The following is a 144179-nucleotide window of genomic DNA, read 5'->3' as shown; positions in this document are numbered from 1 at the left end:
GCGGTGTCCGCAGCCGGTGCGATTTCACGTGTGTGGCGTGCGTTCCCGTCTCCGCGCCAACATCCGGGCAATATGGCGGAGCCCTACAGGAGCCCGGCGCGGAGGAATATAGGCTCCCATGGAACCAGCCTGCCCGCCGATCGGTAGGCCCCGATCACAGGGCAGGCCACCGTGGAGGCACCCGCCCCCCCCCCCCCCCCACCGCCCCACCCCCCCGGATTGGATCCCCCCGGCCCCCCCCCCCAACCAGGACGGCCCCCGCAGACAGAACTTTGAGGTCCCGCCAGGTGGGACCATACGTTACCCACGCCGTGATTCGTACGATTGCCCATTTTGTCCAGTTACTCGCAAGGACACTCTGAGCTGGATTTTCCAGAACGCAGCCCAGTGATCCTCCGCGTCGTGCCATTTGCTGGTGGTAGGATTGTCTGCTCCTGTCACTTGCCAATGGGATTTCCTATTGGAGATGGTGGGAGGGTGTGCTGCCAGCGGGAACAGGGAATCCCGACGGATGGAAAAATCTGCCTTTTGTGTTCCATCTTATCTGTACAAAATTCCAGTAAGGGCGATGTCATAACCCATACGGGACTTACAAAGTGGCAATGATTAAACTCCCTGTAGTTTAAGGGCAGCACGGTAGCAATGTGGATAGCACAATTGCTTCACAGCTCCAGGGTTCCAGGTTCGATTCCGGCTTGGGTCACTGTCTGTGCGGAGTCTGCACATCCTCCCCGTGTGTGCGTGGGTTTCCTCCGGGTGCTCCGGTCTCCTCCCACAGCCCAAAGATGTGCAGGTTAGGTGGATTGGCCATGATAAATTGCCCTTAGTGTCCAAAATTTCCCTTAGTGTTGGGTGGGGTTACTAGGTTATGGGGATAGGGTGGAGGTGTTGACCTTGGGTAGGGTGCTCTTTCCAAGAGCCGGTGCAGACTCGATGGGCCGAATGGCCTCCTTCTGCGCTGTAAATTCTATGATAATCTATGATGATGTAGTGATCTGTACATCTGTACATACATCTGCACATACACCAGGGACTACAGACAGATGTAACAGCCACAGCATCACTAGAGGGCAGCATCAGAGACGGGTATAAAGGGTCTAGCCCAAGGGAGGATCCACCTCTTTCAGAAGCACAGGGCTAGTGAGCAGCAGCAGACAGAGACAACTCAGCATAGGCAGTTTACCTTAGCTTCACTGGTCATACCCCTTGACTGTATTATATCTAGTTACGCTCTGGAAACAGAACAAACCCACTGAATAAAGTATTTGTGTTAACTGGAATTCAACAATCTTTATTCAGAAATAGAGAATAACATATGATACCAGGAGTGATTTCAGAAAGCTAGCTAAACACCAGCAAGAGAAGAAAAACTTAAATTGGATATTCAACTGTGGAAGACTTTGCAGCAAATGGATCCTCGACGACTAACTGCTTTGATGGAACTTGTTGGAACTCCGTGGCAGCTGGAAACAACCGGTAATTTAAGTATAACTGGAAAATGTTTGAACAGCTGTTCCAAATATTTATCACAGCTAATGATTTAAGAACTGCCTCTGACACAACGAAAATAGCCCTACTACTCTCAATAGGAGGGCATGAAGCTAGAGAAATCTATAATTGCTTTAATTACTTAGAAGGTGAGGACAACACCAAAGTAGACGTTATATTCAAAAAATTTGCTGAACGCTGTAACAGTCAGTCTGGTGAGATGGTGTCAGAGAAACGGAGGGCCCACCTCTGATTTTATTACAAATCTCAAGTTAATGCCACAAGGCTTTGATTATGCTGATTTCAGAGACACTGTGATAATGCATCAATTAATTTCTGGACTATCTGATAAAAATTTGAGGGAAGAACTTTCACAAAATAAGTATCTAACTCTAGAAATCGCTGTACAAAAATGCCTTGCTTATGAACCTCGCTGAATACGAGCTCCCCCAGTTAAAGGGGGCGGGGAACCCTAAACCACGTATAGCTAAACCTCTGTATAAAGTCGGCCAGTTTGGGTACCGGCATAGAGGAGAGACCCGACTGTGATCTTTCGTGCTGTGTAAATAATCATTGTCATATAACTTTCCACAGCTCAGTGTGGACTCCCTTCATGGTCTACTGAAGGCTAACAAATGGTGCTCAGCTTGGTTCAAACTAAAGCACGAACTCGAACTGATGGATAGGGGGTGCTGACACCTTGGGGACCTGTCCTGCAGTCATTAGCCAGAGCTGTTCAGTCAAGCAATTGACATGGAGTGAACAACCAACCTCTAGAAATATTAGTGGGCGCTAGGAGGCGGGGGGAATGTCCTTGTCAGGTATCTGCACCTTTAGATGGAGGAAGACCAGGGAAGCTGGGGAAAATGGAGAAAGACTGGGAGAAGAACACGTCAGCTACAGAGCAGCAATTTGCCGCCACAAGCTACAAGCATCAACACATTCTGTGCAGTGCATCCGTTTATCCTCTGAGATCAATAAACATCTTTCACCGGTCATGTCTTTCCTATATTTAGTCTATGCATCATATCTGAACTGTTTCCCTGAACTAACTTAATAAACTACCTTAAAATCATTTATGAATTCTCGACTGCCTATTTTGAGAAATCTGTTGCTCCTGAAACCTAAAACGTACTGCTGTAATTCTGAATTCAGTCTAAGACCTGAGTGTCTACACTCTTGCATTTCCATTTCTCAAACCTAGCACATTGCTTTTCCCTGAAATGAATCACGTTATTCCATGAAGTATTTGATTATTACTGGTTTGCCCCATTTTCACCAGTTCTATTCCAAATTAGACTTTGATCCATTTTCAATCAACATCACTTTTACACAAAAGAGAAATGCTATTAAAAAAAAAAGCCTAATATGAATGTTTGCAATCAGGCATGAATCTAAAAAGACTCATCACTATTAATGTTAATAGTAATAATCTTTATTATTGTCACAAGCAGGCTTACATTAACACGGCAATGAAGTTACTGTTCACTCCACAAGTCACACTCCAGCGACTGTTCGGGTACACAGAGGGAGAATCCAGAATGTCTAACAGTTTTGTCAATTATATCAAATAACAAGTTCACCCCAGAAATGGGTCATTCAGCCCAATTTGGCTCTGCTTGTGTTTACGGGTTACCTTCCATTCTTTCTCATTCAACCATATCAACGTATCCTTCTGCCCCTCTCATGCACTAACCTGGTCTCCATTTAAATTAATCTGTGTTGTTTATCTGAGCTATTTCTTATAGTAACACACCTCACATTCTATCCATTCTTTGGTAAAGACATTGCCCTTGAATTCAAATCTGGATTTATATGAGGCTACCTCATATTTACACCCTTTTGATTTGGACGCCCAGACAGTGGAAAACTTTTCACCGTATCAATCATATTCTATTATTAAATTAAAGACTGGTCTCTATCAGGTCACCCCCTCAGTCTTACTCTTTCTCGATAAAAGAGCCCCAAAACTGTTCAGTCTTTTCGAACAAATATGTCTTCTCAGTTCTGATGTTATTCTAGTAAATTGCTTTTGCACTATCACCAATGTCTTTATTTTTGTATAAATATATTATGGAGACCAGAACTGTGCCCAGTACTTTAAATGTGGTCCAACCAAGGTTCTATGAATTTAACCATGATGTGGAGATGCCGGCGTTGGACTGGGGTGAGCACAGTAAGAAGTCTTACAACACCAGGTTAAAGTCCAACAGGTTTGTTTCGATGTCACTAGCTTTCGGAGCGCTGCTCCTTCCTCAGGTGAAATCGAAACAAACCTGTTGGACTTTAACCTGGTGTTGTAAGACTTCTTACTATGAATTTAAGATAATGTCACCTTTTCCATTCTAACCCTCGAGCCGTTAATCCTAGAGTTTGGCTTGCCGTTTTAATGGCTTTGTCAATCTGTGTCACTGTTTTGAGTCATTTGTTTGTCTGTATCCCTAGATCCCTTTGCTCCTCTGCATCACTGAAACTCATCGTCCAAGTACCATGTGGCCGCTTTATCCTTCCTAGCAAAATGCAGCGCCTCCCATTGATCTGCATTGAAACAACTTGGCACTTACATGGTCTTTCTGCAAATTTATAAAAGGATTCCTGTATTTTGTCACATTCTCCCTTAGTATGAGCAACTCAACCCAATTTGCTGCCATCTGTAACTCTGAAATTACTCTTCCCATTCCCAAGTCCAAATCATGAATGTCAATGGTGAACAAAGTAGTCTCAGCATTAATCCTTGCGGAACGCCGCTTCCCACTGTTTTGTCTGAGAAGTTAACCTTAAGCACTATTGCCCACTCTCCGTTTCACAACCAATTTCCACCTGTTGTCTGATTCTACATGCTTTAACCTTCATCGTGAGTCTAAAGTGTAGCACCTTATTGAAGACCTTTTGAAAATCCTTAAATATCGCAGCTAACATTTTCATGATACATCATTTAATCATACTTTACAATTCCAACTATTATTTCACTTAAAAGTTCACCAATTCTATGTATTCCATATTAGCACTCAGTCCAAGGAATATTTTGTAGAGATGAAATGCACACTTTGTGGAAAGGAGGTTCATCCTACCTGAATATAAATTTTAGAATGTTCCCACTTTGGGCGCAGTCAGTGCATCGATTACCGAAGACACGCAGTCTCTTTTCAAATTAGCACTGCAGATTTGCAAGTGAGATTGCCATATAAATACTGCTAAAATCAGCTTCCTCTTTTTAACGCCAACAAAGTTTCCTACTGTCTACATCCTGAAAATAAAGCCTTCTGGTGTCAGTTTGAATTTAATTTTTAAGAGAATTATTTTTTTATTGATATCTGTAAAACTATCATTCTTTCTTAGGTAGAGCATGGCAGAAACAAAGTTACACTCAATAACAAAACGTTTAAAGAGAGCCACAACTGAGTTTTGGAATGGGGAGGTTTTTTCTGAAATTCTAATGTTCTTTCCCCATCCCATGACCGAGTTTGAATTTATGGATTTTTAAAAAGATTACATAAAATGAAGATGTAACTTTTGTTATAACTCTAAATAACAGGTCAGAATTTTAAGTTCTGCTGAATGTTTAATAATGCTTGGAAATTGCCAAGTCATCTTGTCATCTGACTAGCTACACCAACACAATGACACAAGGATAATAAAAAGTCGCATTCTATAGTAGAATGTTATAATCAGGCGTTACATTGTGGCAAACCAAACTAATATAAAGAGTGCTGAAATCAATCAAAACATGAAACAGAATGGCTGGTCAGTACTTTACTGGGCCCCTCATCGCCTTTCTAACATATGAAATTTCCCTGTACATAAAAACTCTCAACAGTAACTCATAATAAGTTCATTTGTGTGAAATTTTGCTGATGCGATTTTGATTGAACAATCTTTTATCGGCACTGAAATACATTTAGTCACAATTCAACCCACATAAACAGCCTTAGCCAGGCCTTTACTTAAATATTAATTAATGAACACATTATCACAGCTAGGAAAGTGGAAACATCAGTCAATCACCAATTAATAGTAACTTTCCAGTGGAGGAACACTTCACATCTTCCACTGACCGAGTCATATGTGTCATGTGAGAAGGTTCCAACCCACTGTTTCGGGCTACAATTGGTATACTACATAATAATAATAACAATCTTTATTAGTGTCACAAGTAGGCTTATATCAATACAGCAATGAAGTTACTGTGAAAAGCCCCTAGTCACCACACTCCGGCGCCTGTTCGGGTACACAGAGGGAGAATTCAGAATGTCCAATCCACCGAACAAGCACGTCTTTCGGGACTTGTGGGAGGAAACCGGAGCACCCGGAGGAAACCCGCGCAGACACAGGGAGAAGGTGCTACTCCTCCGCACAGACAGTGACCCAAGCCGGGAATCGAACCCGGTGCCCTGGCGATGTGAAGCAACAGTGCTAGCCACTGTGCCACCGTGCTGCCCAACAATACCGTAAAATCTGTAGGCGTGTGAAACAAAATCAGTGTTTTAAGTGAATATAAGAGCCAGAAGTCTGCAGCTTCAGTGAGAATTACATGAATATGTGGAAAAAGAATGATCGACTGAAGTTGAGATGATGCTCCATAAGCTTCTGTTGAGGTTCACTGGAACTTTGTAGGAGAATGAGGTTGAGTGTGGTAGAGAATTAAAATGATAGGTGACGTAAAGCTTCTGGCCCACACTCTTATTAATAATCACCATTAATCAACACCGTGTATATTGATGTACTTAACTATGAGACATGAAACCACAATAATGTTTAATTTTTAAACTTGGAGGAAGTTAACCATTCCCATATTTAGTGTCTGACCTTTGTCAGTGCTTATTTGGGTCGAGTGGCTGTTAGACCCTGGGTTAGATTTTGCAGCAGCAGGGAATCTAATACCGACAGATGTTAGAGCTGACCAGTGCAACAAGGGGAGGGGGAAGGAAGGACAGCCAAGGCTGGGGGCTCTCTATCAATGTTTAAGGAGTTAAAGCATGGCACAGTGTAAGGTGGCACATGGCAGGTAAAAGCAAATTACTGTGGATGCTGGAACCTGAAACAAAAACAGAAAATACTGGACAATCTCAGCAGGTCTGACAACGTCTGTGGAGAGAAAAGAGAGCTAACCTTTTGATTCTGGATGATTCTTTGTCGAGTCATCCAGATTCGAAACGTTAGTTCCCTTTTCTCTCCGCAGACGTTGTCTAGGTTTTAGCTGGATAATGCAAGTGAGAATCCGGCTGAATATGAGTTGAAAAGTAAAATAAGAGGGGGAAGACAGGCAGTACGTGAATGGATTGACAGATATTGAATAATATAAAAACAGATTTTTTAAAAGTGGTACTGGAAAGGCTGACAGCACTTACACTAGGTAAGCCACATAAGGTATTGGACCGGGTGTCTTGTACTGTTACGGACCAGGAGAGAGAGTGAGGGGGGAAACTCTACTTCTTTATCAATTCACCGTCTATCGGTAACCAGGGGTGATTTTTGATTTTCAGATTGTGTGATCCAATTTTATAAGTAATATCAGAAAACTCTCTTTATGATTAACTCAGAAGGTTAGTTTAATCCACATTCAAAGCCCGGCCAGGGACTGTTCACAACCTCACGCACATAAACACACATATACGGTAAGGAGGATAGAAAAAATAGTTTTTACAACTATGGATAACAACAGTAAAAGAACCACAGAAATGATTATTCTTTCACATGATTTCCAAAGTCCTTTGTGCTGCAGTTCAGTTCAGATGAGTTCCTTGTTGGAGACTGAAAGCCTTTCAAAGCAAATGGCGATGCAGCACCTAGACTGTTTGGAGGGCAATGGCAAGACGTTTGTAAAATGAAACAGGCTTTGAAGAGTTGAGAGATAGTGGCAGCTGCTTAGTCAGCCAGGAACCTTGCTGTTTTCTTTTCAGGCTGTAAATGATCAGCAGACACATCTGTGTGGCGAGAAATATAACATTAAAACTGCCCAAGAGTCTAGAAGCATGGGGCCATGTGATGTGACCCATCAATGAGTTAATTGCAGCTTCACAATAAGTTTTTAATGCCTCTGGTCAAAATCCATTGTTACCCTTAGGCGTGAAATGATGGCTGTGAACACCTCTTCAGAGACAATGAGTTTTCATGTCCCTGTCTTGGTTATCACACTGGTTGGGGAAACAATGTGTCCACTGCCCTCCTAGTTTCATAATTATAATGTGAGATTCCACAAGGGTGAGAGTGGAACTCTTTTGTTCTTGTAATCATTGTTGGAAGCTTTCAGAACAGGTAGTCAATTGTGAGAGTCATTTGACCTGTGACAGCCATCTTTTGGTTTATCACATTCCATTTTAAAATAGCGAAACAGAATAAAGTTTTGATGTACGCAGTGTTCATTTCTTTTCATCGTGAATGGATTTTTCTTTGGATGGGGGGGAAAGTTTGTAGTGGAGTGCCCCAGGGTTGGTACTCGGACTCTTGCTTTGCCTGATTATATTTTCATTATCTAGACTTTAGTATACAGGGAAAGTTTTCAAAATTTGCAGACGACACACAACTTTGAAGAGTTATAAACTGTAAGGAGGATAGTGGAGAACTTCAATGCAAAGAAATGTGAGGTGATTCATCAGGAGAACATGGATTAGCAGGATAGAATAAAGGGGGGCAGCGGCAGAGGGGCATGGGTGTATTATGTGTGCATAAGTCATTAAAGGTGGCAGGATAAGTTGAGAGAGCAACTAATAAAGCTTGCAGAATCCTAGGTTTCATTAATAGAAACATAGAGTACAAGGTTATGTTGAACTTATTTGCGACACTACTTAGCTGTCAGCTGGAGTATTGCATATATATTTGGGTGCCGCATTTTAGTTAAAGCATGAAAGCATTGAAGGGTAGAAAATATTCATGAGCATGGTTCCAGTGATAAGGAATTTCAATTACCGAGATACATTGAAGAAATTGGGGCTGTTTTCCTTGTAGAAGAGAAGGTTGGGAGGTGATTTGATAGAGGCTTTCAAAACCATCAGGGGTCTGGACAGAATAGATAGCGGGAAAGTGTTGCCACCGGTGAACAAAAGGACACAGATTGAACGCAATTGGAAAAATAAACTGTTATACCGTCAATTCACTGTGAGACCATGAGAACGAGTGAACATTAGGCTTTATTATCCATGAACTCGCCTGCCAGTGTCGGCTGTACAAATGAGTGCCACCCACAAGTGGCCGGTCTATATATTGCCCCGGTGAGGGTGGAGCCAGAGGCGGAGCCCACCGGGGTTCCAGTACAGTATCTGGAAGTAGACCGTATCATCATTTCCAGGTCATAATCACAGCACTATACAGACAGTTCATATTCAGGTGAATACATTCACCACATTCACCCCCTGTTAAAAAATCAAGTCCAGCAGGGGTAACGTGGGGTCATTAAATATTCAGTCTGTCTGGAGGCCGGATCGTTCTTTTAGACCTCCTCAGCTCTGGCGATGCGGCGGGGACAGTTGTTGCAGGTGGTGACTCCGGGGGCATTGTGTCTGGAGCTTGAACTTTAGTCCGGCGTGTCAGAGACGGTTGAGGGGTGGAGGTAGGCATGGGGGTGGTGGGTGGTGGCAGTGCCGGCGCGGGACAATACAGGAGACCCAGGGGGGCGTAAGGGGTGTTGTGGGTGGCAGTAGGCAGCGGGGAGGGGGGCAGGGGAACCAGCTGGCGCCAGGTCTCGTAGGGAGACCGTATCTTGCCGTCCGTCCTGGTGAGCGATGTAGGCATACTGGGGGTTGGAATGCAGCAGCTGGACCCTCTCGACCAGGGGGTCGGTCTTATGGCTCCTGGTATGCCTCCGAAGAAGGACAGGTCCCGGAGTTGTCAGCCAAGATGGAAGCGAGACCCCGGAGATGGACTTCCTAGGGAAGACAAACAAACGGCCGTGAGGGGTCTCGTTTGTGGCTGTGCAGAGGAGTGATCTAATGGAGGGCGTCGGGGAGGACCTCCTGCCAGTGGGGGGTCGGGAGACTTCTAGACCGGAGGGCCAGAAGGACGGCCTTCCATACTGTCACGTTCTCCCTCTCCACCTGCCCGTTTCCCTGCAGGTTATAGCTTGTAGTCCTGCTTGAGGCGATGCCTTTACTGAGCAGGTACTGACGCAGCTCATCGCCCATGAACGATGTGCCCCGGTCGTTGTGGACGTACGCAGGGAAACCGAACAGTGTGAAGATGATATGCAGTACCTTTATCACAGTGGCCGAGGTCATGGCGGGGCAGGGGACAGCGAAGGGGAAGCGGGAGTACTCATCGACGACGGTTAGAAAGTATATATTACGGTTGGTGGAGGGGAGGGTGTGGTAGTACCAGGTATTGCGGTACCTAAGAGGCTGATAACAATTGGTTAGACCCAGGAGTCTACCATTGGCTGTTGTTACGTAGCTCCGCCCTGACAGGCGGAGTATAAGAGGTGGTGCCGTCCCAGCAGCCTTCACTTTCTGTACCAAAGCTGCTGGGGAACAAGTTCTAGTAGATTAAAGCCTTCAGTTATGAAATCACTTCGTCTTGAGTGTAATTGATCGCGCATCAATTTAATCTACTAGAATTAAGCTGGAAGGATGGATCTCCTAATCAAACCGGAGTGCCTTCAACTCAGCCCCCACGCGGAGAACTCGGCTGCAATATTTAAACACTGGCTGGCCCTTTGAAGTCAATACTTAGGCACTTTGCCAGGTAGGCCTCGTCTGGCCGGTAGAAGTGCGATTTGCATTCCACGCAGACCTGGCAGTCCCTGGTCATGGCCTTGACCTCCTCGGTGGAGAAGGGCAGATTGCGGGCCTTAATAAAGTGGGTAAGGCAATCAAACAATGCCTGAGGCTATTCTCCTACTATGTCCAGTGGGTCCCCAACTATGCGGACAAAGCCCACCCACTTATTCAAACCACCACTTTTCCCCTGACGGCTGAGGCCAGCTCGGCCTTCAGCCGCACCAAGTCCGACATCACCAAGGCCGCAATGCACGCGGTGACTCCCGGGTGACAGAAGTCATCGTGGATAGCCCGAAGTCGGTCATCTTGCGCGCTTCGGGGGCTATTGAGCTTCCCAGGACGATACTTGATATCGTAATTGTAGGTGGAGAGTTTGATCCTCCACCTCAAGGTTTTGTCATTTTAAATTTTGCCCCGTTGTGCGTTGTCAAACATAAAGGCGACCGACCGCTGGTCGGTGATGAGGGTGAACCTCCTACCGGCTAGGTAATGCCGCACAGCTTCCACGATGGCTTGTGCTTCCTTCTCGACCAAGGAGTGTCGGATTTCAGAAGCGTGGAGAGTCCCAGAGAAGAATGCTACTGGCCTGCCCGCCTGGTTGAGTGTGGCGGCCAGTGCGATGTCTGACGCATCGCTCTCTACCTGAAAGGGGACAGACTCATTCACCGCGTGCATTGCGGCCTTGGTGATGTCGGACTTGGTGCGGCTGAAGGCCGAGCTGGCCTCAGCCGTCAGGGGAAAAGTGGTGGTTTGAATAAGTGGGCTTTGTCCGCATAGTTGGGGACCCACTGGACATAGTAGGAGAATAGCCTCAGGCATCGTTTGATTGCCTTGAGGCTGTGGGGAGAAGGAAGTTCTGTGAGGGGGCATATGCGGTCGGGGGTCGGGCCCTAGGACTCCGTTCTCCACGACATAGCCGAGGATGGCCAGTCGGGTAGTGTGGAAAACGCACTTCTCTTTGTTATATTTGAGGTTGAGGGATTGGGCGGCCTGGAGGAATCTCTGAAGGTTGGCGTCATGATCCTGCTGATCATGGCCGCAGATGGTAACATTGTCCAAGTACGGGTATGTAGCCCGCAAACCATACTGGTCCACCATTCGGTCCATCATTCTCTGAAAAACCGAAACCCCGTTAGTGATGCCGAAGGGGACCCTGAGGAAGTGGAAGAGTCGGCCGGCTGCTTCAAAGCAGTGTAGTGGCGATATTCCGGGCGGATCGGAAGCTAGTGGTAGGCCGAATTCAGATCGACCGTTGAGAACACACGGTACTGTGCGATCTGATTGACCATCTCCGCTATGCGGGGGAGGGGGTACGCATCCAGTTGCATGAACCGGATAGTGGTCTGGCTGTCGTCCACAACCATCCGATTCTTTTCCCCAGTTCGGACGACTACCACTTGCGCTCTCCGGGGTCTGTTGCTGGCCTCGATGATCCCTTCGCTCAACAGTCGCTGGACCTCTGACTTGATAAAAATCATGTCTTGGGAACTGTATCACCTGCTCCTGGTGGCGATGGGCTTACAGTTGGGAGTGAGGTTCGGAAAGAGCGAAGGGGGGGAGACCTTGAGGGTCGCGAGGCTGCATCCTGTATGGGGGGGCAAGGGTCCACCGAACTGTTGACTGCATTGGAAGTAGAGGTGAGGGAGGATGCACAGTTTAAAACGAGCGTACTCTGCACCCTGCATCGCGGGATTAGCGATACAGTACACCCGGATCTGAACCGAATGGGATCCGGAGGCAAGGGGGAGTGTTTGGGATGCGGGGTAGATGTGGAGGGAGCAGCGCCTTTCCGTGTCAGAGTGGACGAAGCTCTCCGTGCTCCCGGAGTCGAAAAAACAGGGGGTCTCGTGCGCGTTGACCCAGACGACCATCATTAAATTTTTCAGGTACTTTGGCTGAGACTGGTCGAGGGTGACTGCGCCAAGCAGCGGGTAGCCAGCGTGGTCGGCGGTATCGGGGTCTCAAAATGGCGGCCCCAATGAGTCGCATTTGTCGGGCTGGGTCGAAGATGGCGACCAAGATAGCGGCCCCCACGAGTCGCAGGTGTCGGCCGGCGTTGGAGCCGGCGGCCAAGATGGCGGCCTCCACGAGTTGCACGAGGCTGATGACGCGTCTGAAGGGGGCGTTCTGCGCAGGCACGCAGCCACATTGCGGGGTCTGTGGGGCTGCGAGTCCATGGGTCGGGCCTGGTGAGTTTTCGATTTCTGGGCTTTAGGTGGGCCCAGACAGACTCTGGCGAAGTGTCCCTTTTTCCCACAGTCGCTGTGCGGGCTGGGCAATGCTGGTGGGGGTGTTGACCCTAGCCGTAGAAGTAGCACGGCGGTTCCCCGGGCTGGACTGGCAGCCGCGCGGCACAGGCCTGTGACGTAGTCGTGTCCGACGGGGGCCGCGACGATGGTGTCCACGAGGGGTTCGCCGGGCCCGCTGGGATCGCACTGAGGCTCTGGAAGGCCACCTCTAACGAGGTAGCTAGCTTTACCGTGTCCCGCAGGTCAGAGGTCCCGTTTTCCAGCAGGCACTGCCTGATGTATTCGATCGGACCCCAGCCACGTAGGGTGTCCCGGATCTGTAGGTTCATGTGTTCCTCCGCAGTCACATCCTGATAGCTGAAGTTCCTCGTGAGTAGGGTCAGGGTTTCCAGGTACTCATCCAGCGATTCCCCGGCGCATTGACATAGAACATAGAACATAGAACATTACAGCGCAGTACAGGCCCTTCGGCCCTCGATGTTGCGCCGACCTGTGAAACCACTCTAAAGCCCATCTACACTATTCCCTTATTGTCCATATGTTTATCCAATGACCATTTGAATGCCCTTAGTGTTGGTGAGTCCACTACTGTTGCAGGCAGGGCATTCCACGCCCTTACTAGTCTCCGAGTAAAGAACCTACCTCTGACATCTGTCCTATATCTATCTCCCCTCAATTTAAAGGTATGTCCCCTCGTGCTAGACATCACCATCCGAGGAAAAAGGCTCTCACTGTCCACCCTATCCAATCCTCTGATCATCTTGTATGCCTCAATTAAGTCACCTCTTAACCTTCTTCTCTCTAACGAAAACAGCCTCAAGTCCCTCAGCCTTTCTCATAAGATCTTCCCTCCATACCAGGCAACATTCTGGTAAATCTCCTCTGCACCCTTTCCAAAGCTTCCACATCCTTCCTATAATGCGGCGACCAGAATTGCACGCAATACTCCAAATGCGGCAGCACCAGAGTGTTGTATAGCTGCAACATGACCTCATGGCTCCTAAACTCAATCCCTCTACCAATAAAAGCTAACACACCGTACGCCTTCTTAACAACCCTCTCAACCTGGGTGGCAACTTTCAGGAATCTATGTACATGGACACCGAGATCTCTCTGCTCATCCACACTGCCAAGAATCTTACCATTAGCCCAGTACTCTGTCTTCCTGTTATTCCTTCCAAAATGAATCACCTCACACTTTTCTGCATTAATCTCCATTTGCCACCTCTCAGCCCAGCGCTGCAGCTTATCTATGTCCCTCTGTAACTTGTAACATCCTTCCGCACTGTCGACAACTCCACCGACTTTAGTGTCACCTGCAAATTTACTCACCCATCCTTCTACGCCCTCCTCCAGGTCATTTATAAAAATGACAAACAGCAGTGGCCCCAAAACAAATCCTTGTAGTACACCACTAGTAACTGGACTCCAGTCTGAACATTTCCCATCAACCACCACCCTTTGTCTTCTTCCAGCTAGCCAATTTCTGATCCAAACTGCTAAATCACCCTGAATCCCATGCCTCCGTATTTTCTGCAGTAGCCTAGCATGGGGAACCTTATCAAATGCTTTACTGAAATCCATATACACCACACCAACTGCTTTACCCTCCTCCACCTGTTTGGTCATCTTCTAAAAGAACTCTATAAGGTTTGTGAGGCACGACCTACCCTTCACAAAACCGTGTTGACTATCTCTAATCAAATTATTCCTTTCCAGATGATTATACATCCTATCTCTGAAAACCTTTCCAAGATTTTTCCCACAACAGAAGTAAGGCTCACTGGTCTATAGTTACCGGGGTTATCTCAACTCCCCTTCTTGAACAAGGGGACAACATTTGCTATCCTCCAGTCTTCTGGCACTATTCCTGTAGACAAAAATGACTTAAAGATCAAGGCCAAAGGCTCAGCAATCTCCTCCCTAGCTTCCCAGAGAATCCTAGGATAAATCCCATCCGGCCCAGGTGACTTATCTGACGGCGAGTAGTGAGAAGGTGTCGGGCGAACACCTTGTTTACGGGCTTCACGAAATGCGCCTTGAGAGTTGCGACTGCCGCCTCGTACGTGGCAGCTTTCTCTATCATCAAGGAGATTCCATAGCTCACCCGAGCATCGAGGAGTCGCAGCTTGAGAGTTTCAGTGGGAGGCATTGTGGAGGTGTCGAGGTAGGCCTCAAAGCAGCGAAGCCAATGTTCGAAGATCTCCTTGGCCTCTGTCGCTCGCACGTCGAGTTCGAGCTTATCTGGCTTTAGAGCGGCTTCCATGGTGCTGTTGATGGATGATAAATTGTTATACCGTCAATTCACTGTGAGACCGTGAGAGCGAGTGAACATTAGGCTTTATTATCCATGAACTCGCCTGCCAGTGTCGGCTGTACAAATGAGTGCCACCCACAGGTGGCCGGTCTATATATTGCCCGAGTGAGGGCGGAGCCAGAGCGGAGCCCACCGGGGTTCCAGTACAGTACCTGGAAGTAGACCGTATCATCATTTCCAGGTCATAGGTCACAGCACTATACAGACAGTTCATACTTAGGAGAATACATTCACCACAGAAACAAAAGCTATATGAGAAAGAAAGCCTTGACATACAGCGAGTGGTTAAGGTCTGGAATGCGCAGCCTGAGAGCGTGATGCAGCCAGGTGCAACTTCGGCGTTCAAGTGCGAATTAAGCGATCATTTGAAAAGAAATAGCCTGCAGTGGCATGGGAAGAAGGCAGGAGGTCGGCACAAGGAGAAATACTTCTTCGCAGAGCCAGTGCAGACACGGTCGGTCAAATGGTCTCCTCTGTCATGATATTCAAACACACACATCATGATGGACACACCAACAGACAAATCAGAGCACACAACACCACAACCAATCACACACAAAGACAGGAACCACATAAAAGCACGAACACGACACCTAGTGGACAGTAGGTCTGGGGACAAGGACACGGACACGACCTGTTTCAACATCACAAACAGGGAATCCCCACGTGCAGAGTATCAAGACAAAGCTGTACATAGAAAGTTTAAATAAAATAGCGTTGTACCATATACAACCGTGTTGGCTCATCTGTGTGTCAGAACGCCCAACACCACATGGTACAGGAGTGGATCGATACCTGCCAACTAACCTGCCATTCTGGACATGGACCGCACCGACAAACCGCAGCCGTTGCAAGTCGCGGGGAACCTAGGTACCAATTGGAAGCTCTTCAGGCAGCGATTTGACCTGTACATCCGAGCCAACAAGAAACAGAGTGCCTCGGATGAAACGAAGATTGCACTGCTCCTCTTCTACGCAGGGCAGCACGCCCTCGACGTCTTCAACTCACTGGTGTTCGAAGAAGGGGAAAACCAATCCAAGTATGACACGGTCATCCTCAAACTGGACCAGCACTTTAATGTTGAAGTGAATGAAAGTTTTGAAAGATACCTCTTTCAGCAACGCCTGCAAGGTAAGGAGGAGCTTTTTCAACCCTTTTTGACGCACCTCTGAATTCTAGCGCAGTCCTGCGGTTACGGCAGCACCACAGAGTCCATGATCAGGGACCAGATTGTTTTTGGCGTTGCCTCTAGTGGCCTACGCCAGCAGCTTCTTAAAATAAAAAGCCTCACCTTAGCGTCTGCTGTGGAAGCCTGTGTCCTCCACGAAAATGCAACCTGCCGTTTTGCCCGATTTCAGGTGTCCGAATTGGCACGGAGGGGGGCCCCTGCCGTCGAATCGGCAAGCCAGGCCGCCCACGACGCCGAACGCATCCAGGCCGTCGATTACTTCCCGACCCGCGGCCCTGACGACAGCGGCCACTTCTTTTTGCGGTCTCCCGCGCTAGTGCGCGCCAAAAATAACGGCCACATCGAGGGACGCACTGCGCAGGCGCACCCACTGCAGGATCGTACTGCGCATGCGCAGTGGCGCAACGAACGCCGTGACGTCATGACGTGCGGCAATTGTGGAGCTGTACACTTAAAAGGGCAATGTCCTGCTAAAAACCGACAGTGCCTCAGATGTGGCAAGATGGGCCACTATGCTGCCCACTGTCGTGCTGCTCAACCCATGGATCCTGCACATCCCCGACAATCTCGCAGACAAGTCAGGACCGTCCAGCCCACGCATCAAGACTTCCAGTTAAGTGATGCAGATGACCAGGATGCCTTCCGCGTTTCCGTCATCGATGTCAACAAGGTCAATGCCATCAATCCAGCCGATGAGTGGTGTGCCACCCTGACGGTCAACCGATCGCGCGTCACCTTCCGTCTGGACACCGGCGCATCCGCCAACCTGATTGCATATTCTGAATTCCAGGCCATGAAGGTCAAACCACCCATCACGCCATCCCGGCTCAAGATGGTTGATTATAACGGGAACGGCATCCCGTCCATAGGATCTTGCCAGCTACAGATAACTCACAAGATGCACACGGCCACACTCCCCTTCAAAGTTGTCGGCTCATCAAAAGACTCGTTACTGGGCGCACAGGCGTGTAAGGTCCTTCACCTGGTACAGCGCATTATGTCTCTCTCTCCAGATGAGATTTCCGACTTCCCGGATGCTGAGTTCCACGCAAATCTCCATTCCCTCCTCGCTCACAACCAGGAGGTTTTTGAAGGCATGGGGACATTGCCATACACGTACAAGATTCGACTTAAACCGGACGCCATCCCTGTCGTTCACGCACCTCGCAGGGTTCCTGCGCCACTCAAAGACCGCCTCAAGTTGCAGCTGCAGGCTCTTCAGGACCAAGGGGTCCTATCCAGGGTCACGGAGCCCACGCCATGGGTCAGCTCCATGGTCTGTGTAAAGAAGCCCTCAGGCGAGCTCCGCATATGTATAGATCCTAAAGATCTGAATAACAACATCATGCGGGAACACTATCCCATCCCGAAACGAGAGGAACTCACCAGCGAGATGGCGCAAGCCAAAATATTTACCAAATTGGATGCGTCCAAAGGATTTTGGCAGATCCAATTGGACCCGGCCAGCCGAAGGCTATGCACGTTCAACACCCCTTTTGGCAGATTCTGCTACAACCGGATGCCATTCGGCATCATTTCAGCATCTGAAGTTTTCCACCGCATTATGGAGCAGATGATGGAAGGCATCGAAGGGGTACGTGTATATGTGGACGATATCATCATTTGGTCCACCACTCCGCAGGAACACATGCATCGTCTACGACGTGTCTTCACCCGCATACGACAAAATGGCCTGCGTCTCAACCGCGCCAAGTGTGCCTTCGGCCAGACGGAGTTGAAATTCCTCGGGGACCACATCTCACGATCAGGGGTCCGTCCCGATGCAGACAAAGTTAGCGCCATCACAGCCATGCCACGGCCGGCTGACAAGAAGGCTGTCCTAAGATTCTTGGGCATGGTCAACTTCCTTGGGAAGTTCATTCCCAACCTGGCTTCTCATACAACGAATATGCGCCATCTCGTGAAAAAATCAACAGAATTCCACTGGCAGCAATCGCATCAGCTGGAATGGGAGGAGCTCAAGCACAAACTGGTCACGGCACCAGTGCTGGCGTTCTTTGACATGACTCGCCCTACAAAGATCTCAACAGATGCCAGCCAATCTGGTATTGGAGCGGTACTCCTGCAAAAAGACAGCACGTCGTCATGGGCCCCGGTTGCATATGCCTCACGAGCCATGACCCCTACCAAACAGCGCTACGCGCAAATAGAAAAAGAATGCCTGGGCTTGTTAACTGGACTGGACAAGTTCCACGACTATGTGTATGGTCTGCCACGATTTACGGTTGAAACTGACCACCGCCCCCTGGTCAACATCATTAACAAAGACCTGAACGACATGACCCCTCGCCTTCAGCGCATCTTACTTAAACTCAGGAGGTATGATTTCGAACTGATCTACACTCCGGGGAAGGATCTCATCGTGGCGGACACGCTCTCCCGAGCAGTGAGCACACCACCAGATGCGGAGGGGTTCGTGCGTCAAATTGAGGCACACGTGCCTCTGACAGCAGCAAATCTGCCAGCTGATGACCCAAGTCTGGCCCACATACGCGCAGAGACGGCGACTGACCCCCTTCTACAGCGAGTGATGCGCCACATGGCGGAAGGGTGGCTCAAAGGGCAGTGCCCCCAGTTTTATAATGTGCGAGATGACCTTACCAACATAGACGGGGTCCTTATGAAATTAGACAGGATTGTTATTCCGCACAGCATGCGCCAGATGATTCTTAATCAACTACACGAAGGCCACTTGGGCGTCGAAAAATGCAGACGAAGGGCCCAAGAGGCGGTATATTGGCCGGGTATTAATGAAGACATAGCCAACATGGTGCTCAACTGCACAACCTGTCAGAGGTTTCAGCCGGCGCAACCTCCGGAGACGCTTACACCACACGGGTTGGTGACGTCCCCCTGGGCGAAGGTGGGTGTTGACCTATTTCACGCGCTCGGCAGAGATCACATCGTTATTATAGACTACTTCTCAAACTACCCGGAAGTCATGCCTCTATATGATCTGACGTCATCCGCAGTCATTGGGGCCTGCAAGGAAACATTTTCTCGCCATGGCATTCCAAGGACTGTCATGTCAGACAATGGACCCTGCTTCGCCAGCCGTGAATGGTCGTCCTTTGCCGCAGCATATGGTTTCACTCATGTGACATCCAGCACTCTACATCCACAGTCGAACGGGAAGGCTGAAAAGGGCGTCCACATTGCCAAGCGGCTCCTGTGCAAGGCGGCTGCTGCCGGATCGGACTTTAACCTCGCCTTGCTGGCCTATCGATCGGCCCCGCTATCCACGGGTCTCTCGCCAGCGCAGCTCCTAATGGGTCGCTCCCTCAGGACGATGGTACCATCCATCCTGGCACCAACAACGGACCATGAGACGGTTCTTCGGAGCATGCAAATGCAGCGTGATCGCCAGAAAAGTCAGTACGACACACGAGCGACGGACCTGCCCCCCCTGTCCTCCGGAGACAAAGTACGCGTCCATCAACCGTATGGTGGCTGGTCAGCACCGGCCGAAGTCCTCCGACGTGTGGCTCCCCGCTCGTTCCTGGTTTGCATGCCGGATGGTTCAGTGCGTCGCCGCAATCGGCGCGCCCTTCGCCGACTTCCACGCTCGCAGCCACACAGTACGCACACGCCAGATCCTCAACAGGCTTCCGAGGATGACTTTGTGGAGCTGCCGCAGATCACGCCCTCTCCATCGCCACCCATGGCCATGCTTGCACATCAGCCGGTGGTTCTTGACCCACCCTTGAGGCGGTCAACCCGAACTCGTCGCAAACCCATTAGACTGGACTTATAACACCATTCATATGTCTAACAAGTTACACAATTCTGTATGATAACCTGTTGTTGTTTATCGTTCCAGACATCATCTGACTGGACCACTGTTCAAGTTTTTTTTTTCTCGTTCGCATTCATGTTCTGTTATGGTACAACCTTGTTCATGTGACGCACCCGACATCGCCCCATGTAAATAGTTACGTCATATGCACATGCTGTACACAACACACACACACTCTTAGATGCACTCACGACACAATTATATTTATTACCACGTAGGCACATATCTTTGTAAAAAGGTGGGATGTCATGATATTCAAACGCACACATCATGATGGACACACCAACAGACAAATCAGAGCACACAACACCACAACCAATCACACACAAAGACAGGAACCACAAAAAAGCACGAACACGACACCTAGTGGACAGTAGGTCGGGGGACAAGGACACGGACACGACCTGTTTCAACATCACAAACAGGGAATCCCCACGTGCAGAGTATCAAGACAAAGCTGTACATAGAAAGTTTAAATAAAATAGCGTTGTACCATATACAACCGTGTTGGCTCATCTGTGTGTCAGAACGCCCAACACCATATCCTCCTGCACCGGAACAATTCTGTGTTCTGTGATTCTTTGAATTAGCAGCATGAAGTACAAAAAAGCCAGGGCGTTAAGTCTATAGAGAACACCATTTCAGCCCAATTGTGTCCAATTCTGAGTGCCACACTTTAGGAAGGATATGAGGTTTGTGCAGAGAGTACAGGTATATTTACTCGATTTGTTCTTGGGTTGAGGGATTATAATTGACTGGGAAAGCTGAATCTCAAAGCAGAATCGCTAAGAGACGAGTGGATGGAGGCATTTAAAAGCACAAAGGATTTAGAATAAATGAAGAGATTATCTCCAATGGCTGCAGAAAGGTGATCGTGAAAGAACGAGTTGAGATGAAATTTTTTTTTTCTGCAGCGAGTGGTCGTGATTTCAAATGCACTGCCACATCGGGTGATTCATTAGAAGCATTAAAAAGCATTTGGCTATGTTGGGGTGAGTTCCCAGGGCAGAGGCATTATATGTTATATTTATATTAAATACAAAGGGCGCGATTCTCCAAAATGGAGACTAAAGTGTTCGCGCCATCATGAACGGCGTCGTGTTTCACGACGGTGCGAAACGGGCGCAGGGACTACCGATTCTGGCCCCCACGGGAGGCCAGCACGGCGCTGGAGCGGTTCACGCCACTCCAGCTCCCTTCCAGGCACCGCGCCAACCCGCGCATGCGCAGTTGGGACGAGCCAACCAGTGCATGCGCGGGGGACTTCTTCAATGCTCCGGCCCCAACGCAACATGGCGCGGAGGTTCTGGGGCCGGAAGCAGAACAAAGTAGGCCCCGGGGGGGGGGGGGGTGGGGGGGGGGGTTGAGGCCGGCCCGCCGATCGGTGAGTCCCGATCGCGGGTCAGACCCCATCAGAGACCCCCCCCCCCCTGTGAAGGAGTGCTTTTCCCCGCCCCACAGGCCGCTCCCCGACCCTTTGCGCAGAGTTCCCGCCGGCGGGACTCTGCCATTTCCGCCCGGCCGCTCAGCCCATCAGGGCCGGAGAATTGGCGGCCCGGCCGCAGACAACGGCCTGCGACCGGCGCCAGGCCAAACGCGCCGGCGCAAATGGCACCGATTCTCCACACCTCAGAGAATCGCGCGCCGGCGTCGGGGCAGCCTGGCACGGTTGCGCCAATTCTCTGGCCCGGCGCGGGGCTCGGAGAATCATGCCCACACTGTTTGCTATTAAACTAAGAACGTATAAATCCTAGCCAAAATGGAGGATAACAAGTTGCAGAGGCATTGTGGGGTTTACTTGGCCACATTCGTGCAGAACGCTTGCACAGACACACACAGTCACTCATCAGCAGCTAGACGAGATTATGACAGGCAGCTGTCTCCGAACAATGGAACCAGCGAACAAAGCCAAGATGAGGAAGTCTCAATCTTGCGCGCTAATGTGAAGACTAAGGAACAGCTGCTAAGAGTCAGGATAACTCCATTAAGAAACCTCTACCTGTCCATGAGTTGATCATGCAGTCGCTGATGTGTTGGGTACTCTGCGACACAGACGAACCAACACGGTTGCGAACGGTACAACTCAGTTTTATTGCTAACATTTATTTACAATGGTAAACTGGTTACTGAGGTTCGATCATAACCCTAGAATCTGTGGACCTATTCCTAATACTATCTTGGAGTGGCACTCAGCACATGGTGGATGTCTGAGTGGCTTGCTGTGAGCTCTGTGCCCTGAGCTGTCTCCTGCTGGAGTGCCCGGGAAGTGTCGTGTTCCCTGTTTTGTACTGTGTATGCTCTTGCCTGTGATTGGCTGTGGTGTTGATTGGTCCATTGATCTGTCCATCAGTATGTATGTGTGTTTGTACCATGATGTTTACCTGAATATCATGACAGTCCCATCATATCTAATAACTAATTTCATCAGATCTATACGCAATCTACAATCGGTTCGATTGGCTGGTGTCCAGCCGAAGTGGGCATAGTAACCCTTTGAAAATGCATAAACATCGATGATTCGCTTTTCTTGGGGGAAGAAACGCACGGTGTGCCCAGCAGCTGGCTTCCAGCCGGCGTAATCAATAAACTGTTTGAGCTTTGGAGCAGACCCGAGTGTGGGGGGATTGTTCCAGCTTTCTTTCCCACTAACAGCTAAATACTTACTGGGGAAAAAAAACACGAAGGTAGGGGGAAGGGTGGAGGAGTGGGACTAAATTGTTTTTGAAAGAGCTGGCACAGACACAATGGACTGAATGGACTCCTGTGCTGTACTGTGCTATGATCATATCATAGAATCCCTACAGTGCAGAAGGAGGCCATTCGGCCCATCGAGTCTGCACCAGCCCTTGGAAAGAGCACCCTATTTAAATGCACACCTCCACCCTACCCCCGTAATCCAGTAACCTCACCGAACCTTTTTGGACACTAAGGGGCAATTTATCATGGCCAATCCACCTAGCCCGCACATCTCTGGACTGTGGGAGGAAACCGGAGCACCTGAAGGAAACCCACGCAGACACGGGGAGAACATGCAGACTCCTCACCGACAGTGATCCAAGCCGGAATTGAACCTGGCACTCTGGAGCTCTGAAGCAACTGTGCTAACCACTGTGCTACAGTGCTGCCCCCAATCTCCTGTGTTTGTGAGGACAATGGAGGCTATTTTGTACATCTTTTCAGACATCTAAAAACATCCATCTCCTGTTCATTTATCTCCCAGAACATGTAAAAAGCTCTGAGATGAATGCAAGGGGCTGGTTTAGCACCGTGGGCTAAGACAGCTGGCTTGGAATGCAGAACAAGACCAGCAGCGCGGGTTCAATTCCCGTTCCAGCCTCCCCAAACAGGCACCGTAATGTGGCGACGAGGGGCTTTTCACAGTAACTTCATTGAAGCATTCTTGTGACAATAAATTATTATTAAGATATGAGACTTTCCCTGACCGAGAATACACAGGAAAATAGATTAAAAACTAGCTGACGACCAGTGAGAAGGAGGACCTCTCTCTTTCTCTCTCTTGCTAGAGGCAAGTTGTTTAGCAGGCACAAGCATAAAGAAAGAGGACAGCCTCTTCAGTTAACCCTGCAGAGACACCCAGGTCATCTCTCTCTCTAGGGTAAGCCAACAAATGTCTCCAACAGACTGAGAATCTGCCAAAGTCAGCTCTACCAAGATCACCCAACTTGACGGCCGCAAGGTGCCACCATCTGCACCTCACAGACATACCTTTTATCAGGACTCTTACCTTCTCATTTCTCATAGAATTTACAGTGCAGAAGGAGCCATTCAGCCCATCGAGTCTGCACCGGCCCTTATAAAGAGCACCCTACTTAAGCCCATGCCTCCACCCTATCCCCATAACCCAGTAACCCCACCCAACCTTTTGGATACTAAGAGGCAAAGGCAATTTAACATGGCCAATGCACCTAACCTGCATATTTCTGACTGGTGTGTGTGTGCATGTGTCATCTTTATTATTTTTCCTTGGGGGTTTAGTAACTGATAACGCACGCCTTCCTTGATGTGTGGTGCACAAACTTCACGGGTGGTTTAGCACAGGGCTAATTAGCTGGCTTTCAAAGCTGACCAAGGCAGGCCAGCAGCGCGGGTTCAATTCGCGTACCAGCCTCCCTGAACAGGCGCCAGAGTGGGGTGACTAGGGGCTTTTCACAGTAACTTCATTTGAAGCCTACTTGTGACAATAAGCGATTTTCATTTCATTTCATTTTCATTTCAGAGGGTCGATGCAGACCCGATGGGCCGAATGGCCTCCTTCTGCACTGTACTGATTCTATTCTATTCTACTCTAACTAAATGGGAACTAAGGCCCACAGCGAGTGCATTCTGCTGCATGCTTCCCAGCGCAAAGGCTATATAATGTGACTCTCGTTTGAGAAGGGCCCTCAACGTGGAATGCGCGGCCTAGGCTGCATATAGCCCCGTTTTGAACACTGAGGAGCTCCGCTCGCTGGAACTCCCCAGTGTAGCGAGAGATCGGGACATATAGAAATATGGAAACTAGGAGGAGGAGGCCATTCAGCCCTTCGAGCCTGCCTCACCATTCAATATGATCCTGTTGACTCTCAAACCCAATGCCATTTTCCCACTTTCTCCCCATACCCCTTGTTTCTGTTAAAATCTAAAAAAAAATATCTCTTTCTTGAATACATTTAGTGACTTGGCTTCAACAGCCTTCTCTGGTAGAGAATTCCACAGGTTCACTACACTTTAAGTGAAGACATTTTTCCTGACCTCAATCCTCAATGTTATATCCCGTATCCTGAGACTGTGCCCTCTGGTTCTCGATCCCCCACCCAGGGAAAACATCCTCCCTGCATCTAGTTTATCCAGCCCTATTAAAATTTTAGACATTGCAATCGGGGGCGGGATTCTCCCTTCTGGGGACTAAGTCCCCACGCCCGCCGGAAAACGGGCGAGAATCACTCTGGACTTTTTCCTCGAAGGTCCGGGATGATTCTCCGTTTTCCAGGGGGCTAGCAGAGCCCCGGCGTGCGTCCCGCAGCTCTGGCTGCCGACGGGGCCCTGCTAGCCAGACCGCGCGGTCAGCCGCAAGCGGGTCCGCGCATGTGCGCAGCGGCCCACCTCGGCTCAGGCGCCGCCGACATGGCGCGGAGGAAGGTAGGTCCCTCCTGGAGGAAACCCACGCAGACACGGGGAGAACGTGCAGACTCTGCACAGACAGTGACCCAAGCCGGGACTCGAACCCGAGACCCTGGAGCTGTGAGGCAACAGTGCTACCCACTGTGCTACCGTGCTGCTCAATGGAGATCAGAGAGTGAATAAAGAAACATTAGTTCCTGATGTGACTGAAGGACATCCCAAAGGAATGTAGAAATTAGGAGGACTTTTGAAATGTCGTCACTACTGCAATGTAGGAAGTGTGTGCACAGCAAGCTCGCACAAACAGCGATGTAACAACCTGCTGAGCATTTCTAGAATTCTCTGATTTTATTTCCATTAAGGGTCTCTTTAAATTTACAAAGGCTGAGTGATATCCGAACTGCACACAGGGTCTCTGCCACTGTGGCAAATGCTGTTCTTGGGCACTTGCAGCTCGGGTACTCCTGCCCCCTGTTCTTGCTCCAGTTTTGATTGCCGCTGCGCAACTTGCTGTTGTCAGAGTTGAGGGTCGCAACAGGGGGTTAGAATTCAACAGCACCCCATGGAAGGGGGGCCAAGAGCAGTCCTCCCTTCTTCACTGGCAAAAGTGGAGGGCACTTATTAAACACTTGTCAGGTTTGGAAGCCGTAGCACAAGATTCAAGACGTTTTAATAAAAGGCTGAATAGGCTTAATAGCCCCTCAGTGGGTAATCCAATCCATCCAAAAGGCCAACAGAAAGTGACTTCAGGATCTTGCTCACTTTCAGTCAGAGGCTTTGCAGCTTTGAGGCAAATTCCATTGGGATAGTAAAGCAGCCCAAGGCAAGAGGAACAACAAGCAATATTTGACAACTGAGCACACATTAACACTGGCACTAGACTGAAACACAGTTGGGGGGGGGGGGGGGTTGCATCGTGTAAGCAGCCCCATGGCAGTCAGAGAAAGAGCTGATACAAATGTGTCTGTGCTCACAGGGGATTGGTGCTTTCAACCAGACAACTGATTGGCTGGGGCAATCTATCCCCGTCTTATTGGTCCAGCAGTTGTCCTGGTCGGTTGTGATTGGTGGGAGCATTCTATCCCTCGCCTTCTGATTGGTTTCTGCTGACGATGGGCTGCAGTGGGGCGGAAGTGCTTTGAAACATTGTGCAGAGAGGGAGAGAGTTTGTGTGGATCGCGTTAATCCTGTGAACAGCGGCCCGTCAGTCCCCGGACACCCAGGGCAGAAGAAATGGATTTGGAGAACAAAGTGAAGAAGGTAAGAGGCTGCAGCCTTTCCTGTAACCCCCTCAATAAAAAATTCACCCTCTCTGCCTTATCTGATCAGGGAAGGGGCGACACCCCAGCTGATTGCCCTGGACGACTTTAAGCCATTTAATAAAACATGCATTACCCCGGTTAAAGATCCCTCTGCTCAATACGTTGGAAAGAAGAGAAGCTGCTGATTGCTGCAGTCAGGGTGTTAGGGAAAGTCCTGTGGGACAATCAAAGGAATGTTGTGGCTTTAAGCTCATTTTTCTACTCACACATGGTATGCAAGAGATCTTATTGTACAACAACGCTGGGGTAGGTGACTGCAATTGTCCTCAATCATCTGGCTTCAGGGCTCCTCGCAATGCCCTCCTGTTAGCCACTAGCTTTTATTTTTTATTTATTAGTCACACACATTTTTTAAATTTACCAGCCACTCATTCCACATTTTGAATGTCGGTTTGACTCACTGTCTGGTCGTGGGTTCAAGGCCCATCCCCAGGATTGGAGCTTTTCAGTTAGGCTCCAGGTGCAGCACTGAGGGAGCGCTGCAGTGTCAGAGGAGCAGTGTCTCTGCAGAGACATCGAGCCAAACACCTTCTGCACTGTAAATTTTATATGGGTGGCACGTAGCACAGTGGTTAGCGCTGTGGCTTCGCAGTGGTTAGCGCTGTGGCTTCACAGCGCCAGGGTCCAAGGTTCGATTCCCGGCTTGGGTCGCTGTCTGTGCAGAGTCTGCACATTCTCTCCGTGTCTGCGTGAGTTTCCTCCGGGTCCTCCGGTTTTCTCTCTCAAGTCCCGAAAGATGTGCTGTTAGGTGATTTGGACATTCTAAATTCTCCTTCCGAGTACCCGAACAGGTGTGTGGCGACTAGGGGCTTTTCACTGTAACCTCATTGCAGTGTTAATGTAAGCCTACTTGTGACAATAAATATTATTATTATACCACCTCAGTTGGAGAAAAAGGTAGAACTTTGATTCCCTGCCCCCGGGACGTCCCAAAGCACTTCACAGCCAATTACCAGTGAGCACTTTTGAAGTGTAGTCATTGTTGTAAAATAGGAAATGTTGCATTTAATTAGTGCTCAACAAATACACCCCCAACAACACTGTGATACTGTTCAGATCAAACACTTTTAGATGTTTGTTAAGCGAGATGCTTGGGTCAGGGCACCAAGCAGAATTCCCCTGCCCTCAGAGCAGCCCTCTCTCTCCGTGCAGCACACTGTGTGTGTGTCTGTGTGTGTGGTGCACTGGGGTGTAAGCCTAGTCCCTGGAGTGGGATTTCAACCCACAACTTTCTAAATCAGATGAGAATGCTGCCACTGGCCCACAGCTGAGACCTCCGGTCGGGGGTCCGGGGGGGGGGGGGGGGGGGGGGGGTGGTGGTGAGATCCCCTGACAGTTATTCCTCTGTCTTGGCCTTCATTTATCTGTCAAGCAGCATCAACAGAATAGATTCATCGATCATTTATCTAATTTCTGTTATGTAGCAACCGTGACATGTCATTGGCAGTGACGCATTTTGGGATGCTGTAAGCACAGGAAAGTGCAGAATAAATGCGCCACCAAGTTCTTTTACTGCAAATAAACCAAATTCCTATTTTAATATTCAAATTATCAAATGGGGGGGGGGGAGTAAAGGAAACCATGTTATTAACTAGTTTTGCCGAAGGTTTGGAGAAAGTCCAAAGATGTACAGGTTAGGTGGATTGGCAATGATAAATTGCCCTTAGTGCCCAAAATTGCCCTTAGTGTTGGGTGGGGTTACTGGGTTATGGGGATAAGGTGGAGGTGTGGACCTTGGGTAGGGTGCTCTGTCCAAGAGCCGGTGCAGACTCGATGGGCCGAATGGGCTCCTTCTGCACTGTAAATTCTATGAAACTTCTATCAATGAAATTAAGAGGAAAGCAAAACGGGAAACTTGAGACGTACTGAAGTCAGCTGGACTTGGAAATAATTATGTGCCCTTAAATTTGGATATTTCAATCAACCAATATTCCAGTTTCCTGGATGCTGAGAATTTCTAAATCTCTACCTTTTATATTCATGTAATATTGGACAAATACATTAGAGCATTTAAACGCTGTGCTTGGTATTTCGGAGAAGTTGTTAAGTGTGAACACACTTGATCATAACAGACAATAGTTATAGTTTTCTACATTTCCCGGCCCCGGGTCACTGCCCGTGTGGAGTTTGCACATTCTCCCCGTGTCTGCATGGGTCTCAACCCCACTGTCCAAAGGTGTGCAGGGTAGGTGGATTGGCCACGCTGAACTGCTCCCTAATTGGAAAAAAACGAATTGGGTACTTTAAAATTAAAATAAATAAATAACAATTTTCTACATTGTATCATGGGGGTACAGTTCTATTCCTGAACCTCACCCTGAATGACTTTAAAAATTCAATAAAAAACACAAAATGAACATTCTGCTTTATTCATCTCAATTCTTTGCAATGTAGTTCTTGCTGTGCATGTGTCTTCAAAAAATGAAACCACCATGGCTCTTGGAAGGTATTTAAAGCATAGTGCGGTGCCTCATTATCTGGTAATCGAATCGGGATGGAAGGGAAATTGTTAATATTAAACATGACAATTGCATGACTAAATTAGGATAAATTAGGGCATAAGTACACTGTTCACATCTGTGAATGCAGCTGTGTGGTTTGATTGATATGTAGCATGCTGAAACTCTTGCCAGTAAAGATGGAAGAGTCTTTCCACCCCCCAAATAATTAGCCTGATTTACTTTAAGACACACGGGAGATGAAATTGGGGTCAGTAGCAGCCATCTCGAAGTGGCATCCAATCTGTGCTCACCCATCTGCCGCGAAATGACCTCGCACCATCTCAGTGCGGGCATTAGCATCTGTGTGCAACTAATGTTCACCAAAAGTATGCAGAACAGGCAGATCGTGATGGGTCAGCGTGCAAAGCTCATTTGGTGCGGTGGTACCATGTTTGGAGGCAGGAACTCTCCACCAATGTCATTTAAAGGGAGCATCATCTACTTCCAGGTCAGTTGCAGTTGCTATGACTTTACAAGTGTGCATGTTGCATTCAGGAACTCTTTAAACCTGCCAGAATCAACAGGGAGTAATGTGGTAGATACTGAAGGGGATGTTGCTGCACAAACCAGTTTTTTTTTTTGTTTTAATACAAAAAAATATACTTTATTCATAAAATTTATCGTAAGCATTACAGAGCATTTCGAATTGTCTTGACTGTACATTTCCGTCAGAGCTACACATTGCCTTGACTTTCTTCCATTCAATTTTGATATTATGATATTATTATACACATATCACTCTTTACATTACAATTCCTTCTTAAATATTTACATTGTCATGTTTGTTTTATACATTGGAGTGTTGGTGGCCCAGACCGAGGGGGGTTTACACTGTTACCCGCCCCTCAGTGTACATTTGCTGGAAAGACCTTACACAGTGGTCTTTCCCCATTGCGCCTTGGCGGCAGCTGCCCCAAGCTTGAGTGCGTCCCTCAGCACGTAGTCCTGGACCTTGGAATGTGCCAGTCTGCAACACTCGGTCGAGGACAATTCTTTGCACTGGAAGATCAGCAAGTTTCGGGCAGACCAAAGAGCGTCTTTCACCGAGTTGATGACCTTCCAGCAGCAGTTGATATTTGTCTCGGTGTGTGTCCCTGGAAACAGTCCGTAGAGCACAGAGTCCTGTGTCACAGATCTGTTCGGGATAAACCTTGACAAATACCACTGCATCTCTCTCCAGACCTTCTTTGCAAAAGCACATTCCACAAGGAGGTGTGTGACCGTCTCATTTCCCCCACAGCCACTCCGAGGGCAGCATGCATTGGCGCAGAGCCTTCGGGTGTGCATGAAGAATCTGACAGGGAGGGCCCTTCTCACCACCAGCCAAGCTAGGTCTTGGTGCTTGTTTGAAAGTTCTGGTGATGAGGCGTTCTGCCTGATGACTCTGGCAGTCTGCTCAGGGAACCATCCAACGTCCACCACGGTCTCCTTTTCCCTGAGGGCCTCGAGGACATTACGTGCTGACCACTGCTTCATTGCCTTGTGGTCAAAGGTGTTTTTCTTCAAAAACTTTTCCACGAAGGACAGGTGGTACGGTACGGTACTCCATTGGGACATAACATAACTCTGAGGTCCTGCCTGTTGTTTAACACATGTTCAAACCAGCTACATTTGAGCCACCAGCTTCAAGCTGAGAGTGACTAGTTAGTGATGGGGGAATTCTGCTGATGGCATGGCTAATGGCTCCACACGACTGAAGGCCGTTCTGCTGCAAGAAATGTGATAGAGCAAGCCATTTGCAGAAACAATGCTTCCATTGCTTGGATTGGCGTGGAGGAGCCTGGGAGTATTCAACAGAGCAGGTATCAGAATTCACTGATGATCTGTCGCATGCTGCATAAACTCACTATCACGGTGGGGCAGCCTTTTCCACCAGATGTGACCCACACCTGAGGAGGAGGAGGAGAAGCACTAACATTGACAGCCCATTCCTGGCCACTCTGTCCGTGAACAGTTCATCTGATTGCTATACCATTAACTGGAACTTCCATTTCCCCATTCAACCCTTTCACCGTGCGCAACAGGTGAAGCGCACGCGAGCTCCAAGTCGTGCTCTGCGCCAGGCGTGAAACCTAAAGGCTCATTTAAATACCCGGATGTTAGATTCACCCGGAACTCACTTGCCATGCCTGGCAGACCGTGCCAGGGCGCTGTTTAGTACTGGTGCACAGAAACGTGGACCAGGCGCAATGGCTCTTGGAGACTTTCCTGGGGGGGCTTCTCAGGTCCTTGGAGACCCCGTGGTGGTTGGAACAGGACAGGGTGGCACCTTGGCACTCCCCCTGGGCACCTTGACACTGCCAACCTGCCATTCTGGCAGTGCCACCTCTTGAGGGCCTCGTCAAGGTTGGGAGGTCAAAAGAACAGGGGGGGCCTGAAAGGGGAGGGGAAGGTCAGGGCTGCCAGACAAAATGGCGCCCTGATGTGCGAGGAGCCACTATCGCGACCTTGGCGGAGGGAAACTCCCAAGGCTAAATAAAAACTGGAACCAGGATGTTTCTCGGAGTTGCAGACACTGAGAAACGCCCCACTAAATGCGCCATTCAGTGGACTTGAGTCCTCTGAATTGTGCCCACTATTGCAGACTTCAAGCATGTGAACCCACAACACACGATGTGTAATCGACATGGGCACCGCCCTGAATTGGAAAAGCAGTTGAACATGTGGAAAGTCACACGGTGAGGCGACCTTGTTTTTGCCTGCTTTGAAAAATTAACTGAGTGCTGTTTTCAGACAATTCCACCAAAGTCATCAACTCATCAGTTCGGCCTGTCAGTGAACCAGGCTCGGAAACAAACTTTGAGACATCCGATAGCCAGAGGACATAACCGCTTCCTGTTCAGGTTCACCTGAGAATCAACCTCCGAGAAATTCAACCACAAGAATCTGCTGTCAACCCTTCATTTTAAAGGACAGCATCAAAACCTTTCAAGAAACCACAAGCCTACCGCAGGACATATCAGAGGCCACAAATTAGAGACTGAGACAGCTATGATCTACAGTTAATGACCAATGCCTGTATCTAATATGTGCTTGTGTGGTTGTGAGATTTCGGATTCAAACCCCATTGTTTAATTTGGGATAGGTGTGTTAGAATAAATCATCTTTGTTTTTAAGTTCACCAAAGCTTGCTGCTGAATTATTTAATTGGATTACACACTCCCAAGAGAAGACAAACCTCTTTCCATACAAAGAATGTTGATTACAGGCTGTAGGAAGCACATATATTCTGTCCATGAGAGTGAAACGGGTTAAAGTATAACTGATGCACAGGGAGAGGTGTTTTGCTATTCTTCAGAAAATGCTGCAGGACCTTTTAGATCCACCACATCAGGACAAATGTTGCTTCAATTTTTAACTTTTCAGCTGTAGTTTAGCACACATGGCAATGCAGACTTCCTTCAGTGCACAATCCAGGATGCCCGCCAGTACAGTAGTGAAGTCCCACAATGGGGTTTGAATCCAAAATCTTCTACTGTTGAAGTGTGTGTGAGCGCTATCAATGAGCCATAACTAACAACTAACTGCTGTGATAGACAGCTGAGTGTGGAAAACACTGTACCTAGTGGAGTTCTTTCGAACTTTTATTGTTTGATGGAAGTGGGCAATGATGAATCAAATTCCCAGTTCACATCCGGCCTGCTTTTATCCTCTGTTATTAAGGCAAATGCATGTAATAGTTTGCAATTTGACCAAAATTCTCAACCGTCCTACAAAACCAGTGTACATTGTAGGCAGGGATGTCTTTGAAATGAATTAATGAATGTACCTTTGGGCACGCTCTTGTTTCACCTTGGCCGTGAAACAGAACTAGAGAATTGCTACAGTGCAGAAGAAGCTCATCGAGTCTGCACCGATCTTCTGTAAGAGCACCCTACCTAGACCCACTCCCCTGCCCCATCCACATAACCCCATAAGCCCATCGAACCTACACATCTTTGGACACCTCCAGGGCAATTTAGCATGGCCAATCTGCCTAACCCGCACTTATTTGACTCAGCAGAAGTCAAAGCTTGACAGAAGCTCTAACACTAACTTTATGAATGCAGCTGGGCCATGGTACAAAGGTTAAAATATGATTCAGTAGGTTTTGTGCAATTCATGAGCCTTGGCCTGTGTAAACATATGAGCAGAGCTCTCGACTGGGCAGGGTAATTGTAATTTGAGCAGGACTTTAAAAGGAGATGTAGTCGGCAGTGAAGCTGTAACTACCCGCTTGAGATCAGTAGCTACAGTCAATGCAAAATGTGTTGTAAATTCTGTAGTGGGGTAATTTGACCTTAAGGGAGCCATAAAGCGGGTGAATTTGGATTTGTCTGCTGCCGACTATTGCTGAATATCTGGATTAGTTTTCAGTCCGCGTTTTCAATTTGACACAAGCCCAGATGGCTTCAATGATAAAGTTAACTCCCCCCCCCCCCCCCCCCCCCATCCCCCCAACAGCAGTGATATGAAGTTCCTGCAAAGAAAACGTGTTCTCAAATAGGGAATTATTCTGGTAGTGTTCCAGCAAGTCTTCTGTCGCTTCCTTTAATTAATCAAACAAATACTTCCCCATTCTTTCTTTTCTTAAATGGGCCAGTTATGGAAAAAAGTAATAACCTGACTGAAGGTCATGAGAAGCAAGTGGTTTGATTCCACATTGTGCTCACAAATACCTCTGACTCAAAAGAAACATCGACCGGTTGCGTTGGACATTTTTCGTTTTATCTTGGCTCAATTTGAAATAACCCTAAAAGGGAAAACCCTGACTGAATCGCAGACGTCCTGACTAGTTTGCTTGACAGTTTAGTAAACTTGTTGGTGAAATAAATTTCTCTCTGTTTTAAGTCAGATGCCCATAAATATAGACATGTTTGTACAACTTCATCCAAAAGAGACCAGCTGTGACAGATCAGTAAAAATAATGTGTCTTTTTTTTCCCTCTTCTTTGAAAACAATTTAAATAAATCGTCACATCTGCTGAGGAATTGGTTGATAAAGTTGGCATTCTACAAATCTGCAACATACATTTCCTTTAATAGCAGTTGTGGCAAAAAGGGAATACAAGTGCTCCGTTAATAGAGAATTGTTCATATTTTACTCACTGACATTGACCAAAGGCAAATTGTCTGTTCGTTCATCTCACTGTTGTGCCCGCGGTGACTACTGAGAGAGAGCAGTAACCGTACAATATGGTTCATTTTGTACAAAGCTCCTTTTGGGGTATGTGGTGATATGCATCACTGTAAATACACAAGGGGTTAATGTAAATACACTACGACTAAGTAAACACTAGAGGGAGCACCAGAGACGTCATGACATGCAGACATACAGCTAATGGACACATAGAATAGGACACGACCAATGGGCAGTCAAGACACCCAGAGGTGACACTACCTCAAGGGGGCATTACACAACCCATATACAAGGACAGGACACACATGCTCTGTCTCTTTCCACAGGCGACACTTAGAGAGTAGGACAGGGGCAGATTCAAACTCGAAACATTATCATAGAATCCCTAATGTGCAGAAGGAGATCATTCGGCCCATTGAGTCTGCACCGACCCTTTGAAAGACCACTCAAGCTAGACCTAATCTATCCTGTCGCATTCCTGCACTCCACCCTAAGAGACAATTTAGCATGGCCAATTCAGCTAATCTGTACGTTTTTGGACTGTGGGAGGAAATCAGAGCACCCAGAGGAAACCCACACAGACACTGGGAGAAGGTGCAACTCCATGCAAACGGTCAACCAAGGTCGGAATAGAACCCGGGTCCCTGGCGCGGTGAGGCAGCAGTGCCAACCACTGTGCCACCTCCGTTCTCTCTCCACAGATACTTTCAGGCCTGCTGAAACTCTCCAGCAATTTCTGTTTTTGTTTCAAAGTGTTGACCCCTCTTTTTAAAAAAAAAAATTTAGAGTACCCAATTCATTTTTTCCAATTAAGGGGCAATTTAGCGTGGCCAATCCACCTACCCGGCACATCTTTGGGTTGTGGGGGCGAAACCCACACAAACACGGGGAGAATGTGCAAACTCCACACAGACACTGACCCAGAGCCGGGATCGAACCTGGGACCTCGGCACCGTGAGGCAGCAGGGCTAACCCACTGCGCCACCGCGCTGCCCTGTGTTGGCCCCTCTTTGTGCGATAAAGAGCATCCTAATATCAGCCCTTTTTAAAAAATAAATTTGAACCTCTTTTGCTGTGTCATGCAGTTTAATGTGATCTTGAATTCTGGCGTTACCATTTCAGCATCACTTACTGTCATCTCCAAATCCAGGATTTTCTGTTAGTGAAAAGCCCAAGGGAAAAGCTTTTGACCAGGGCATAAAATGAGCATTCATCGATCAGAAAGCAGCTGCGCCCTCCGGCCATGTTTCCTTTCTCATTGAAGTCAATGGAGCAGAAAATAGGACCGGGTATATGATGAGCAACTTCTTCCCCATTAAAAACCACGTCGACTTCCGTTGTACAGATCATCAAATTTATTCCTGATACTGCATTGCTTTCTTTTACCCAATCGTGATAAAATGTGATACAGTTTTTCTTTCTTCAATCACTAACGTGTTTTTTTTTCTCTTTCTTTGTAGATGACCCTAGGCCATGAGCAAGGAGCTGGTGCCCCGTGTCTGAAGTGCAAGGATAAATGTGAAGGTTTTGAACTCCACTTTTGGAGGTAGTGTGATGTTTAGTCAATCGTTAAAATGCCCCTCCCCCTTCCTGTGCTTGGAAAATCTAATGCTTTTACAGCACTTTCATTTTCAACTCCTTTTTCCGGTTTCATCTCCGCCTAAGTGAGGTTGAGGCCATCGCTTCTTTTGCCCTGGGGGTTTGGTCTGTAAATTTTTTTGTAAGCTTTCAAAGAGTTTATTTTGTAGCTTCATGAAAGGTCTTTTTTTTTTTTTTCAAGCTTTTCTCCTCCATTTTAGGTTATTTTACAGGGAGGAGATCTTTCAAGATTGAGATTATTGTGATATCCACAATAAGCATCCATTTACTTTTCTCTCAAGACATTGTTCTGTTAGACACTTGAAGCCCTCTTTCAATTCCTTCCGAACACCATCCTTATCTTCCTGTCCTCTTTTAAATTCCGTGCGGTGGAATTTGGTTGGATTTGGGAAAGGATTTTCCGAACTAAATGATTACATTTTTATTGTGACGAAATGTCTGACTTTTTGGGGCTAACAGTGATAATGACTAATATCACGGGCATTGACCAAAAGACATCAAAATGGCATATATGTCGATTTAACTTGACTGTAAAATCCAGTGCGTCCGTCAAACCTCGATTTTTGTAGTTATAATTTGGCTGGTGCTGCCTGAGTGTCTCCAGCATAACATGCATGCCAGAGTTTGTACAGTAGCTTGTTATAAAACGAATGAAAATTTATTGCCGGTGGCATATTTTATTCTGAGACCATTGTTTGTTTGGGTTGTACTGAGTGTATGAAGTTCTCCTAACTTCCCTCTTTCGATCTGAATGTTTAAAAATCGCACTTAAAATTGCTGTTGTATACTTGACGGCAAAAGCAGTTAAATGTTATTGGCTGCTACAAGTGATTGACTGTTTCTTAACCAGCTGAATCCAAAGTAGACCCTTTGGAAGGAATAAATCGTGTTGAAAAATTAGAATATCCCCTCCCCCCCACCCTTGCCCATTAAAAAAAAATATAGCTGTGTTTTTCTTAAATGCACTGAATATTCTGTCCTCTTTATCAAGGGCATGACCTTTGCTGTATTTTCTGAAACTGGGCATGACGCCATATGTTTCTTAATTTCACCAATGCTTGGTGTTTACCATGTAGCGGCAAGGACAGTCATTTACGACAAAGCTGAATTAATTTTTTTATGTAGCCAGCATCTCAAAAAAGTGGGAAGCCAGCCCACGGTTTGAGAAGTATTTACTTTCTTCTAATAGGATATTTTTCTTTCTGAAGTGAGGATACTTTTCTTTTATGAAGTGCTTTTGGGATGTAGATCATAGAACAGATGCTTGATTTCAGCCTCCAGCATTTTTGTCCACTTTTCAAAGTATTGCTCACTCTGTGTGTTAAAGTAAAGAACATCTTAACGTCAGTCTGATTGTGTTATTTTACCCATCGTGATAAAAATGCGATCCAGTTTTTTCCTCTTTTTGTTTCTATAGGTGGCCCTGGGCCATGAGCAAGGAACAGGGGCCCCGTGTCTGAAATTGGGGCGGCACGGCGGCACAGTGGTTAGCACTGCTGCCTCACAGGGCTAGAGACCCGGGTTCAATTCCGACCTTGGGTCACTGTGTGGAGTTTGCACCTTCTCCCCGTGTCTGTGTGGGTTTCCTCCGGGTGCTCCAGTTTCCTCCCACTGTCAAAAGATGTGCGGGTTAGCTGGAATGACCATGCTAAATTTCTCCTTTATTGTCCAAAGGTTAGGTGGGTTACAGGGTTATGAGGATAGGGTGGGAGAGTGGGCTGATGTAGGGTGCTCTTTCAGAGGATCGTTGCAGACTTAATGGACTGAATGGCCTCCTTCTGCACTGTAGAGATTCTATGATTCTAATTGTGAGAGATCATGAGATATGTAGTTCAAAACGAGTATGACCTGAAAAGTTGGTAATGTGTAGAATTAATGGTGAAGTGAGTTGTATTCCATTATGTAAGGTGAAGTTCGAGAGTCCGTTGAAAAGTGGTGAAGTGGTGGTAGGAGTAATAGAGAAAATATCTTTTTCAGGGTTACAGTTTATCCTGGGTAAGATAATGTCACCATAGTCCCAGTTGACCATGGGCTGCTTTCCCCTTTGAGGGGGAGAGCTGACTGGTGGTGATTTAACCTGAGGATCACCACACCGTGGGCGAGGGGCAAGGTTGAGAAGGTGGGCCTTCATGGATACCCTCAGCCGATACGGAATGATATAGCTGGATCACAGGTAGGAGTGATGCCTACTGTATTGGAAAAGCTGGCGGAAATTCAAACAACTGAGATGTTGCAAGCAGCATTTTGTGAGGTAATTCCAGATTGTGTGGTAACAAGATCAAAAAGCCGCAGGTTGAGGCAGGAAGAGGAGAAATCAAAGGATAAAGATAGGGAGCCTGAGGTTCAGTTATGAGGACCAGTCTTTCACCAGGTTGTTGATAAAGAACAAGAGCAGATGGGGGATGAAGCTGTTATCTTTAGTTCAGCAAAGTTGGTGGATTTACAACAGAAGGTTTCAGAGATAAAGTAGTTGTGACAGAAAGCATATACAGAAATAGAATCTGAGTGTATACCGAAGTGTTATTACATTAGAAATACTGTATTAATGAAAAAGTGGAGACCATTACATTTTAAGGCCGAATGAGAAATGGGCAGAAGTTGATCAAATGGGTTATAGAAAGGAGGTGTTGCAAGTAGCGCATGAGGTTCCAGTAGGGGGGCATTTAGGACTAAGGAGAACTCAGGCGAAAATACAAAAACATTTTTATTGGCCAGGACTGCATAAGGATGCAGTTGAATTTTGTCATACATGTCACACATGTTCTGGTAATAAGCTCAAAAGGAATTTTGATGGTGAAGGAAAGCAGGAGGATGTGTTAGTAAATTCAGGGATGGGGGGGGGGGGGAGGTGGGAGGAGAGATAAATCCAGATGATTCTGCCTGACATTCCTCAAATTAGATTATACAATGAGGAAGTAATAAGAAATTGGGATAAATTACTGAGTTACCTTCCGGAGAAAAATCAGAATGACCTGAAAGAGCCATTGCAATCACATAGAGATATATTTGTGAACAAGCTTTAAAATATGAAAATTGCACACATCCATCACTCCTTCCTCCTTAAAACAAAATGAAGCAGAAATATGAAAAGCTGGCTTCATTTTCCAGACTTTATTTCGGTAAAGTCAGAGACCGAGGTATTGGTTTCTCCTGTGTGAATTTCTTCTCCAAAGATGTTGGTATTCTGTATAGGTCTCAGCTGCTTCTTTCAACAATAAAAGGTCAATTTCTCCCGACTTTCGTCTGATTAGGCCTTGTCATGTGAGAGTACCTTTAAGAAATGGGTGTTTATAAATGGGTGTATATATAAGTATCTGTAGTGAAGTACCTTTAAGAAATGGGTGTTTATTACTGCAGTGATGTCAGACAGTGGGTGGACCTGGGCTGTCTGTCAGCTGTTTACTTTCGTTTTAGGCTGTTTGCTGCAGGGTGTGTTTTAGTTTCGTTTTCAGTATTGGAGCTGAAACCAGACAGAGCAGGTGTACTGTTGATCTCTCTGCCATGAAAAGACTATCTCTTGATCATTTGGTGAATTCAGAATTATAAATGTTCTCAGTAGTGAATGTAAACCTAATGTTCTTCTGTTAAAAGGTGTTCCTTTTGTCTTCTGGATGTTGTTTGGGAAGTTATTAAGGATTACTTAGTGTTGTATTGTTTGGAGTTGTATTTAAATTGATGGTTGCTAAGATGTTCACTGTATGTTTTATAAAGGCTAACTTGAGTACATAGAATAAACATTGTTTTGCTTTAAAAAATACTTTTCCATTTCTGCTGTACCACGCCTGTAGAGTGGGCCGTGTGCTCCCCATACCACAATCTATTAAAAGTTGTGGGTCAGGTGAACTGCATGATACACTTTGGGGTTCTCTAAACCCTGGCCCATAACAGCCTCCAACACGACAAAATCAATTTCTTCCCCTGTTAAAGGGGATGCTGTACTTCTTCAACATCGACGGTGATGTGAGAATCATCTCGTGCCGAAGAAATACATCATATCCTTGCGAACTGCCAGGAAAGAAGCCCTTTTCCAGTCATTCCAGCCATGTTCTGGGGGAGTTGCTTACCGGAGTTTCCATTTCTCCATACCAAAGTTTGGCAAAGTTAGTTTGATTCTCTAATTCAAATTTCTCTTGCTCCAGTCCTGCTACAACACTGTGTAACTTGCTCTCCCAATCATTTTTTAATGAATCAACGTTCTGCCCAGCCGTCTTCTTCAACTCAACAATCTGGTTCTCTTCACTTTCTCGGATAACCTGTGATTCGCGAACCAGGCTCTGAACTGTTGTTTCCAGCTTCTTATTCCTGCCCTCTGCTTCCTGTCATTTATTCCTATACAGCATCTTAAGCTCTTCAGTTCCTATTGAACCTGTGCCACCTTGTGTCCATATTGATGTCGCTTAACGGGATCAGAAATTTCTGCATCTTGGTGTCAGGATTGAGCAGAAACCTTATTGGACTAGCCATATATATATACTGTGATTACAAGAGCAGGTCAGAGGTTTGAATTCTGAGGTGAGTACAAAGAACAAAGAAATGTACAGCACAGGAACAGGCCCTTCGGCCCTCCAAGCCCGTGCCGACCATACTGCCCGACTAAACTACAATCTTCTACACTTCCTGGGTCCGTATCCTTCTATTCCCATCCTATTCATATATTTGTCAAGATGCCCCTTAAATGTCCCTATCGTCCCTGCTTCCACTACCTCCTCCGGTAGTGAGTTCCAGGCACCCACTACCCTCTGCGTAAAAAACTTGCCTCGTACATCTACTCTAAACCTTGCCCCTCTCACCTTAAACCTATGCCCCCTAGTAATTGACCCCTCTACCCTGGGGAAAAGCCTCTGACTATCCACTCTGTCTATGCCCCTCATAATTTTGTATACCTCTATCAGGTCGCCCCTCAACCTCCTTCGTTCCAGTGAGAACAAACCGAGTTTATTCAACCTCTCCTCATAGCTCATGCCCTCCATACCAGGCAACATTCTGGTAAATCTCTTCTGCACCCTCTCTAAAGCCTCCACATCCTTCTGGTAGTGTGGCGACCAGAATTGAACACTATACTCCAAGTGTGGCCTAACTAAGGTTCTATACATCTGCAACATGACTTGCCAATTCTTATACTCAATGCCCCGGCCAATGAAGGCAAGCATGCCGTATGCCTTCTTGACTACCTTCTCCACCTGTGTTGCCCCTTTCAATGACCTGTGGACCTGTACTCCTAGATCTCTTTGACTTTCAATACTCTTGAGGGTTCTACCATTCACTGTATATTCCCTACCTGCATTAGCCCTTCCAAAATGCATTACCTCACATTTGTCCAGATTAAACTCCATCTGCCATCTCTCCGCCCAAGTCTCCAGACAATCTAAATCCTGCTGTATCCTCAGACAGTCCTCATCGCTATCCGCAATTCCACCAACCTTTGTGTCGTCTGCAAACTTACTAATCAGTAATTCCCTTACTGACTCCCCAAAGCCTGTCCACCACCTACAAGGCACAAGTCAGGGGTGTGATGGAATACTCCCCACTTGCCTGGATGAGTGCAGCTCCAACACACTCAAGAAGCTCAACACCATCCAAGAAAACCCGCTTGATCAACACCCTTTCTGCCACCTCCAATTATCACTCCCTCACCACCTTCACACTGTGGCAGCCGTGTGTACCATCTACAAGATGCACTGCAGCAACTCGCCATGGCTCCTTTGACAACACTTTCCAAATGGTCAGTTTCTACTGACTAAAATAACAAGGGCAGCAGATGCATAGGAGCATCACCACCTGCAAGTTCATCTCCAGTCCACTCATCACCCTGGCTTGGAAATATATCCTCATTCCTTCACTGTCAATGAATCAAAATACTGGAACTCCCTCCCTAACAGCACTGTGGGTGTACCTACACCACATGGACTGCATCGGTTCAAGAAGGTAGCTCATGGCCACCTTCTCAAAGGCAGTTATAAATATTGGCCTGGTCCATATCTCGAGAATTTTGTTTAAACTTTGTGATGAATATTGAATATAAAACCATCAATTTTGTTTCATGTAGAATTCCTTTAAAATCCCGATGTGCACTCCCACAAGGTAAAGTACCATGCCAGGACTGCAAATTTGTTAAATTTGCCCTTTTAATGCTGAATATGTTTGCCAACGATATCCAGTTCTAACTTTCTGTCACCTCTCTCAAATCCAGCACAGTTTCATGTTCTCAAACTGCTCATCTGGTGTACAATCTCAGGTTCCCTCCAATCAAAAGACCGTCGCCACCACAAGCCCCATCCTCACAATAATTCCAGCACTCTGCATCACGTCCATCACGGGGGGGTTTGCAGCTTCAACATCATAACTTGATGCAGAGTTCAGCTTCTAATCCCGTATCCACTCCAGTACCAAGATCTTCATCTGCTTAATGTTGTCCATCTCTGCCCAAGCCCAGCTGCTGCTGAAACTCCCGCAATGATTTCATCATTTCCAGACTAATCGACTGCCCAACTGGTCAGGTACCCATTTACCACCCACCCTCCGCAAATTTCATGTCGTACAAAACTCTTCCGTTTGTATGCTATCTGCATCAAGTCTTGCTCTCCAATCAACCTTGTGATCACTGACCCACATCGGGAACAGGCTCAACTGCTGCTGCTCAACTACATGGCATCTGTGATTAATGTAGGAATTTCCGAGATATTGTATTATTGGTATGTGGTGCAGTGAGGGTTAAAAAGCCTGGGTTGGAGCGTGTTTGACTGCTGTAGTTCTGTTTCAAAAGAATCTTGGTTTGAAAGGTTGAGAGCAATTAAACCATCGTCAAAAGCTTGGGCTGAAGGAACTTTGTTTCAATTAAGGGATTCCCCGTGGATGTTGCCTGGGACGGAACATTTAAGTTATGAAGAGAGGTTGGATAGGCTTGGGTTGTTTTCACTAGAGAAGAGACGACTGAGGGGCGACCTGATCGAGGTACACAAAATTATGAGGAGCATGGACAGGGTGGTTGGGGAGCAGCTGTTCCCCTGAGTTGATGGGTCATTTACGAGGGGACACAATTTCAAGGTATGGGGCAGGAGTTTTAAGGCGGATTTGAGGAAAAACTATTTTACCCAGAGGGTGCTGACGGTCTGGAGCACGCTGCCTGGGTGGATGGTAGATGCAGGTTGCCTCACATCCTTTAAAAATTACCTGCATGAGCAGTTGGCACGTATGAACATTCGAGGCTTATGGGCCAAGTGCTGGCAAATGGGATTAGGTAGGCAGGTCAGGTGTCTTTCATGCATCGGTGCAGACTCGATGGGCCGAAGGGCCTCTTCTGCACTATTACTCTGTGTTTCTGGAGTTAATTCAATTTGGGACAACACTGCCTCAACGCCCTATGCAGAGGAGTCACACGTGAAGATGAGCACTTCAATGGGTTGTAACATGTCAACAATTTTGAAGATAACAGCTGTCGCTTCACCCTGGCAAAAGATTTCTATTTGTGGTGCTATCCATGCCCATTTCTGGCTCTTTTTTAGGAGCTCGTGCAGAGGCACCAACAAGATGGCCAGGTTCGCGATCAAATTCCTGTAATAGTTGACAAGTCCCAGGAACGACCTTAGCTCTGTCGCATTCTCGGGTGTCGGAGATCCCTTGATGATCCGGACTTTTTCCTCCATCGGGTGTAACCCATCCTTATTGACGCAGTATCCCTGATATGTGATCTCTTTTGCCTGGAAGATGCCCTTGCCCCTTTTCAGGCAAACACACAAGTTGGAAAACCGTCGAAGGACCTCCTTGCTCAGGTGTTCCTTCACGGTGGCTCCTGTGATAAGTGCATCATCCAGGTAGACAGCCACCCTGGACAGCCCTTGTAGGATGTTATCCATCACTCGCTGGAAAATTGCACACGCCAATGTCAGACTTGTCTGGCTTCAGCACCGGGACCACTGGCGTTGCCCACTCTGTGAACTGAACTGGGCGTATGATGCCCAGGTTCTCCAGGCGGCTCAGCTCGTCTTCCACTTTCGACAGCGAGGCGTATGGGACCAGACAGACCCTAACATATTTGGGCTGAGCCCCTGGGGCGACGTAGATTTTAGCCGTAGCCCCCTTTATCTTTCACAGGCCTTCCTGGAAAACCTCCGGGTGCTTTCCGAGGACTTTGTACAAACCAGCAGTACCCATCTGGATGATTTGTTGCCAGCCCAGATGGAGTCGTTGTGACCAGTTATGGCCTAGGAGGCTGGAATTCTGCGCCACTACCAGTGTGAGCCGGACCAACTGCTGTCCGTAGATAACCAGGGTCACCGTGGTCCCAATGATGATCAGTGGTTCTCCGGTGCATGTTGCCAGCCGGGCCTTGGTATCCTTCAAGCCCAGGTTCTGGATCCCCAAACGGAGTTTCTGGAACGTCTGTTGCCCAGTAATTGAACAGCAGCCCCTGTTCCAATTTCATTGCCCAACGGATGAGCATTAACATTATTCTTACTTGGGCTACTTTGGGACCCCTGATGCAGTTTAGCTGCATGAGATTGTCCTCCTCAGGCAGGGCATTGTGCAAAGCCCTGGCTCGGTGGTTTGTGTCACCTGGCCAGGGTGACACGCTGACTGGCAATTGGTTGCCTTGACCCCCACGGTTCCTGAAACCGCAAGTGCAGCACAGATATGGGTATTCCTCATGATCCTCTGGGGAGATGTCCCGTCGGACTGTGGTGGTTCTTGACCAGCGGGCCTGGCTATGGCGCTGTTCTGGAGGGGACTGGGTTGTGTACATACTATACATTGGAGGGGGGGGGGCAACACCTGTCGGAATGGGGGCCAGCTAACGCTGTGCAAGTCTTAGTCCATGGCCCCCTGGACTTCCTGAACCCACTTTCCCGCATTCTCACAGGAAAGCAACAACTCTCTTGACCATTTCAGATCCAAGCATGGTCTGCTAACAACTTCACTTGGGTCGCCATTTTGCTTATGCCACACACCAACCGATCTCTTAACATCTCGGAGAGGGTTGGGCTAAAGTCACTGTGCTCGACGAACCTGCGAAAGTGTGTCATAAACCCCGTAACCGATTTCCCCCAGAGGTTCATTTGGCTGCGTTAAAGTGGCATCTCTGCATGATGAATGACGGCTTGGGGTTGCAATGATTTGCAACGAGTTTGTTAAAGGCTTTTGAGTCCGGAGCCTCGGGCTAGGTGAGGCTTTTAATTATGCTGAAAGTTGTGGCTCTGCAGGAAGTCATGAGTATTTATTACCTTTTGCCGGTCATCTCCAACATTACCATCTGGAAGAAATTTGCATCCGTTCGGTATACTGGGCCCAGTCTTCCATGCCTTCCTAAAAGCAACATTTTTCCAGTCTCACCGATCTCGTTCATGTGCTGGGAAATTCTGGTGTGGTCGGAACGTCCGGGATCGCAGCCGTTGTTTTCCTCGTCACCAGTATAAAAGCTCAGGAGATCCTAGAAGGTAAATCCAAAAGAGGTTTAATTTGACAACAAAAGGTAAAGGCAGCAACAGGGCTTACAGCTCCACAATCCCAAACGGGATTACCATTCAAACCGGTCCCAGTCCGGGCCAGCTTTTATAGGTCGATTTCCATGTGTCCCAGCTGCTGGGCCTCTGTCCACCGGGGGAGGGGTCCCATGCGGAGATAAATTGGGCTGTCCCTGATGTGTTGGGTGTACTGGATCACAAACTGGTCACCAACACTGGAAGTGGTGCAACTCTATTTTATTATAAGGTTAACTATATTAACATACTTGAACTGTGGGTAAATGCAATACCAGCTTTAACTGTTGACCCTTGCCTAGTCCTAACCAGGTGATGCACTCAGCACATGGTGAATGTCTGTGTTGCAGGCTGCGAGCTCTGTGCTCCGAGCTGGCTGCTACTAGAATGAGCGGGAACTCTCCTATCCCCTGTCTTTATAGTGCGTGTGCTCTCACTGGTGATTGGCTGCGGTGTTATGTATGCTGATTGGTCCCACTGCATGTCCATCAGTGTGTGTGTGTGTGTGTCTGCACCATAATATACTGGTGTATGTTATGACAGTCCCCATGGATCTCATGAGGGTCATTACAGACCCTTTCCTTTTTATCGTCTCTCCATGTTCTTCCTACTAAAATTAATCACTTCTGTATTGAATTTCGCCTGCCACTTGTCCGCCCCCCCCGCCCATTCCACCAGCTTGTCGATGTCTAATTAAAATTCCACACTACCCTTCTCATTGCTCACAATACTTTTGAGTTTCGTATCATCTGCAAATTTTGAAAGTGTGCCCTGTATACCAAGACACTAAGTCATTAATATATATCTGTAACCAGTGGAGAACTCCACTCCCAACCTTCCTCCAGTCTGAATAACATCCACTGCTCTGTATCCTGTCACTTAGCCAGTTTCCTATCCATGTTGCTGTTGTCCCTTTTACTCCATTATCTGTAACTTTTCCCAAGTCTGTTCTGCCGTATTGTGTCAAAAACCTTTTATTAGTCCATGTACAACCTCATTAATCCTCCAGTACCTCTTCAAGAAAAGTCCAGCAGTCAGTTAGACATGATTTTCCTGAAACAAATCCATGTTGGTTTTCCTTAATTTGCCCATATTTTCCCAAATGATTATTATCTGTCCCGAATTATTGTTTCTGGAAGCTTGCCTGCCACCGAGGGTAAACTGACTCGCCTTAGTTAATGCGCTTATCTTTACACCCTTTTCCACTCCTCTGCCACCACCCTCAGTCTAAGGCTCAGAGATTATGGCCAGTGTCTTCGTATTCCTGCTCTAACTTCCCTAATTTCCAGCACCTTCCTCCATCTTAATAGTGAATACAGGAAAACCTGTCATCAGCTTTACCCATTTGGGCATTATGTTCTGGAGGAGCATTGTGCAATTGTGCAAATGCAAGTTATACATTTTAATTTCCAACATTCAGCCTTAATATGTGTTTTTTTATAACATAGCTCCATTCAGTGGTAGGTTCCTCCTACCCATTGCAATTTTCTTGAATATACACCAGCTGATCATAGATTATCATAGAATTTACAGTGCAGAAGGAGGCCATTCGGCCCATCGAGTCTGCACCGGCTCGTGGAAAGAGCACCTTACCCAAGCCCACACCTCCACCTTATTCCCATAACCCAGTAATCCCACCCAACACCAAGGAAAATTTCGGACACTAAGGGCAATTTATCATGGCCAATCCACCTAACCTCCACATCTTTGGACTTTGGGAGGAAACCGGAGCACCCGGAGGAAACCCAGGCACACACAGGGAGGATGTGCAGACTCCGCACAGACTGTGACCAAAGCCGGAATCGAACCTGGGACCCTGGAGCTGTGAAGCAATTGTGCTATCCACAATGCTACCGTGCTGCCCTCCATGACTTGTGGGCCACGATCCCTCAGAGGGGGCAAGACCCATAGCCTGAATTGTGGAACCTTTTGAAAGATAAGGTCAAAAGGACTTACCCATGCTATCCGTGCCACTCCATCCCTCTCCCCATATGCACCCTCTCGGCTCCTCTCCTCATAATGTGCATGTCAACTCAGAACTTGCATGGCCATTCACCCGGTATTCATTCTAGGCAGCACGGTAGCATTGTGGATAGCACAATTGCTTCACAGCTCCAGGGTCCCAGGTTCGATTCTGGCTTGGGTCACTGTCTGTGCGGAGTCTGCACATCCTCCCCGTGTGTGCGTGGGTTTCCTCCGGGTGCTCCGGTTTCCTCCCACAGTCCAAAGATGTGCAGGTTAGGTGGATTGGCCATGCTAAATTGCCCTTAGTGTCCAAAATTGTCCTTAGTGTTGGGTGGGGTTACTGGGTTATGTGGATGGGGTGGAGATGTTGACCTTGGGTAAGGTGCTCTTTCCAAGAGCCGGTGCAGACTCGATGGGCCGAATGGCCTCCTTCTGCACTGTAAATTCTATGATTTCTTAACAAATTCTATGAACCCTGCAGTGACAAAGGCATGCGTGGAACTGCTTACAAAAACATCCACCCATTCATAACTTTCTTTTTTTTTAAACTGCTGTTGCTGCAACCCAATAAAATTGTCAATGAATCAAACTTTTAACGTATCAGTAACAGAATTGGTGAGCACAGGACAGCTCTTTAACTTGTGGAAATAAACATTGAGCTTTTTACAAAAGATATCACAGAAAAAAACTAAGTTTTATCATATAAAGCTGACAATCTTCTTTGCACCTATGTCTGCAACCTCACCCACTAATCCTTTAAGAATCTGGGATATACAATCCCCCTATCTGGAACATTAAATTAACGGGACATATTAAAATTAACGGGACATATTAAAATGTATCTCGTAAAGTCCGGGGTTCGTAACGCACCCAATTTCTTTAAAGTTGGACCGTAACCTCTTCTATACTCTCTCGAAACAGCCACTGAAAGCATCCTTAAAATCCACCCGTTCAGCGAAGTCTTTGGATTCCTGTCTGAATATCTTTTTACCCGCCATCTATTTTTTTTTGTCTGATTTACGAAGCACCTCGAGATGTTTTTCTTTGTTCAAGGCACAATGTAAATTAATGTTGTTGGGAACAGATTACTGTGATAACCATTGGTACATTTTCCAATAACTTTTCTTGACCGTATTTGAATGAAAAATGAAAATCGCTTATTGTCGCAAGTAGGCTTCAAATGAAGTTACTGTGAAAAGCCCCTAGTCGCCACATTCCGGCGCCTGTTTGGGGAGGCTGGTACGGGAATTGAATCGTGCTGTTGGCCTGCCTTGGTCTGCTTTCAAAGCCAGCTCTTTAGCCCTGTGCTAAACCAGCCCCAAAAGCAGCTCAACAGAGCATTTGAGATGCGAACATTTGGTTACTGTGGTCAGAGTCCGGGGTTAAATGCTTATGACCCCTAAACCTGACAGTCGGAGATTTTATGTTTGTTTTTTTGTGTGAGGTGATCATGTTTCAGGAGTAAGTGTATCTTATTAGCCCTACCCCTGTGTTTAGTATGACTTCTGTCATTCCTATCATGAACAAACCTTATTTTTACCATTCTCAGGAGATATTAAGAGTTGGATTATCAACTGAAGCAGAGGGAAGGTGAAAGTACGAAAAGAAGGAAAAAGCTCTCGGGTCAGTGCAGACTCGATGGGCCGAATGGCCTCCTTCTGCAGTGTCGGGATTCTATGATTAATTAGCTTGTATGCTGGCTCTGTCACGGGAGAGCAACATGTATTTTTTTAAATGTGCTTATTTGGGTATGAAGCAGCTTCTAATGTTCACATTAGTAAGAGGCAAATATAATTGCCTATCTTCATTTACTTTTTTTTTGTTGGCGAGGTGAGAGGAGGGGACACCGTGGCCATCGCTTTGTCTAATTGGCTTAATTCTGGGATTGTTATGGGTTATCTATTCTGATGCCAGTGTAATCAAGAAACACCTTTCATGGCTGACACTGCTTTTGCATAATATGCTCAAGTTTGGTCAAAATATTCAGCAGCTGACAAATGAGCGATGTGAATGTAACCCACTGGGCTTGCTTGATTTCTACCACAAGCAAATTATGCCACATTTTATCCTATGAGCCGACGAGGTAGAAATTTTAAATACACCCAATTGTATTTTATATTGGCCTCTTTTCATATCCATACATGTAAATTCAGTGGTTAAAGAATCCTGCAGTAATTCAATTGGTCCGAGGAACTCCATTCTATCTCTAGTCACAGACTGCAATGTGAACAACTGATGTTTTGTATTAGTTTGTATCAGAGTCATTCGCCTGTTTCGCTATTTGAGAAACAATTGTCAACTGGCCGTCTCTCTCTTCGGTACAGAATACGTTGGTTGAACATAACTGTTGACTCTCGTGACCACTTTATAAAGGCTGCGATTTTGCTGGAAAATTGATGAAGACTGTAATGGAACTTGTTGATATTGGTGTGTACATCATCCAGCGAACTGGGGCAAGGAAAACTTAATCCTTGAATTGCAAATTGTCACAAATTGCAGGACGATTTGTGCCTCTCTGCTGTGTGTCTTGCTGGTCCTCAACCTCTGGGGACAGTTCCATTGAATTGCTGGCTTGTCAATTGGCAATTAAGCTCCTCACAGAAACTTGGGGCTGCTACTTAATGGTAAAAGTGCCTTTTTATTGTGGAAATTTATGCTTCTGCAATGCCACTTAATCTCTTGCGGTCTTGTGGAGACCACGGGCCATGCGAGTGTAGGTTGTTGTAGACTGCACTCCCTGCTCAGTTTTTAAAAAAAAACTTTTATTGGAGTTTTGTTTGTCCTTCAGCCCCATGCTCCTGATGTATGGACACCTGGTGCGGAGAGGGGCGGGGAAGGAGGAGGGTTTGCTCCTTCTCGGCCCTGCCAAATGTGCCATCAATGGGACTTGGCAGCGGGCGGCTGAGGGGCTTTTCCAACCCGATTGTCTGCCCCTCTACCGTGGTGAACTTCGTGGTATGGTGTCCCTGGAGAAGGAGCATGCAGTGTCCACTGGCCTTCCATGCCTGGTGGGCATCGCGGGGGACCGGGATGCCTTATTGACCCTCCTAATCACGTTTTGGTTTAATATTTTAAGTTTTATTTGTGATTTTGTTGCGTTTTTTTATTTCAGGCAGGATCCCTCTAAGGGGCTGCCCCTTTAATGTGTCCCTCAGTTTATTTGATTTATTTTAATTGGTTAATTGTTTATTTCAAAATAAACCACGTAATCTCTCTGGATCAAAAAGGGAAAAATTGAACTGTGTTGCTTTTATTCCTATAGGTAGTAAATTTTAGTTGGTGATTTTCAAAATTGAAGTCTAATTTATTTTAGAAACTTGCATTTCAGTTGTGTTTTGTTCTCCTAATCCAATCTTTATCGTTCTATACCTGACTTGTCTCTAATTCAACCTCCTTTCACATCATTCATCAGTCCTTCTCAATCCTTAAATCTTATTGGTTAAGGAGAGACATTGTTGGTTCCGAAGATTTACCAAGTTACCCAGTGTCTACCCAGCAAAATCTGGGCCAATGTGAATGTGTATTGCCAAGTAACTGCCAACAAATTACAGCAGATTGCTTCAAGTCTTTACTCTGACTCAACAAGAGTAAACTTTTCTCCTTGACATTATTTACCTGTGTGTCCAAACTGATTCATAAGAACATAAGAACTAGGAGCAGGAGTAGGCCATCTGGCCCCCCGAGCCTGCTCCACCATTCAATGAGATCATGGCTGATCTTTTGTGGACTCAGCTCCACTTTCCGGCCCGAACACCATAACCCTTAATCCCTTTATTCTTCAAAAAACTATCTATCTTTATCTTAAAAACATTTAATGAAGGAGCCTCTACTGCTTCACTGGGCAAGGAATTCCATAGATTCACAACCCTTTGGGTGAAGAAGTTCCTCCTAAACTCAGTCCTAAATCTACTTCCCCTTATTTTGAGGCTATGCCCCCTAGTTCTGCTTTCACCCGCCAGTGGAAACAACCTGCCCGCATCTATCCTATCTATTCCCTTCATAATCTTATATGTTTCTATCAGATCCCCCCTCATCCTTCTAAATTCCAACGAGTACAGTCACAGTCTACTCAACCTCTCCTCGTAATCCAACCCCTTCAGCTCTGGGATTAACTTAGTGAATCTCCTCTGCACACCCTCCAGTGCCAGTACGTCCTTTCTCCAGTAAGGAGACCACAACTGAACACAATATTCCAAGTGTGGCCTCACTAACACCTTACACAATTGCAGCATAACCTCCCTAGTCTTAAACTCCATCCCTCTAGCAATGAAGGACAAAATTCCATTTGCCTTCTTAATCACCTGTTGCACCTGAAAACCAACTTCCTGCGACTCCTGCACTAGCACACCCAGGTCTCTCTGCACAGCAGAATGTTTTAATATTTTATCATTTAAATAATAATCCCTTTTTGCTGTTATTCCTACCAAAATGGATAACCTCACATTTGTCAACATTGTATTCCATCTGCCAGACCCTAGCCCATTCACTTAGCCTATCCAAATCCCTCTGCAGACTTCCAGTATCCTCTGCACTTTTTGCTTTACCACTTATCTTAGTGTCGTCTGCAAACTTGGACACATTGCCCTTGGTCCCCAACTCCAAATCATCTATGTAAATTGTGAACAGTTGTGGGCCCAACACTGATCCCTGAGGGACACCACTAGCTACTGATTGCCAACCAGAGAAACACCCATTAATCCCCACTCTTTGCTTTCTATTAATTAACCATCCTCTATCCATGCTACTACTTTCCCCTTAATGCCATGCATCTTTATCTTATGCAACAACCTTTTGTGTGGCACCTTGTCAAAGGCTTTCTGGAAATCCAGATATACCACATCCATTGGCTCCCCGTTATCTACCGCACTGTTAATGTCCTCAAAAAATTCCACTAAATTAGTTAGGCACGACCTGCCCTTTATGAACCCATGCTGCGTCTGTCCAATGGGACAATTTCCATCCAGATGCCTCGCTATTTCTTCCTTGATGATAGATACCAGCATCTTCCCTACTACCGAAGTTAAGCTCACTGGCCTATAATTACCCGCTTTCTGCCTACCTCCTTTTTTAAACAGTGGTGTCACGTTTGCTAATTTCCAATCCGTCGGGACCACCCCAGAGTCTAGTGAATTTTGGTAAATTATCACTAGTGCATTTGCAATTTCCCTAGCCATCTCTTTTAGCACTCTGGGATGCATTCCATCAGGGCCAGGAGACTTGTCTACCTTTAGCCCCATTAGCTTGCCCATCACTACCTCCTTGGTGATATCAATCCTCTCAAGGTCCTCACCTGTCATAGCCTCATTTCCATCAGTCACTGGCATGTTATTTGTGCCTTCCATTGTGAAGACCGACCCAAAAAACCTGTTCAGTTCCTCAGCCATTTCCTCATCTCCCATTATTAAATCTCCCTTCTCATCCTCTAAAGAACCAATATTTACCTTAGCCACTCTTTTTTGTTTTATGTATTTGTAGAAACTTTTACTATCTGTTTTTATATTCTGAGCAAGTTTACTCTCATAATCTATCTTACTCTTCTTTATAGCTTTTTTAGTAGCTTTCTGTTGCCCCCTAAAGATTTCCCAGTCCTCTAGTCTCCCACTGATCTTTGCTACTTTGTATGTTTTTTCCTTCAATTTGATACTCTCCCTTATTTCCTTAGATATCCACGGTTGATTTTCCCTCTTTTTACCGTCCTTCCTTTTTGTTGGTATAAACCTTTGCTGGGCACTGTGAAAAATCACTTGGAAGGTTCTCCACTGTTCCTCAACTGTTTCACCATAAAGTCTTTGCTCCAAGTCTACCCTAGCTAGTTCTTCTCTCATCCCATTGTAATCTCCTTTGTTTAAGCACAAAACACCAGTGCTTGATTCACATTATGCTCACTCCCTGCATTCACTGCTGGGAGATTTTCCGGGTGACGTGTGCACTTTCCGGTCCAGGTGCTCCTGCTTGGTGTGGCTCTGCTCTTTTTGTTGGGGCCTGTTTGTCTTTGTGTTTTTGTGTGTGTGTGTGTGACCGAGATTAACCTTGCAGCCATTGATTTGCAATTCGCTATTGCTACTTTTCTCTCACTGTGGTGGATATAGTTGACTTTTCTTGGCAGCAACTTCTGCAATTTCTCCTTTTAACCTGTTGTTGAATAACTAGCTTGGCAGTTAACATATTTAGAAAGGATGGTGTTTGATAACTTGCCTTTACAATTTTCTCATTCATAGATGTTCCCTAATGTCACAAGCAGCTTCTATTTCTACTATCCCAAATGTCAAATTTTCTGACGGCCTCATATTAAAATACTATTTGGATTGGACTGTGGCTTTTTTAAAGAAAGTTGCACTAATTATACTTTTTAAACCAACTTTTCTTCAGCAGTTCCTTCTATTTCCATGTAAGAATAGTGAAGTTGTTGAGCTGTAACAACCGCAAGACTAGGCCACCATCTCTGGACTGCGTATAATTCAATGTAGTGATGTAGCAAATTGTATTTACCCACCTTGCTGATAATGTATTCAGAAATAGGAAACCGCTGAGAGTTGAGTTGTGTCATCGAAGTGCGAGGAACCTTATTGAGTTAATGTGATAGCCGGTCAGCCCAGGGCCCACACAAGGTTACTTTGAACTTTTTTTCCGTTCAGACAGCCGTTTACTGCCAGGCAGCCATTCGCACCGAACACATGTGGAATGAGTTGAATTTGATGACTTGGTGCCACTGTTATCCAGGTTAATTCGGAATATTGATATAATTCACCCAAAATGTGTTTATTAATGAGTTTACTAAGAAAATGAGGTCAAGCGCAATGGTTTAGAATTTTTTCAATGTATCACCACATCAAAGGCAGCATGGAGGCACAGTGGTTAGCACTGCTGCCTCACAGCGGTGGGGACCCGAGTTTAATTCTGACCTCGGGTGACTGTGCAGAACTTGCACGTTCTCCCTGTGTCTGCGTGGATTTCCTCCGGGTGCAAATTCAATACGAAAGAACAAATGAAAAGTAAATATGAATTAACCCAATGCAAATTGAATATGAATCAACAAGCAAATGATAGTTCAAATAAAAAGGTAAATTTGACTTTCAATTATCGATTTAACAAAGATAAATCTGACACAACCACAGGCATCTACATCACTCATTGCAGACATATTGCACAATGTGCAGTTCCAAGCATCTCTAACTCAGTATCCAGTACATAGAATCTCTCACTTTCCCACTCAATCGATTCGGCCCTCGTGCAACGTTTACCAGCAGTTACGTTCTATCTGAGTTCCATGGAGATATTTGTCACCCAATTGGCACAGTAAAATGGTCAAATTCTGAATCCCTGTTCCAACTTTGTCTTTAGCTCTCTGCCTTGTTCATCTCTATTACACACACAGCTCCTTGTAAATGTGTCTTCTGTGGTGCAGCTCTCCTTTGTGACTGGCCACATGGATTTCATATGTTAATTTCCTTCCTGTTAAAATTTTAAAACATGCTGCTGTGCAGAGAGACCTGGGTGTGCTAGTGCATGAGTCGCAAAAAGTTGGTTTACAGGTGCAACAGGTGATTAAGAAGGGAAATGGAATTTTGTCCTTCATTGCTAGAGGGATGGAGTTTAAGACTAGGGAGGTTATGCTGTAATTGTATAAGGTGTTAGTGAGGCCACACCTGGAGTATTGTGTTCGTTTTGGTCTCCTTACATGAGAAAGGATGTACTGGCACTGGAGGGTGTGCAAAGAGATTCACTAGGTTAATCCCAGAGCTGAAGGGGTTGGATTACGAGGAGAGGTTGAGTAGACTGGGATTGTACTCGTTGGAATTTAGAATGATATGGGGGGATCTTATAGAAACATATAAAATTATGAAGGGAATAGATAGGATAGATGCGGGCAGGTTGTTTCCACTGGTGGGTGAAAGCAGAACTAGGGGGCATAGCCTCAAAATAAGGGGAAGCAGATTTAGGACTGAGTTTAGGAGGAACCTCTTCACCCAAAGGGTTGTGAATCTATGGAATTCCTTGCCCAGTGAAGCAGTAGAGGCTCCTTCATTAAATGTTTTTAAGATAAAGATAGATAGTTTTTTGAAGAATAAAGGGATTAAGGGTTATGGTGTTCGGGCCGGAAAGTGGAGCTGAGTCCACAAAAGATCAGCCATGATCTCATTGAATGGTGGAGCAGGCTCGAGGGGCCAGATGGGCTACTCCTGCTCCTAGTTCTTATGTTCTTATGTTTTTTACAATTGATGCAAACTCTTAAGCCCTTGTCAAACTTCTTGAAACTAATTGCAGATGATACAGATGTATTACAAATTTGCTTTAAGCCACTGCATCCAGGTCAAAAGTCATTGCAACATCCCTAGTCAAGTCTTGACACACTCTTAACTAGTATTGACGCTTGCAATTCTTTCACTTTTGAGACCCGATACTATGGTAATTTATATTGTAAAATAAAGTTAATATCTTTAATATGTAATCCTCCTACATTATATATTTTTCATTCCAAAATACAAGTGCATAGAACATAGAACAATACAGCGCAGTACAGGCCCTTCGGCCCACGATGTTGCACCGAAACAAAAGCCATCTAACCTACACTATGCCATTATCATCCATATGTTTATCCAATAAACTTTTAAATGCCCTCAATGTTGGCGAGTTCACTACTGTAGCAGGTAGGGCATTCCACGGCCTCACTACTCTTTGCGTAAAGAACCTACCTCTGACCTCTGTCCTATATCTATTACCCCTCAGTTTAAAGTTATGTCCCCTCGTGCCAGCCATTTCCATCCGCGGGAGAAGGCTCTCACTGTCCACCCTATCCAACCCCCTGATCATTTTGTATGCCTCTATTAAGTCTCCTCTTAACCTTCTTCTCTCCAACGAAAACAACCTCAAGTCCATCAGCCTTTCCTCATAAGATTTTCCCTCCATACCAGGCAACATCCTGGTAAATCTCCTCTGCACCCGCTCCAAAGCCTCCACGTCCTTCCTATAATGCGGTGACCAGAACTGTACGCAATACTCCAAATGCGGCCGTACCAGAGTTCTGTACAGCTGCAACATGACCTCCCGACTCCGGAACTCAATCCCTCTACCAATAAAGGCCAACACTCCATAGGCCTTCTTCACAACCCTATCAACCTGGGTGGCAACTTTCAGGGATCTATGTACATGGACACCTAGATCCCTCTGCTCATCCACACTTTCAAGAACTTTACCATTAGCCAAATATTCCGCATTCCTGTTATTCCTTCCAAAGTGAATCACCTCACACTTCTCTACATTAAACTCCATTTGTCACCTCTCAGCCCAGCTCTGCAGTTTATCTATATCCCTCTGTAACCTGCTACATCCTTCCATACTATCGACAACACCACCGACTTTAGTATCGTCTGCAAATTTACTCACCCACCCTTCTGCGCCTTCCTCTAGGTCATTGATAAAAATGCCAAACAGCAACGGCCCCAGAACAGATCCTTGTGGTACTCCACTTGTGACTGTACTCCATTCTGAACATTTCCCATCCCCTGTCTTCTTTCAGCTAGCCAATTTCTGATCCACATCTCTAAATCACCCTCAATCCCCAGCCTCCGTATTTTCTGCAATAGCCTACCGTGGGGAACCTTATCAAACGCTTTGCTGAAATCCATATACACCACATCAACTGCTCTACCCTCATCTACCTGTTCAGTCACCTTCTCAAAGAACTCAATAAGGTTTGTGAGGCATGACCTGCCCTTCACAAAGCCATGCTGACTATCCCTGATCATATTATTCCTATCTAGATGATTATAAATCTTGTCTCTTACAATCCCCTCCAAGACTTTACCCACTACAGACGTGAGGCTCACCGGTCTATAGTTGCCGGGGTTGTCTCTGCTCCCCTTTTTGAACAAAGGGACCACATTTGCTGTCCTCCAGTCCTCTGGCATTATTCCTGTAGCCAATGATGACATAAAAATCAAAGCCAAAGGTCCAGCAATCTCTTCCCTGGCCTCCCAGAGAATCCTAGGATAAATCCCATCAGGTCCCGGCGACTTATCTATTTTAAGCCTGTCCAGAATTGCCAACACCTCTTCCCTACGTACCTCAATGCCATCTATTCTATTAGCCTGGGGCTCAGCATTCTCCTCCACAACATTATCTTTTTCTTGAGTGAATACTGATGAAAAATATTCATTTAGTATCTCGCCTATCTCTTCAGACTCCACACACAATTTCCCATCCCTGTCCTTGACTGGTCCTACTCTTTCCCTAGTCATTCGCTTATTCCTGACATACCTATAGAAAGCTTTTGGGTTTTCCTTGATCCTTCCTGCCAAATACTTCTCATGTCCCCTCCTTGCTCGTCTTAGCTCTCTCTTTAGATCCTTCCTCGCTACCTTGTAACTATCCATCGCCCCAACTGAAACTTCACACCTCATCTTCACATAGGCCTCCTTCTTCCTCTTAACAAGAGATTCCACTTCCTTGGTAAACCACGGTTCCCTCGCTCGACGCCTTCCTCCCTGTCTGACCGGTACATACTTATCAAGAACACGCAGTAGCTGATCCTTGAACAAGCCCCACTTATCCAGTGTGCCCAACACTTGCAGCCTACTTCTCCACCTTATCCCCCCCAAGTCACGTCTAATGGCATCATAATTGCCCTTCCCCCAGCTATAACTCTTGCCCTGTGGTGTATACTTATCCCTTTCCATCATTAACGTAAACGTCACCGAATTGTGGTCACTGTCCCCAAAGTGCTCTCCTACCTCCAAATCCAACACCTGGCCTGGTTCATTACCCAAAACCAAATCCAACGTGGCCTCGCCTCTTGTTGGCCTGTCAACATATTGTTTCAGGAAACCCTCCTGCACACACTGTACAAAAAACGACCCATCTATTGTACTCGAACTATATCTTTTCCAGTCAATATTTGGAAAGTTAAAGTCTCCCATAATAACTACCCTGTTACTTTCGCTCTTATCCAGGATCATCCTCGCCATCCTTTCCTCTACATCCCTCGAACTATTAGGAGGCCTATAAAAAACTCCCAACAGGGTGACCTCTCCTTTCCTGTTTCTAACTTCAGCCCATACTACCTCGGAAGAAGAGTCCCCATCTAGCATCCTCTCCGCCACCGTAATACTGCTCTTGACTAGCAGCGCCACACCTCCCCCTCTTTTGCCTCCTTCTCTGAGCTTACTGAAACACCTAAACCCCGGAACCTGCAACATCCATTCCTGTCCCTGCTCTATCCAGGTCTCCGAAATGGCCACAACATCGAAGTCCCAGGTACCAACCCATGCTGCCAGTTCCCCTACCTTGTTTCGTATACTCCTGGCATTGAAGTAGACACACTTCAAACCACCTACCTGAACACTGGCCCCCTCCTGCGACGTCAAATCTGTGCTCCTGACCTCTATACTCTCATTCTCCCTTACCCTAAAACTACAATCCAGGTTCCCATGCCCCTGCTGCATTAGTTTAAACCCCCCCAAAGAGCACTAACAAATCTCCCCCCCAGGATATTTGTGCCCCTCAGGTTCAGATGTAGACCATCCTGTCTGTCGAGGTCCCACCTTCCCCAGAAAGAGCCCCAGTTATCCAGAAATCTGAATCCCTCCCGCCTGCACCATCCCTGTAGCCACGTGTTTAAATGCTCTCTCTCCCTATTCCTCATCTCACTATCACGTGGCACGGGCAACAACCCAGAGATAACAACTCTGTTTGTTCTAGTTCTGAGCTTCCATCCTAGCTCCCTGAAAGCCTGCCTGACATCCTTGTCCCCTTTCCTACCTATGTCATTAGTGCCAATGTGGACCACGACTTGGGGCTGCTCCCCCTCCCCCCTAAGGACCCGGAAAACACGATCCGAGACATCACGTACCCTTGCACCTGGGAGGCAACATACCAAACGTGAGTCTCTCACGCTCCCACAAAATCTCCTATCTGTGCCCCTGACTATAGAGTCCCCAATTACTAATGCTCTGCTCCTCTCCCCCCTTCCCTTCTGAGCAACAGGGACAGACTCACCCCTGGTAAGTCGTCTCCCCCACAAGTATCCAAAGCGGTATACTTGTTTCTCAGGGGAACGACCGCAGGGGATCCCTGCACTGACTGCTTTTTCCCAGTCCCTCTTACAGTTACCCACCTATCTCCAATCTTTGGTGTAACTAATTCCCTGAAGCTGCTATCTATGACCCCTTCTGCCTCCCGAATGATCCGAAGTTCTTCCAACTCCAGCTCCAGTTCCCTAACTCGGTCTTGGAGGAGCTGGAGATGGCAGCACTTCCTGCAGGTAAAATCAGCAGGGACACTAACGGCATCCCTCACCTCAAACATCCTGCAGGAGGAACATTGCACTCCCTTCCCTGCCATTCCTCTAACTTTCTACCAAGATCTGGCTAACAACTAAATTAAATTTTTTATAAAAAATAATATAATAAAATATGGTACTTACCTCAGACCAATGGGTTTCCTCTCCACCAGAATTTATTGGCGAGGGTCTTCCCAGACGTCCGCGGGTCGGCTTCCTGTTCCCGCCTAAAACACTAATTTTTTTTTTTTAAATTCTCAGCTCCTGCTGAAATTGACTAACCAGCCAGCTCCACTCCCGCCGAAATCGACTGGCCTGCCCCTGCAAAGACAAGTGGACAGGACAAGGACAGACTTACCTCCCAGCAGCCACTTCCGCACTGCTCCCGCTGAAACTGACTCACCAGCTGTTCTCCCGCCGAAATCGACTTATATCGCTAATCTTTAGTTTCATTTTATTTATGTTATTCTATACTATCTACGGTTCTCTCATTTTGATTCTCCTTTACAATACGATTCCCGTTTGAACTGTATTTTATCTGCCTTGTTTCCGGTCTTTTTTCTTTCTTCTCCTTTTCAATGCCATTTCTCAGCTGGAGGGACAGATGTCTGTGTGGCGCCTGTCGCACTGCTAATTAACTAGCGACCAGGAAACACTTGAGCATGCCTAAACAACCTTCTGACAGCATGGAGGAGATCCTCAAGTTATTGTGTTTGTTAAGGGACAGCGTGGTGCTGTATTGTAGCAGCCAACCCTGCAAGCAGCTCTCCTGAAATTTGTATGGATAAATCACCATGTCTGGAGAAGCAACTTAAAACAAATAAGACCAGCAATTATGCCAATTTAATATCGGCCTTACATTCACAGAAAGATCTGCCGTAACTGTAAATGTGGCCAAGAAGAACATGATGTCCTCACTGGTAATGAAGAAGACAAGAAAGTGGGCAAACTCTTTGAGGATACAAAGTACTCGGGCCTCATTGCAAAGCTTAAAACTGATGGAGTCCCTGTTTACAAGCGCAATATGGTGACACTCACTAACCCGATAGCAGCCAAGAAGGACGTGTCCTTCAACACGGTTACATATGAGTGGGCTCCACCAGTCCAGAATCAAGCTTTGGTAAGTGCACAGTGAAGACGTGTGAATCTTATCAGTTCTCGAAAAGTGCTGTTTAAAATTAGATTTGTTCGAAGCGAAAAGGAAAATTCAGACTTGTGAATTATTCTTTCAGAATAACATAAAAAATTGTTCATCTTTTGTTTTACTGGTTGTTAACTGTCGTCATTTTTGGGGGGTACCACAGTTGTGACCATACCAATAATTACTTAGATCTCAGAAAAAAATTGAATGCCAAATTTATTGTGCAGGGGGAAATAAATCTACCCTTCCAGCTGTATTGGCAGACCACAATAATGTCCCTTTAGCTTTTCCAAGGAAGCCTGTATGGCTTTTTGCCATTCAGAAGTACTGACATCACAACAGCTGCAGGTTTATCTTGTTGTTTTTATCGAGAGCTGGAAAATTATCATCTTTTAAAAAATGAAGGTTCAATACACTCAGCCCAAGAAGGGCGACCATTTGGAAAAGTTATTTGGTTTATCCTCGGACAGCGCCGTTAGATGCTTTCTGCACTCCCTCAGAGGCAAATAAGGGAAAGACTTATCTTGCCTGAGTCACAAACTTGGAAGGCTGTAATAATCCCACTAATTTCTTCCTTTGAAGGCTGTGCGGTACATGGAGCTGCTTCCAAAGGAGAAGCAGCCCGTGGCTGGCTCGGAGGGAGCTCAGTATCGAAAGAAGCAGTTGGCCAAGCAGTTGCCTGCTCATGATCAGGACCCTTCGAAGTGCCATGAGTTATCTGTCAACGAGGTGAAGCAGATGGAGCAGTTTGTGAAGAAGTACAAGAATGAGGCCCTTGGGGTCGGCGACGTCAAACTCCCGGATGAGATGGCAGCACAATCGAAGGAACAAGGCAAAAGTGATATTGGTGAACGGGGCGCCAAAGCTGCTGTTGGATCAGTGGCTGGACAACCAGCTGCCCAATACGTAAGTATTAAAGCTACGTCAGTAAGGTGGAATTCAGACTTAATATGCGTAAACCTTTCAGACACACTCAACATTTTGAAACTGCAGGTTCCAAAACATGATTGTTCTTTTAAATTTGTAATTCTGAGTGCTGGTCCCTGATTAGTTGGTGAGAATTAATAACTCATGAGTGCTTCAGTGAATAATGAGCTTGGACTATTTTTATCTGCACTGCAATGTTGAAATTTTTTCTGAATGGATGTAAACCTTAAACATTTTGAAAATATTAATATTTATGCTTGGAGCCTTAAATGACAAATTTTACTGATTCATAAATAAATTGACCTGCCTTAGTATTTTCCACGTACATGTTTCGAAACAATTTGCTTTCGGTTTTTAGAGACGGTTGCTTTTTATGTCAAAGGAATGACAAAAAGGCTCGGTTTCTAAGACAAAAATATACTTTGACTCCCAGCCCAAAAGTGCAATCATCTTTATAATGATCCAATTTTCTGACTTTTACATGTGTGATCAAATGTGCATGTCTGTTTACCATAGAACAGTAATCTTGCCTCAAGGAGGCATTGCAAATTGAGAGCAATTTATTTACCTTCATCTCAACATGATGGATGGCATTCTGCAGACCGAAGTGACTGCTCATCAAGATGGTCCACACAGTTGGTATCTAGTGATATCCTAACTGAAGGTTCAGCAAATGTGGTGGAATGACTTGCCGGCTTTCTGTCCTAGTCTTCGCCACACTAAATTACAAACTTTGCATCCTGATACTGACTTTGACATCTGTTGAAAAAGGAAATGCTGGTGGGGTGACTGGAGGGGCAAGTTGAATCTTTGGACTGAAAAGGTTAATTCTTGTGGCATTGTTTTCTAGCTCTGGGGTGCTCTGAGGCTATGATAAGGCAATAAATAAATGCAAGTTCTCTCTCTCTCTCTCCCTCTCTATCTTTTTTTCTCTCTTTTTCTCTCTCTCTTTTTTCTCTCTCTCCTTTTTCTCTTTCTCTCCATGCATTCAGTAGAATCTCTCTCCACCCTCAGGAGAAGAATAAATCTTCAGCGAAAGTTCTTAACAACTTAAAATGGGAGGGCAGCTTAGTTGCACCTAAATGCAACACGTGCATTGGCCATTCGTTGAGGATTGTCAGGTTGGGTAGCCATTAACAGGAATCCTAAACAACACTATGTCGTGATGAATTTTCATCTTTGCAAAGAATTATGGTGAAAGCCTTTTGAATGGTTTCATTTGTTGTGCTGATAATATTGCGAATACTGGCTTGAAGGTGCAGAAAGAGATGAAGGGAGATGAACAGTCATTACGATCCGTCAGAGGGTAACTGCCGCGCAAACAAATCCCAAAGGGACACTTGACAACATATCACAACTCTCTTCCGTTTATATTTTGATCACTAGACGAAGGCAGAAGCTACAAATTTCAGTGACACTTTTAGAGATTTTAACTGTTAAATTAAAACATTTATTAAGAAAAGAGAACTTAACCACACAAGATTACATTTACGCAGCAGTCTTAAAGAGCGTTTCCCCCAAAAGATTTCCTACTTGGTTAGACTCACAAATAAGTATCCCTTTACGCAACAATGTCTTATGGATATTTAATCTGTTAAATGCAATAACACTACCACAAGAGAAACCCACTCTTGCAGTGGGGAAGGTATGTAAGATGGCTTCTCACTTACTCCCACACTGCAATGGAAATGCAAGAAACTTTGAAACAGTACAGAAAACAGACACTTTTCTGGGTTGGCTGCAAACTGCCTCCCTCTGTCTCTTCACAATTATTTTCACAACACAAGAGTAGCACGCTAGGTGCTCTTACAAGGCCACTCCCAACACAGCTCTCACATCTCTCGTTAAGTAGTCTTTTTCGCTTTCATCTTGTTTCCATTGGCCTGATCCATCTGTGAAGCTTATGTTTACCAGAGTATAAACATCTTTCATGTTTTCCATATTGCCCCACTTTGGGTCAAATAAAATGTAATAACCTGCCTTAATTATTTATAACTATTTCCAAGTTGTAAACCCATTTTAAGCTCCTTTGAAACTTAACCGCTAAAAATCCAAATCATCCCTTATCTCCTAATGCAAACTTCTGCTTACTGTTTATTTACTTATAGAAGATTCAACTTGAGCCATATTTCCTTCGAATGCGTGCCTTTCCCACCTACACCCCTTTTATGTCCTAGGACTTTCAAATCAACTGTTTCTAGTTTAATTAAGTTAGTCGGACACACAGACAAACAAGCCTGTTTCACAATATAACACATAAACCCCAAAAATATTTAATATATCATCTTTCTTTGCACATACTCTGCACAAATTGGGGCATTAGCTGTTGAATGAGGCGATTGAGTGGATAATCAGAGGGCTTTGAAGTGTCAACCTCTGAAAAGGAGGGAGGTGTAGTCCTTGGGGAGCAGTCTGGGAGGGTAGCAGCAGCCAGCAGCAGGATCAAAGTCTGGAGGCTGAGGATAACAGGGTGTGAGGATGGTGGCAGAGGGGGAGGTAGGAGGATGGTGAGGGGCTGTAGTCTGAGGAGAGAAAGATCAGGGTCCAGACTTCAGACATGACTTAGAATGGAGCAGGTGAAGCTTCAAGGCAAATGCTAATGAAAACTAGGAGGCAGAGTAAGTAATTCAGCCCCTCGCACCCGCTCCGCCATTCAATACCATCTCCTCTCATCCTCAACCCCTCTTTCCTACCCGTTCTCCATAACTAGTCCACCCATTACTAATTAAAAATCTGTCTCATCCTTAAATTTACTCAGTGCTGCAGCATCCACCACACTCTGGGGTGATGAATTCCACAGATTCACGTTTCTTCGAGAGAGGTCATTTCTTCTCATCTGTCTTAAATCAGCTACGCCTTATCCTAAGCCAATGACCTCTCGTTCTAGATTGCCCCACAATGGGTAGCATCCGCTCTACGTCTACTTTGTCAATACATTTCATCATCCTCTACACCTCCATTAGATTTCCTCTCATTCTCCTGAACTCGATGGAGTATCGGCCAAAACTGCTCCGTCTCTCTTCATAAGACAAACCCCTCAACTCTGAAATCAATCTTGTGAACCTCCTTGGAACTGCCTCTAATGCAATCACGTCCCTCCTCAAATAGGGGGAGTAAAACTGTACACCGTATTCCAGGTGTGGCCTCACCTTGTACAGTGGCAGCAACACTTCTCGGTTATACTTTATCCCATTAGCTTTAAAAGCCAAAATTTCACTTGCCTTCCTTGTTGCCTGCTGCTCCTGCACGCTAGTTTGAAGCACCAGGCTGCTATAACGTGTCGTGTAGCTTCAGGTAAGTGGGTCCTGATCAGGTCTGGAAGCATTTGCAGTGATGGACATCGCAATATAGGATGAGGGGGCTGAGGGAAGAAACCTGGAGCCTGTGTCAGTGACCAGTGGTACTCTGTTCAGGTAAGGCGATCCCTAGTTTTTGGTTTCTCGAGAGAAGCCAGGTGGCGCCATCCACCACAAGGCAAAACCCTCTTGGAGTGAGATTTCAATCGGGTATGAGACCCATTATTTGCATTTTCCGAAGCCCTCTGGCTGCTTTATGTGCAAATGAAGAATATCTCTCTCCCTTACCCAATATGGCAAGCAGCAATTTTCAGTCAGAGGTGCGCGTACACTTCCTGCCCACAATCCCCATAACCCCATCTAACCTACATCTTGGGACACTAAGGGACAATGTCATTGTGGCCAATCCACCTCACCTGCACATCTTTGGACTGTGGGTGGAAACTATGCCACCCCTAAGAGTGAAGGAACCTGGTCAAATCACAAGACAGGTGAGCAGAATTACAAAAACAAGGAAGCTTCATTTGCATTGTAGTATAGGCAGCAGGACCTGGAGCTCAACCGAATACAGAAGCTGAAAGAGAGCTGCAGAAGGAGTCTACAGCAGGCACCACAGCACATACTGTCCACAGGGTCTACAGCAGGCACCATAGCACATACTGTCTACAGGGTCTACAGCAGGCACCATAGAACATACTGTCTACAGCAGGCACCATAGCACATACTGTCTACAGGGTCCACAGCAGGCACCACAGCACATACTGTCTACAGGGTCTAAAACAGGCACCATAGCACATACTGTCTACAGGGACTACAGCAGGCACCATAGCACATACTGTCCACAGGGTCTACAGCAGGCACCATAGCGCATACTGTCTGCAGGGACTACAGCAGGCACCATAGCACATACTGTCTACAGGGTCTACAGCAGGCACCATAGCACATACTGTATACAGGGTCTACAGCAGACACCATATCACATACTGTCTACAGAAGGCACCATAGCACATTCTGTCTACAGGGTCTACAGCAGGCACCATAGCACATACTGTCTACAGGGTCTACAGCAGACACCATAGCACATACTGTCTACAGCAGGCAACATAGCACATACTGTCTACAGGGTCCACAGCAGGCACCACAGCACATACTGTCTACAGGGTCTAAAACAGGCACCATAGCACATACTGTCTACAGGGACTACAGCAGGCACCATAGCACATACTGTCTACAGGGTCTACAGCAGGCACCATAGCACATACTGTCTACAGGGTCTACAGCAGGCACCAAAGCACATACTGTCTACAGGGACTACAGCAGGCACCATAGCATATACTGTCTACAGGGTCTACAGCAGGCACCATAGCACATACTGTCTACAGGGTCCACAACAGGCACCATAGCACATACTGTCTACAGGGACTACAGCAGGCACCATAGCACATTCTGTCTACAGGGACTACAGCAGGCACCATAGCACATACTGTCTACAGGGTCCACAACAGGCACCATAGCACATACTGTCTACAGGGACTACAGCAGGCACCATAGCACATTCTGTCTACAGGGACTACAGCAGGCACCATAGCACATACTGTCTACAGGGTCCACAGCAGGCACCATAGCACATACTGTCTACAGGGTCTACAGCAGGCACCATAGCACATACTGTCTACAGGGACTACAACAGGCACCATAGCACATACTGTCTACAGGGTCCACAACAGGCACCATAGCACATACTGTCTACAGGGACTACAGCAGGCACCATAGCACATACTGTCTACAGGGTTTACAGCAGGCACCATAGCACATACTGTCTACAGGGACTACAGCAGGCACCATAGCACATACTGTCTACAGGGTCTACAGCAGGCACCATAGCACATACTGTCTACAGGGTCTACAGCAGGCACCATAGCACATACTGTATACAGGGTCTACAGCAGACACCATAGCACATACTGTCTACAGAAGGCACCATAGCACATTCTGTCTACAGGGTCTACAGCAGGCACCATAGCACATACTGTCTGCAGGGTCTACAGCAGACACCATAGCACATACTGTCTACAGCAGGCAACATAGCACATACTGTCTACAGGGTCCACAGCAGGCACCACAGCACATGCTGTCTACAGGGTCTAAAACAGGCACCATAGCACATACTGTCTACAGGGTCTACAGCAGGCACCATAGCACATACTGTATACAGGGTCTACAGCAGACACCATAGCACATACTGTCTACAGAAGGCACCATAGCACATTCTGTCTACAGGGTCTACAGCAGGCACCATAGCACATACTGTCTACAGGGTCTACCGCAGACACCATAGCACATACTGTCTACAGCAGGCAACATAGCACATACTGTCTACAGGGTCCACAGCAGGCACCACAGCACATACTGTCTACAGGGTCTAAAACAGGCACCATAGCACATACTGTCTACAGGGACTACAGCAGGCACCATAGCACATACTGTCTACAGGGTCTACAGCAGGCACCAAAGCACATACTGTCTACAGGGACTACAGCAGGCACCATAGCATATACTGTCTACAGGGTCTACAGCAGGCACCATAGCACATACTGTCTACAGGGTCCACAGCAGGCACCACAGCACATACTGTCTACAGGGTCTAAAACAGGCACCATAGCACATACTGTCTACAGGGACTACAGCAGGCACCATAGCACATACTGTCTACAGGGTCTACAGCAGGCACCAAAGCACATACTGTCTACAGGGACTACAGCAGGCACCATAGCATATACTGTCTACAGGGTCTACAGCAGGCACCATAGCACATACTGTCTACAGGGTCCACAACAGGCACCATAGCACATACTGTCTACAGGGACTACAGCAGGCACCATAGCACATTCTGTCTACAGGGACTACAGCAGGCACCATAGCACATACTGTCTACAGGGTCTACAGCAGGCACCATAGCACATACTGTCTGCAGGGTCCACAGCAGGCACCATAGCACATACTGTCTACAGGGTCTACAGCAGGCACCATAGCACATACTGTCTACAGGGACTACAACAGGCACCATAGCACATACTGTCTACAGGGTCCACAACAGGCACCATAGCACATACTGTCTACAGGGACTACAGCAGGCACCATAGCACATACTGTCTACAGGGTTTACAGCAGGCACCATAGCACATACTGTCTACAGGGACTACAGCAGGCACCATAGCACATACTGTATACAGGGTCTACAGCAGACACCATAGCACATACTGTATACAGAAGGCACCATAGCACATTCTGTCTACAGGGTCTACAGCAGGCACCATAGCACATACTGTCTACAGGGTCTACAGCAGACACCATAGCACATACTGTCTACAGCAGGCAACATAGCACATACTGTCTACAGGGTCCACAGCAGGCACCACAGCACATACTGTCTACAGGGTCTAAAACAGGCACCATAGCACATACTGTCTACAGGGACTACAGCAGGCACCATAGCACATACTGTCTACAGGGTCTACAGCAGGCACCAAAGCACATACTGTCTACAGGGACTACAGCAGGCACCATAGCATATACTGTCTACAGGGTCTACAGCAGGCACCATAGCACATACTGTCTACAGGGTCCACAGCAGGCACCACAGCACATACTGTCTACAGGGTCTAAAACAGGCACCATAGCACATACTGTCTACAGGGACTACAGCAGGCACCATAGCACATACTGTCTACAGGGTCTACAGCAGGCACCAAAGCACATACTGTCTACAGGGACTACAGCAGGCACCATAGCATATACTGTCTGCAGGGTCTACAGCAGGCACCATAGCACATACTGTCTACAGGGTCCACAGCAGGCACCACAGCACATACTGTCTACAGGGTCCACAACAGGCACCATAGCACATACTGTCTACAGGGACTACAGCAGGCACCATAGCACATTCTGTCTACAGGGACTACAGCAGGCACCATAGCACATACTGTCTACAGGGTCCACAACAGGCACCATAGCACATACTGTCTACAGGGACTACAGCAGGCACCATAGCACATACTGTCTACAGGGTCTACAGCAGGCACCATAGCACATACTGTCTACAGCAGGCACCATAGCACATACTGTCTACGGGGACTACAGCAGGCACCATAGCATATACTGTCTACAGGGACTACAGCAGGCACCATAGCACATACTGTCTACAGGGTCTACAGCAGGCACCATAGCACATACTGTCTACAGGGACTACAGCAGGCACCATAGCACATACTGTCTACAGGGTCTACAGCAGGCACCATAGCACATACTGTCTACAGGGTCCACAACAGACACCATAGCACATACTGTCTACAGTGACTACAGCAGGCACCATAGCACATACTGTCCACAGGGTCTACATCAGGCACCATAGCGCATACTGTCTACAGGGTCTACAGCAGGCACCATAGCACATACTGTCTACAGCAGGCACCATAGCGCATACTGTCTACAGCAGGCACCATAGCACATACTGTCTACAGGGTCCATAACAGGCACCATAGCACATACTGTCTACAGGGATTACAGCAGGCACCATAGCACATACTGTCCACAGGGTCTACAGCAGGCACCATAGTGCATACTGTCTACAGGGTCTACAGCAGGCATCATAGCACATACTGTCTACAGGGTCTACAGCAGGCACCATAGCACATACTGTCCACAGGGTCTACAGCAGGCACCATAGCACATACTGTCTACAGGGTCCACAACAGACACCATAGCACATACTGTCTACAGTGACTACAGCAGGCACCATAGCACATACTGTCCACAGGGTCTACATCAGGCACCATAGCGCATACTGTCTACAGGGTCTACAGCAGGCACCATAGCACATACTGTCTACAGCTGGCACCATAGCACATACTGTCTACAGCAGGCACCATAGCATATACTGTCTACAGGGACTACAGCAGGCACCATAGCACATACTGTCCACAGCGTCTACAGCAGGCACCATAGCACATACTGTCTACAGGGTCTACAGCAGACACCATAGCACATACTGTCTACAGGGTCTACAGCAGGCACCATAGCACATACTGTCTACAGGGTCTACAGCAGGCACCATAGCACCTACTGTCTACAGGGTCTACAGCAGGCACCATAGCACATACTGTCTACAGGGCCTACAGCAGACACCATAGCACATACTGTCTACAGGGTCTACAGCAGGCACCATAGCGCATACTGTCTGCAGGGTCTACAGCAGACACCATAGCACATACTGTCTACAGCAGGCACCAGAGCACATACTGTCCACAGGGTCTACATCAGGCACCATAGCGCATACTGTCTACAGGGTCTACAGCAGGCACCATAGCACATACTGTCTACAGCAGGCACCATAGCGCATACTGTCTACAGCAGGCACCATAGCACATACTGTCTACAGGGTCTACAACAGGCACCATAGCACATACTGTCTACAAGGACTACAGCAGGCACCATAGCACATACTGTCCACAGGGTCTACAGCAGGCACCATAGCGCATACTGTCTACAGGGTCTACAGCAGACACCATAGCACATACTGTCTACAGGGTCCACAACAGGCACCATAGCACATACTGTCTACAGGGTCCACAACAGGCATCATAGCACATACTCTCTACAGCAGACACCATAGCACATACTGTCCACAGGGTCTACAGCAGGCACCATAGCACATACTGTCTACAGGGACTACAGCAGGCACCATAGCACATACTGTCTACAGGGTCTACAGCAGGCACCATAGCACATACTGTCTACAGGGCCTACAGCAGACACCATAGCACATACTGTCTACAGGGTTTACAGCAGGCACCATAGCGCATACTGTCTACAGGATCTACAGCAGACACCATAGCACATACTGTCTACAGGGTCTACAGCAGGCACCATAGCACATACTGTCTACAGGGTCTACAGCAGGCACCATAGCACCTACTGTCTACAGGGTCTACAGCAGGCACCATAGCACATACTGTCTACAGGGTCTACAGCAGGCACCATAGCACATACTGTCTACAGGGTCCACAACAGGCACCATAGCACATACTGTCTACAGGGACTACAGCAGGCACCCTAGCACATTCTGTCTACAGGGACTACAGCAGGCACCATAGCACATACTGTCTACAGGGTCCACAACAGGCACCATAGCACATACTGTCTACAGGGACTACAGCAGGCACCATAGCACATTCTGTCGACAGGGACTACAGCAGGCACCATAGCACATACTGTCTACAGGGTCTACAGCAGGCACCATAGCACATACTGTCTGCAGGGTCCACAGCAGGCACCATAGCACATACTGTCTACAGGGACTACAACAGGCACCATAGCACATACTGTCTACAGGGTCCACAACAGGCACCATAGCACATACTGTCTACAGGGACTACAGCAGGCACCATAGCACATACTGTCTACAGGGTTTACAGCAGGCACCATAGCACATACTGTCTACAGGGACTACAGCAGGCACCATAGCACATACTGTCTACAGGGTCTACAGCAGGCACCATAGCACATACTGTCTACAGGGACTACAACAGGCACCATAGCACATACTGTCTACAGGGACTACAGCAGGCACCATAGCACATACTGTCTACAGGGTCCACAACAGGCACCATAGCACATACTGTCTACAGGGTCCACAACAGGCACCATAGCACATACTGTCTACAGGGACTACAGCAGGCACCATAGCACATACTGTCTACAGCGTTTACAGCAGGCACCATAGCGCATACTGTCTACAGGGACTACAGCAGGCACCATAGCACATACTGTCTACAGGGTCTACAGCAGGCACCATAGCACATACTGTCTACAGGGAGTACAGCAGGCATCATAGCACATACTGTCTACAGGGTCCACAACAGGCACCATAGCACATACTGTCTACAGGGACTACAGCAGGCACCATAGCACTTACTGTCTACAGGGTCTACAGCAGGCACCATAGCACATACTGTCTACAGGGTCCACAACAGGCACCATAGCACATACTGTCTACAGCAGGCACCATAGCACATACTGTCTACGGGGACTACAGCAGGCACCATAGCATATACTGTCTACAGGGACTACAGCAGGCACCATAGCACATACTGTCTACAGGGTCTACAGCAGGCACCATAGCACATACTGTCTACAGGGACTACAGCAGGCTCCATAGCACATACTGTCTACAGGGTCTACGGCAGGCACCATAGCACATACTGTCTACAGGGTCCACAACAGACACCATAGCACATACTGTCTACAGTGACTACAGCAGGCACCATAGCACATACTGTCCACAGGGTCTACATCAGGCACCATAGCGCATACTGTCTACAGGGTCTACAGCAGGCACCATAGCACATACTGTCTACAGCAGGCACCATAGCGCATACTGTCTACAGCAGGCACCATAGCACATACTGTCTACAGGGTCCATAACAGGCACCATAGCACATACTGTCTACAGGGACTACAGCAGGCACCATAGCACATACTGTCCACAGGGTCTACAGCAGGCACCATAGCGCATACTGTCTACAGGGTCTACAGCAGGCATCATAGCACATACTGTCTACAGGGTCTACAGCAGGCACCATAGCACATACTGTCTACAGCTGGCACCATTGCACATACTGTCTACAGCAGGCACCATAGCATATACTGTCTACAGGGACTACAGCAGGCACCATAGCACATACTGTCCACAGCGTCTACAGCAGGCACCATAGCACATAATGTCTACAGGGCCTACAGCAGACACCATAGCACATACTGTCTACAGGGTCTACAGCAGGCACCATAGCGCATACTGTCTACAGGGTCTACAGCAGACACCATAGCACATACTGTCTACAGGGTCTACAGCAGGCACCATAGCACATACTGTCTACAGGGTCTACAGCAGGCACCATAGCACCTACTGTCTACAGGGTCTACAGCAGGCACCATAGCACATACTGTCTACAGGGCCTACAGCAGACACCATAGCACATACTGTCTACAGGGTCTACAGCAGGCACCATAGCGCATACTGTCTACAGGGTCTACAGCAGACACCATAGCACATACTGTCTACAGCAGGCACCAGAGCACATACTGTCCACAGGGTCTACATCAGGCACCATAGCGCATACTGTCTACAGGGTCTACAGCAGGCACCATAGCACATACTGTCTACAGCAGGCACCATAGCGCATACTGTCTACAGCAGGCACCATAGCACATACTGTCTACAGGGTCTACAACAGGCACCATAGCACATACTGTCTACAAGGACTACAGCAGGCACCATAGCACATACTGTCCACAGGGTCTACAGCAGGCATCATAGCACATACTGTCTACAGGGTCTACAGCAGGCACCATAGCGCATACTGTCTACAGGGTCTACAGCAGGCATCATAGCACATACTGTCTACAGGGTCTACAGCAGACACCATAGCACATACTGTCTACAGGGTCCACAACAGGCACCATAGCACATACTGTCTACAGGGTCCACAACAGGCATCATAGCACATACTCTCTACAGCAGACACCATAGCACATACTGTCCACAGGGTCTACAGCAGGCACCATAGCACATACTGTCTACAGGGACTACAGCAGGCACCATAGCACATACTGTCTACAGGGTCTACAGCAGGCACCATAGCACATATTGTCTACAGGGCCTACAGCAGACACCATAGCACATACTGTCTACAGGGTTTACAGCAGGCACCATAGCGCATACTGTCTACAGGATCTACAGCAGACACCATAGCACATACTGTCTACAGGGTCTACAGCAGGCACCATAGCACATACTGTCTACAGGGACTACAGCAGGCACCATAGCACATACTGTCCACAGGGTCTACAGCAGGCACCATAGCGCATACTGTCTACAGGGTCTACAGCAGGCATCATAGCACATACTGTCTACAGGGTCTACAGCAGACACCATAGCACATACTGTCCACAGGGTCTACAGCAGGCACCATAGCACATACTGTCTACAGCTGGCACCATTGCACATACTGTCTACAGCAGGCACCATAGCATATACTGTCTACAGGGACTACAGCAGGCACCATAGCACATACTGTCCACAGCGTCTACAGCAGGCACCATAGCACATAATGTCTACAGGGCCTACAGCAGACACCATAGCACATACTGTCTACAGGGTCTACAGCAGGCACCATAGCGCATACTGTCTACAGGGTCTACAGCAGACACCATAGCACATACTGTCTACAGGGTCTACAGCAGGCACCATAGCACATACTGTCTACAGGGTCTACAGCAGGCACCATAGCACCTACTGTCTACAGGGTCTACAGCAGGCACCATAGCACATACTGTCTACAGGGCCTACAGCAGACACCATAGCACATACTGTCTACAGGGTCTACAGCAGGCACCATAGCGCATACTGTCTACAGGGTCTACAGCAGACACCATAGCACATACTGTCTACAGCAGGCACCAGAGCACATACTGTCCACAGGGTCTACATCAGGCACCATAGCGCATACTGTCTACAGGGTCTACAGCAGGCACCATAGCACATACTGTCTACAGCAGGCACCATAGCGCATACTGTCTACAGCAGGCACCATAGCACATACTGTCTACAGGGTCTACAACAGGCACCATAGCACATACTGTCTACAAGGACTACAGCAGGCACCATAGCACATACTGTCCACAGGGTCTACAGCAGGCATCATAGCACATACTGTCTACAGGGTCTACAGCAGGCACCATAGCGCATACTGTCTACAGGGTCTACAGCAGGCATCATAGCACATACTGTCTACAGGGTCTACAGCAGACACCATAGCACATACTGTCTACAGGGTCCACAACAGGCACCATAGCACATACTGTCTACAGGGTCCACAACAGGCATCATAGCACATACTCTCTACAGCAGACACCATAGCACATACTGTCCACAGGGTCTACAGCAGGCACCATAGCACATACTGTCTACAGGGACTACAGCAGGCACCATAGCACATACTGTCTACAGGGTCTACAGCAGGCACCATAGCACATATTGTCTACAGGGCCTACAGCAGACACCATAGCACATACTGTCTACAGGGTTTACAGCAGGCACCATAGCGCATACTGTCTACAGGATCTACAGCAGACACCATAGCACATACTGTCTACAGGGTCTACAGCAGGCACCATAGCACATACTGTCTACAGGGTCTACAGCAGGCACCATAGCACCTACTGTCTACAGGGTCTACAGCAGGCACCATAGCACATACTGTCTACAGGGTCTACAGCAGGCACCATAGCACATACTGTCTACAGGGTCCACAACAGGCACCACAGCACATACTGTCTACAGCAGGCACCATAGCACATACTGTCTACAGCAGGCACCATGGCACATACTGTCTACAGGGTCTACAGCAGGCACCATAGCACATCCTGTCTACAGGGTCTACGGCAGGCACCATAGCACATACTGTCTACAGGGTCTACAGTAGGCACCATAGCACATACTGTCTACAGCAGGCACCATAGCACATACTGTCTACAGGGTCTACAGCAGGCACCATAGCGCATACTGTCTACAGGGTCCACAGCAGACACCATAGCACATACTGTCTACAGGGTCTACAGCAGGCACCATAGCACATACTGTCTACAGGGTCTACAGCAGGCACCATAGCACCTACTGTCTACAGGGTCTACAGCAGGCACCATAGCACATACTGTCTACAGGGTCTACAGCAGGCACCATAGCACATACTGTCTACAGGGTCCACAACAGGCACCATAGCACATACTGTCTACAGCAGGCACCATAGCACATACTGTCTACAGCAGGCACCATAGCACATACTGTCTACAGGGTCTACAGCAGGCACCATAGCACATCCTGTCTACAGGGTCTACGGCAGGCACCATAGCACATACTGTCTACAGGGTCTACAGCAGGCACCAAAGCACATACTATCTACAGCAGGCACCATAGCACATACTGTCTACAGGGTCTACAGCAGGCACCACAGCACGTACTGTCTACAGGGTCCACAGCAGACACCATAGCACATACTGTCTACAGGGTCTACAGCAGGCACCATAGCACATACTGTCTAAGGGTCTACAGCAGGCACCATAGCACATACTGTCTACAGGGTCTACAGCAGGCACCACAGCACGTACTGTCTACAGGGTCCACAGCAGACACCATAGCACATACTGTCTACAGGGTCTACAGCAGACACCATAGCACATACTGTCTAAGGGTCTACAGCAGGCACCATTGATTTCTACCACTTAGTAGCATTGGTAATGATTTGGGCTCTTCCGCCATCAGTGCTTAGCTTGGACATCTTTCCGCATTTTGGCAGCTCTTTCCCCCCCCCCCCCCCCCTCCCCCATATACTCAAGGCACATCTGAGGTAGCCAAAACTGGGGCCTGGATCTGAAATGTTAGGCCAACCAGCCCTCGACGCAAATTGCCATCCAGATAAAAGGAGTTGAAACTTGAGCCAGGAACGGCCGGGCAGCAGACCATTGAGACTCTCACAATTAAGGCCACATTCCGGTGCCTGTTCGGGGAGGCTGGTACGGGAATTGAACCCGCGCTGTTGGCCTGCCTGGGTCTGGTTTAAAAGCCAGCTATTTAGCCCTGTGCAGTACCTTCTATTCCCAGTCCTGTTGGCAGAGCAGAAATACCTGGATCTTTGATCTGGAATTGAGGAATTGGTTATTTATTTATTCAGTTATATCATTTACACACATACAGACACGCACACACATACATGTGTATCTCTACAGAAACTCATGGGAGTCCTGATTTGGTTTGAATCCAAGGAAGCATTTTTGAGCTGTTGAAATATCTAAGAGTGTTGCCAGATTCCATAAACTCTTCTGAACATGCCCATTTTTAGCAAGGCCTGAAATACCATTTGTGTCACGCCGATTGTGTAATACTGTCCACGATGTGCGATGCAGAGAAAATCCCACACAACTCAAAGCTGATTCTCATGTCGATCTGTTAATATTTTTGAAAGCTTTCAAACATTAAGTTGAACAACCGAAGACTTGTAATGCTTTTGACAAGCATTAATGGTAGCTGGAAATAAATAATTTGCATCACACCAACTTAAAGGACATCCCCAAGCACTTTCGACCATTGAAGCTCTTTTATAGTGTACGGGACGTGTTTCACAGTCGTGAAGAGCTTTTAAAAATAGCAGGCGGGGCCTAGAGATAGAGATCCTACTCCATTCCTAACTGGGTGCGACTCACGGAGGAGGACAACCCAACCTCAGTCTGGTCGCTTGGCCTCAGTGCTGAGTTCGAACAGACCCCATTTTGGCTGATCCAAGGGTTGTAAAACACTCACAAATTCATGCAGTGGAAGGGTGGATGAGGTCTTGGGTTGTGACCTGAGGTTTTTAAATAATCCTCCTCTTTACAAATAATAAAAACAGGTTGAAACTGTCAGAGTTTTTAAAAAAAAAAAAAGATCTGCTGGACTGTTTTGATTGACAGGCCATTTAATGCAGGTTAGGTTAGAAAAAAAATCATCTGTTCGTGCTGTTAAAATAGGAGTGTTTGTTAATATTTTTTCAAGACTATTATTATGTCATTATGAACGCTCAGCTGAATATCCAAAGTTGTGGTGAGCTCAGTAAGAGGTTCTGAGTTCACAGATTGATTTGCAGTTTAAAGAGGATATTAAAGGATTAGTCATCTTTTGATGTGTGGGTCTAAATAGAATTTTGTTTACTTTTATAAGATGTTAACCGCTTGAGGAAATGTAAAAGCTTTGAATGGGTTTCATGAATGGCCCCTTTCCACATCCAGCACCCCCAAATGCAAGGCCTGCCCCCCCACCCGGACCTCACCACCCCTCCCCGCTACAAGAGCTCCCGCACTAATCTGGCCCTGGACTCTGGGTCTTGGAATCTGGGGACTGAGAATAAAGTATTTACAGCTTTTTTCCATGATATATTTCCATAGACTGGTATTCAACGAATCAATGATGTTTCCTTACAGTTGTATGAGATTGTCCAATGTTAGTGGAAGTTTTGTAGAATTATTCAGAGATATTTCTCTAGTGTACTTAGTAGCTGACTCACCTACAACAAGTTGTAAAGAAAAAAGTATTTTAACAAAAAAATAAACTTTGGCCGCGATTATATCTCCGCCCCTCCCTCCCTCCCTCCCTCCAACTCAAAGGCCCGCGCTGGGCATGAACCGGATTTCCATCTTTAAACTCTTTTAAATATGTTTACGTTCAAAGCTGGTGTCTCCCGGCTCCTGGGGATCTTTGCCCCCACCGGCGCATCGTGTGGCCGGCGGGAATCACCGCAGATTTCCATATGCTTCTTGTTGTTGTTTTTGTTGTTGTTCTTGTTGTGCATCTTGTTGTTTTTGTTGTTGTTCTTGTAGTTTTTGTTGTCGTGCTTGTTGTTTTTGTTGTTGTTCTTGTTGTTTTTGTTGTTGCTGTTCTTGTTTCTGTTGTGCTTCTTGTGGTTTTTGTTGTTCTTGTTGTGCTCAGTGACTGTTCCGTGTGGATAATTCGAGTCATTCTCAAAGTTATTTGTGTCAGTATCCTTTGAGTATCTGATGTTTCATTAAGCATTTCTTCTTGAGGATTGTGAGAATGACCTGATGTTGCATTGATCTTGGTGACATCACTCCTTTGTGATTGATGTGATTCCTCTTTGATTCCTTGGTGCTCCTCTTCTGGAGTCATTTCAGGTTCACTTGAATCATCTTTGGTTTCTTGATGCTCCTCTTCTGGAGTCAAAATCTTCAAGATTTCATTTTCTTGTGGATAGGTTAGAGTAGATCAGGTTTTAATTGATGTGGTCTCACTGGACTCGAGTAGTTTCACTTTGATTGTCGAGTGCTTCTGTACATACGAGCTGAGATCTGTCAGTCTCGCTGTGATCTTGCACATCTTGTATGGGAATCGTGATTTCTTCGTCACTTGTCTCACATACAGTGGGTAGACATTCAGTGTCTTCTTGTTGGTTAAATGAGCTTGGTAGACTTTCATAGTCTTCTTCTGGTGGCTCAAATAAGCTGGGTAGACTTTCATAGTCTGCTGCTGGTTGCTCAGATAAGGTTGATAGACCTTGTTCATGCATGGACTTCGCTGTGGAGTCTTGAGTTGCTTCCATTGTGGAGTCTGTCAACGAGCTCTCTGTGGAGGCTTGTATCGCTCTCTCTGTGGAGTCTTTCATCGCTCTCTGTGTGAAGTCATACAGTGGTCTCGCTGTGGAGTCTTTCATCGCTCTCTGTGTGGAGGCGTGCAGTGGTCTCGCTGTGGAGTCTTTCATCGCTCTCTGTGTGGAGTCGTGCAGTGGTCGATCTGTGGAGTCGATCTGTGCTCTCCCAACGGAGTCGTTCAGTACTCTCTGTATTCTTGGGTATTTGACAAGTTGCTGTCATCCAATGTATCGACGATCTGCCATTGCATCATGGTATTGGATTCATCTACCATGAGTAGAGTCGTGTTGAGCTTTTCAACCGTGGTGCTGATGTTTTTATGATCATCATATCCAAATAGCTCAGTCATGTCTGAGTAGTATTCTTCGAAAAACAAATCATATTTTTTGGTTTCGGATTTGTTATTGTGCTCTTCACTTCGGGTGGTGCAAACTACTTGTTCCAGGGTGCTGCGGAGGTTATTTTCAACTACTGGTCGAAGTCCAGGCCTTGTTCTGTCTTTCGAGGTGAAAACATTGTGTTTTGTAGCTTTAAAACTCTTTTTTTCAAATTTCAGACATTTCCATAAGACCATAAGACATAGGAGCGGAAGTAAGGCCATTCGGCCCATCGAGTCCACTCCACCATTCAATCATGGCTGATTTCAACTCCATTTACCCGCTCTCTCCATAGCCCTTAATTCCTCGAGAAATCAAGAATTTATCAACTTCTGTCTTAAAGACACTCAACGTCCCGGCCTCCACCGCTTTCTGTGGCAATGAATTCCACAGACCCACCACTCTCTGGTGAAGAAATTTCTCCTCATCTCTGTTCTAAAGTGACTCCCTTTTATTCTAAGGCTGTGCCCCCGGGTCCTAGTCTCCCCTGCTAATGGAAACAACTTCCCTACGTCCACCCTATCTAAGCCATTCATTATCTTGTAAGTTTCTATTAGATCTCCCCTCAACCTCCTAAACTCCAATGAATATAATCCCAGGATCCTCAGACGTTCATCGTATGTTAGGCCTACCATTCCTGGGATCATCCGTGTGAATCTCCGCTGGACCCGCTCCAGCGCCAGTATGTCCTTCCTGAGGTGTGGGGCCCAAAATTGCTCACAGTATTTTAAATGGGGCCTAACTAATGCTTTATAAAGCTTCAGAAGTACATCCCTGCTTTTATATTCCAAGCCTCTTGAGATGAATGACAACATTGCATTTGCTTTCTTAATTACGGACTCAACCTGCAAGTTTACCTTTAGAGAATCCTGGACTAGGATTCCCAAGTCCCTTTGCACTTCAGCATTATGAATTTTGTTACCGTTTAGAAAATAGTCCATGCCTCTATTCTTTTTTCCAAAGTGCAAGACCTCGCACTTGCCCACGTTGAATTTCATCAACCATTTCTTGGACCACTCTCCTAAACTGTCTAAATCTTTCTGCAGCCTCCCCACCTCCTCAATACTACCTGCCCCTCCACCTATCTTTGTATCATCGGCAAACTTAGCCAGAATGCCCCCAGTCCCATCATCTAGATCTATATAAAGAGAACAGCTGTGGCCCCAACACTGAACCCTGCGGGACACCACTCGTCACCGGTTGCCATTCCAATAAAGAACCTTTTATCCCAACTCTCTGCCTTCTGCCTGACAGCCAATCGTCAATCCATGTTAGTACCTTGCCTCGAATACCATGGGCCCTTATTTTACTCAGCAATCTCCCGTGTGGCACCTTATCAAAGGCCTTTTGGAAGTAAAGATAGATAACATCCATTGGCTCTCCTTGGTCTAACCTATTTGTTATCTCTTCAAAGAACTCTAACAGGTTTGTCAGGCACGAACTCCCCTTTAAGTGGGCGTCATGACGCTCGTGACGTAAAGCATAGGAATGGATTGTGCATGTGCAAATCGCTTTTCCTTTACTGTGCGCTTTTTGCGCATGCGCAGATCCCTCTACGAGCTGTGCACTCTTTTTGTTCAACTGCGCATGCGCAGCTTGCCTTTTCCTGCACATGCGCAGACCCAGATTTGCGTCTTTTGTTCCCCAGGGAGTTTAAAATGTGCTCAGACACCATTTTATCTTCATAGAATTTACAGTGAAGAAGGAGGCCATTCGGCCCATCGAGCCTGCACCGGCTCTTGGAAAGAGCACCCTACCCAAGCCCACACCTCCACCCTATCCCCATAACCCAGTAACCCCACCCAACACTAAGGGCAATTTTGGACACTAAGGGCAATTTATCATGGCCAATCCACCTAACCTGCACATCTTTGGACTGTGGGAGGAAACCGGAGCACCCGGAGGAAACCCACGCACACACGGGGAGGATGTGCAGACTCCGCACAGACAGTGACCCAAGCCGAAATCGAACCTGGGGCCCTGGAGCTGTGAAGCAATTGTGCTATCCACAATGCTACCGTGCTGCCCTTCGTCAGACCCGTGGAAAATAACTTTTTTGCCGTTTTTTCTGTTAAAAATGCAAGTTATTTTTTTCTTGCGATCTGCACTTGTCAATCGCCAACCCCCCACCCCCCATGCGCAATGTTATGGAGGACACAGCAGGCCACCTCGAGGCTAGAGACCCTCTGGCAGTTATATTGGAGCACCCCACCTGAGCGGTCCAGGCATCGGAAGCGCACCTAGAGTACACCGTTGCCCCACTCGATCACGCTGTTGACTGCTGTCTTAGCGTCGTTATAAAGGGTCTCCGCACAAGCGTCAATAGCCATGATCTCAGTGGGCAACCCTTGTCAACCAGGAGCCAACCCTCACCCGAGGGAGCGCCAGGAACCGTCAAATGCGTAAGGATGTAAGAGTCATGCGCGCTGCCTGGTATTGGGCGCAGATGTGCATTATGTTCAGCTGGTGGTCACACACCAACTATACACTCCTGGAGTGGAAGCTCTTCCTGTTGATGAAGAGCACCACATGTTAAACCAGTACTTAGTGTAGTGATATGCATCACTGTATATACACAAGGGGTTAAGGTAAATACACTACAACTAAGTAACCACTAGAGGGAGCTGTGCATATATACATAGACAAACAGGAAGTCAGTCTCTCTCTCTTCACAGGAATAGCAGCTGGTGAACAGGACACAGACAGGCAGCTCAGATGTAACATAAACGCTGGAGAGAGAACAAACTCGTCTGATGGTGATCCTGGAATGCAAATGGCACAGGGTTAGACCTTGGGAAGGACTGGTCTGTGGGAGAGGGAGGACTCATTGCTATCGGGAAATCTGTGTTGCTTTGGGCTCTCGCTTGTGTGGCACATGCTGGACTCCATCGCAGCCACTGCTCTCTCTCTGGTCTCCCCCATGAGTTGCCCTTTCTCTAAGGGGTGGACATCCGAATATATGGGATACCCTCTCCAGTCTTCTGGGGCTCCTGGTGATTATGGGCTGCCTTATTCTTGGGGACACAGAAAGGATATTGTGAAACACTGGGAGGTGGGTTTTATGGGGGTTCTGTAGCTAATGGCATGTGTGTGCAAGGCTCGTGGCCGAGGAGGATGATACATGTGTCGGGGTTTGGTGGGGTGTAAGGGAGATGCAGACAGGTAGGGTGTTGTTGGCTTCTCGGGGACTGGGGGCAGAGGCGAGGGCCGCAGTGATGCCAGGGGCTCGGAGGTGGCGACTCACCTTTTGGCATTGCGTGCCGGTCCTCCTGGCGAGGCTGCCAGCCTCTGTCACCTCATCCACGGCGCTGCTGCGAAGAGTGGGCTTGAATCTGTGCCCCACCCTGGGGAAGAGCGTGACGCTCCTCTCCTCAATGGCATCTAGAATTCTGTCGATCTCTGACTCCTGGAAACTTGGCGAACGCCATTGTGCAGCCATCGTCTGTGGTGATTGGAGCACTTAAAAACTTGGGCGGGATTCTCCCATCGGGTGGCTAAGTGCCGACGTCGGAGTAAAAACGGGAGTGTTTTACTCTGGCTTCGGGGACCTCATTCTGCGGCCCACAGGGAGCTAGGACGGCGCTGGGGCGGGCCAGGCTGCTCCAGCTGCCGATCCCGGCCTGAACCTGGCGCCGCGGGGTCCGCGCATGCGCAGTTGGGCCGGCGCCAACTAACGCAGGCGCAGTGGCCTTCTTCCCCGCGCCGGCCCCGGCGCCAAATGGTGCAGGGCTACAGGAGGAAAGGAGGCCGGGGGGGGGGCAGAGAGGCCGGCCCGCCGATTGGTGGGGCCCCGATCGTGGGCCAGGCCACTACGGAGGGTCCCCCTAGGGTCGGACCCCCCTCCCACCCCCGCAGGCCCCCCCGGAACCTTCACCGGCAAGGTCCCGCCAGCTCGGAGGGACCTTGGTATCACCTGGCCACGCTCCTAGCGGGAGCGCACAGTTCCCACGATTCAACTCCGGCGACAGCACTTGGGGCGTCTCTCCGGCCACGCCCGCCCGGCGACCGGCAATTCCCAGTCGAGGTGGATGGGCCTCGACATGGCCCGAGTCCCACCCTTGCCGATCTTGCGGCCGGCCTGGCGGGAGAATCCAGCCCTTAGTCATTATTTTGAAGCTTGGAGAGATTCCCACTAAATTCTCCGACTCTTTCTTTTCTGCAATAGGGACTAAAGACGCCGGACGTTGCAACCGCCCCTCTCCCTGACCACACGCACACAGACGTCCTCACCGATAGCCTCTTCCCCCGCCCTCCCAAAGTCAGCAATACCCTGGTACGAGGTCACCGAGGCCCGCCCCCGCATCTCATGGTGAGATTCTCACTGTTGTTTCTGCCCAAAATGTCACGTAGCCATTTGGGCCCCCCCCCCCCCCCACCCCCCCCCCCCCCCCCCCCCCCACCCACCCACCCACTGCCCGCCCTCCATCTAATCTCTCAAAATTTATCTTGCAGAATTATTTGAAGTGCCGTCTGCAGCCAATCCAATGGCACCTTCCGTCGTTGCACGCTGCCTACAGACCAGACGGGCTGGCTCACCCTCGTGCTTGTGTCATGTTGGGGGGGAGGGAATCAGACATTTACTGATGATGGGTGGGTGGGGGGGGGAAAGCTGCCTCTGAATATGTCAGAACATTAGACCCAAACTTAACTATCCTGAGCCATTACAAGCAGTGACCAGCAGAGGGGGACATTTACTGTAATCCTGACAAATCCACTGAGTGGATGTAGAAACCGAAAGACCCCCAAACCATTTTCTGTTCACGCCATTATTATTCCAGCCAAAGGAAACAGTTTGGTCTGTTCGCCGCATCATCGTTGTCTCCGCAGCGTGTCTGGCAAGTCTGACAAGATGTCAGAAGCTAACTATTTCACAAGCTATTCGCCGACAGGGAGAATCCTTCACTCACGCCCCTAAGGGCTGCTTTATTGTGATCTCGTTCAGTCCTTGGAAACGGGACATTCCAGCAAACAGGAACTGCTTTCCCTGGGATTTGGATGCACTCACATTGTTTCCATTATTTTCTTTGCAGTTTAGCCCTTAAACATGGGAAAACAAATTTAGCATTAACATGCGCGACAGACTTTCCAAAAAAGCCAACTGCCTTGTTCCCATAACAGCCGTAATGGCCTATTTTCATTTTTCTCCCCGAGTAGTTCTGTCTGGGTCTTGGGACAAATAAAGGAGTCCAGATTTGTTGCCGTTTCTGCTGAACCACATTTTAATTCGCAATGCGGTAGATTTGGATTTGAAATTACCCATTTTTGTGAGCAGCCCGGAGGGAACTGAGTTTCCCTTTGCCTGACTTTGTTCCGGCTCCCACTTAGTCCAGAGGCTGGAGACTCCCCAATTGGACTTCTCTCCCAAAGCGTCACCGTAATGACCAACCTTCCAATTTGAATCTCAGCACTGGGTGAGACACTCGGGGAGTTGTTCCCCGAGAGGGAAAAATCAATCGATCCTGATACCCACGTGCCTTTCCGGGATGAGTCACCGGATTACGGATACAGAGCAGGACCCTGTGGCCATGAGCAGTCGTCAATTTCAATGGGGCCACAACAGGTTTCGTGGTTGTCGGTGCCACTGAATTTTTTACTGAAACATTTCACGAATAGAAGTGTAACAAAATGTTTCTACGATCTTACGCCACGGTAACACAGTGGTTAGCACTGTTGCTTCACAACGCCAGGGTCCCATTCCCGGTCAGGTCGCTGACTGTGCGGAATCTGCACGTTCTCCCCGTGTCTGCGCGGGTTTCCTCCGGGTGCTCCGGTTTCCTCCCACAACTCCCGAAAGACGTGCTTGTTAGGTGAATTGGACATTCTCAATTCTCCCTCAGTGTGCCCGAACAGGCGACGGAATGTGGCGACGAGGGAATTTTCACAGTAACTTCATTGCAGTGTTAATGTAAGCTTACTTGTGACAATAAAAGGTTATTATTAAGGGAATATCAAATTAAGGGACTGAATTCTCCACTTCCCACCGCCGGTATCAATAATTGCGATCGAGCAGATATAATAATAATAATTGCTTATTGTCACAAGTGGGCTTCAATGAAGTTACTGTGAAAAGCCCCTAGTCGCCACATTTCGGCGCCTGTTCGGGGAGGCCGGTACGGGAATTGAACTTGCGCTGCTGGCATTGTCGTGCATTACAAGCCAGCTATTTAGCCCACTGTGCTAAACTAGATATAATAGCACTCAAGTGACCAATCGCGATTTGCTCACTGCACTGATTCCCAACCTGTGCGTCAGTCCCCAGCTGTTGGCGTTGGCCAAGTTTGTGCCCCATGCCGGTGGGTCACTCTGCCGACTGCTCAGTGGGTCCTGTAAATGTTCACGGAGCCTCTGGTGATGTGGGAATCCTCTAGCCACCTCTCTGGAATCGCTCACACTCCAGCGGTATCGTCACGCGGTGGGCATGGCCAAGCTCAATCAGTGACCCACCAGGTGTTGGAACTCCTCAGAAGCGCTGCCCCACTGCAGAGGGAGCAGTGGGCGAGCAGAGCTCAACCCAACCAGAGGTCACCTGCACCGCGGTCTATGGAACCCTCCCTGGCACACTGCCTCTCTTGGGGCCGAGGCGTCACCATTGACCGCCCCCCACCACCCTCAGGATCACCAGCTGTCTCCTGGTGAGGCTGGTAGCGCTTAATTCCTCTGCCTGCCACCTCCCAGGCGGTGTTCAGGAGGGCAGGCTTGAGTCTGCGGCCCACCTCTCCTCATTGGCATCGTGCAGTGGGTCCACTTCAGACTCCCAAAATCGGGGTGGGTGGGCAAAGTGTGAGAGTCACCGTCACGGCTGCAGTAAGAGTGTGATAAGTGGAGCGCTTACAAGCAGCTCCAGATTGTCAGGTTCTTTAGCGCTAATTCCGGTCCCGGCATGTCCTCAATCGTGGAACGAAAAACACCCCAACGGAAACGCAAATCGAGCAGCATTTAGCCCCAATGGCAACACCTTTCTCTCCAATAAAATATCCTGATAATAATCATCATAATCTTTATTGTCACAAGTAGGCTTACATTAACCCTGCAATGATGCCACTGTGAAAATTCCCCCGTCGCCACATTTCCGGCACCTGTTCGGGTACACTGAGGGAGAATTCAGAATGCCCAATTCACCTAACAAGCACGTCTTTCAGGATTTGTGGGAGGAAACCGGAGCACCCGGAGGAAACCCACGCAGACACGGGGAGAACGTGCAGACTCCGCACAGACAGTGACCCAGCAGGGAATCGAACCTGGAACCCTGGAGCTGTTAAGCAGCTGTGCTAATCACTGTGCTACTGCGCCGGCTTAGTAATTCTTAGCAAAAATGGAAGATTTGTGGCACACTCAACGACCCCCCCACCCCACCTTCATCCACACTTTCTTTATAGCACTAAATGACCACATTATAGAGTCCTCTAATCCAGTCTAACATGTTGGTGGTGGTTTGTCTGTCCACTCCATTAGCTTGACTGGATATACATTTTACCACTAGGCAACAAAGGCTTATTTTCATAAACCTGTAATAACATAACAATTCTTAAGGCCCTAGCAGTTGACTTGTAACCAAATTCAATACATTGCTAACCATTGCCAGCAGCAGAAATGGCCAACAAGACCGAGCTCACATGCGCCTTGTTGAACGTCGAAGGTATTGGCGGGTGATCACTGTTCTACTAATTCTGATTTGCTCAACGGGCGGCCAGTTACTTTGTCCAGCAATTCAGAGTGTCCAGGATCAATCCGAATTACTGACCGACTCTGTCTTCAAGGTCACCCAAGAACCTGTCCCGTAAAAGAAAGAAGGAAGAGACTTGCGTTCAGATCGAACATTTCATGCCCTCAAGACGTCCCAAAGCACTTTTTCACCAATTGGGCAGAATTCCCCGTTCCCCGACGCCGATTTTGTAATCGCCGATCGGGCGGAGAATCCGCTTTGATGCCGAAACCGGGGGCGGCGCCTGTTTGACGCAGATTTTCTGTGCTTCGCCCCCTCCAAAACGGCGGCGTCGTGCCGCACGGCGTTGTGACGGCCTCAGGACATCACCTGAAGGCCCTCCCCCGATGCGCCGCCCCCGATGGGCCGAGTTGCGACCGCGCGGTTGACGTGTGGTCTCAGCGGTCGGGAACATGGCGTGGCGGCTGTGGACTTTGTCCAGCGCTGCCACAGTCGGTGTGAGCCATGCTGCTGGCCGGGGGGGGGGGGGGGGGGGGGGGGCTTCCGCGAGGGCTTGAGGGACTGATTGGGGGGGGGGGGACTGATGGGAGGATGGCCAGGGTGGTACTATCTGGCAGGTCGGGTCAGTGCACAGCCAGTGCCATGTTGTACGGCACGACCGCTGCAGGACGTCGCTGTGCGCGGCTACGGACCCGGCCTTTCTCCGGCCGTTTATATCGTGGGAGCCAGGTGTTTTACACGGCACGGCCCCCCCCCCCTCACCGGTCGCAGCATCGGTGAGGGGGCGGCGTTGATTTTTTGCCATGTAAAACGCCACAGATCCTCCACCCTTAGGCTCAAAAAGGGTGACTCCAGCCCATTGTCTTTTGATGGATTTTCAAGTTGCAGCAGCCAATTTGTTCACAGTAAGGCCCCACTAATAACAGTAAGAGAAATGAGCAGTTAACCCAGTTTAGTTTTGGAATACATCCTTGGGATAAGGAGGGGGGCGGGGAGAGGGGCTGCCAAGGGACCTTTTGCATCCAACTGAGCAGACAGCCACAGCCCAAGTTTAACATCTCTTTCAAAAGCCAGTGGCCCTGTCATTGCAGCAATTCTTCAATCGGGTGCTGAAATGTGAAGCTGAAATATGGGTCCAAATGCCCTTGTGGTAGCAGGCAGACTGCTAACATGCAGCTAAGCAGGAATAACACTAAAACTAATATTGAATTGCAGGAGTGATTCTGTGACTGCAATTAAAATTTTGTCATTTATTTCCTGGTTTAAGACTGAGTGATTGAGGACCAGTTAGTGAATGAGCTAAGATCAGGAGAACCGTGAGTTCAATCCTAGGTCTTGTTAGGTTTGTTTGTCTCAGTTGGGCAATGATAGACGAGGTTGGCCCAGTGATTGGGTGGGGATAAAGAACTGGCCAGGATCCCTGCCTCTGATCGCTCTCCACTCAATGCTGCTCAATTGTTCGTGTGTCCACGTGTCTGGAATTGGGGCTCGGCTCGAATTTCCTCTCTTCCGCCTCTTTCCTCTTGCCCTGTGATTAAATAACAAAAGAACAAAGAAATGTACAGCACAGGAACAGGCCCTTCGGCCCTCCAAGCCCGTGCCGACCATGCTGCCCGACTAAACTACAATCTTCTACACTTCCTGGGTCCGTATCCCTCTATTCCCATCCTATTCATAACCTGACGGCATTGTCATAATATACATCTATGTATACAATGGAGTGCAGACAGGCAGTGACTGACACACAGGATGACCAGTAAGCGCACAGAACAGAGCAGCCAATCACCAGACCGGACACAACCACTATAAAGCCAGAGGGCACCAGTTTTCCCGCTCTCTCGGGACCCAGCCTCTGAGACAGTCAGAGTGAGTGAGCTGGCCAGTGCAAACACCATGTGGTAGCTCCTAAGTCTGGTTAGGCCAGTATCAGGTCTCCAGTCAAGTCAGCATAGTGTCAACCCACAGTTGAACATGTCTAATGGTTTAGATGTTAAATAAAATCGTGTTGCATCTTATCAAGTGTTGGCGGTCTGTCTCTCGCTACACTGCATCAAGTGCAGTCCACATCGACCCAGCCTACCCAACACATAAGACATAAGTTCAAATGTGAAGTATTGGCATGACCGCAAAGTACTGGAGAATGTGCTGAAAAAGTCATGTCAAGTAACCTATATATTCAATCCCGTATCTGGAATTTGATAGCTTGATTAACAAATCCAGCCTTTCTTACTCTTTGTGAAGATCAAAACGTAGAATCAGTTTGGGTGGAGATGAGAAATATCAAAGGAAAGAATTCACTGGGAATAATGGGTTTTCTAAGGAAGGTACAGCAATAATCTTGAGCAACTTTAATCTTCGGATGGGAAAATCAAATTGGAAAAGATTGCATTGAGATGAGCTCGTAAAGTAGATTTTTGCTAGAAAAGAGTCACAATAATAATCTTTATTATTGTCACAAGAGGCTTACGTTAACACTGCAATGAAGTTACTGTGAAAATTCCCTAGTCACCACACTCCGGCGCCTGTCCGGGTACACGGAGGGAGAATTCAGAATGACCAATTCACCTTACAAGCACGTCTTTCGGGACTTGTGGGAGGAAACCGGAGCACCCGGAGGAAACCCACGCAGACACGGGGAGAACGTGCAGACTCCGCACAGACAGTGACCCAAGCCGGAATCGAACCCAGGTCGCTGGAGCTGTGCTGCAGCGGTGCTAACCACTGTGCCGCCGTGCCACCCTAGCACTCGTCAGGATAGATTCACAAATATACCAATTGTAAAGGAAACAACAATTTATACTGCATGAGAAGAACTTGCTGATTGTTTGGCAAGTAGACACTGATTAGTAGAGGTGTTGCCATGGAGAAGGCACCAGGGAACAGTAAACTGCCAAGCTATTGTTTAAATTAATGAACTACCTTGTTTGAATTTAATTTTTAGATACTAAAGCGTTCCAATAAACTTCAGTAGACAACAATTACTGGGCAAGCTAATGGGATTAAAGGCTGCTGAATCCTTGGACTTGCTGATGAATCCTTGGACTTGATGGCCTGTATGCCAAGATCTTGAATTGGCTGCAGAGACATTGGCATGAACTTTCCAACCGTTTTTGCTGGCGGGAACTTGCCGTCCCGCCGATGGCGGGCCTTCCCGTTCCGACGGCGGCGATCCCCCGCCACGGGATTCCCGGGTTTAACGGGTGCAAAAACGAGAAATCCCATTGACAGCAGCGGGAGCAGAAGATCCCGCCGCTGGCCGATGGTGGGCAGCCACTGCTGCTGCGGAATACGCCACGGCGGCGTGTGGAAAATCGGCCCAGCGGATTCATTGATACTAATCTTCCAAACGCCCTTGGATTTTGGAAAGTTCCAGTGAGTTGGAAAACCAGAACTAGAGGCCGGAATTCTCCAGCCGTTGGGATTCTCTTTTCCCGCCGGCAGCGCACGGGTTTCCCAGCAGTGTGGGGTGGCTTCAATGGAAAATTCCATTGACAATGGGTTCATCCATTTAAATTGGTGAAGAGGAGCAATTCCTTCTTTCAGCGGATCAACCTTTTTATTGTTTGGAATTCTCTACCCCAAAGAGCCGTGGAGGCCGGATCACTGAATATATTCAATGCTGAGCTGGACAGATTCTTGAATGATAGGGGAATCGAGGATGATAGGGGAATCGAGGATGATAGGGGAATCGAGGATGATAGGGGAATCGAGGATGATAGGGGAATCGAGGATGATAGGGGAATGGAGGATGATAGAGGAATCGAGGATGATAGGGGAATCGAGGATGATAGGGGAATCGAGGATGATAGGGGAATCGAGGATGATAGGGGAATCGAGGATGATAGGGGAATGGAGGAAGATAGGGGAATAGAGGATGATAGGGGAATCGAGGATGATGGGGGAATGTCAGGATGATAGGGGAATGCAGGATGATAGGGGAATGCAGGATGATAGGGGAATGCAGGATGATAGGGGAATGCAGGATGATAGGGGAATCGAGGATGATAGGGGAATCGAGGATGATAGGGGAATCGAGGATGATAGGGGAATCGAGGATGATAGGGGAATGCAGGATGATAGGGGAATGCAGGATGATAGGGGAATGCAGGATGATAGGGGAATCGAGGATGATAGGGGAATCGAGGATGATAGGGGAATGCAGGATGATAGGGGAATGCAGGATGATAGGGGAATCGAGGATGATAGGGGAATCGAGGATGATAGGGGAATCGAGGATGATAGGGGAATCGAGGATGATAGGGGAATCGAGGATGATAGAGGAATCGAGGATGATGAGGGAATCGAGGATGATAGGGGAATGCAGGATGATAGGGGAATGCAGGATGATAGGGGAATCGAGGATGATAGAGAATCGAGGATGATAGGGGAATGCAGGATGATAGGGGAATGCAGGATGATAGGGGAATCGAGGATGATAGGGGAATCGAGGATGATAGAGGAATCGAGGATGATAGAGGAATCGAGGATGATAGAGGAATCGAGGATGATAGGGGAATGCAGGATGATAGGGGAATGCAGGATGATAGGGGAATGCAGGATGATAGGGGAATCGAGGATGATGGGGGAATCGAGGATGATAGGGGAATCGAGGATGATAGGGGAATGGGGGGCTATGGGGGGACAGGCAGGAAAGTGGGAGTTGAGACCAAGATCCGATACGCCTCGATCAGATTATGGTGGAGCAGGCTCATGGGCCATTCCGCCTACTCCCCACCCCCTCCTGTTCCTGACAATCTAATCTGGGGGCCTTCATTTTGTCTTTTCTTATATAACCGGGGGACACATTTCAACCATTAAGTGTTGTCTGGTATTTCATTTTGTGAATGAGTTTTGTTCTTGTTTTAGGCATGCTTCCGTTGTAAACTGAACATGAAGGAGGGCGACCCGGCCGTGTATGCCGAGCGGGCTGGCTATGACAAGCTGTGGCACCCCCCCTGCTTTGTCTGCTGCATCTGCAGTGAGCTGCTGGTGGATATGATCTACTTCTGGAAAAAGGGAAAGCTCTACTGCGGCCGTCACTACTGCGACACCGAGAAGCCACGGTGCGCTGGCTGTGATGAGGTAGGAAAAAATCAAAATCTATCGCTTATCAAAACTCCAGAAAATGTCCAATTTCAACATTTCTTTAATATAGATGTACTGAATCGTGGGATCCCGCTTATACGCAAAGGATCAACTCTGGTACAGTGTTGAGTATGTTTGAGCTGATGTACCATTTAAAACAAAATTAGTAGATAACTTCTGAAAGCCTGTTTTCATCCTGTACAACCCGACAGCAACTTGTGGCATCTTGGCTGTAAAATCCCAAAACTCTCGAATATTGCGCTACTGTTTTACTCTAATCCTGACCTTCAGTAAAACACATTGGGCAGCATCTAATAATTGAACTGTGATTTACAAATCTAATAGAAATATCTACGTGTCCCAAAAGTCTGCTGAAAATCTCAAAATGCATTTCAGTGAAACCAATATTTCATGCCTTTGCCCGAATAATCTTAGCTCATAGATCATAGAATTTACAATGCAGAAGGAGGCCATTCGGCCCATCGAGTCTGCACCGGCCTTTAGAAAGAGCACCCTACTCAAGCCCACACCTCCACCCTATCCCCATAACCCAGTAACCACACCTAACCTTTATTGGACATTAAAGGCAATTTAGCATGGCCAATCCATCTTTGGACTGTGGGAGGAAACCAGAGAACCCGGAGGAAACACACGCAAGCACAGGGAGGAAATGCAGACCCGGCACAGACAGTGACCCAAGCCGGGAATCGAACCTGGGACCGTGGAGCTGTGAAGCAACAGTGCTAACCACTGTGCTATTGTGCCACCACCTTGTATATCATTGCACCACATTGCCATTAGCCATAGAAAGGCCAACATCCAGAACTGGCTGGAAAACTCTGGAAACACTCAGCCGGTTCATTCAGTGACTGGAGAGAGATACAGTGAATGTTCCCCTAGTGCTGTGGCTATTGATGCATGTGTTGTTCATCGAATCATTCTTCCTGTGTATACACGTAAATTTCTTACATGTGATTGGTTTGAATTTAATATTCATAAAACAGCAATGAATCCCAAATAAAAGATGTAAGAAAACATCAAGAAAGCATGGCGCATGATAAACTTGTCCAACAAAAGAAAGCTTGCGCATTTTAAGACTTTGCATGGATGCACCTCATGCTCTGCGACCAAGACCAAGTGCACAAGTGACCCTTTGTTTTTCTTCTCAGCCAGTGTTTGACTTTATATTACCAAATATTGAGCATGTGATACTATCTAAAGGACAAACAGAAACTTTTATAACTGTCTGTCACTTACCAGATATGATCCCAGCCCTGGTAACAACTTCCAGATTTAAAAAATGTGGGAAGGACGGTCAGATTGCAGTTTAGCTGTAAATAGCGGAACAGATTTATTAAAAAGTAGCAGGTAAGCAGTAGAAAGGGACAATGTGCTATTTCTAGAGAGCCTGTAATTTACCCCTTCTCCAATGTCACAGAAGCAACAAAAGGCACTTTGCAGAGTCTGCTCCAATTGCGAAACCTGAATTATAGGCTGGAACTCGTAGACGGAGCAATAGCACGAGAGTACTTCTACAGAGCAGAACTGAGTGTATGCTGCTGCCAGTATAGCTCCCAAATCCTTTGAATTTGAAGTTGACAACTGGAGTACAGGGAATCAAAAGTTTGCCTTCTTTAGTTAAATCAACCAATGTCTACAGACTCCCAAGATATTTCGTTAACCCCTCCCTACGTGCACTCAGATGGGAAATCACAGTCCAGTTATGTGCTTCACTAATTTGATCGCTTTTAGGATAGAATACCATTTGGGCAGCACGGTGGCTCAGTGATTAGCACTACTACCTAGGGGCTGAGGACAGGGGTTCAATCCTGGGCCCCGGGTCACTGTCTGTGTGGAGTTTACACATTCTCCCTGTGTCTGCGTGGGTTTCACCCCCACAACCCAAGGATGTGCAGGTTAGGTGGATCAGCCACACTAAATTGCCCCTTAAGTCGGAAAAAAAAAATTTGGGTACTCTAAATTTATTTTAAGAAAAGAACAGAACTGAGTTCACCCGCAGTGACCTCCACATGCTTCAAAGTACAAATGCACTTTTTCACTTTTAAAAGTGCCATTTTGCATACCAGTCTTGTGGAAAGTCAAATACTGGGGCCCAAATTCAAAGGAATGAGCCACATCTCGACTCCGAAAAGTGTAAACTTTCCGATGACTTAGAAGATGGGACAGATTCCCATTTCTCGGGTAGACTAATTGGACAATTCTGGACTATCTTTTGAAAACCCTCCGCCACTTTGAGCTCTTCCCTAAAGAGTGGACTGAGAGTCAGGTTTGCAGCATAATAACATTGTTTTCTAAACAAAAGTACAAACAATAATTGAACTTGATGTGTGCACTATTTTCTATTCATCAAATGCTTGAGACAATTTTTTGAAACGGGCATGTGCGCTTTTATGAAAGGTCCCAGGCTGAAACGGATTGAGATTCTCAGAGCTGTTGAGGCCTGTTGTGGTCAACTTATCAGATTGTGGCCTACGGCCCCCAACATGTAGCCTAAAAAGACGAGCTATTTGCATAGCATCTCCGGGCTTCCTACACTTTTTGCATCAGTGGGAAATTAGTGTCAGCGAAAATCTACAGGACAGTCATTTTTGTCAGCTGCTTCGCTCAGTTGTCGTCTTGTATGACGTGTACAATGGCCGAAATATGTGAAACTATGATCACCTTAACTTTCTTTTCAGGTATCCCTGAAATGAAAAAGAATGTACATTATATATTGGCCAATCTCAGTGAGAGTTGAATGTAAACACAGTTACAAAGGGGGAAGAAGCATTTTTTACATATTTTAATTTTATTCTATATGGTTGCCACTCCTTTTTATGTATACATTGAGAGCTGAGAACAATTATTGTTCAGATGCGTAGTAGCAAGTTGCACAAGGAATTCATTGTCCCAACTTGGTGCAGGTCCTGAATTAAACATGAATATGTAAATATAGCACTTTGGAACATTAGTATTTGATGAAGAAGAAAAGACAAATGGGTTTCATTTTTCTTGCATTTTTCCCAACGTTGACTTAAAACAAAGACTGCAACTTAAAGAGTTGGACAGTGAAGGTCCCTCGTCGTATGCAGGGGATTTACTTTTGGAACGGTGGTTCACTAGCCCTGCAATGGGGTATGGGAAAACAACGACTTGTCTATAGGGTCTTCCCTTCTTTCTACATTCTAAGGGAATCAACAGGAAAGACCATGACACAACAATGAAACACAACCGTCTGGAATCCCGGTCCCCTAGATGAGTGGTTACCAGCGGTGCACCGCTGGCTGGCGGCGGCATTCTCGACTCGTGCTGCTTGTCACTGGGTTTTCCCATTGAAACCGCATCATGGTGCTGGGAAACCCGCGGGCGGGGGAGCGCTGCCCTCGGGACCAGAGAATACCGACGGCCACCGAGTTACGGCCAATTTCTCTAATTGTGCGGATAGGCAGATTTTGCGGAAAAGCTCTGACATCGGTATTCTGTGATGAACACCACATCCTGGAATCGCTATTATTGTGACTCCCACCTTTTGTAACGTTCATGGAATACTTTGGATCCCGTCGACACTTTCCCCATTTGTAAATCACCTCAAAATATACATTTAGTGCTGCAGGTTTTAAAGGCTTCGAGCTGGCTGCTCCGTCGGCGGGATCCTCCGCTTCGCGGTCAGCATGCTCACACCCGCGGATTTCCCAACGGCGTAGGGGTGCCCACAATGGGAAAACCCAAATGGCCGGCTGCTGGGACGGAGAATCCCACTGGCGGGGCGGAGGGGGGGCCGCACCAGGAAACGTGTGGGGGGGGGACAGAGAATCCGGCCCTTCATGGTTGGTTCAAGAATACTTCATATGAAATATAAAAGCTTATTCATTCCTTATGAAAATTACGTTCTTTTTTAAAAATAAATTTAGAGTACCCAATTCATTTTTTCCAATTAAGCGGCAATTTAGCGTGGCCAATCCACCTACCCGGCACATCTTTGGGTTGTGGGGGCGAAACCCAAGCAAACACGGGGAGAATGTGCAAACTCCACACAGTGACCCAGAGCCGGGATCGAACCTGGGACCTCGGCGCCGTGAGACTGCAGGGCTAACCCACTGCGCCACCGTGCTGCCCTTGAAAATTATGTCATAAGGATTGTTTCCATTTTTGATGCACATGGTGCGAATGAAGAAAATGCATTTTGTGAACATTACATATTCTCGCACTTGCTCTGTATCTATTTTATGTGATTTAATATCTCAGACAGATATTTTATTAATTTCATGGGATGTGGGCAACACTGCCTGAGCCAGCATTTAGTGCCCATCCCTAATTGTCCCTTGAAGCTGAGTGCCTTGCAAGGCCATTTCAGAGGGCATTTAAAAGTCAACCACATTGCTGTCGATTGGGAGTCACATGTAGGCCAGACCAGGTAAGGACGACAGATTTACTTCCCTGAACCAGGTAGGTTTTTACAACTGCGGTTTCATAGTCTTTTAATTCCAATTTGCTTTTAATCGATCTCCCAAATGTTACCATTTGCCATGGTGGTATTCGAAGCTACGTCCCAGAAGCATTACCCTGGGATTCTGAATTATTGGTCCAGTGACAACACTACTAACACCATTAATGACTACATATTGTGATTACAATGTGGAATTTTATTCTGCGCATTTATTCCTTGTTTCTCTCACTCCCCAGTTGATATTCAGCAACGAATATACTCAAGCCGAAGGCCAGAATTGGCACTTGAAGCATTTCTGCTGTTTCGAATGTGACTGTGTCCTCGCTGGGGAGATTTATGTGATGGTGAATGACAAACCTGTCTGCAAACCTTGCTATGTGAAGCTTCATGCTGCGGTAATGTATCTTGCCAGGACATCTGAATTTATAACTGGGAGGTTCTAAAGCTGCAAACGGCCATATTGAAGGTCGATCCCACCCTCTACTTATTCTTAGAGACTTGAGGGATTTTCAGTGTTTGTAACCTCTGCTAAAAATGCAGCTGTTTGTGGACAGATATTTTTGGCCCCACATGTCTTGTAAATGCACTTTCCTTTGTGCATATTTGGATATTTGATGGATCCAGCCACTAGGTTGATTTGAAACTGCAAACGATTGTGCCAAAACGCTTATTTTTAAAATATTCTAGTTGGCTAATTACCCATAGAAAAGGAAACGGACTGCTCCATCATTGAGCTATTAAATATTCGGCCATTTAGCACAGGAAGTGCCAATCGGGTCTGTGCCAACTCCCTAACTCTTTGCCCACAACCTTGCAATTTGTTTTCTCCTTCAAATCGTCATTCAATCCCCTTTTGAAATCTACTTTTGCACTACCCTGCTGCCCTATCAGGCTGTACATTCCATATCCTAATCACTGATTGTGTAAAGAGGTTCTTTTGCCAGTTACCTTATCATTTTACCACATCGGGTTTAATTGACTATTTTACCATCTGTCTAAAATGTTATTAGTAGATAATGTCTTATTTGAGATTTCTTGATCTTGTGTTGCCTTATGGAAGAGATATGCAATTGAGTTATTACCGTAGATTGCGGCAAAGAAGTCCACCTGTGAAACCTCCCAAATTCAGAGCAACTTATTTATGCCAAGTATAAAATGTGAATCATTGGTTGATATTGATGGTATCCAATTTGAAATGTGGGGTGTGATCGGACGGCCTCATCGCTCCCGATTCGGTGACACGACGAGGCCGTTGAGATTTGCAACGCTCGGAACGCCTTGCAAGACGGCGCAATCTAGGATGAATGCCCACATGTGAGAAACCTCGCCATGGTGCCATTTATCAGTGGTCCACACAAACCTGGACCAGATGCAACGACACCTGGGGGGCTCTCCCAGGCCATTGGAGGCCCCCGGGTGGTCAGGCTCTGGGCAGGGTGGCACCCTGATATTCTGCCACCTCGCCACCTTGGCACTGCCAGGCTGGCAATGTCCAGGTGCCAGGTTGTCCATGCCAGTGATCAGGCCTGGGTTGCCCTGCCGTTATGAGATGGGGTGAGGAGGGGCTCGATGACCCCCTAAGAGGTAGGTTTTGGGGTGTGTATCTGGAGACCACGGTGCGAATGCTGAGGGGGGTCAAGAGATTGGGACGGCATTTAAAAATGGCTCCCCGATCTATTTCTGCTCTAACAAACTGAACTCGTCAGTGCAGGAAATGAAGGTGTGTGTGACCTCAGTGTGGGCTTCCTCGTCGAGGCCATAAAGATTAACAGAGTTCCGAGAAACGCCCCGCTAAACGCGCCCAAAATTGGACATTTTTTTTTCCCGTTGAATCACGCCCGTGGAAAAATAACCATCACACCAGTAATTCAAATTTAATCAATTTGACACATTTTACTGAATAAGTTAATTCGACAAACATACCTTTCACTCAGAATCAAAATATTTTAAGAACAGCCAAAATGATTGTCTTCAGCATCCGATGCAAAGACTTCATCAAATTCGACCCGAGTCACTTTCGCTGTGGCATCATAATGTTCTTGCTCTGGATCAGATTTGGTGCTTGCATAATCAGAATCGCCCTCAACAACAAATCATCGTCCTCTCCATCCATTGAATTGGGTGTTCCACAGTTCCTGAAATGAAATGAAAATCTCTTACTGTCACAAGTCACATGATCTGCATTAATAGCTTCCCCCGATTTGATGATGAAACCGCAAAAAACATCAAACAGGGCAGTGTGCATTTTTCTACTCTTTCCGAAGGTTTCTTTCTCCACCTATTCAACTCGGCACAATCACGATCCTTGAATGGCTTGTTGCATAATAGCCACTAGGATAATGGCAATGAGGGTGTTATTTCTTCACTGGCACCTGTTGATGTTATTGGCTATATGGGACCTGAACACGTCCCACATTAAAAAGTTCCATTCTTTGCATAGGTCACTAGCATACCTATTTCACAAATTATCGATCCACATTATCGCTCCATCCTCATACATCCAGCTGTTGTCATGGACACACACAAAGTTCCTGCAGAGAACTTGCTTCTCAGTGTGGTTTTACATTTCAAAATTACCAAAATGGCCATGCAGGCTTGTACCACCGTGACTCTTGTCTTCCCATGTCCTGTGGTTTCCCGAGAACTGTTCTTGAACTTTTCCACACCACAGCTCAGCTGTTGGGTATACCAAAGATACTGAGCGTTTCAACCATGTTGCTGATGTGATATAATGGAAGCCTTGTGGTTTTGCCGCTGTAAAACGATGAATGACTGGAAACTGGAAATTTTGGCATGAGGAACTTCGGTGGTCCCTTGGTCTTCCGGCACAAGACATTCCCGTTAGAAATTTGCATCCCATAAAGCGGTTACACCAATCAGTTCTGATATCTTTGAAGTACTGAGTTAATTTTCCCATTTAAGTGCTATATACACATTACATTCCTGGTGATAATGTGACCATTCTAGTAATTCTTAAAGACCCAATCCAATATTTGCCTCTCAAGATCAAGCACGTGCTGGCCTGCGCTCCCCGGGCACATTTAGGTCTTGGGCGGATTCCTTCCTCTTTCAGTTTTTCACAAACGCAGAGTTTCCTCTCTGCTGTGCAGCGACTTAACAAGTTAGCAAATGTTACAACTTCAAGGTTCAAATCAGCTTCGTGCTTCATTCTTTTTGCCAGAGGACCAATTTCTCTTCAACGTTCACCACGGGTGGTCTGCTCTGTGTGAACGTGTCTTAAATTCCTGGACATCTGAGCAACACCGTTTGCGCAGCCTGCTTGGTCCCAGGCACCAACTTGCAAGAAGAGCAAAACGTGCATTTCTGAGGTGAAAGATTGAGGCCAACTCCTAATGAAAGTGTAGAATTTCATAGCAGAAAAGGGCTTGACTTATATGCTAAGTATAAACTTAATTATAATTTTTGGCACCAGGTAAACGGGGTTGACATGTACGTCACAATCTACGGTGTTTTGTTTATAACAAGTGAGGTGCTAAAGATCCAAAATGCACAGGTTCTAGCCTGAGGCAGGACAGGTGGTGGTTGAGGCAATGATTCAGGATGGGTCCTCTCCCACCACCCATCCAGGGTTTTTTCTGGCAGCAGAGGCAGCTCTCTATTGGCCGATGGTGGGATTTTCCGGTCGCGCCATTGTTTACGATGTTTTGTGTGGTTCGCAGGTCCTGTTGCCAGGGAATCCTTCGTCGTGGTCGCCTTCGACGATACAAAAGAAATCCCACCCAATGTTTTCCACTCCAACCAAGGACATGAGACCATGTCTTACCACCATTCAGATAGCCTAACAAAATAGCCACGCCTGTTAACATTGGAATTATTTTATTAATCTGAGACCAGCACAAGGGGCGAGATTCTCCGACCCCCCGACGGGTCAGAGAATCGCCAGGGGCTGGCGTGAATCCCGCCCCCGCCGGTTGCCGAATTCTCCAGCACGGAGATTCGGCAGGGGCGGGAATCACGCCGCGTCGGTTGGCGGGCCCACCCCCCCCCCCCCCAGCGATTCTCCAGCCCGGATGGGCCGAAGTCCCGCTGCTGGAATGCCTGTCCCGCCGTCGTGGATTAAACCACCTCTCCTACCGGCAGGACAAGGCGGCGCAGGCAGGCTCCGGGGGGGGGGGGCGTGGGGCGATCTGGCCCCGGGGGGTGCCCCCACGGTGGCCTGGCCCGCCGATCCGCCCGTGGGGGCACTCTTTTCCTTCCGCCTTCGCCATGGTGGAGACACTCCACTGCGCATGCGCGGGGATGCCGTGAGCGGCCGCTAACGCTCCCGCGCATGCGCCGCCCGGCAATGTTATTTCCGCGCCAAAGGCCTTTCCCGCCAGCTGGCAGGGCGGAAATCAGTCCGGCGCGGGCCTAGCCCCTCAAGGTTAGGGCTCGGCCCCCCAAGATGCGGAGGATTCCGCACCTATGGGGCGGCGCGATGCCGGACTGATTTGCGCCGTTTTTGCCGCTGGTCGGCGGACATCGCGCCGATTATGGAGAATTTCGCCCAAGGTTTCTGCTGATGATATACTGGGAGAAGGGGTAGTCGATTTGGTTGGTGAATCGCCAAATGGAGGATGAGTTGAGGCACAGTTCCTTCACTTCTTGTAAGTACAAGAAGAATAAAAGAGACCCGGGTTAAGTTAGTCCGATTTTGAAACAGGAGACTGAATGGAGAAGACCTGAGTGTTGGAGTAAAAGAGGCAAGAGATCCGTTTTTGCAGCTAGAAAATGGGCGAGATCTTCCGGATGTTCATGCAGGACGGATCTTCCAGCCCCGCTGGCGATGCACCCCCGTCATGGGTTTCCCGGTGGCATGGAGTGGATTCAGTGGGAACTCCCATTGACAGTGGTGGGACCAGAAGATCCCGCTGGCGACCAACAGGGAGCTTCCTCCCGCTGTCGAGAAACGCACCGCGGGGAGGCGAGAGACTCGCGCCCCTTGTCTCCAAAGAAAGGTAATGTCAAAAACATGTAAAGTAACCAACAAACATGGCACGCCATGGGGCTTACGACCTTTAATTCTTTTAGGGTAGAAGTGAAACTGTAGTAATTGAGGTTGGTTTACAACCAGGTTCCCAAAATTTGTCATGAATACCATCCCACTTGCCTTTATACATTTCAATAATTCTAAATTTTTGATTGACCTTGTCCTATTTGGATTGGCTCATAACACAACCACTTTTGGGAAAACCAAGGGAGTGCCAACGTGCGACATTCCTTAGAAACTACGTCTCATGAGTGGAGGAGGTCGGGGAAAGATGCACTTGGTTAGAACGCAAGCCAACTGCAGCAGGAATGCAGTCCAGGATGAAATGTCCAAATCTCGCGCGTTGCTACCAGATAGGTTTTGGTAAAGGCCGATGTGAATTCTGTACCGCTGACTTTCTTCCTCTGCATCAATGTCTGATTATAGGTGTGCCAGTGTTGTCACAACGTCATTGATCCAGAGGCCCAACGTGTTACCTATGGGAACTACAACTGGCATGCCTCAGCTGACTGCTTCCTGTGCTCCTGTTGTGGCAAATGCCTGATGGGTCAGAAGTTCATGCCAGTGGAAGGAATGCTCTTCTGCTCGGTGGAGTGCAAGAAGAAGGTGATGTCTTAAAGAAGAGGCAAGATGCACGTCAGCGAGTTGAAATGCTGATTACAACCATCCTTTTCTTCAATTTCTACGATTTCTACATCATAGATTCTGTTGCTAGCGTATTGTAAATTGAGGGATTTCTGTTTTACCACAAAATATAAGCATTTGTTAAATGATCAAACATCGCGTTGAAGGGTTGAATGCATTGCATGATCATGCTTAAGGAATCTATAAACAGCATGTACCTCTTTTACTGAAAAATATGTGCACACTTCATGAAAAGCATCTGTATGATCGGAAGATCAAAGCTGGAAATCTCATCATTAAAATATCTGAAAATGCATTCCCTTTTTAATACTTGGAAAATATACGTCCAGGCAGGACTGGAGCTTATGTGTACATTCTGGGGCTCAAAATAAAATTCTACTTGATCTTGTTTTTCACTCAATGTTCAGTATTTCAGACTTGGTGTTTCTGGCAGCTATCATGAGTCAGGTAGCAGCCAACATTATAGGCTATGTGCCTGTTTTAGGGAGCCTGGGGGAGTGGAAAGTCAGGCTTCCCAGGTAAAGCTGCAGTGAGCAGGCGAGAGGAGAGATCTGATTAAATCACCATCCACACCAGTCTGCAGAAACTGCGTTGGGGGTCGATGGGGCGGGAGGTAGTATGCCATAGATCTCTTTGTGCTGGAAGGTGAGTTTTCTCACTCGCTCTGCAGATGAAGATTTAGATGCTGATGATATTGAGGGCCCAGGCTACCTCAGTAAGCAATGCCGGACAATCATCACCCTGCAGCATTCTTGTGCAGGAAAGCTGAGGAGCAGTCGCAGGAAACTAACCTTGGTTCCATAGGAGAGACACCTGCTGTCCTTTGACAATCACATCATCCCTGTTGCCCAGTCCAGCAATGCCCTTTTTAGTGCCTCGGAGACAGCTGTGCTAATTATCCCAGCTCCTGCGGAGAGGCTGTACTCTGCAGCTGAATTGGAACATACAGTGCAGAAGGAGGCCATTCGGCCCATCGAGTCTGCACCGACCCACTTAAGCCCTCACTTCCACCTTATCCCCGTAACCCAACAACCCGTCCTAACCTTTTTGGCCACTAAGGGCAATTTATCACGGCCAATCCACCTAACCTGCACGTCTTTGGACTGGAAGGAAACCGGAGCACCCGGAGGAAACCCACGCAGATACGGGGAGAACGTGCAGACTCCGCACAGACAGTGACCCAGCGTGGAATCGAACCTGGGACCCTGGCGCTGTGAAGCCACAGTGCTATCCACTTGTGACTGTGCTACCCACTTGTGCTACCGTGTTGCTAACCTATGCAGAGTTTATCTACCGTGAGTGTCTGAAGTGGATCACACACAGCATTCCACCACCTAAGTTGTAACCGCTGGGAAAACACTTCATAAGTACACGAGGGTGGATAAAGAAATACACAAAGGTGTACAATGCACAAATGCGATGTTCAATTAGTGGTTGGGAGATGGAGCAGAGTTGCTGGAGCGGGTTTCCGGATGTGGTGCGAATATTTGTGGTGAAGTGAGGGGAAGACCCAACACGTTTGGACTGAAGGAATGGAGTCATGGCAGCCGATGCCCCTGTTGGTGTTCAGTCGCCACGCTCATTCTCATTCTGTACTCCCTGCTGTCCATCTGAGGGGTCAGTGCAGTTCCCTCAGGAATTCCGAGCCATGGAGCAAACAGTCACAAATCAGGGCCATAGTGCCGATTTCCGTCCAGGTGGTACAGACAGTGCAAGTGTTCGCTTTGACAGTGTTACTGATGTTTCGAGTGGAAGTAAAGGGCGCATCTCACTGGAATTTGGTAAAGTGTCAGGCTCAGACTGAAAACCGGCATGTACCTCTCCAGTTACACTGACCCGGGGAGGGATCCTCTGACCCCGAGGCTGGGTCGGAGAATCGCCGAGCCGGGCTCGATTCACCCGACGCCGATTCTCCGGTCGGTGGCCCCTCTGCGCCCCCCCCCCCCCCCACACTTCTCCGCGTGGGGTGGCCCGGGTCCTGCCGGCGACGTTCACATTTGGTCGTACCCGGCGGGGCCTCGATGTCCATCCTGCGGGGAGGCGGCCTGGTGGGGGCGGGGGGGAGGGGGGATCCGACCCCGGGGGGCCCTCCACCGTGACCTGGCCCGCGATCGGGGCCTACCGATCGGCGGGCCGGCTTCCCCTGGTGGGGGCCTCTTTCACTCGCGCTGGCGGAGAAGGAAACTACCGCGCGTGCGCGAATTCGCGCTGGCCGCAGCGCGCATGCGCAGACCCCGTGGCGCCCGTTTGACGCCGGTATCGGCTGCTGGAGCTGCGTGAGTCACTCCAGTGCCGTGCTGGCCCCCTGTAGGGCTCAGGTTCGCTGCTCCTGGAGGCCTGTTGGCACCTATTGAGCTTATCAGAGAATCCCGCCCCAGCTTTCTCTCCAGGTCTTGAGACTCTTTAAAGGAAAGTAATAAGTGGGCGGGGGGGGGGGGGGCTGAGAGCCACCAACCGGCTTCACGGAGAATGTGTGCCATCTTTAAAAGACTCCCCAATCAGTAATTAAACTAAAAGGCCCCCATCATGGACGGTTATCCAGGTGTCCCCTTCCACTACTGCAAAAGTATCACCTGTGTTCTTCCCCCTCTCTCAGTACCCACTCCCCTCCAACCCAGTTCCTAACACGTTCCCCCCTCACAGTGAGCCCTTTGCCCCCCCCCCCCCCCCCCAGGCACACATTAATGGAAATCACCCCCCGGGGGGTTGCCTTGAGGGATACCCCCTCGCCAATGCCTGGCACAAGTTGGCACTGCCAGGTTGGTACTAGATGCTCCGCCCGGGCATGTCCCTCTTTCCCCACCCCCCTCCCGATGCTTTACTTAACCTTGCGTACCTAGAGGGGGCCCTCTGCTCTATCTCGTTTCCCCAAAACTACGGTATGAACATTGAGTGATGGGGATCATGTGGCGGGGAGGCCCATTAATAATATTTTAATGTATTGAAACGCAATTAATGACATTTCCACCCTTGCTGACGAGGGGCGGGGAAAATTTGCAAACGCAATCTCCGGAGATAATTGCGTTTCCTGATGCTCTCCGAACTTCCTGCCGGGATCGCTGTTCTCTTTGAAAATCTCCCCCACGGTTCTTGTACATCAGCTCTGCGGCTGGGTCTGTGTCCCTAACGGGAGTCTCGAGCCACGTCTGGGATGGCTAGTTTGTCACCCAGCAACGAGATTCACCCGACAGCTTGTTTGGAAAAAGCCAGCGCAGAGGACTGGTGCAGGATGAATGAAGTCTGTCTGCTGTGAGGAAAACAGGCACAGACGAGAACGATGGTCAGCAGCAAGCCGGACATCCAGGGAGCAAAATCCCTTTCTATTCCGGATGATGATGGGGAAGCACACAAGGTTATGTCGGTGAGGTCAATGGCATCTTGCACTCCGAGACAAACTACAGTGTCAGCAAAACCTATTGCCCTTACATCCTCCTTCACTCCATTCCTGGGAAAGTAGATGTAGATGTTCCTCCTACCCTCGAGAAATCTCGTTATAAAAATATCTGAAAATTGCTTTTGATACTTAGAAAATATCTGTCCAGGCGAGACTGGAGCTTATGTTTACTTTCTTGGACTCAAAATCAAATTCTACTTGATCTGCTTTTCGCTAAATGTTCTGTATTTCAGACTTGTGTTTCTCTGGTCGGACGTTCCTGATGCAATAGTGGACGGCAAGCTGGGAACTGTCATTGATGAGCCCAGCGGCAACCTGGAAGGAGTATGTTAGTGCTGTCCATATCTTGATTATGGGTGGCACAGTGGTTAGCACTGCTGCCTCACAGCACCGGAGTCCCGGGTTTGATTCCGACCTCGGGTCACTGTGCGGAGTCTGCACGTTCTCCCCGTGTGTGCGTGGCTTTCCTCCGGGTGCTCCGGTTTCCTCCCACAAGTCCAAGGATGTGCAGGTTGGGTGGATTGGCCATGCTAAATTGCCCTTTGGAATCATAGAATTTACAGTGCAGAAGGAGACCATTCGGCCCATCGAGTCTGCACCGGCTCTTGGAAAGAGCACCTTACATAGCATCCAACGGTTGAATGCGGTTAAGGGGATAGGGCGGGGGAGTGGGCCTGGGTTGGGGATCGAAGGGTCGGGGCAGACTTCATGGGCAAAATAGTTTCCTTCTGCATCATACGGATTCAGTGATTCAAAGTACTGTGCTGCAGCAGAAGGCATATTTGTAAAGTAACCAGCGTAACACTCTATTGAGTGTTTTGAACCTTTCTGACATTTGCCCTGGATGCTTGTCGAGGAACGCGATCCAATATGACAGCCGCATTGAAGAGACAAACGCAAACAACATAGTGGACCCTCAGGCACCTACTTTGCCTCTAAAACAGGCGCAATCCAATCTGATTTTTGAGCCAAGCTCACAAAGTGCGTTCAGCAGATTGTGCAGCTGAGGGGAGGCGGAGCAAGTTGAAAAGGATGAATTAATTCCAGCTGCTATAGCCTATGCTATTTATGGCGATCTACTATGGGAAAATCCTGAGGGAGTTCTTTTAACATATCTAATTTTAGTGAATTATTTTCCCTTGTCTCTTTTAATTGATGTCTCTCAGGGGCTTGCTCTTGTTCTGATCCTAACTGAGAGTCTGATAACCTTCCATTTCTCTCCAGCTTGCCACTCAGCCACCTGAAAGTGCACAGGAAAAACGGATGTGTCTGGTATTCCTTAAATTGGTGCAGTGCAGCCTTGCATCTGAAGTTGAGCAATATAATTGAACAAACAGTGCTCCAAGGACAGGGAGATATAAACATTCAAGACAAGTTACAGTTCAGAACTCATTTCAGAAACAAGTGGCGTTCTGCTCGAGTGCAAAGGCAACATCCATTAATGGAGCACCCAACACTCATTTTGTATACGGGTTTAGATCACAAGACCATAAACTATCAGAGCACAATTCGGCCCATCGAGGCTGCTCCGCCGTTCGATCATGGCTGAAATGTTCCTCATCCCCATTCTCCTGCCTTCTCCCCATAACCCCGGTCCCCTTATTAATCAAGAAATCCCCTTCTTAATCATGACCACCTGGTTTATGCTTGGCGTGTTGTTACCTATAGGGCTACAGGCCAAGAGCTGGAAGGTGGAATTAGACAGAATAGTTCTTTCTTAGAACTCTTGTTTGTTGTTGTTTGTAAAGCGGCAGGACAAATAAGTTGAATCTTGTCCAAGGGGACCATTCCACTTGGGCCTTGATTAACTAGTGGAGTGGAAACCTTGTTCCCTTTTATTCCTTAATCTCCAAATGTCTTTACAATATTGCCAGTTTCACTGATCAATTTTGGTCTCTGAAGAATGAGTTAGACCTCCAAGAAAAGATCATTCATCTTCCGTACAAGAAGCAGTGTAGTAAATATAACCAAGGCAAGAAGGTGAATAAAATTAAAGTTTGTGACCCGTTACAGGCATTCCAATCTCCTTTTTCATCCCCTCAGTTAACTATCTGTATTCCTCAAGATTTTTACTGTTTTATTATGTTTCCCTTCAAGTTGCATTTCAATGTTAATTGGTCTATTTATCCACAGAATTCTTTTGAAGCGCATTTATCATCTTGTAAGGATATATCTGCTTTGTACTCCATCTGTTTCAGTTAATGATTATTCACTGATGATCTGTAATCTTCTTTGCCTACTTTTTCTGTCCCATTCCATTTTGCATTAAATCCCCCCTTATATCATTGAACATTGCCATTTCCAGTTCAACACTCTGAGTTCCCACTATTCTTTCCGCTATTGACATAGAAAGAATGAAAATAAAATAGAATCTTATTGAATTTTACTCATGGCAGTTGCCCAGTATGTTTCTATACACAATTGTCATCCTGTCATCTGCTGGGTCCATGCCAGTAATGTATGGGTCGATGCCCTGGGCACATCATCACTGTTCCAGAGATTGAAATAATCAGAATTTCCTCCATGAAAACTCAACAAAACTTACATTAGCACAGTTTATCACCCAGTGTGTCAATTTGGTATTTATTGTCGTACTGAAAATGATTGAAGTGAAAATCAAAGGGATGGAACTTCAGGTGAAATTTGAGCATGAAATGTTTTTAATCCAGTTGTTAAGAGTCCCACTGATGTTAAATGTGAGGGTATCCCAAAACTGGCTACACACACACACACACCTACAGTACACTTGACTTAACCCCGTTCCACGTCTAGCCACATTCGTGAACTCAGAGAATGCCCCTTTTACAGAAAACAACATCCCATAAAGTTTAGCTTCGCAATCCAAATGCAGCAAATAATTATGACACACGATTTGTATCTTTATTTTTGGAAGCCTTCGTCTGGTTCAGCATAGAATCTTTGAGGTTTTCAAAAAAGCCGCTTCTCAGCCCAGAAGCCGGTTTTCGGGAGAACTTCTGTTTCCAGATGGGCATCTTAGCTGCTCATCAGCTGTGCTTCACTCTGTAGGACAGAGCTAACCCTGCCACTGGAGTATCATTGATTCCTTTTGACCTTATCCCATCCAAACAACACATCAGAGAAGTAATTTAACACTTAAATGCAACATGTTTTCTTATGTCTGCACTTTGGAATCCCACCTTCTGTAGTTTTAACATCTATACTCTATTGTTCTCAACTTCACTTAAGTAAACACAAACAGAAAAAGTTGTATAAACTCAGCAGGTCCAGCAGCATCTGTTGAGAGAAACAGAGTTAACATTTTGGATCTAAATGACCATTCTACAAAACTGAAGCAAGGTAGAAATATCTGTAAATATCTATGTACCCTGCTTATAAACTAATTTGCATATCAAAAAACTCTTCAGAGCAGCTGAACCCTCAACAATTTACTTTCATCCATTTCTTTAATATTTATTTTATCCATGCTTCTTGACATTAACAATAGCAGCTGTGATCTGCTATTGCAAATAATTCATCTTGAGCTTCCATGTGTAGATTAAAAGTGGATCATGTACTTTTACTGTTCATTTCTTGAAATGAGTCCAGTGCATACCCATTTCTTTCCCATTGAATGTGATTTGATATTTTCTTTAGATTCCATATCAATGAGTTCCTGAATCACCACACAAATTCTTGTTCCCGGTACTTGAATTAGTTTTCTTTTACCATTTATTCTTTCACAGGGTTGCTGGCAAGGGCCACCATTTGTTGCCCATCACTGATTAGCCCTGAAAAGGTGATGGTGTGCCACCTTGAGCCGCTGCGGTCCATGTGGTGTAGATACACCCACAGTGCTGTTAGGAAAGGAGTCCTTTACCCAGTGGCAGTGAAGGACTGGTGAAAAATGTCCAAGCCAGGGTGGTGAGTGGCTTGGAAGAGACTGTGCTGATAATGATATTCCCACATGCCTGCTGCCCTTGTCCTTGTAGGTGGTACAGGTTGTGGGTTTGGAAGATTCTGTCTGTTGTGGGTTTGTATTGTTCCTGCTGGCTACAAGGTCACTTTAAGAGATCAATCGCATGATGACATCATCGCCAGTTTGGACAGACTAACATCAGTCTACAGTAGCAGCCTGTGTGAAAACACCTTCCCAATAAAGCTCTTAGTTGCTTTGTACCTTTGTGGTCTGCAAGCCTGTACTTCATAAATACCACAGTGAAAACTGGCGAGGAGGAAGTCAGAATCCACACAGCAAACACCTGAAAAGGAAATGCAGAAATCCATTGGAGTAAGAAAAATCATCGATCCAGGTGAAGACATCCAGAAAGGATTAAGAAGATAAAATCTTCACTACACCAAAGCTGGTCACCTCGGGGTGTCGAATAGTAGCAACCATTGAATGACCCAAAATTTAAAAGATTTTGGAAGGAAAGGCTTCAAAAAAGAACCAGCCATATGCTTTGCTTGGAACATTCTGGAAGGGTGCTCAAGTGCTCTCTCTACTGCAAGTAGCAAGTAAAGTAACAAATTAATTGAGAGCCGGGGCAAGGAACAGGCTGAGCTCAGGGTTACCTGAAAGAAAAATAATCGAGGTTGTGCTGAAAACTATGTGGCACATTTGTGCTTATTAAGAAGATTTTATCTTCTTAATCCTTTCTGGATGTCTTCCAAGCCACTTCCCACAGTAAAATGGCGGGAGGTTTTGGCACCATGGGACCATATGATGAAAACACTGAGCACTGGAGCACATACACTGCAAGATTCTAATACTTTGCCCAGGTGAACAAAATTGCGGCAGATATTGTAGACACAGCTGTCGTGAGTACAATGGGGGAAAAAAACCTTCATCCTCCTGTAAAATCTGCTGCAGCCTGAAAAAACAGGCTCATAAACCGCTGGGTGAAATAGTGGGGATATTGCAGGGCCACCTCTCACCTAAACCTTTGGTTGTTACTGAGACTTTCAGGTTCCATAAGCATAACCTCAGAGAGGCAGTGAACCAGGAGTCATGGAGAAGCTAGCCCAACTCCACAAATATTGCGAGGGACTGTGAGGTGCCAACTCTCCCAATGGAGCTGGTCAGGTCAGGAGTGTAAAGTGCACCCTCACTACCGTCGCTGTTCTCCTGTTTTGGCGAAAATAGACTGATCCGGGAAAAGGGGAGCAGGAATCCAGGAGTTGGGTCCCTCCCACCATTTTCTAATGGCTCTGAAGTCTGCCCCATTTCCTGGCCTATATTGTTTACAGACAAATGGACTAACAAACAGGAATGAAAACTTTACCTCCGCCCACATTCAGTCGCCGAGTAACTCAGATATAGATCCAACATAATTCTGATATCTGATGATTTCTCCAACAAACTGTTTTAAAGTTCAAGTTTCATGTTTATAAAAGACTAAGCTCATTTCTTACTCTGCATACAAAATATTTTGACAGATCTCTGGAAAAGTTTAGAGGGTAATAAAATTCAGTGGAAGAATGGACTGCTGCCATATAGGGCTGTAAAACTAATAAATACCAGCACACTGTAGTGTGGTATGTAACAGACCATTATGAGGGATGATCAGGTTTTTAATTAGATGAATTAAGCCTCCTAAGATGCGTGTTGGAAGTGATTTGTTTTGAACCAAATTACAAGCAAATAGTTAACTCATTGCTCAATGACAATTTGGGCTGAGGTATTTGGCGACATGTCATTTCCTCTAATGGTCCTTAAATATTCTGTACGATTTGAGGATCATTTAACCCTGAATATTTGACAATACAGACACATTATTTAGCATTTAAACTCAAACCTTTGAAGCCTCCTGGTGATATTTTGCCTGCACTGGATGCATCAATATATCATTAACATAACTTCTACTGCATTGAAAATCCACATAAAACGTGGCCCATCTAAAGGAACATCTTAAATTCCTCTGTTAGGCCTTCACACTCCGTCTTTCCTACCGGCAGATTTTTGATCTTTGGCTGGTTTATGTTGGAAGTCATAGAAGATTGTTGGGAGAGGAGGGGAAGATGGGGGGGATGCAGGGGCCCTTTCTCAGGGTTGATCCATTTCACCTGCTAAATCAACCGGGATGAGGTATTAGCTGCATTAACAACAAAAAAAAGCTACAAAAGAATTAAACTTGACAAAATCAATCTTCAAAAATACCTGCTTTCCCCAAAGTACGTTAATGTTTATCAACCCAATCTGCAGGTTTGGGAGATGTTCTATTTTAACACCAAAGAATGTTTTTTTTTCCAGAGGTGCATTTCTTCGGGTTCAAACTAGTAATTGTAGATTTAGTTCCAGCTAAAAAATACCTCATTGCACTCTGATTCCAGCTCTGTCGCTCTCAAGTGCCCCTCTTCGCCATGAAAATGTAAATGTTCTGAGAATGCAGGCAGGAATGTTTGCACTTTCTAACCATTTAAATCAACTGTGAGTAATTTTTTTAAAGTGTTCAGGTGGTCTACTAGATCTCCTAAACCTTTTCTTAGCCAAATTCAACACTGCGTTAGAGTTACATCAAGGAACAGGAAACCACCTCCTTGATGGAGCACTGCCCTGTTTCAATCTAAAATCAGGTTGGACTTTTATCTAGGTTCATCTGTAGTTTCAGTATTGCTGCGTGACAGAGATTACAGGACAAAAATGCCCTCCTATAGCTTAAGAACATTGCGGTTACATCCAGAAGCTGCAAATGAATTGCTGCAGCTGTTTCTGTGATTTCAAAATAACATTGATGACTCCACACCTTCCAGATCAAATTGACGAGCCTCTGCCGACATGTGCCTTTTGTGGTGAAGATCATGTTGATTGTGCATTACTGTCTGCTGAGGATTAGACTTCATCCCAGAGGGTGAGGTGCTGATACTGTCCGTAAGGAAGACAAAGTATTGAAGGACTTTGCGACTGGGTTTAATGTCAATATGCTGAGTGAACTGCAGACCCAATTCATAAGATTTGTCTTGGCTGTATCTTCCATTTAATGTGCAATTCATCATTGATAATCAACCACAATTTGCCTGTTAATTCATGTTTAACTTATGTTGATTCTGGATGTTAGAGTACAGGAGGTTATCTGTGATAATATTTAGTGTTTGCTTTATTTGACTCTTGCATAGTAAAAGTCCTTCTGTTTTATACAGTGAAATCTTATGGAAATAAAGAATTGGGATATCAGATTTTTCATGGAAAGGCTTTAGGGAGTCAAGAAGTGAGTTATTCACTGCAATAATCCCAGACTCTGACCTGGTCTTGTATTAACAGCATTTATATGGCTGATTCAGTAAAGCCCCAGAATGTAGATGGTGCGGAATTCAACCATGGTAATCCCATTAAATGTCAATGGGAAGTAGTTAGACGGTAGAATTAAAAGCATGGATAGATATAACTGAGCATTATATGATATTTGTTACAGATACATAATTGCAAAGTGATTACTGAATACTCAAGAGTATTTGCCATTTCAGAAGCAGAAGATAGGAAAATTGGGGTAGGTAACTCTGCGAATAGAGGAATGGATCAGTACAGAAGTGAGAAATGATCTTGATTCAGAGGATTAAAATGTAGAATCAATTTGGGTGGAGATAAGGATAGCAAAGGAAAGAAGTCACTGGTGCGAATGATAAATAGGCCCTTCTTACCATAGCTACACTGTATGACAGAATATAAGTCAAGAAATAAAGTTTTTTTTAAAGAAACATACTCCAATAATCATGGGAGATTATATTCTTTGTACAAATTGGAAGGATTAAATTGCCAAAGTAGCCTGGAGAATAAATTCATTGAGGGCGGAGATTTATTGCCCTGCCTTGGTGGGAATGGGATCATAAAATTTGGCAAGCTATGCAAAAGCCCATTGACTTTGATGAGATGGTAAAATTCCACAAAGAGTGTATTTGGGACAGTTTCTTAGAACTGTGAATTCTTGGAACCAACGGGGGAACAGACTGTTTGAGACCTGGTAATGTGTAATGAGATAAGGTTTCTCTAGATAAGAGTGATCATAACATGGTAGTATTACACGCCCCCCCCCCCCTCCCCCCGGTAGTGTAGTCAATTCTAGTCCATCTCATCCCGGAGTCACTAAATTAACCAACAATTCTTATAAAAATACCTGAAGTATTTGGCCCTTGCCTGCCCAATAATTACATTCACCAGGGGCGAAATTCTCCCGAAACGGCGCGATGTCCGCCGACTGGCGCCCAAAACGGCGCCAATCAGACGGGCATCGCGCCGCCCCAAAGGTGCGGAATGCTCCGCATCTTTGGGGGCCGAGCCCCAACATTGAGGGGCTAGGCCGACGCCGGAGGAATTTCCGCCCCGCCAGCTGGCGGAAACGGCCTTTGTTGCCCCGCCAGCTGGCGCGGAAATGACATCTCGAGGCGGCGCATGCGCGGGAGCATCAGCGGCCGCTGACAGTTTCCCACGCATGCGCAGTGGAGGGAGTCTCTTCCGCCTCCGCCATAGTGGAGACCGTGGAGGAGGCAGAAGGGAAAGAGTGCCCCCACAGCACAGGCCCGCCCGCGGATCGGTGGGCCCCGATCGCGGGCCAGGCCACCGTGGGGGCACCCCCCGGGGCCAGATCGCCCCGCGCCCCCCCCAGGACCCCGGAGCCCGCCCACGCCGCCTTGTCCCGCCGGTAAGGTAGGTGATTTAATTTACGCCGGCGGGACAGGCAATTTATCGGCGGGACTTCGGCCCATCCGGGCCGGAGAATCGAGCGGGGGGTCCCGCCAACCGGCGTGGCGCGATTCCCACCCCCGCCGAATATCCGGTGCCGGAGACTTCGGCAACCGGCGGGATCGGGATTCACACCAGCCCCCGGCGATTCTCCGACCCGGCCGGGCGGTCGGAGAATGTCGCCCCAGGTTTGTAAGTTTAGACATGAGCACTGTTTTTTATATCAAGAACTATCATGAAATATGTAGTTAATACAACTGGATAACAACAAGCTAATGTCTACTGGTTTAGCACACTGCTGGTTTAGCACACAGTGCTAAACAGCTGGCTTGTAATGCAGAACAAGGCCAGCAGCACGAGTTCAATTCCCGTACGGGCCTCCCCGAACAGGTGCCGGAATGTGGCGACTAATAACTCCATTGAAGTCTACTTGTGACAATAATGATTATTATTATTACTACCACCTTTAACTCTCCCACCCTCTATCCACACACACAAGGCAGACGGACATGGGCGGGCGGGGGAGGGGAGAGTAAGGGGTGAAAATGATAAAGATGAGGGTCAAAAGATAAGATTCTCTGCTTCAAATGGTGATTCCTCACAGCACGCTTGCTAATTAAAGTCATTGGTTCACAGCTGGTAATGGTCTTTGCAGAAACATTCATTCAGGGTCCCTGCAGTTAAAGATTCAGTACTAACAGGCAGCAGGCTTTCTGGAGAGACACTAGGTTATATTGAAATGGGCCTTCAGCTAGAGGATCACATTAAGGTCTATACCTTTCTGGAGCGACACTTTATTTCACATCAAACTTTGCTTCCAGCTCATGGTTTGCCTCTGCATTCTCAAGACAATGACACCCAGACAGAAGAGTAAGTCAGCCTTCACAATAGGCCTTTCCAGAGAGAGTTCAGCTGGACTTTTGGGTATGAGTTAGTTAGATACGTCCATCAGGTTGCGAGAATGAAAACTGAAACCAAACCTGAACCCTTGTGGGTCTGAGAACATTCCAATAGAATCAGATCCAATCGCCACCTGTTACCAGGCAGAGCACAGCCTTTTGGACCAATTCATTGGCCACCAGCCAAATCAAGCAAACCAACTCCCAGCCAATCTCTGACATTGGTGCCGGACAATCCACAGCTCCGGTTTGAACCAACACAGACTAACACAGTGGACTCTCCTGCTGCTGAAATCCACTGCTTGAATTAGAGGCACAGGCCACTGCTTTCTTCTGCTTGAATTAACGATAAGGCTGTCTTAAAGACACATGTCCATAAATCATTCATGGATCAAAAATGTATCGGCAAAATAAAAGAAAGGGGAAGAAAGGTTAATGCACATTTTAGCAATCAGAGCTAGTACTGCTGTGCATCAAGGACTGGATTCTTTACTATGGGGAATGAAAAGAATGATATATTCACGTTGGAGGGGTTACAGCACAGATTGAGCAGAATTTTACCAGGGTTAAAGGAATTAAATTAGGAGGACAGGTTGCATAAACCTGGCTTGCACTCCCTTGAGTTTTGAAAGTTTACAAATGATCTAATGAATGTGATTAAAAATGATAAGCGGATTTGAGAGAGGAGTTACAGAGGGAATGCAAGACACGGGGAAACAATCCTAAACTTAAAATTAGGCCATTCTCTTGTGGTAATAATTTACACTCTGTCGGAGTAGAAATGTGGCAATCTCTCCCACAAATGGATGTGGATGTTGTGTCAACTTGTGGTGTTCCTTGTGCTTCCGTTCTCAGGATGGATGTCGTAGAGTTCACAAAGACCACAGAGGCTAAGTTCATTAACGAAGCTAACATTTATTTACACTACTTATTCAAGCTCAACCACTACTCCTATAGTAAACAATCATCTAGTAATCTACAATCTAAACTCTACTAACACTAGTCTCTACACTCTATAACTGTACTCTACACTCTCTAGACCTCTCTGCACTCTCTCCAGCCTTCTCCCAGAGGTCTGCGAGTCAGTGTTTTATATAGTTCTGCATCTAGCTCCGTCTAGTGGCTAATTATGATATAACATTAACCCTTTGTGTTCTGGGCATTTCACTTAATGTCACACAACTGAAAGCCTCAACAGATTTTTATTAGGGAAAGGTAAAGGATACGGCTCAAAGGCAAGAATTTAGAATTGAGCTACAGATCAGCCATAATCTAATTGAATGGTGGAACAACCAGAGGGATTCAATGGCCTACTCCTATTCGGGATTTTCCTCCTACAAGACCCTCCCAAAATTCCCTCTTGCTTCGCAGCCAGTTGGTGGTGAGGAACAAGCTGAACTTTACCTATCAATTTCTATCCTGTACCCTCCATCCCCATTCCAGACAAGAGATGGATTTTAAAAATTTATTCACGGGATGTGGCCGTCATTGCCCAGTCCTAATTACCCTTGAGAAGGTGGTGGTGAGCTGCCTTCTTGAACAGCCGCAGTCCTTATGGTGTAGGTACACCTAGAGTGCTATTAGGGAGGACGTTCAGGATTTTGACCCAGGAACAGAGAAGGAATGGCGATATATTTCCAACTCAGGATAGTGAGAAGCCTGGAAGAGAAATTCCAGCGGGTGGTATTTCCCCATACCTGCTGCCCTTGTCCTTCTAGGCAGTAGTGGCCATAGATTTGGTAGATGCTCACTAAGGAGCCTTGGCGAGTTCCTGTAGTACATCTTGTAGCTGCTACACTTGTGGATGGGGTGCCAATCAGGTGGGCTGCTTTGTCCTGGATGGTGTCAAGCTTTGATTGTTTTTGGAGCTGCACTCATCCAGGCAAGTAGAGAGTATTCCATTACACTCTTAACCTGTGTCTTGTAAATGGTGGACAGGCTTTGGGGAGTCAGGAGGTGAGTTAATCACCACAGGATTCCCAGCCTCTGATCTGCTCTTGTAGACACATTTATATGGCTAGTCCAGTTCAGTTTCTGGTCAATGATCACACCCAGGGCGTTGATAGTGGGGAATTCAGTGATGGTGATGTCATTAAATGCCAAGGGGCGGTGGTTACATTTTCTCTTGTTGGGGATGGTCATTGCCTGGCACTTCTGTGGCATGTGTTACTTGCCACTTGTCAGCCCAAGCTTGGATATTGCCCAGGTCTTGCTGCTTTTGGGCGTGGATTGCTTCAGTATTGGGAAGTCGTGAATGATGCTGAACATTGTGCAATGATTAGCAAACAGCCCCACTTCTAACCTTATGATGGAAAGAATGGCATTGGTGAAGCAGCTGAAGGTGGTTGGGCCGAGGGCCCTATCCTGAGGAACTCCTGCAGTGATGTCCTGGAGCTGAGATGACTGACCTCCAACCACCACAACCATCTTCCTTAGTGCCAGGTATGCCTCCAGCCTGCGGAGAGTTTTCCCCCAATTCCTAACGACTCCAGTTTAGCTAGGGCTCCTTGATTCCATACTGAGTCAAATGCGGCTGTTATGGGCGAGGCATTTTCAGAACCCCAAAATGTATCATGGAGTTCAACCAACCTCTGCCTTTTAATGTATTTGTTGCTTTTCCCAGCACACAGCTTTTTCCCTAGGTGTGAGATTACAATTATGGACACGTGGGTTTTTAAACACTGTTTATGCCATGAACTCAACTTAACATCTTAAATAAACATTGGATCTCTTAACACCCCTTACTTCAAAGATAACTCAGAAAATATTGCAACAGTAAATAACTCCTTAAAATGTTCCTTCAAATTTCCAAGAGACTTAACACCTTTAAACAGTATCACATCAGGTTAAAGGATATATATATTTTCTGTAGAATGGCAGAGATATATTAGCTTGGTTGACTTCAGCTCCAGCACCTTGCTTTCTTCCTGTAGCTCTCTGGCCACACACAGACACACACAACCTTCTTTTTCCAACTGCAAAACTAAACTGCAAAATGGCTGACCTGAGCTCAGCCCCACCCACTCTCTGACATCACTGTTTTCTTAAAGGTACATTGCTTAAACATCCATGTCTTAAAGGAACCCTCACATGACATGGCCCTGAAGTCAAGGCCAGTCACTCTCACCTCACGTCTGAAGTTCAGCTCTTTTGTCCATGTTTGAACCAAGGATGTAATGAGGTCAGGAGCCGAAAGACCCTGATGGAACCCAAATTGAGAGTCAGTCAACAGGTTATTGCTAAGTAAGTGCTGCTTAATACCACTGTTGACGATTCCTTCCATCACTTTACCAAAGATCGGGAGTAGGCTGATAGGGCTACAATTCGCTGGGTTGGATTTGTCGTGCTTTTTGTGTACAGGACACGTCTGGACAGTTTTCCACATTGCCAGGTAGATGCCAGTGTTGCCGCTGTAGTGGAACAGCTTAGCTAGATTTGCAGCAGTCGGCCCTGGAGGTAGTTTTCCCCAGACCTGAAATTTAGGCCAGCGAGTGCAATTCATGCTTGGCTGACGTGCAGCCCATGGAAAACCTGCCCTGTGTTAAAACCAGTGGCATCAAGGACTGTGGCTGCCACTGGCCAGCTTTGCAAAACCGTAGCAGTCGACACCTGAGGTCAGGAAAGTGGTCTTACAGACTTGAAAATCAGTACAAGTCTAGATGAATGGAAAGCTGCTACGAGAAGATAAGGTTTTTAAAGATTTCCATGTCGATTTACATGTCAGAGCCTGCGCGGACCAGCTGGCAGAGGTATTTGCGGGCATCTTTAACCTGTCCCGACTCCACTCCGAGGTCCCCACCTGCTTCAAGAAGACCACCATTGTACCGATGCCAAAGAAGAACCAGGCAACGTGCCTCAATGACTACCGTCCGGTGGCCGTGACTTCAGTCGTAATGAAGTGCTTCGAGAGGTTGATCATGAAGCGCATCACCTCCATACTCCCAGAACACCTTGATCCACTGCAATTCACATACCATCGCAACCGGTCCACAGCAGACGCCATTTCCCTGGCCCTACAATCATCCGTAGAGCATCTCGACAACAAGGACTCCTACATCAGACTCCTATTTATTGACTACAGCTCCGCCTTCAACACCATAATCCCAGGCAAGCTCATATCAAAGCTCCAAAACCTAGGACTTGGCTCCCCACTTTGCAACTGGATCCTCGATTTTCTGACTAATAGACCACAATCAGTAAGAATAAACAACACCTCCTCCACAATAGTCCTCAATACCGGGGCCCCGCAAAGCTGCGTACTTAGCCCCCTACTCTACTCCCTGTACACACACGACTGCGTGGCAAAATTTGGTTCCAACTCCATCTACAAGTTTGCTGACGATACGACCATAGTGGGCCGGAGGGTGATAGAGAACCTATTGGAGTGGTGTAGCGACAACAATCTCTCCCTCAATGCCAGCAAAACTAAAGAGCTGGTAATTGACTTCAGGAAGCAAAGTACTGTACACACCCCTGTCAGCATCAACGGGGCCGAGGTGGAGATGGTTAGCAGTTTCAAATTCCTAGGGGTGCACATCTCCAAAAATCTGTCCTGGTCCACCCAGGTCGACGCTACCACCAAGAAAGCACAACAGCGCCTATACTTTCTCAGGAAACGAAGGAAATTTGGCATGTCCACATTAACCCTCACCAACTTTTACAGATGCACCATAGAAAGCATCCTATCAGGCTGCATCACAGCCTGGTATGGCAACTGCTCGGCCCAAGACCGCAAGAAACTACAGAGAGTCATGAACACCGCCCAGTCCATCACACGAACCTGCCTCCCATCCATTGACTCCATCTACACCTCCCGCTGCCTGGGGAAAGCGGGCAGTATAATCAAAGATCCCTCCCACCCGGCTTACTCACTCTTCCAATTTCTTCCATCGGGCAGGAGATACAGAAGTCTGAGAACACGCACGAACAGACTCAAAAACAGCTTCTTCCCCGCTGTTACCAGACTCCTAAATTACCCTCTTATGGACTGACCTCATTAACACTGCACCCCTGTATGCTTCATCCGATGCCGGTGCTTTTGTAGTTACATTGTATACCTTGTGTTGCCCTATTATGTATTTTCTTTTATCCCCTTTTCTTCCCATGTACTTAATGATCTGTTGAGCTGCTCACAGAAAAATACTTTTCACTGTACCTCGGTACAAGTGACATAAACAAACCCAATCCAAGTACTGCCCCGGATCGTCTTAAAAATTTTTATGTACATATTTCACAGAACCCTGGTAAAACTTCATTCCAAAATTGAAAACATGATTTGCATTTGGTTGTGGAATGTGAGAGAAATATGCAGAGTATGAGTATAGCGAATGGTACAAGGCTCTCCCAGATTGCCTTTGCAGAATGTCTGATAGGCTTGAGGAATGACAGGCCATTTAAAATAATCAGTGGGTTCAACGAGTTTAAGTTGGCACTGGTTCACAAAACATACTTGTGAAGTAAATTCAATTCTTCCCATAAAAAATACTTGAAGCTTCATGTAGGTTTGAGGTGCTATTTCCAGTGGTCACACTTTCAGTTCACGTTTCAGCAAGAATTTAATAGCTCTTGTTTCAAATATTATCCAGTGTACATTGCAAAGACAAGCTTTACCCTAATTTGTCACAATATAGTGCAAAGTACATGAACATTATATTTCGGCATACCCTGTAGCATATTTGAAAAGCTTGTTCATATTCACAATCAAAGTTAAAACTGACTTTCATTTTATTATTGATCTTCGTGCTTAATCAACATACGGATATATGTATGAACATACACATTAGGAGTCGGCCATTCGGCCCCTTGAGCCTGCTCCACCCTTTCAATAAGATCATGATTATAACCTGATCTGATTATAACCTCAACCCCACATTTCTGCCTACTCCACAGTAACCTTTCACCCCCTTGGGCACAAGAATGTATCGAGGACAAAGAATGTTGTTAAAGCAACAGAAATAACCACAAGATGCACTGCAGTAGCTCGCCAAGGTTCCTCAGGCAGCACCTTCCAAACTCACGATCGCTACCATCTAGAAGGACAAGAGCAGCAGATACCTGGGAACCCCACCACCTGGAGGTTTCCCTCCAAGTCACTCACCATCCTGACTTGGAAATATATCGCCGTTCCCTCACTGTCGCTGGAGCAACATCCTGGAACTCCCTCCGTCGCAGTACTGTGGGTGTACCTACACGTCAGGGACTGCAGCGGTTCAAGAAGGCAGTTGAGCACAACCTTCTCAAGGGCAATTAGGGATGGGCAATAAATGCTGGTCGAGCCAGCGACAGCCACATTAAATGAATTTTTCAAAATTTACATTTATACATTTTCTTTTTCCATAGAACGTGGGCACCATTGGAAAAAAAACCAACATGTATTGCCCATTCCTGATTGTCCTTGAGAAGGTGGAGGTGAGGCAAATGTGGTGGACTTGCAGTGCTGATGGGAGGGAATTCCAGGATTATGATCCAATGACAGTGAAGGAAAAGTGAGATAGTTCCAAGTCAGAATAACGTGTGGTTTGGAAGGGGATTTACAGGTGGCCGTGTTCTCATGCGCCTACTGTCTGTGTTCATCTAGGCAGTGGAGGTCTTGTGTTTAGAACGTAATTTAAAGAATCCTTGTAGATGATGTAGAGGGTGCGGCAGCGTTGGAGGCAACGGATGATTAAGGTGGCACATGGAATGGCCATCAAGTAAGCTGCTTCATTTAGGATGGTGTCACATATCTTGAGTGTTGCAGATGCAATCTCCAGCCACGCGGACACCATCCCATTGACTTTCGCTTTATGGAAGAAAGACCTGGGACAGTCAGGAGGTAAGCCACATGCCATAGGATTTCCAGCCTCAAAACCGCTTCCACAGTATTTATGTGGCTGGTCCAGTTACATTTCTTGTCAATGGTGAATCCTAGGGTGTTGATGGTGAGGGATTCAGCAATGGTAATACCATTGGACATCAAGGGGAGATGCTGGTGTGACAGAAATGTTACTTTCCACTTATCAGCCCAAGTTTTCCAAGTCGTTCTTGCTTCATTGCAAATGGAACTAAATAGTATTCATCAGCGAATTTATCCACTTTTGATCTCAGAGAGGAAGGAAGATAATTGATGAAGCGACGGAAGATAATTGATGAAGCAACTTAAGATGGTTGGGCCTTGGACAGCTCGAGAAAATTCTTCAGAGATGTCCTGGGCTGAGATGATAGGCCTCTGACCTATCGTCAGAACCTTCGTGTTAGGTATGATTCGTGTCAGTTGGGAGTTTTCCCCAATTCCCATTGACTTCAATTTTACCCAGACTCCTTGGCACGATGTTCGGTTAAATGCTATCTTAATGTCAAGGATAGTCACTTTCACCTCAACTTAGCTCTTTTGTTTATGTTTGGACTAAGGCTGTAATGAGATCTGGAGCCACCTTGCCCCAGCAGAACCCAACCAAGCATCGGGAAGCGAGTTATTGATGAACACGTGCTACTTGATAACAATGTTGGAGAGACCCTCTATCACTTTGCTGATGATTAGGAGTAGACGGATTGGGCAGGAGTGGGCTGGATAGGATTTGCCCTGCTTTCTGTGGTCAATTTCTAAAGTATCTTCAATGAAGATACTTGCAGGAGCGTTATCCAAAAATATCTGACAGCACTCAGTCATTTTGATTCAATTTATGATACCAAGTGGGAGATTGCAACTAATTTGGTATGCATAAATTCGTAGGAACTTTTGTGAAAGCCATTTTTTCAATTTTTGAAGGAGACAAAATATCAATTGAAGCCGAGGATCGCAAATTATTGAAAAGCCCAGATTAAAGTTTAACTTTTATAACAGTTTTACAGTATTCTGGTCACCACACTACCAGAAGGATGTGGAGGCTTTAGAGAGGGTGCAGAAGAGATTTACCAGGATGTTGCCTGGTATGGAAGCATGAGCTATGAGGAGCGGTTGAATAAACTCGGTTTGTTCTCACTGGAACGACGGAGGTTGAGGGGCGACCTGATAGAGGTCTACAAAATTATGAGGGGCATAGACAGAGTGGATAGTCAGAGGCTTTTTCCCCAGGATAGAGGGGTCAGTTACTAGGGGGCATAGGTTTAAGGTGCGAGGGGCAAGGTTTAAAGGAGATGTACGAAGCAAGTTTTTTTTACACAGAGGGTAATGGGTGCCTGGAACACACTGCCGGAGGAGGTGGTGGAAGCAGGGACGATAGTGACGTTTAAGGGGCATCGTGACAAATACATGAATAGGATGGGAATAGAGGGATACGGACCCCGGAAGTGTGGAAGATTTTAGTTTAGACGAGCAGCATGGTTGGCGCAGGCTTGGAGGGCCGAAGGGCCTGTTCCTGTGCTGTACCTTTCTTTGTTCTTTGTTCTTATTTGTATGAAAATTTGAAGAGAAATATCACTCTTTGCAGGGAATACTTTAATGAAAATCACCTTTCCCAGGAGACTCAGTACGTCGACGTTTTAAAAATATATCTGCTGATTGGAAGAGACATTTCCAATGAAGCAAAACTTAAAACAGTCTGCGGAAGGTGAAAAAACCACTTTCATGTAGCTAGTCTCTTATTCGGCTCGGAGATGAGTAGGGATCAACCAATCTCTCAGATTTTGTTGCTGATCTTGATACTTGAACACAAGTCAAAACCTTTTTGTAACAACTATTTTCATCAAAATAGTAATTAAATAAGTTATGACGAGTTCAAAAGGTAACAGGAATATTATAAATGTAGATCAAACACTTCTTAGAGCATCTCAAGGAACGTTGATATTCATTTTCTGTTCCGGAATAGGAGGAATGTAAGCACTGTGCTCCTGGAAGATCTCAATAAAATGTAGAGGATGTACACCAGATTCTGCTCAAAGTGGTCTAATGGGCAGAGGATCAGAAAGGTGAGGATCATAGATTTCCTGCAGTGCAGAAGGAGGCCATTCAGCCCATTGGGGCTGCACCGACCCTACCCCCATCACCCCACCTAACCTGCACATCTTTGGACACTAAGGGGCAATTTAGCATAGATAATCCACCTAACCTGCACATTTTGGGGCACGAAGGGGCAATTTAGCATAGCTAATTCACCTAACCTGCACATTTTTGGGCACTAAGGGGCAATTTAGCATAGCTAATTCACCTAACCTGCACATTTTTGGAAACTGCAACACCTGGAGGAAACCCACGCAGACATGAGGAGGGAGTGCCAAAACACAGACAGTCACCCAAGGCTGGAATCGAACCTGGTCCCCTGGTGCTGTGAGGCAACAGTGCTTACCACAGTGCCACCGTGCCACCCTCAATCCAGATCCTAAAGGCAATGAGCAGTATTTATGAAGCTAGATCTTTGTTGTCTAAAGGAAATGGTTACTTGTTTATCTGGACACCTTTGCCTAACTTGAGGGGCCAATTCATCGCCTTGAGGTTTTTTAATGATACCCATGGCACGTCTGGTGCAAGTCATACTGAGCGCAATATTGTTGAAAACATTACCTTGCTGTTGTCTATTTCCACTCCAATGGTATCAACCAACCTCGTCCCTACCACAGCTTATTTGAAACTGTGACTTTGTTGCCTAGATGTAACTATTCTAATGCTCTACTTCCAGCCGCTCATCTTCCTTAAACTTAAGGCTTTCCAAATCTCGGCTGAGCAAATGCTCCTTGCACAAAGTCTCATTCGTCCATAGCCGCTCTGCGCACGTGCTTACATTGGCTCCTGGTTAATCAATGCCTTAGATTTTAACATTCTCAAACTGGGTCATCAACCTGGCACATTGAGCAGAATTGTACCAGCCCCCAGGAGGCAGGAATGGAGGTGGGGGGGGGGAAGGGCCCGGAAATTCCTGGGAAGTTGTGGTGGAGCGGCCCCGCAGCAATGTCCGAACTTCTGGGAATTTTGCTGACGGAAGGATTGGAATTATAGGCGGGACGGGGGGGGGGGGGGGGCAATATAAATATGCAACGGCCCTTTCGAGAACCACTTAACCAGGCGGTCCGTATTTTAACGAGGTGGGTGAACATCATTCCACATGAGGAGGCCACCACCGAAATAGAAGCAACCGCCCAGTGGCAGCCCCAGTTGTGGGGGTGGGAGGATTTTGTTGAGCGTAACGGAGGCCGTGGGCAGGAAAGTCAGCTCCTACAGCGCCAATGATATTGTCAGAGGCATTTTCCTTTCTAATACATGGCGCTGGAATTTTCTAAAACCATTTTCTTGCCTATCGCCTGTAGGCTACACGACCCCGGCCTCCCCCAACAATAGGCACTGCTCCGGTGCACTGTTGAGCTCCCGGTCCTTTGTTTGGGCGGACAGCCATTCCAAATAGGATGGCAATCCCAACATCCGCCGCACATAAAATTGTCCGATTGTTCATGTGTTGGCTTTAATTTTCCAAAATTCCCTAGGTTCGGGGAAGCTTCCATTACACTGGAATGTAGCAAATGTAACTCCTTTATTCAAAAAGGGAGGGAGACAAAAAGTGGGAAACTATAAGCCAATTAGCCGAATATATGTTACAGGGAAAATGTTAGGAGCTATTATTAAAGATTTATAGGAGGGTACTGAGAATAAATCAAGGCAATCAGGCAGAGTCAACATGGTTTTGTGAAAGAAAAATTATGCTTTGCCAAATTATTGAAGTTCTTTTAAGGAGTAACATGTGCTGTGGACAAAGGGGAACCGGAGGGTGTACTGCACTTAGATTTCTAGGACTCATTTGATAAGACGGTTACTATGGAAGATAGGGGGCTACACAATGGCATGAATAGAAAATTGACTAGCTGGCAAGGAACAACGAGTTGTTATAAATGGGCCTTTTTCTGAGAATTCCCATTGACAGTGGCGGGAATAGAGAATCTCGCCACCAACTAACGGTGCACCGCCTCCCCCTGCTGGGGGACCACAGAATCCCACCCATTATCTAAAAGGTGAAAGACTGCAGAACTCTAAGATTCAGGTGGATCTGGGTGTCCTAGTGCATGTATCACAAACGGCTAGTATGCATCACAACATTAGGAAAGCTAATAATAATAATAATCTTTATTGTCACAAGTAGGGTTACATTAACACTGCAATGAAGTTACTGTGAAAAGCTACTAGTCGCCACATTCCATCGCCTGTTTGGGTACACCGAGGGAGAATTCAGAATGTCCAATTTACCTAACAGCACGTCTTTTGGGACTTGTGGGTTCCCTCCAGGTGCTCTGGTTTCTTCCCACAGTCCAAAGATGTGCAGGTTAGGTGGATCGGCCATGTTAAATTACCCCTCGGTGTCCAAAGTTTAGGTTAGGTGGGGTTACGGGGATGGGGCAGGATTGGGCTCTTTTGGAGGGTCGGGGCAATGGCCTCCTTCTGCACTATAGAGTTCTATGACTTGTAGGACTAATTTTTGGAGAGATAGAAATTCGTGCAAAATGGATAAACAGAAGAATGTATATGAGTTACTGACGGTTTCAAAGTCACAAACAAAGGGCATGCTTGGTTGATTAACCATGCGGTGTTACACAATTATCTAGCAACCCTTCACTGTCTCAAGATATAAATAAACAATAACATGGAACTGTCACAAAGCTAACATTGCAGCATTATCGACTCCTCTATGCTAGTGAATCATCCTGGTGCTGAAGAGGCTGGGCCTAAGGCAGTTATTGGATTTATGTTGCCAAACTGTCCTTTCTGGAGCACCATAGCTCAGTTTTTTGGGCCTGCGACAGTGGAGGTTGAATCTGTCCAGAAGCAAAGAATTGTTCTTCTGTCCTCCTCCTCCCTACTTCATCGCCACGCCAAGAAAATGTTGTACTGGCCTCGAGTCAAATTTTCCTCCACTGTTCATTGCTCTTGTTCTGACTTGCTGTGTGACTAAGAATTTTTAAAGCAAATATATTAAAGTCTCAATGAGTCAGAGGTAAAGTTTCCATTTCTCAACTGTGCAAACAGGATAGAGCCCAGTTTTAATCTCCGGTCAATGCAAAGTTAACTGGAGAGGCGCTTGAAAAGGCCGTGATGTATTTAGATTGTGGCAGGGGTGGAGGTGGATGGATGATGTAGTGTGGGTGTATATAGTGGTGGGGAGTAGCAAGGAAGAATTGTCCAGGGTTCCCACTCTTAATAAATAATTAGCAACTCCGAGTTAATCAGAAATAGGACAGGCAGCGATTCTCTCCAGCACGAACTGTCATTGCAGAAAATTGCAAGAATAATGAGCCTTTGAGTCAGGCACAGCTTGAGAACCAGGTTTTATGGAAAAATACCTCACTTAATCATGCCGCCTTCGTTTTAAACAGAGCAGCATGGTGGTGCAGTGGTTATCACTGCTGCCCCACGGCGCCAAGGACCCGGTTTCGATCCCGGCCCCGGGTCGCTGTCCGTGTGGAGTTTGCGCATTCTCCCCATGTCTGCGTGGGTCTCACCCCCCCACACCTCAACGATGTGCAGGGTAGGTGGATTGGCCACGCTAAATTGCCCCATAATTGTAAAAAAAAAAACGTTTTAAACATGAGCCAGGGTCATCATCTGAATCCAATGGCTTCTGAGGTCTGTCCGCCTACACGATCAATTAACAGGCAGCTTCTGGAAATCTTGTCCAACTGAGGATGATCGACGGCGGAAGGCCAATTGCTCTGGGTGGCTGGCAGCACCACTGGGTGAGGTGGGCACTGCCCATATAGGTGGGAGACTGAAAGGGCGCCTCAAAATAAAAGTGCTATCTGAAGACTTTTGACTCGCTAGATTGTAACCATAATTACATATCAGACACACCAATAATGAAATGTAACCATAGAATCTATTCAACTTGCCAGGCTGGATCAGGGAGTAGATTGGACCATTGGGGCAAAGACCTGACTGATCAATCCTTCATCACCGTACCAGATTGAAGTGTGTTCTCTCTGTGACATCTGTTACATAAATATCTTGGATGACTTAGCTTCCATTAATTTATCACCTTTACGTGTCTTCAGTTGTTGGGAAATGTCATCACTACTGTCCTGCATCAGGAAAGGCCCAACAAAAAACAAATGTGTGAATGAATGACTAGCCAATGACACCAACATTTCCAGATCCATTGGTAGATGACCAGCAGGTAGCAGGTATGGAGACCAGAATATGGAGCAGTGCCCAGTAATGCCAGCTCTCCACTCTGGTGCAGAAAGGAATTCTCACTGTCAAAGGAAGTGGATGAATATTCAATCTGTCCAATGTAGGCCTTGTGTGAAATACAGAAGTGAGGCCAGCATAACATTGGCCACCGTCCTGGTCTATCCTGGAGTCTCCCTGAATTCGAGGTTAATCTCCTAATTAGTACCGTAAAGAATCCAGGATAAAAATTATAAGGGCACATTCTTCTTCTACTTCATCCCAGCCAGACCCATAACAAACATCAGAGCTTCAAAGTATCCAGGTTACAGTACGCTTCTAATGAATGCTCACTCCTATAGAATCATGTAACAGACAGAAGTTTCTGGAATGTAGCGGAATGTGGATATTGTAGCTGCCATCATTAATCATTGCTTCAAAGATTAACGCATTAGGCAACCAATGAGGCTGGGCTGGAATGACTAGAGCCAAGTGGTCACGTATCGAAACCTCCTAGAGTCCGTTTCAACTAAAGTGAACAACTATAGGCCAGTAAGATGGTGTCAACTCTCTTCTCTGATCGCTGGATTCTTCAAATTAACTTCTCATTATATCAGGAATCGATAGGTATTCATCTTCTATTTCATACAAAGCGAATATTCTCCACCTGTCGTGCTTCAGTAAGGAATTATTTAGCGATATCAAAGACTCTATTCCAGCCAGTGCCTGATCAGTGTTGTCTAAAGACACATTTGCTGTCCTGAATATTAAACAACCTAACCATCTAAAACACTGGGCTGGCTTCTGCATTGCCCGGCGCCGACATTGTAATCGGCGATTGGGCGCAGAATCCATTCCGACGGCAAAATTGAGGCCGATGTCGGTTTGGCGCTGGTCAGCCATGCTCTGCACCCACTGAAGTGCCGTAATCACTTTGCGGGCCACACGCCATTGGTGCGTGATCGGAAAGGCCCTCCCGCGATGCTCCGCCCCTGATGGGCCGAGTTCCCGACCTCGCGGTTGACGTGCGGTCTGAGCAGCCGGGAACCTGGCGTGGCAGCTGCGGACTGTGCGCAACGGCGGCGCACTTGTCTGGGATCCGTGGCGCCGGCCGGGAAAGCTTCCGGGAGAGCTGGGGGGACTGGTAGGAGGTGGCCAGGAGGTGGCCAGTGGGGTCGCGGATAGCAGGTCAGGTCCACGCTCGGCCGGCGCCATGTTGCGCAGCGCGACCCCTGCGAGTCGTCGCCGTGCTCATGCGTGGCCACGGACCCACCCATTCTCCAGCCATATTTGGCACGGGAGCCGGCAGTTTCACCCAGCGCTGCTGCTAACCCCTCACCGGTCCCGGAATCGGTGAAGGTTCGGCGCCAATTGTGGCGTTGTAAGACGCCCGTGAATTCTGTGTTTCAGCCAACACTTAGTCAATGAAAAGGAGAATCCAGCCCACTGTCTTTCCAGAAATAGAAAATGAGATTGAACACATCTCCCAAAAAATCAGGATGAGAAGTGAATTGAGCCTTGTGGGTTAAAATTTATAAACCCTTTGCATTTAATTTCTTGGTATTAATAAAACAGGGGAGGCAGTTGACATGGTCGGAAGTTTCATCCACAGCTTGGAAGCCGGTTTTCAATTCATCGCTCACTGACATGGTCACCAGATATAACTGTACTGCCTAAAAATATTGCTGAAAGTTCGATAACACAGTCCCGCCCAAAGTCTCAAAGGTGGGGTGGAAAGTACAGTTGCTGCTTACCACCCAGATACATCTGGAGAAGATCCTATCCAGCTGACCAAACATTCTGCTTGGAACATTGTCCAGGTCAAAGCTTTAGGTAGAATTCAGCTCTTGATAGGCCTAACTATTCCCTTTGGTCTGCCTGACATGTTGCACAATATACAGCTCCTGCTCTAAGGGATTAGATTTTTGTTGCGTACTACAAGTGTGCAGCTCTTGAATAAAGCTCAAATATTGCTAAAATGCAGCATGGACAGTAAGGGTTAAAGACATTGAGGAGCACAATTTAATTGTAAGGCATTGAGAATGCATTCAATAAATTCTGGATCATTTATTGTAAATGTTTAAGTTTCTTTGCTCAAATACCGTGAAGGAATTCCCATCTCAGCAGAAGCAACAAGTTTTTATTTTGTTACCATAAAAGGTGAAGTGTAATACTTTTCGTCATTGGCTGAATTGTATTATGAAAATCTCTGAGTTTAAGTATTTTAAAATGATATGTGACTTAAAAAATAAAGTCTATCGCCATGATCCTTAAACGTTTTGCCTTCCAGCTTTTTGTATGTACAGCTTCAAAGAATCAAGTAACTTACATTTATGTAGCACCTTTTCCTATCTGAGGAAGAGCCAAAACATCCAATTAAGTCGTTTTTAATGTGTAATAATTGTGTACTGTTGTAATGTAGGAAAACAAACAGTGGGCTGGATTCTCAGTTTCAGTGACTTAGTGCCGGCTCAAAAGGAGAATTCGCGGGCATTTTATGATACCAAACCCTCGCCGATTCGGGGACCGGTGAGGGGCTAGCAGCAGCTCCAGGTGAAACTCCCTGCTCCCGCGTCGGAAACGGCCGGAGACCGCACGGCGACGACCTGCAGTGGTCGTGCCGTACAACATGGCGCCGGCCGTGCGTGGACCTGACCCGCCATCCGCGACACCACAGGCCACCCGCTGGCCACCCTCCAGCCCTCGCGGAGGTGCCCCAGCCAGCGACATGGATTCCAGCTGAGTGTGGCGGCGCTGGGCACAGTTCGCAACCGCCACGTCGGGTTCCCAACCACTGAGACCACACACGTTCCACATGGCTGGGTATCATTCCCATCGCAGGAATACTTCCGATGACGCGCCAACGCCGTTGCAATGGCACGCGGCGCACAGCGCATTGACGCCATTTCAGAGAGGGGGGGGAGCATGGCTGACCAGCCTCAAACCATCGCCGGCCCCTATTTTAGCGTCGTGAGCCCATTCTCCGCCCGATCGCAGATTACAAAATCAGCGTCGGGTAACGGAGAATCCCGCCCAGCGGATTTGGCGCAGGTGGAAGAGCCTCTCTGTGTGCACAAAAATGGTAACAGAGGCCTAAATCCAGATATGTCGCCCCCAAAACTGCACTCCATGCATTTTCAGAGGGATGAAATAGGGGCAGGTTATAAATTGCACAAATGTGATTCCAGAGGCATCAGCCCATAGAATCAATAGCTGTCTCCAGTCATGTGTGATTTTGGTGAGTTAGGTGTCTAAGACCCAAAGTGGTCAAATTAGTCCTGGTTAGAGCAGTTCTGAACCTTGCACATTTGTTTGGATAGCCAGGTACCCTTTTGGAGAAGTAAGGTATCCCTTCGGAGATGATCCCAGGCCATCTCTGGGTTAGATCCGGTACTCTTTGATTAAAAGTTGATGTGATTATGTGTAAAAGGGGCAGAAACTTATTGGAATTGTCAAAGCTGTCAAAGGACTGTCGCGGCTCTTTGGAACTGTCAAAGCTGTAAAGGGTTTGAGCTCTGCCAGTCTTTAACTTAAAAAGAAAAAAGAGTGGTGTTTAGCATAACTCAATGCTTGATATTTCATTTTGCCTATTGACATAGGCGTGAGGGCTGAATTTAGAACCTAGCATTATCACAGTGGGGTATTTCATAAGTGAGTAGTTTGATTTCCATCTCCAAGTGGTTATGGAATAGAAATGTTTGTTTTCATAAGCAATTAGTTCAAGGAATTTCATTTATTGAATGTGTATTGTCAATGAAAGTGTGTTTTTGTTTAAAATAGTGAAATTAATAGACACGTAATTGGTCCGCATAGTTTGAGGGTTGTCTGTGGTGGACACTAGATGAGTAGGCATGTGTGCACATGGGCAAAGGGTAGTTCTGGGTGACATGGGTTGGCACGAGTTGCCGCTAATTTGGCATAGGGGCAACAATGAGTCATGGAATAAGACAGCATGAATTAGCATACGGAAATAAGATGCTATGGGGGTAAGTCGAGAGGCATAAGGTGGCAAAGGGGGTTTGTGGGAACATGGGGTGGGAAAAGGGGAATAGGGTGACATTGGGGGCATGAGGTGTCATGGGTTGGCAAGGGTGGGGCATGGGGAGTGTGTGAGGGCTAGAGGGATGTTGCTCGTTTTATTCATTTTATGATTTCTCCACAGAAGTGCTTGTGTGCAGAGGTAGGCTTTCCACCCAGCCTGCCTACACCCGCAGGAACCTTCACACTCATTCTTGGATTGGGGGGCCCAACCTCTGATGCAGGTCAATACCTCACCCACCCCCGGCTGTGCTCCCCAACCCTCGGAACGAAAATCTGACCTGTCGGGCCTCTTTTCGCGGGGCTGGGAAATGTCCGTACTCTGCGCACCCAACTGGGAGCAAAAATCCGGGTCCAAGTAGAAGAATAGCTTTGACAGTTGCTAGTTTTTATTCATCAGCAAATTTTGTTTTATTATACTCAAAGTATTGAAAAATGTTTAAAGATGCTTCAGACACATCTGAGGAAAGTGAGTGCTGGTGGTACAGAGTCGTAAGCCTGGGAAAGTTAGGGAGGGGAGGATCCATGAAGGTATTTTTAAAAATTGTTATTATTTCACCGAACGTTGGCATCACTGCCGAGGTCAACGTTTTCATTGCCCATCCCTAATTGCCCTTGAGAAGGTTGTGGTGAGCGGTCTTCTTGAACCACTGCAATCCGTGTGGTGTAGGTACACCCTCAATGCTATTGGGGAGTGAGTTCCAGGAATTTGACCCAATGACAGTGAAGCAGCGGCAATATATTTCCATCAGGGTGGTGTGTTGTTTGGAGGACAACTTTCAGGTGGTGGCGTTCAGTTAAATACTGAGGACACGAATTTTAAATATGTGGCATTGGACGACCAGTAGACAATGTAAATCAGGGCAGACAGGGTGATGGGCTAAAATCATTGATGCATGATGGGATACGAGCATCAGAACCTGGATCACTTGAAGTCCACAGGGGACGGGAGGCTAACTAGGAATAGATCGACCTAGTCAAGATTGGAGGTGGCTAAGGTAACATATGACAGAGTCAGTGGTTGAGGCAATGTCCGACGCTATGAAATGGTGGAGATAATGCAAAGGATATGAAACGAGAATCAAATGTTGGGTGTCAGAAGTTATGCTTTGGCCTGAGAAAGTGGCTGAGGAGGAAGATAGAGTTAGAAGTGAGGGAGCAAAGTTTATAGCAGTGCCAAGTAGAAAGGTTTCGGTCTTTTTTCCATTTAGTTGGAAGAGGTCACGATTCAATCTCGCCTAAATGTTGGACAAGTGATCGGGCAGCGCAGATGCCTTTTGAAACTTTGTAGCAAATCTGAATCCCTCTCGAGCTTCTTTTTAATCTTAAAATGTTACCCTTCTCATTCTGATGTTCGCTGGAGTTTTCTTTATCAGTTGATTTTATAATCCTGGATAATGTAAAGTTACACATTTAGTCAGCCAGGTCTAACGTAAGAGTTACTTACAGAGGACTAGGTTGTAATTGTCAGCAGTTTGTGCCTGCCTTCACAGTAGAAGTCACAAGTTCCATGTCAGAAATAGACGATAACCGAGGGGCTATAACGAGTGAGGAAATGCGGAAAATTAATATCAGCAGCGATAAAGTATTGGAGAAAGGTGCTAAAATCTAACAAATTTCCGAGATCTAATGGCCTGCACCCTAAAGTTATAAAAGGGATGGCTACAGAGATGTAGGTGGAATTCTTCAGTTTCAAAATTAAGTGCTCCTTCCAGCGAAGAATTGGGACTGTCCCACTGACACGAGGAGTGTCGCTGAGGTGATATTCTCATACCGTGCACTTACCAGTCTTGGGCGCCATTTTTAAAGGGCACCCCGATCCCAGCATCCAGAAACAGGCCCCTGTCTCCTCCACAATGCAAATGTTAACTGCCCGCTGACAAGGGGAGCACCCCAACTCCTCATCAAGGAGAAGCATCCTCCCCCCACTATGGGAATAATGGGTCACCTCCTCATGGATGACCCATCCCCCAACCTCACCAGCCCAGCCCTCCCTCAGCAACCCCCCCTTCAGCCACCCCCTCCCACTTCAGCCCCACAACCCTCAGCTTCAGGCCCCTCCTTCAGGCCCCTCCTTCAGCAGCCCATAGGCCCCATGTTTAGGCCCCACCCCCTGGCATTGCCAAAGGTATACGACCCCTTGCACCATGGCACTGACACCCTGGCAGCGACACCCTGGCCTTGCACACTGGGCTCCCAAGGGGGTTAGCCCCTTGCTCATGTGCCGCTCTGCCGCTGGAAGGCTGCAGACGGAAGGTCCCTCAAGGATCCAAGGCATTGGGTGGACTCGGGCCCGCGGGTGGGCATCCAGTGTCTGTAATGCCCCTTCCAGCCCTGAGAAACGTGAAGATCACTCTTGGCATGATGATCTCAGGCAGTCCTATGTTCAAAATCATCATCCGTGTCTGACCTATTTAATGGCTTCACACTTTGAACTGCTCTGCCCAGCAGCTGATGAGTAGATCAGGCAGCTCATTGAAGATTCAAGGCTGGAAGATTTTCCCTTTCCTCACATCTTCTGCCACAGCCCTATCCTGTTAAACTCTTACTTTTTGATGTGTCAGAGCCTTCTTTGAAAGTCCCCAGCGTTTGATAAACCTTGAAATCCCTTGAGATCCTTTGAAATGCTTAGCATTCATTCAATTTTACTGCATCTTTAACAAGCCTTTGATTGATAATTTAATGATTTAAACCCAGCAGGGAAGTGGTTTGTTTATTTATCTTTCCCTTTACGCTTGAATGCATCTGAAGTGCGGCCCATTGATCCTAACTGCAATGTTTATAAACATCTTTGTTATGATTGACAGCTCCTGGCCCCTACAAAACTGATAAGTGCTTTAACTTTCTTATTTCTTTTTTAAAAAATAAATTTAGTGTACCCAATTCATTTTTTCCAATTAAGGGACAATTTAGCATGGCCAATCCACCTAGCCTGCACATCTTTTGGGTTGTGGGGGTGGAACCCACGCAAACACGAGGAGAATGTGCAAGCTCCACACGGACAGTGACCCAGAGCCGGGATCGAACCTGGGTGCCATGAGGCAGCAATGCTAACCACTGCGCCACCGTGCTGCCCAAAGCTTTCTCTTTTCTAACTGCAAAAAGTACTTTGTGTTTTTGATCAGTGCTGGGACCTCAGCTATTTACAATCTATACGAATGACTTAGATGAAAAAGCAGAGAATAATGCATCTAGGTTTGCTGATGAAACCAAACTAGGTGGAAAGTTAAGTTCTGGGGAGGACATAGAGAGGCTGCAAGGAGATACAGACACATTAAGGTAGTGGACAACAAGCTGGCAGATATTACAGAGAATATTACAGAGAAGTGTAAAGTTGTTCACTTGGGTCATAAAGATAAAAAAGCAGAGCACTTTTGAAAGATGAGGAAATTGTAAGTGCTGATGCCCAGAGAGACTTGACTGTCCTCATACAAGGAACACAGAAAGCTAGCATGTATCTGCAGCAACCAATTAGGAAGGCAAATGGCATGTTGCAAGGGGAGTGGAGTGCAAGAATAAAGAGGCCTTGCTTCAATTGTGCAGGGTTTTGGTCAGGCCACATCTGGAATACAATGTGCAGTTTTAATGTCCACATTTAAGAAAATATACACTTGCATTGGAGGCCGTACACTAAAGATTCACTAAATTGATCCCTGGGATGAGGGAGTTGTCCGACAATGAGAGTCTGAGTAAATTGGGCCTATATTTTTTGAATTTAGAAAAATGAAATACAATCTCATTGAAACCTATGGGGCTGGATTCTCCGATTCCCGACGACGAAATTGTGTTCGGCGACGGGCCGGAGAATCCCCGATGACACCGAAATCGGGGGCAGCGCCGCTTTCACGATGCTCCTCGCCCTGAAAAGCGGGGTACTCACAGAGTACGCCACACGGCGTATCCACGGGCTGCGTACTTTGGCTGAGGCCCGCCCCGCAATGCTCCGTCCCTGACCGGCCGAGTTCCCGACAGCGTGGGTCCCTCATGGTCTCTCCCGTCGGGAACTCGGCGTGGCGGCTGCCGACTCAGTCCAGCACCGCCACAGTCGGGGGAGGGCCGATCCGCGGGCAGGGGTGGACATATTCGGGGCTGGGGGCACTGTGGTGGGGGCAGTCCAGGGCACGCGAGTCGGCCGAGGGGGGGGATTATTCCGTGAGCTGGGTCCGCAAGTGGCATCAGCCATGAAGCACGGCGCGGCTGCTGTAGGCCATCGCCGTGCGCATGTGTGGTGCCCACAGACCAGGCAATTCTCCAGGCCGCATCGACAGCTAGAGCCGGGTGCTCTACACTGCCTCCCCGCTAGCCCCCAGCAAAACGGGAATCGGTGGCCGTTTTGCACCAGTTTTCCTGCCACACTTCCCATGCTGGCGTGGGGACAGTCTCCAAATTGGAGAATGCAGCCCATGGTGTTTGGCAGGTTTGATGCTGGGAAATTGCTTCGGTTGGCCGGGGAAATTTAGGACCACAATTTCAGGATAAGGGGCCCAATCATTTAGGACTGAGATGAGGTAAAATTCCTTCACTCAAAGGGTTGTGAATCTGTGGAATTCTCTACCTCAGAGGAATATGGACATCCCCTTGTTGAATACATTTAAGTCTGGGACAAACAGATTTTTAATCTTTCCGGGAATTAAGGCATGTGGGGAGCAGGTGGGAAATGGCATTGAAACCCAAGACCAGCCTTGATCATGTTGAATGGTGGAGCAGGTTCAATGTTCTTAAGTTAGTTCCTAACAGTAACTGAACCTGGCAATTCAGTGAAATGTTAGCAAGATACACGAGGCTTTGTAGCTTTACAGCAAATGGAATACATACAAAAACTAACGCTTAAGGAAGCACTGAAAAGGGTTCATGGGCAGAAGATTCATTGAATCATGGTAGGTGGTTCTGCTGCAATGAGATTACGCTACTCGGCAACTTAAATACTTCTGCTAAGTAGGAATTCCCTTCTGGCTATCTTTACCCAGGACACAATTAAAGAAAAACAGATGCTAAGAAAATGTAGACCTTTTAATGTTTTGGTTCCACCCCTCACTGTGAAGCAGTTGACCCTAACACTGTCCGCCCCACCTTCTATGTGCTACATTCCAGGCCAGTAATTCACCAGACATCACAGCCTGAATTGACTTACAGCGTGTAGAATCAGTTACTGTACACGGTGCTTGGGACTGGGATAACTATGGAAATCACAGCTGACAAATTTCAATCGCTCTAATTTATAAAACTGGGTTGACGATGGACCGCGGTGTCACATTGATGATTATGTTGCGTGATGAGTTTAATACCAGAGTCAGTGATATTCTATTGCCAAGTTATGTTGCCCCGTAATGACTACAGATTGAAATTATTGTTTTGTTAAAGTGATCATTGGCACGATTTAAACAATAATCTACCAAACATCGTTGCTGAATCTATTAAATTGAAATACTCCAATCCATCAAATGCAGCAATTGGTTCAGTTTTCCACAGCCCGTTTAAAGGACCGATATTGCAACTTGGGAAAATAGCTGAGAATGTTAGTAACTCTTATCCCAAACAACATTTTCCTTTCAAAGTCAAATATTTTGACTATAATTGGAACAATTCAACTCCATAAACATACCCAGGCATTTTGAATGCTCCGGCAGATTAGAGACCATCCTGCACTGTGTCGAGTGATAAGACTTGGGCTCTGGCCACATTCCTCCACATGTTGAGTTACCAATCATAGCTGTGCCATTCACAGAGTCCAAGCAGAAATCCGAGGGTAGGAGGCTAAAATATGCAACAGGGAGAAATTCAGAGAAATCTCACACGTGAGAAAAAGGGGAAATTATTAACAAGCTGCATTTATTTTTCCAGCTTCTGCACTTTCTGACCTATTTCGCAAAAGAGACAGCAAAATGTTCAACAGAGGGAGCATGAACATTGTCCAATTGCTGTTGCAGGGTCCTGATTTACATTTTATGTTTTTAACCATTCTGCTGCGTTCCAGGGAGTATCGGTCCAAAAATTGCGGTCAAAATAACTGAGATTAATAGCATCATGGCCTTTTATGTGCCACAGGGCTGATGCACGATTAAACACAGAGGCCGCGATTCTCTGGCCTCGTTGCACTCTTGCTCAAGTGTAAAGAGGCCAGTGCATAGCGGGAGTGGCCAAAAATAAAATAAGCCATCTTCGCTCATAGGCAAAGAGCTCGGGGGTGCTGGGCTTGCCACACCAGTGCTCGGCGGGGGTGGTGGGAGCCTTCGCAGGGTGGGCTGCCATGGGGGTTGGCGGGGGGGGGAGGCGCTGGGGGGACGGGGGATTTGCTTGTGGCACAACCATGCCAACCCTGGATCGCGTGTACCCATTCTGGGGACAACCCTTGTCCCTGCCTGTCTGCCCCACCCATCACCCATACCCCCCACCAATTGCTCAGGCCCCTGGCTGCTCGGTTGAAGGCTATTGCCAATAGGGAATAGGCAATCATGGTTAATGAGCACTTCACACAATCCAAGTGGAACCCCGTGGGTGGGCGGGCCATGTAGCATGTGGGAGTCATTGCCTAGCATCCCAATCACACCTTGATGCCTGGACTGTGGGTCAGAGCAATGCAGGAGGCAACACCAGACACGCAGCAGCCAACATCCAAACACCCAGGGGATGGGACACATCTCCGAGGACATGTCCACTGCCGGAGGGTGGGTGAACGCCACGGGGAGCGGGGAGATGCCTGGAGAGATGGGCAAAGGGTCAGGAGGCCGGTCCGCATTGCGGAAGAAAGTGACAGAGACATCATACTGGCTGTACAAAAGGGGTTTAATGTGTTGTACAAGACCCACCACTTACCTACCCTCACCCCCCACACTCCGCCACCCCCCTCCCCCCACCAGCCCCCTCACTCGGTCCCCCCAGTGACCCTCAACGTGCTTGGGCCTCCCAGCTTCATGGAGACAATCGCCCTGAGGCAGCCAGGGGAACATTGGAGCTGAAGGCTCCATGACACAAAGAGGGGATTGTGGGCTGGGAAGGAAGCCCCACCCATCACCCCAGAGGGCTTTTGTCGGGGGCACTGCTGAGGCTTCAGAGCTGCTGGCCCTTTGATTGGGCCTGCATCGTCTGGAACCCACCCTCACCCTTCATTGGAGAACGAGAAGGACGGCTGTAGAAAAATGGCGGAGCTGGTTCACCTGCCGGCAGGTACGGCTTGGGACACCGTTTTCTCCCCAATATCAGAGTCCCGAAGCCAGCAGAAAGATTCAGCCCAATAATGTACCTCCCGGAGCTTTGAAGCACTTTGCTTATTCCTCATTGTGGAATAACCATTTTGCTTTCCCACATAAATAGCCACTCCCACACATACATCAACTCTCTTTTGTGGCACAAGGCTGGAATTCTGCCGGAAAAGAAATATTCTTGCATGCATAGCAGCAAAACTATTTCTCCCCCGTGATGGGAAAAGACAGGCCTTTATCTTTTAAACGAAGATCAAGATGTATCTTTTTCAGACATGGTCAACCCCTGTATAGAGCAGGGGATATTCAGCGGTTGCAATATGTTTGCTAACTTGAAAGAAATCAAATGAAGGAGTGTGAATTCAGAAAGTACATTAGTATAGATTTTTCTCTTGCCTTAATAATATAGGAGGGGCAGGGACAGGTTCAATATATCTATTTCTTTGTATTCGAACAAAATGCAGTTGAATGACAGACACAGGTTACTTTCTGAAGTTGTATCAATGTAACATTAAGTAGATTAGCATTTTTAAAATAAGTTTAGAGTACCCAATCATTTTTTTTCCCAATTATGGGGCAATTTAGCGTGGCCAAGCCACCTACACTCACATCTTTTGGGTTGTGGGGGTGAGACCCGCGCAGACACGGGGAGAATGTGTAAACTCCACACGGACAGTGACCCGGGGCCAGGATCGAACCCAGGTCCTCGGCGCCGTGAGGCAGCAGTGCGAAACATTGTGCCACCGTGCTATCTGGCATTAAGTAGATTATCAGAACAGACAGAAAAACGTTTTTTCTGTATGCACCATTCTTCATTCAAGCACCTTGTATGAGATCATCAGTGACAATCTTTTCAAAAGTAGCACATGGCACAAAATAATTTTGGGGCGAACAAACGGTCACGCTGAGCCCATAACCGCAGCAAGCGGCGGCCCAACGTGGCCGACAGAAACCAAGAGACCCGCTGTTGCACTGTAAATGCCACCCATTGTGGGTGGGATCACTTTTTGGCAAATCTGCATATTAGAGTAAGACAGCCAGCATCACTCTATTATACAGTTTCCCAAGGCAACCGAGGCATTGAGATCTATCTCCCTCACCTCGGAATCCTCGTGCGAGCGCTGTTCAGGATTGGTCTCCACATACGGGAACCAGACAAAACATGGGGGTCTCCCATGGGGATTGGAGGACCCCGGGTGCATGCCCTTTGGGTGGCACCCTAGCAGTGCCTTCTGGGTGCCAGGCTAGCACTTCCTGGCTGGCACTGTGTATTAATCATAGAATTTACAGCACAGAAGGAGGCCATTAGGCCCATCGAGTCTGCACTGGCTCCTGAAATGAGCACCCCACCCAAGCCCGCACCTCCACCCTATCCCCGTACCTCAGTAACCCCACCCAAACGTTATGGACACTAAGGGCAATTTAGCATGGCCAATCCACCTAACCTGCACATCTTTGGATGTGGGAGGAAACCGGAGCACCCGGAGGAAACCCACACAGACATGGGGAGAACGCACAGACTCCACACAGACAGTGACCCAAGCCGGGAATCGAACCCGGGGTCCTGGAGCTGTGAAGCAACTGTGATAACCACTGTGCTACCGTGCTGCACTGCCAAGGTGCCAAGCTGGCATTTTTCTCAAGGCGGTGATCATGCCATGGGTGCCCCACATACATGTTTGGAGGGGGCTGCGGGGGGGGGGCCCCGGGGGCCCCTCATAGTGAGTTGTGACTTAGGGGGGTGGGTGCAAACCGTGTCAGGGGCTCCAGATATCGGGAATCATTTAAAAATGGCGTCCCAATCTGTCGCGACACTGCGGAGTTCTGGTGAGCGGAGCTCCTCAATGTAGAAAACGGGCTATGAGGCCTCGGCTGCGTATTCCCCGCTGAGGCCCTCTATCTAACCCGAGTGCCGTTCGATAGAGTTGTGTTCCTCGGCGTAGCGAGCACCAGGAGCACAGGCTAAATGCGATTGCCAGGAGACCTTTGTTCCCATTTAGTTAAATGGGGCCACTTGACTTAGTTATTGAGGAACAAACATTAAACGCAGAGCTGTTGAATTTTAATGAAATATTGTTGCTCCTTCGAATATATCGTAAACAAACTGAATGTTGCAGTGTCATCAGTCTTCTGTTGTTCAAACATTACTGTTATTGAGCAATTGTGGGGTTTTCCTCTGATTAAAATAGATACCTTCCTGAGGGAAGAGCCCTGAACACCAATTAGTTTGGGAAGGAGTTTGCCAGTTTTAGCTGGGTTGCCAAGCGGAGCAGTGAATGTTGCTTCAGCACTATCTGAGCAGAAAAACAAAATGGTTCATCTGACCCTTCCACCATGAGGATACGGTTTATACCAATATTACCTTCTGTCTTACTGGAAATTTCCCCCCAAAAATATGTTTATGTAGCACCGTCCACATTCTGAGAAAGTCCCAAAGCAAAACCACCCATGAAGCACTTTTTTTTTTAGTTCAGCCTCTGTGATAAAGTACGTGAATATGGAAGTTAATTTGCTTGTAACCAAGTCCCAAGACTAGCAACAAAATAAATGGAAGAGCTAATCGGCTTTGCGTCATTGTTGAGGGATAAAGGCTGACCGAGAATCTGGGAAAACTCCACTGCTTTTCCACAAATAATGACATGGGATCTCTTTGTGCGCATACAGCTGGTTTAATGTCTCATTAAAGAGAGATACCAGCCGAGGTGCAGCATGGGGGAATCAGCCTCGATTGGGTGGTCCAGACACTGGAGTGGGGCTGATATTAAATAAGAGTCAATCGCTCAGACTGGGCCAAACAGTGCACAAGGATTCAAAAATAGATCCACGTTCTGCTAGTCATTAAAAAATACTTTGGTCCGGGACTTGGAAATCAGTTCATCCCAAAAAAGAGAACGGAGCGAATTGCAGTGTGAGCCATTCGTGGGCTGGCACTCTCGGTTGCTATGGAAATAGTGTGGCCCATGTTGATCCATATTGGCTGCCTGATAAAGCAGCAGGCAATTAATAGGCAACAAAATGGCGGAAGGTTAAAAACAAAATAAATTCTTGCAAAGCCATGAATTATGGGTGTGGGTACAGTACAACATAGATTTTGGCACTGCTCATTCATTTCTAATCCCACAGATGATAGCTGGCCTTGTTGTGATAAGAAAATAAACTCTGAAATGTATTTTTGGTCTTAGAAAATAGTTTGGCAACTGATACTTACTGTAAGTTGGATGAATAATACAATTCATAACAGCTGGTGTTCATTCAACATCATTTCAACACATTATTCGAAAGGATAATAATCCCCAATGTAAATGGAATATTGCCTCTGTTCCCTATTAATTAACTGCTTCAATGACCAATAGAATTCTGTACAGTTTATTATTCATGCAGACTAACTGATCCATTGATCTATTTGGATTTTATTCAGTGTGATATGCCAATATTCTTCTGGATTCTACTATTGTATAACACTGAGCGAAACAAAAAAGTCTAATGCGCTTGTAGCCTGATTATCTCGATCTTCCTTCAGGTCATTGTAGTATGGATTATGTCAGTGTAATGATCACTTATATGTTGGTGGAACTTTATGGCCCAAGCTGTTACGACACTCTGGGCTACTGGATAGTCAATTCCAGCCCCACTTGACCTGGAGTTGCAGTCTACAGATAGATTTTTGAACAGTCAAGGAATTAAAGGCTATGGTGAGCGGGTGGGTAAGTGGAGCTGAGTCCACAAAAAGCCCTAGCTCCCTCAACCTTTCTTCGTAAGACATGCCCTCCAATCCAGGCAGCATCCTGGTAAATCTCCTCTGCACCCTCTTCAAAGCATCCACATCCTTCCTATAATGAGGCGACCAGAACTGGACACAATATTCCAAGTGTGGTCTAACCAGGGTTTTATAAAGCTGCAGCAAAACCCCGCGGCTCTTAAACGCAATCCCCCTGTTAATGAAAGCCAACACACCATACGCCTTCTTAACAACCCTATCAACCTGGGTGGCAACTTTGAGGGATCTATGTACATGGACCCCAAGATCCCTCTGTTCCTCCACACTTCCAAGAATCCTGCCTTTAACCCTGTATTCAACATTCAAATTCGACCTTCCAAAACAAATCACTTCACATTTATCTGGTTGAACTCCATCTGCCACTTCTCAGCCCAGCTCTGCATCCTGTCAATGTCCTGTTGTAACAGCAACAGCCCTTGGCACTATCTACAACTCCACCAACGTTGTGTCATCGGCAAACTTACTAACCCTCCCTTCCACTTCCTCATCCCAATCATTTATAAAAACCACAAAGGGCAGAGGTCCCAGAACAGATCCCTGTGGGACACCACTGGTCACTGGCCTCCAGGCGGAATACTTTCCATCCACTACCACTCGCTGTCTTCTTTCGGCCAGCCAATTCTGTATCCAGACAGCCAAATTACCCTGTATCCCATGCCCCTGACTTTCTGAATGAGTTTACCATGGGGAACCTTATCAAATGCTTTATTGAAATCCATATACATCACATCCACTGCCCGACCTACATCAATGTGTCTCGTCACATCCTCAAAGAATTCATCAATGTGTCGCGTCACATCCTCAAAGAATTCAATGAGGCTTGTGAGGCATGACCTGCCCTTCACAAAGCCATGCTTACTACCTTTAATCAACCCCCATGTTTTTCTAAATAATCATAAATCCTATCTCTCAGAATCCAGTATTTTGCTCACCACAGTGGTAAGACTGATGGGTCTATAATTCCCAGTGATTTCCCTTTCTTGATTGGGGGAACAACATTCCCCTCCCTCCAATCATCCAGTACTACTAAAATAGAGTGAGGATGCAAAGATCATCGCCAACGGCGCAGCAGTCTCCTCCTTCGCTTCCCGTCGGAACCTTGGTTATATCCCGTCTGGTCCAGGGGACTTATCTATCCTGATGCTTTTCAAAATTTCCAGCACATCCTACTTCTTGATGTCAACCTGTTCGAGACTTTTAACCTGGTTCAT

The 144179-nt window shown here is 47.0% G+C and overlaps 1 protein-coding gene and 1 long non-coding RNA gene across 2 annotated transcripts; one reads left to right on the top strand and one right to left on the bottom strand.

Moving 5' to 3' along the window:
* The first annotated feature begins 25978 nt into the window (after positions 1-25978).
* tes (testis derived transcript (3 LIM domains)) lies at positions 25979-102353 on the top strand. The gene is made up of 7 exons (XM_072485268.1): positions 25979-26149; positions 35291-35376; positions 60012-60264; positions 60868-61191; positions 91665-91880; positions 96567-96725; positions 101747-102353. The coding sequence occupies exons 1-7, from the start codon at positions 26123-26125 to the stop codon at positions 101936-101938; spliced, it is 1257 nt and encodes a 418-aa protein (XP_072341369.1). The 5' UTR covers positions 25979-26122; the 3' UTR covers positions 101939-102353.
* Positions 102354-108710: 6357 nt separating this feature from the next.
* LOC140396541 (uncharacterized) lies at positions 108711-137739 on the bottom strand. The gene is made up of 3 exons (XR_011936567.1): positions 137594-137739; positions 133439-133529; positions 108711-109579 (listed from the first exon to the last, which is right to left on the bottom strand). It is a non-coding gene; the product is annotated as an uncharacterized lncRNA (long non-coding RNA).
* Positions 137740-144179: the final 6440 nt, after the last annotated feature.

Source organism: Scyliorhinus torazame, chromosome 19 (assembly GCF_047496885.1).
Source record: "Scyliorhinus torazame isolate Kashiwa2021f chromosome 19, sScyTor2.1, whole genome shotgun sequence".
NCBI lineage: Eukaryota > Metazoa > Chordata > Chondrichthyes > Carcharhiniformes > Scyliorhinidae > Scyliorhinus > Scyliorhinus torazame.
This window is presented reverse-complemented; position numbering and strand designations above follow the sequence as displayed.

Excerpts from the sequence above, each read along its gene's own strand:
- tes (XM_072485268.1), top strand. The coding sequence starts at position 26,123 with ATGGATTTGGAGAACAAAGTGAAGAAG. Across the intron at positions 60,265-60,867 it reads CAGTCCAGAATCAAGCTTTG|GCTGTGCGGTACATGGAGCT; the intron begins GTAAGTGCACAG and ends CTTCCTTTGAAG. Across the intron at positions 61,192-91,664 it reads GACAACCAGCTGCCCAATAC|GCATGCTTCCGTTGTAAACT; the intron begins GTAAGTATTAAA and ends TTCTTGTTTTAG.